The 144,179-nt window shown below is 43.2% G+C and overlaps 2 protein-coding genes across 3 annotated transcripts; one reads left to right on the forward strand and one right to left on the reverse strand.

Annotated features, from left to right (window-relative positions):
• Nucleotides 1-12,398: 12,398 nt before the first annotated feature.
• Nucleotides 12,399-59,140, reverse strand: CAPS (calcyphosine). Of its 2 annotated transcripts, none has more exons than XM_056551978.1 (5): nucleotides 59,031-59,140; nucleotides 34,942-35,085; nucleotides 22,195-22,372; nucleotides 12,989-13,198; nucleotides 12,399-12,865 (listed from the first exon to the last, which is right to left on the reverse strand). In XM_056551978.1, the coding sequence occupies exons 2-5, from the start codon at nucleotides 35,076-35,078 to the stop codon at nucleotides 12,764-12,766; spliced, it is 627 nt and encodes a 208-aa protein (XP_056407953.1). In that variant the 5' UTR covers nucleotides 35,079-35,085; nucleotides 59,031-59,140; the 3' UTR covers nucleotides 12,399-12,763. The 2 variants fall into 2 exon arrangements, with proteins under 2 accessions (XP_056407953.1, XP_056407954.1); XM_056551979.1 differs by lacking the exon at nucleotides 59,031-59,140 and adding an exon at nucleotides 58,222-58,384.
• Nucleotides 59,141-88,008: 28,868 nt separating this feature from the next.
• Nucleotides 88,009-141,880, forward strand: VMAC (vimentin type intermediate filament associated coiled-coil protein). The gene is made up of 2 exons (XM_056551980.1): nucleotides 88,009-88,642; nucleotides 138,218-141,880. Exons 1-2 carry the CDS (start codon nucleotides 88,473-88,475, stop codon nucleotides 138,525-138,527), a joined length of 480 nt encoding a protein of 159 aa, XP_056407955.1. The 5' UTR covers nucleotides 88,009-88,472; the 3' UTR covers nucleotides 138,528-141,880.
• Nucleotides 141,881-144,179: the final 2,299 nt, after the last annotated feature.

The following is a 144,179-nucleotide window of genomic DNA, read 5'->3' on the forward strand; positions in this document are numbered from 1 at the left end:
GTCATTCAGGAGTTCCCCCCTCCCCTTCACATATAGGGGAGATTTATCAAAACCTGTGCAGAGGAAAACTTGCTCATAGCAACCAATCAGCTTGCTGCTTTCATTTTTATGAAGGCCTGTGAAAAGTGAAAGAAGCAATCTGATTGGTTGCTATGTGCAACTGGGCAGGTTTTCCTCTGCACAGGTTTTGATATATCTCCCCCATAGAGATCATTCCCAGTATGAGATTTATTCCCCTGCAGTCTATGGATCCCCAGCCCATACAACTTCTCATCCTCCCCTTCAGATGAGGCTGGGTCCACACTACGTTTTGTCCCATACGGGAGCGCATACGGCAGGGGGGAGCTAAAAGCTTGCGCTCCCGTATGTTACCGTATGCGCTCCCGCATGCCATTCACTTCAATGAGCCGACCGGAGTGAAACGTTCGGTCCGGTCGGCTCATTTTTGCGCCGTATGCGCTTTTACAAACGGACCTAAAACTGTGGTCAACCACGGTTTTAGGTCCGGTTGTAAAAGCGCATACGGCGCAAAAATGAGCCGACCGGACCGAACGTTTCACTCCGGCCGGCTCATTGAAATGAATGACATACGGGAGCGCATACGGTGACATACGGGAGCGCGAGCTTTTAGCTCCCTCCTGCCGTATGCGCTCCCGTATGGGACAAAACGTAGTGTGGACCCAGCCTGACACTTATCTTCTCTGTGAAGGCCTTCTCCTGTGCAGACCTGTGTCCTTCGAATACAGAGCAGCGGGGGAGGGGAGGTGTACTCAGCTGGATGAGATGAGGGGGCGTGGCTTATTCCTCTCATGCATACAAAGAAAAAAAAAAAAAAAAGCTGTGACATCTTGTCCACAACAGACTCAGAACTGAACTACAGAACTTCCTGCCCAACAAACAGGTAAGAAAAACACATACATGCTGCCAAAACATATAACACATGTATATTGCAAAAAAAACTAAACTTATAAAGATGATGCCATATAGTCAAAAAAATTTACCACCGGGGTACTTCTTGCCTTCACTTGGGTGAGCAAGACTTGTTCTACATGGGCCAAATAGCTTCATGAGGACCTTGCATCCTCCACCCTATGTAAGGACCTTCACTTACATTGAAGTCTATGGAAAATGGATGAGCCTTTAATATCATCCATTTAATTATTTTTTTCAATCCGTTTTTTTGATCCATTTTTACTTCTGAGCATGCTCAGAACAAAAAAAAAATTTTTTGGGTTTATTAACTGAACAATAACCAGTCCAAATGGATAACATCCATTTGCATCCGTATATTTTTATTTTTGATGGAAGAAGAACAGAACGGGTCTAGACGGCTTACAAACTTGCTTTTGACAGGATTTTCAAACAGTCGGACAAAAAGTTGCAACTTTTTGCGCAACTTTTTGCACAGCTCCGCTCCCTGGCACCCGCTCACAGCTATCACCCGCCCGCAAGCTGTTGGGACTACAACTTCCAGCATGTCCTCACTGTAAGGGCATGCTGGGAGTTGTAGTCCTGCAATAGCTAGCGGGTGGGTGGTACATGCGGGCGGGTGGCCGGGGAGGGGAGCTGTACAACAACTTTTTGTGAGACTTTTTGTAAAGCTTTTCTCCCTGGCCACCCGTTTGCATCTATCACCCGTTTGCGAGGTATTGCAGAACTACAACTCCCAGCATGCCCTTACAGTGGGGACATGCTGGGAGTTGTAGTTCTGCAGGTGGTAGATACGGGCGGGTGGCTGGGGAGCGGAGCTGGCCGACAGGAATATAAAATTACAGCACTGTAATTTCATATTTTCCAGGCAGACCTGTGATTGGTCCAGACCTTCTGGCCAATCACAGCTGCCAGAGGGAAATATGAAGTTACCGTAATTTAATTTTCCCCACTGGGAAGCCAGGGAGCACAATGTCGCCCGCTTCCCTGGTTTCCCTGTCACCCGCCTGCTCTGCACTACTACAACTCCCAGCATGCCCTTACAGTAAGGACATTCTGGGAGTTGTAGTGGTGCGGCATGGGTGGGCAGGAGATGTGCAGGCGGGTGACAAGCTTGTCCCCTGCTTGCACATCTCCCGTCTGTGTTACACCACTACAACTCCCAGCATGTTCTTACTGTAAGGGCATGCTGGGAGTTGTAGTGGTGCAGTGCGGGCAGGAGGAAGATGTGCGGGCGGGTGACAAGCTTTTCACCAGCCCGTGCAGCACAACTACAACTCCCAGCATGTCCTTACTGCAAGAGCATGCTGGGAGTTGTACTGTGGTTGTGCAACAGGGGAAGGTGACATGCTGAGAAGTGTAGTCCTGTGGTGGGAGCAGGTGTCACAAGCTTGTCACCTGCCCCTGCTGCACAACTACCACTCCCAGCAGGCCCTTGCAGTCAGGTCATGTTGGGAGTTGTAGCTGTTTGACGGAGGAAGGTGACAAGCACATTTCCGGCCTGCCGTGTCACACAACTACAACTCCTAGCGTGTCCTTACTGTAAGAGCATGCTGGGAGTTGTATTTGTGCAGTGAGGGCAGATGACAAGCTTATCACCCGCCCACACATCTCCCATCCGTGCTGCACAACTCCAACTACCAGCATGTCCTTACTGCAAGTGCATGCTGGGAGTTGTAGTCGTGCGTCACAGGTGGCAGGAGATGTGTGAGCAGGTGAAAAGCTTCTCTGTTTTGCTTGTCATCCGCCTGCACATCTCCCACCAGCTGGCTATCGCATGACTACAACTCCCAGCATGCCCTTACAGTGAGGACATGCTGGGAGTTTTAGTCGTGCGACGGTGGGCGGGAGATGTGCAAGCAGGGGGCAATAAATGTACTAACCTATTTTCCTTGTGTTTTTTTTTCTTCTAATTTCAGATCCGTATATCCTGTGGACTACCTTGGATTTGGTGGACCACGTCGATGACCAGCATTTTTTTGTTTAATGTTAATAAAATGGGGGCTTGTGGGGGAGTGTTTTTTGGAATAAAAGTTTTTTATAAAATTCGTTTTTTTTTTTTTTTTTTTTTTTACTTTACAGGCTTAGTAGTGGAAGCCGTCTTATAGAGTCCATTACTAGGCCGGGGCTAAGCGTTAGCCACAAAAGCAGCTAGCGCTAACCCCCCAATTATTACCCCGGTACCCACCACCACAGGGGTGCTGGGAGGAGCCTGTACCAACAGGCCCCGAGTGTAAAAAATAAGTGGAGCTTTAAATAACGCCAACCTGTTACTGCCTAGGCCCAGGAGCGCCATGTTTTACACTCAGAGCCTGTTGGCTCTTCCCGGCACCCCTGTGGTGATGGGTACCAGGGTAATAATTGGAGGTTAGCACTAGCTGTTTTTTTTGGCTAACACTAAGCTAAAGCTTAGTAATGGATTCCGTCTATAAGACGGCTTCCACTATTAAGCCTGTAAAGTAAAAAAAAAGTTTAAAAAACTTTTACTTAAAAAAACAATCCCCCACAAGCCCTCGTTAACCATTTTATTCATATAAAGACAAAGAAAAAAAACCACTGGTCATTGTACAACATCATATCTGAAGTAGCCCATAGGATATACGGATCTGAAAGGAGCAGAGAAAAAAAAATGGGTTCGTACATTTAGAGGGGGTGGGGGAGTGGTAAATACAATGTATTAAACACACATTTATATATATATATATATATATATATATATATATATACACATATATATATATATATTGGGGAAAAAATTCACAGCTGCGACTTACAAATTGGTGTTCTGAAGTTGGTTTTTGCTTATGTGTGCTAAAGAAAATGGTATTAAAAAGTGATTTATTGGTTTTTGCTTATGTGAGCCAGATTTATCAACCCCCTGTGATAGTATGATAAATATGTCACACATAAGCAAAACCAAAGCAAGAAAGCAAGAAATAAAATGCCTACAGAACTTGTTTACCAAACCAACAATGATAAATCTCCCCCCATTATTCGTATTTACCTTATATAAAAGTTTTTTGCACATTACAATGCCATTTAAGATCAGAAAGTGTTCCTGATTAGTTGCTGCATGGTGTGGTTCTGGGGGTCCTAATCTCGTTTACAGCTCTACTTATTGTGGTTATTCTGCTAACTTCGCCATTTTGTTGTTGAGGATAAGAGTGCGCAGTTACGGAAACAAAGATGGCCCACAACCATGTGCTCCTTTGTAAGAGTTACAAGATGGCCACTGATCATTTAAAACTTAGGAAGGAGGCACAGGCTAAATTAAAAGGACCAAAACCAAAAGCAATGCCTACAGAACTCGCTTACCAAAGCAACGATGATAAATGTCCCCGATTAAGAACAACATTTTTTGGTTTAAAATGCCAAACATATTTAAACCCATCTTTTAGACATCAGGTTATGCCACTTATTTCCAACCGGGGTGCCGTTTGGCACTGCCCGGGGTGCTGCGGGATTTTGCTGTGCATTTTTTCCTTTTTTTTAAATTTTTTTTTACATTTCCTGCCCCAGCCTGCGCGCCTGTGACTCACGGTGCCGCAGGGGGGAAGGGAAGCCTGTGTGCGCACACAGAGTCTCTCAGCATCCCCCAGCATCTCCTCCTTCAGTGAGCCAAAGATGGTGCCCTGCTACACTGAAGAGAGGAAAATGCTGTGGAACTGCAAGCTGCTCCTGATTCCCGTGTCGGCTTGCTTAAGGTACTGTACCCTTTCCACCCCTCTGTTACCCCTTTTTAACCCCCTCAACCCCCCCGTCACCCATGTCCACCCCCCCCCCCCGTCATCCATGTCCACCCCCCGTCATCCATGTCCACCCCCCGTCACCCATGTCCACCCCCGTCACCCATGTCCACCCCCCCTTCACCCATGTCCACCCCCCGTCACCCATGTCCACCCCCCCCTTCACCCATGTCCACCCCCCCCTTCACCCATGTCCACCCCCCCTTCACCCATGTCCACCCCCCGTCACCCATGTCTACCCCCCGTCACCCATGTCCACTCCTCCCAGTCACCCATGTCCACCCTCCTGTCACCCATGTCCACCCTCCTGTCACCCATGTCCACCCTCCTGTCACCCATGTCCACCCTCCTGTCATCCATGTCCACCTTGTCCACCCCCCAGTCTACCCTGTCACCCATGTCCACCCCCTATTCACCCCTCTTTAAACCCCCCCTTGTCATGCTTGTCCATCCCCCCCTGTCATCCATGTTCACCTTGGCCACCCCTATGTCACCCCTGTCCATCCGCTGTCACAAATGTTCACCGCCCCCATCCCCCCCTCTGACCACCCCCCAGTCTACCCCTCTGTCACCCATGTCCACCCCCTATTCACCCCTCGGTCACTTTTACCCCCTTGTCACCCCTGTCCACCCCTCTGACCCCCCCGTACCCCATGTTCACCGCCCGTCCTCCATGTCCGCAACCCCGTCCCCCATGTCCACCCCCAGTCACCTATGTTCAACCCCCCAGTCTACCCCCCAATCTACCGCCTGTCACCCATGTCCACCCCATATTCACCCCTCTGTCCCTTGGTCACCCCTGTCACCCCTGTTCACCCCACCCCTCCATCTCCCATTTCCACCCCCCCTGTCTCCCATGTCCACCTCCCTGTCATCCATGTCCACCCCTCTCTCGCCCCTCCCCGTCACCCAGGTCCCCCCCCCCCCCCGGGGCAACCCTCTGGCCACCCCCCCCAGTCTACCGTCACCCATGTCCTCCCCCTAATCTACAGGCAGACAAAGCAAAAATTGAGCTGATAGGCACTGTTCCAAGGCAGTTCATAAAATGGACGGACACATATCAAATGTCCTAAAATCTGATTTATTGGCAATACAGCAACGCGTTTCTGGTCCGGAACGGACCCTTCGTCAGGCTTGATATGTGTCCGTCCATTTTATGAACTGCCTTGGAACAGCGCCTATCAGCTCAATTTTTGCTTTGTCTGCCTGTATTGTTTTCCGGACCTGTATCGGTCAAGTCCGGCAGAGCCACAGCTGCGGATCCATAACCAGCACCATTTAAACCAGACGTCCACTGAGGTGTTGCGCTCTTAGCGCAACCTCAAAGGGTGAGTGCAATTCCATCTACTGTATGCTTGTGTGTACTGTGACACATTTCACTAGGGGCGCATATCTCTCTTTTGTTTTGTTTTTCCTGTGCTCTCCCTAATCTAATCACCTCTCTGACCCCCTGTCACCCCTGTTCACCCCCCCTGTCTCCCATGTCCACGCCCCTGTCCACCCCGTAGTCTACCCCCTGTCACCCATGTCCACCCCTCCTATTCACCCCTCTGTCCCTTTGTCACCCCTCTTTTATCCCCCTTGTCATCCATGTCCACCTTTGCCACCCCCCTATCCACCCCTCTGTCATCAATTTTCAACCCACCCCTCTGACCACCCCCCAGTCTACCCCTCTGTCACCCATGTACACTCCTCTACACCCCTCTGCCACCCATGTACACTCCTCTACACCCTCTGTCACCCCCTACGCCCCCCTGTCACCCTTGTGCATTCTTCTACACCCCTCTGTCACCCATGTACACTCTTCTACACCACTCTGTCACACATGTACACTTCTCTACAGTCCTGTCACCAATGTACGCTCCTCTACACCCCTCTGCCAACCATGTACACTCTTCTACACCCATCTGTCACCCATGTACACACTTCTACACCCCTCTGTCCCCAATATACACTCCTCTACACCCCTTTGTCACCCATGTACACTCTTCTACACCCATCTGTCACCCCTCTGTCACCCATGTACACTCCTCTACAGTCTTGTCACCAATGTACACTCCTCTACACCACTCTGCCACCCATGTACACTCTTCTACACCCCTCTGTCACCCATGTACACCCCTATATCACCCCCTTTGCCCCCTGTCACCCAAGTACACTCTTCTACACCCATCTGTCACCCATGTACACACTTCTACACCCCTCTGTCCCCAATGCACACTCCTCTACACCCCTTTGCCACCCATGTACACTCTTCTACACCCATCTGTCACCCATGTACACTCCTCTACAGTCCTGTCACCAATGTATGCTCCTCTACACCGCTCTGCCACCCATGCACACTCTTCTACACCCATCTGTCGCCCCTCTGTCACCCATGTACACCCCTCTATCCCCCCCTTTGCCCCCTGTCACCCATGTACACTCTTCTACACCCCTCTGTCACCCATGTACACCCCTCTATCACCCCCTTTGCCCCCTGTCACCCAAGTACACTCTTCTACACCCATCTGTCACCCATGTACACACTTCTACACCCCTCTGTCCCCAATGCACACTCCTCTACACCCCTTTGCCACCCATGTACACTCTTCTACACCCATCTGTCACCCCTCTGTCAGCCATGTACACTCCTCTACAGTCCTGTCACCAATGTATGCTCCTCTACACCGCTCTGCCATCCATGTACACTCTTCTACACCCATCTGTCGCCCCTCTGTCACCCATGTACACCCCTCTATCCCCCCCCCTTTGCCCCCTGTCACCCATGTACACCCCTCTATCACCCCCTTTGCCCCCTGTCACCCATGTACACTCTTCTACACCCCTTTGCCACCCATGTACACTCCTCTACACCCCTTTGCCACCCATGTACACTCTTCTACACCCATCTGTCACCCCTCTATCACCCCCTTTGCCCCCTGTCACCCATGTACACCCCTCTATCACCCCCTTTGCCCCCTGTCACCCATGTACACACTTCTACACCCCTCTGTCCCCAATATACACTCCTCTACACCCCTTTGCCACCCATGTACACTCTTCTACACCCATCTGTCACCCCTCTGTCACCCATGTACACTCCTCTACAGTCCTGTCACCAATGTACGCTCCTCTACACCACTCTGCCACCCATGTACACTCTTCTACACCAATCTGTCACCCATGTACACCCCTCTATCCCCCCCTTTGCCCCCTGTCACCCATGTACACACTTCTACACCCCTCTGTCCCCAATGTACACTCCTCTACACCCCTTTGCCACCCATGTACACTCTTCTACACCCATCTGTCACCCCTCTGTCACCCATGTACACTCCTCTACAGTCCTGTCACCAATGTATGCTCCTCTACACCGCTCTGCCACCCATATACATTCTTCTACACCCATCTGCCACCCCTCTGTCACCCATGTACACTGTTCTATACCCCTCTGTCACCAATGTAGGCTCCTCTACACCCCTCTGCCACTCATGTACACTCCTCTACAACCCTCTACCACCCATGTACACTCTCTTCTACACCCCTCAACACCCATGTACACTCCTCTGTCACCCATGTACACCCCTCTACACCCCTCTGTTACCCATGTACACTCCTCTACACTCCTGTCACCCATGTACACTCCTGTCCACCCCCAAGACCCCTCTGTCACCAATGTACACCCCTCTGTCACCCTCTTTGCCCCCTGTCACCCATGTACACTCTTCTACACCCCTCTGTCACCCATGTACACTTCTCTACAGTCCTGTCACCAATGTACGCTCCTCTACACCCCTCTGCCACTCATGTACACTCTTCTACACCCATCTGTCACCCCTCTGTCACCCATGTACACTCCTCTACAGTCCTGTCACCAATGTATGCTCCTCTACACCGCTTTGCCACCCATGTACACTCTTCTACACCCCTCTGTCACCCATGTCCACTCCTCTACAGTCCTGTCACCCATGTACACACTTCTACACACCTCTGTCACCAATGTAAACTCCTCCACACCACTTTGCCACCCATGTACACTCTTCTACACCCCTCTGTCACCCCTCTGTCACCCCTCTGTCACCCATGTACACTCCTCTACAGTCCTGTCACCCATGTACACTTCTCTACAGTCCTGTCACCAATGTAAGCTCCTCTACACCCCTCTGCCACCCATGTACACTCTTCTACACCCATCTGTCACCCCTCTGTCACCCATGTACACTCCTCTACAGTCCTGCCACCAATGTATGCTCCTCTACACCACTCTGCCACCCATGTACACTCTTCTACACCCCTCTGTCACCAATGTACGCTCCTCTACACCCCTCTGCCACCCATGTAGGCTCCTCTACAAACCTCTGCCACCCATGTACGCTCTTCTACACCCCTCAACACCCATGTACACCCCTCTGTCACCCATGTGCACTCCCCTACACTCCTGTCACCCATGTACACTCCTGTCCACCCCCAAGACCCCTCTGTCACCAATGTACACCCCTCTATCACCCCTTTGCCCACTGTCACCCATGTACACTCTTCTACACCCCTCTGCCAAACATGTTAAAAAAAAGTGTGGAACCAAATAGGTTTGTCTTGCAGGTTTAACGGTGAAGAATTGTGGCTGGAAGAAATTGTCATGATGGCCCGGACCAGATGGAGAAGAAAAGGGAACGACGCTGATTAGAGAAGACGTCATTTGTGAATTGCTGTCTAAAGCAACACTGTAATCTACATACCCACAGACAAATAGATATTGTGCATTTTGTGCATTGTGGTGCTTTTCCATTTTTAATTTTTTTTAATTTCACTGGGTTAGACATTAGGCGTGGCTTAGAGGCAAGGGGGGTGCAGCTTGAAATGTGACACAGTTTACCAAATTTTTGTACACGGAAAGCCAACTAACAGTTGGTACAGAATTAGACAATAGTATTTAAAAGATGTGCCAAATTTATTAAACAGCAAAAACCATTGTGAGAAACTTGCCACATTATTAGACTACTTATTTCATCTAAGTATTAAACAGGATTAATTTCCCCTATTACATTCAGAGACTTTGTATGTGTCTTCTATAGACAGGTTCACTGATTATTACTCTGCATGCAAGTAAAGAATGACACTGATAAAATGAATATATCGCTAAATACAAGATATATCTATAGAAATATGTCAAAGTACATTTGTCATTAAATTGCGCTATTGGTTTTTATAACATCTGTTCTATAAGGAAGCATTTGGACAATTAACAATAGGTGAAACTTCACAAAAATCATAAATAAAATCTCTTATCTCATATAAAAATACAGCAGTTATTATTTAGTATTGGGAGGCCATATTCTTGTTACTCACCTCCTTCATGCAGGAGAGAGGAAGGAGCATTCTAAGCATGGTCAAGACCTCAATCATGACCATAAAAAGAGCATTTAATTTGTATTTCAATCTTTGGGATATGTATATGACCTGATTTCGAAGAACTCTGCCAATCACGATAAGGAAGAGACAAAGGGGAGATTTATCAAACTACACCACTGTTCCTCTACACAGGTTTTAATAAATCTCCCCCAAAGTTATTACCTACACAGTGGAGTTTATTTACTAAGAGTGGAGTGGAGTTTTCTTTGTGGGTCTTGATTTTCGACAGGTATTTTCCCAAGGTATTTACTAAGGTTTCCCTACATTTTGCACTTTTCCCTACGTTTTGCTTTTTTTTTTTTACAACTGTTTTGATCTATTGGGTTTTCCTCAGCTCAAATCCACCACATTTTTTGTGGAAACCATAGTAAATATGTTGGGATTTTTCAAAACTGTCAGGACCACACCCCTTTTGCCTGGACCATGCCCACTTTCTCCCGTGGCCACGCCCTGGGTTTTTACTTGTAAAATGGAGGATTTAGTTTTTTTGGGTCACAAATTGTTTCGCAAGGGACGTGCGACACAATTTGGGGGCAAAACCTGACAAAAAAGACTCGGGATCACGTTAGTAAATAAACCCCAGAGTGTGGCCAGGAGTTGTGCTGTGCAGGAGTTGTACTGTAAAGGATCTCCTTGAGGCTGTGTTCGTACATTGCCAACTAGCACTACTGCAGCTAATTATGGCATGCGATTTTAATGCGAATTACCAACATTTTGGTAAAAAAAATTTGCATTTTACCGCAATTATGTAAATAATGTATTTTCTAACAAAAACCCATGCAGTAATGTGTAAAGACAGCCTAAATGGCACTGCTGCTTCTTCATTCTAAAAAGTGAAGACAATGTGGCAGTCCAAATCCCACTGAGAGATAAATAATAACTATTACAGTGGCCAATTAGTGGTCAAACAGGCTGACATCGGGACAGAAATAAGCCATCAGCTGCAAATCACCCAGTGAAATAGGGGATGTCTGGCCAATGGCTGATCGCACCCTCCCCACCAACCTGTAAACAAGTGCCGATCTACGAGATCAGAGCTTAGATGGCATTGTGTCATTTAATAGGGCCTTTAGGCTAGTCATTTACCCCTTTAAGAGTATGTATTTTCACAGAGGGAATTCCGCTGTTGAAAATACACTGCAGCAGCCTCCCATTGTTTTCAACGGGATTCTGCTGCACCATTCACACTAAGGAATTTCTGCGGAAGTATTCCGGAATGCAGACTCATAAGGCCATGAGCATAAACGTTCATTCTTTTAGCAGACTGCGCTTGGAAATGCATTACCAATTATGGAGATGGCCCATTTCTGAGCTGTCCTAGCACTGCCTTGTTCTGCCAGTGCCCACTACAGATGGAATACCTCATGACAGAGATTCTGTAGCATAAATGAGCCCTTACAATGTATTGCTGATGACAAAGTCATCCAAAGAATTAACTTTATTAAAAGAAGAAATTATAAATTGGAAATTGTGAAATAATGGGAATCAACACAATCCACCAATCGCTATCACATTTATTTAATCCATTAAAATACCAAGAAGGTACAAATGCAGAATACCATCTATAATAAGAAATGGTGTTCAAGATGAAGCCAATTATGAAATAAGGTGACACTATCATCCATCCACTGGTACTGAAAAGCCAAATATCAATACCAATTACTGCATGATGTACAAAAGGGTAGAGGAGGGGTGAATGAATGGGAAAGAATGTGGGGGAAAGGGGAGGGCCTAGGTATGCATAACCCCTAACTGACTCACCTTACTTTGGACACGTTTGTACATATTGTATATTTGCATAATTTGCTACAATCTTTGACATATACATTGTATTACCTTTGCCTTTGTCCTAACATGACCAATTATATATTGGGCAAAAGGCCTGGCGGGGCATTTTTCCTTCTCCTGTCCACCCAGTTAGATAGACCCTATTAGTGAGATAGAGGGCTCATATCTCCTATTGTGTGTGTAGTAAGGGTCGAGATAGGAGAAGCATAGGGGTAGGTTCCGTTGTGGGGCTGTCCTTATCAGGGCGTTTAACTCTGCCAAGGATTAGGAATAGAAATAGGGGCCAACTTTGGGGGAGTAAGGTAGGGGGCCATTCATGCCCTCCCCTTTTCCCCAGGGGGCTTCCCTTTTCCCCAGATCCCTTCCGCTCCAGATTCTTTCCCATTCCTACACTCCTCCTCTACCTTTTAGGTCAGATTTTGTACTTTATAATTGATATTGATATTTGGCTGTTCTGTATCAATCTGTAGATGGGTGACGGTGTCATTTTGTATCATTATTGGCTTTGTCTTGAACATGATTTCTTGTTGTAGATGGAATTCTGCATTTTTACCTTGTTGGTATTTTAATGGATTTAAATAAATGTTAAGTTTTAGTGTATTATGCTTCAAGCGTTTTTGTTAAAGAGATTGTCCCACCTCCGCACTTCTGGCTTTCTCCTTTCCTACCGCTTTTTTGTGAAGCTGGAGGTGGCCGGAAAAGACAAAAGAGGCCGAACCAAGAAATTTACATGAACAGTGTAGCTTAAGGGGCTGTGCTGTTTGCGCAACTTCCATTAAAGTCAATGGGAGTTACGTAAATTACGTAACTTTCCTGCTTTGGTTACTTTCGGCTTTTTCGACCAATAAGATTATATAGATTGTATATATGCACTTAGTTTACTGCAATAGAAGGGAACACATATAATGTTATAGTTTCCATTCGTTCTTCATCATCACCACAAAGTATGCGTCACTGTCTATAGAGGCACTGACCCCACTGTAGTAATTAAGAAATTCTTCTTCAGTTACCTGAAAAAACAAAACAAAAAGAAAATTCATTGAAACCAAATAGAAACTTCTATACATCAGGCCAGCTGTGTCTCATGCCTCATGTCATCCTTATTATGTAGTATTTTATGCCATGAGACATACCTGTTCATCATTGTTATTGGGTGAATCAAAGTTTCCTAAGAAATGTGAGAAAACTTGTCTCTCATTCCACTCTCCATTCTGATACTTCTTGTGACATTTTGGATTGTAGACACCTTTCAGATCTTCAATAGTAATGACTCCATCACCTGTCTTATCCATTTTATGAAAAGCCTGCAGTATAACTTGTCTGCGAGCACTGGACATTGGAGGCTACGGAAACAGAATTTCAATGCATTGTTACTACATTTTGCATAATTAATGTGTCATCAGAAAATGATCTAATCAAGTTTTTATGTTAAATGCATTTTAAAGGCATTTTTGACGATGTTTCTTCTATTTTATCATCTATGTTATAAAATAATCCCGAAATCTTGCAGTCATGATTCTGACCATTAAATCGAAAACTAAGCTGAGACGATACAGATCATTTTCCAGCAGTGTCCTCCTTATATCATGGACAGGATTACAGGTGACACAAGTGTATAGATAAGATGGGATCTGCCTACTCTGCCCAGAACTCAGCCTCTCCTCTCCCTACTCAATGATCTCTGCAGGTTACAGAGCATGCCTAAACAATACTATTCATAGAATAGAGTCTGGACCAATCTATTGTGTCTATGTCCATAGGGCATGATCTAAAGCATGGTGCTTAATGCTGCTAAAAACACCTAAGGCAAGATGGCCATACAAAAAAAAAAAAAGATATATTTTCGAAAAAAAGAACATGTTTCAGTAACTGGCTCTAATAAAAAAAACCTAGGAGACACATTCACTTTATATTATATCATATGACAGATGGGAGATCAAATAATTGCAGATATGGTAGGAAAAGGAGCAGAAATGTTGGATTTCCACAAACTTGAACCTGCTCAAGCCTTAATAAAAGCTGTTAGGCTGGAACTCCACTGATGTTTTTTTTTTGCAAAAACGCCGTCAAAAACTCCAATTTTCCCGCACAGTGTTTTTTCAGTTAAAAAAATGCTGCGTTTAGATGTTAGCTGCAAGCCAATGGTAAACGGCAAAATGCCAGATTCACTTGGCATTTTTCAGTTTGGCGTTTTTTTTATCCTTTTGGCGTTTTTCAGCAATTTTGGGCTCAGAGGCTGGATTTTCAAAACGCCCGACAATACCTAGTATGGTGTTTTTTGCCCTGAAATCGGGGCGTTTTCATCTATGGGAGAGCAAAAACGTCAAGAAAAACGCCATGTTGGTTTTAAATTTTGCGTTTTCTGCAGTCGGTTTTTATTCTTTTTTGGACTTTCTTTTTTGGAGATACCTTTTTTATAAAAATTTCGTAGGGTACCATAAAAAAAAATTCATAAAAAAGATACAGTAGTGATGGAAAAAATTGTACCTAACGAAATGTATCTTTTTTTATTACGAAATGTTTATTAATTTTTAAACAGGGATCAATTTATGTCAGCGGGTAAAGCGTTAAATTTACTCCCATGATGGGAGTAGTAGTTACCTGTACTTATTGACAGATCGCCCGTAGCGAACCTCTTGTATAATGTATAGATGCCGCGGCCGCTCTTTTCTGGTCCCCTGCACTGACGTATATATACACATATTCATATTTCCCGCAGATAGCTGTGATTGGCCAGATGGTTCCAGCCAATCACAGCTCTCTGTGAGAAATCAGAATGTGTATATATACGGCGTGCAGGGGACCATAGAAGAGCGCCGTCCGCTGCATCCATACATTATACAGGAGGATCACAGCGGGTGTCAGGAGTGATACCCGCAGTGATCTTTCCTTACTACATGCTGGGAGCTGTAGAACCTGCATTAATAGACAGATCGCAGCGGGTGTCAGAAGTTACATTTGCTGCGATCTGTCTATTAATACAGGTACTACAGCTCCCAGCATGGAGCAGAGTGTGCTCCATGTTGGGAGTAGTAGTGCCTGCTAAAGGACACATCACAGCGGGTGTCACTACCGCTGTGATCCTCCTATCTATAGCAGAGATGGAGCGGCTGTATACATCGCTCGCATCCCTGCTCTGACTGTACCCCGGGCCGGCCACTCATTCATTCATCTTTTCCTCAGAGCTGTGATTGGCTGAAACCATCCGGCCAATCACATCTCTGGGCGGAAAATATGAATGGCCAGTGATGTGAATAGAGGAGGAGAAGAAAGGATCCTTTGTGGCGCTCTTCATACGATAGGAGTAGTGAAATTAAAGCCGTATTACCAGCAGTGAATTAGAAATAAAAACTGGTTTATTAGAGCGCTCGTGGACAACGCGTTTCAAAGGGTTGCCCCCTTCTTCATCAGGTCCAGTGATAGGTCAGAGTAAAAAGTACATCATTATATGCAAAAAAAGCCCGCGAACTACACAGGTAAGAGTGCGGGAAAGATAAACATAAAAACATAAGTACACACAATAAACAAGATAAAACATAAAATTACAGCATCCATATAAAATGCATTACCCTAAAATACACTCGTATGGAAAACTATTAAAATACACAGGTGGAGATCTGGTTCTAAAAGCGGGGCTCTGCCGCCCTCTGGACGAACCTAGCTGCTCCTCGGCTGTCTCCCATTGTGGCTACAGCCGAAGCAGTAGCTGTTTAGCGCATCCAAGTCTAGAGCTGACACTACAACGTGTCCATTGAGCGTCTTTTCTGTTTCCTCCTATTCCCTGCGAGTCCCAGACGAAACAGAAGGAAAATGGTGCAGTGGTTGCTCCTTAAAAGTGACCAATATTTTAATAGTTTTCCATACGAGTGTATTTTAGGGTAATGCATTTTATATGGATGCTGTCATTTTATGTTTTATCCTGTGTATCTTGGGCTTTTTTTTGCATATAATGACGTACTTTTTACTCTGACCTATCACTGGACCTGATGAAGAAGGGGGCAACCCTTTGAAACGCGTTGTCCACGAGCGCTCTAATAAACCAGTTTTCATTTCTAATTCACTGCTGGTAATACGGCTTAAATTTCACTACTCCTATCGTATGAAGAGCGCCACAAAGGATCCTTTCTTCTCTTCCTTCTCCATTGCATAAGACCGGCGCTGATTCCATCCCGATCGAGCGGATCCTGGCAGCACTTCCAAGCATGACCCACATCAGTTGGGCCCCTATGTCTTTGCACGTGTTGTTCCCTTAGCATAACGCCCCCAGGTGAGCACAACACTAAGAGTTTTTTCATATTACATTTTTTATCCTGGGTAACAACACAAGTTCACTTCACTCCCGACAGTTTAACCCTTACAGCCGTGGTCAGAAGTGACCGCGTGCTGTAAGGAGTTCTGACAGAGGGAGGGGGCTCCCTCTGTCTCTCCTGCAGCACCCCGGAGCATCGCGGGGTGCTGCTGCATACCTGGGCAGCCGGGGGTCCTACAAAGAACCCCAGGTCTGCTCTGGGTATTGCCTGTCAGGATGCCAGAGGCACGTCCTGATATGCTGCCTGCTAGTGAAAACTGGCAGGCAGCATATAACTGCAATGCTTTGGAATACTAAGTATTCCAAAGCATTAAAAAGTGTATAAATAAATAAAATAAAAGTGTAAAAATAAATTAAAATGTAATAAAAGTGTAAAAAAAAAAAAAGTATAAAAAGAAAAAAAAATGGTAAAAATACATTTATTAACCCCTTAAGGACCAGGCACGTATGAGTAAGTCCCTGCGCCCTGGGTCTTAAGGACCAGGCACGTACTCATACGTCCGTGGGAATTTTGCATCCCGCCGTGCAACGGGCGGGTTGCAAAACCGGACGCCTGCTGAAATCGTTCAGTAGACGTCCGAGACAAATGCCAAAGGGGGGGTCCTGAGACCCCCCCATGTCGGCGATCGCAGAAAATCGCATGTCAATTCAGACATGCGATCTTCTGCTATTCCGGGCTGATCGGGTCTCTGGTGACCCGATCAGCCCGGAAAATAGTGATGATCTGACCTGTCAGTGACAGCCCAGATCATCTTGCAGGGTAGGAGAGAGGTCGCAGTGCTGCGATCTCCTCCTATCCCCTGCCATTGGTCAGAACTGATTCTGACCAATGGCAGAGCAGGACAGTGGGTTGCCATGGCAACCCCCGTTCTGTCCATCCCTGGATGTCGCGGGGAACATGGGGAGAAGATGCCTGGGAACAGCTGATCGTCGCTGCAGACTGCTGGATCCTGGCTCAGGTAGGGAAGCGACGTGGGGGGGGCGGAGTGAAAGTAATGTGATCTTTACTGTGGCAACCACTAGGAAGGCCAAAGGCTGTTACAGTGGTGCCCAAACTGAAGCCCTCCAGATGTTGCCAAACTACAACTCTCAGCATGCCTAGACTGCCCAGGCATGCTGGAGTTGTAGTTTTGTAACATTTGTCCCTTCAGATTTTGCAATTTTCATGACATTTTTGAAAATTGCTGCTCTCTACTTTGAAGCCCTCTAATTTTTTCAAAAAGTAAAAATATGTCCATTTTATGATGCCAACATAAAGTGGACAGATTGTATTTGTGAATAAAAAAAAAATTTATTTGGAATATCAATTTTCCTTACAAGTAGAGAGCTTCAAAGTTAGAAAAATGCAAAATTTTCAAATTTTCATGAAATTTGGGGATTTTTCACCAAAAAAGGATGCAAGTAACGACGAAAATTTACCACCAAAATAAAGTAGAATATGTCACGAAAAAACTGTCTCAGAATCAGAATATTTGTTAAAAGTGTTTTAGAGATATTAAAGAGGTATTCCATGCAAAAACTTTTTTTTATATATCAACAAGTTAAACAGATTTGTAAATTACTTCTATTAAAAAATCTTAATCCTTCCAATAGTTATTAGCTTCTGAAGTTGAGTTGCTGTTTTCTGTCTAACTGCTTTCTGATGACTCACGTCCCGGGAGCTGTCCAGCTCCTATGGGGATATTCTCCCATCATGCAAGGGATATTCTCCCATCATGCACAGCTCCCGTGACGTGACATCATCATTGAGCAGTTAGACAGAAAACTTCAGAAGCTAATAACTATTGGAAGGATTAAGATTTTTTAATAGAAGTAATTTACAAATCTGTTTAACTTTCCGGAGCCAGTTGATATATATAAAAAAGTTTTTGCCTGGAATACCCCTTTAATTCTTAAAGTGAAAGTGGTCAGATGTGCAAAAAACGCTCTGGTCCTACAGTGAAAATTGACCTGGTCCTTAAGGGGTTAAATTAATCTAAATAAAAAAAAAGCATAATGTGTAGGATCGCATTGGCGGACATCCGCAGCATGTAATATAAACTTTTAACTCACCCACGTCGCTGGGGACGGGAACACCGGACAGCCGTCAGCCTATCACCGGCCAGAGCGATGCCCCGCCCCTGCCAGTGATAGGCTGAGCCCACTGTCATGTATGAAGCCGTATACAGCGTACAGCAGTGGTCTCAAACCTGCGAACCTCCAGCTGTTGCAAAACTACAACTCTCAGCATGCCCGGACAGCCAACATGCTGGGAGTTATAGTTTTGCAACAACTGGAGGTCCGCAGGTTGGAGACCACTGGCGTACAGTGAGTTCCATCGCCGGCGGGCCCCGAACAAAGAGGAGGAGGGCAGCAGTGCTTGACATATGTGAGTAGTACCCCGCTGGGCTGATCATTAATTGGGGGGAGCAGAACAGTGCTGGCGGGTCACATGATTTTGGGGGGGGGGGGAAGCCAAACACCGCGCGTCGGTCACATGATAGGGGCGGGGGGGGGGGGTAGGGGGGGGCAGAACAGTGCTAGCGGGTCACATGATTTTTTTTTGGGGGGGGGAATACCGTTATATACCGTGGAACCACCATAAGTTAAAAAAATACTGTGATACACATATATGGTCATACCGCCCAGCCCTAGGTATATGCAGAGCACCCCGCCTCTCCCCCCCTTCCCTAGAGGTATATGCAGAGCACCCCCCTCCCCCCCTTCCCTATAGGTAAATGCAGAGCACCCCCTCCCTCTCTCCCCCTTCCCTATAGGTAAATGCAGAGCATCCCCCCTCCCTCTCCCCCCTTCCCTATAGGTAAATGCAGAGCACCCCCCTCCCTCTCCCCCCTTCCCTATAGGTAAATGCAGAGCACCCCCCCTCCCTCTCCCCCCCTTCCCTATAGGTAACTGCCAAGCAACCCCCCCCTTCCCCATAGGTAAATGCCGAGCAACCCCCCCCCCCTTCCCCATAGGTAAATGTAGAGCAAAAAATAAAAATAAAAAAGGATGCTCACCTGATATCCCACGCAGCGATCTCCTCAGCGGCAGGGCCCGCGTCTTCTCCCCTCCACAGTACAGGCGCTGATGAATGACGTCACCGGCGCCTGTACTGCGTGCTGCGTGGGGGCGGAGGTCACGTCTCCTCTGTGTAGCTGCAGATGCGGCTCACACAGAGGGGACGCCTTCTCCTGTATGTGCGTGTATGGCGCATACAGGAGAAGGTAGCGCTTACTGCTGGGGATTTGGGACGAGTGTCCCGGACCTCAGCAGCTGCGGCGGCGGCGGCGGGTCAGTCCGCCCCTGGTACCCCCCCTTGAGAGTGGCACCCGGGGCGGGCCGCACCCCCCGCCCACCCCCTTAGTACGACACTGCTCACATGTATTGTTCTACTATATGTAGTCAGTTAACAAGCTTGTAATGTTTACATATATCATTGTGTTTATTGCTCATTTATGTATCTAATCTTATATCCAATAAATCTGCATACTTTTATAATACCTGTGTATTATTGTATATTGCAAAACTACATCTTTAAAGGGGTACTCTGCCCCTAGCATCTTATCCCTTATACAAAGGATTGGGGATAAGATGTCAGATCGCCGGATCCCGCCACTGGAGACCCCCGGGATCTTCGCTGCAGCGCCCTGCTATCATTACTGCACAGAGCAAACTCGCTCTGTGCGTGATGACCGGCGATACAGGGCCCGCCCCTCGTGACATCACAGCTCCGCCCCCTCGTGACATCACGGTCTGTCCCTGCAATGCAAGTCTATGGGAGGGGGCATGGCGGCCATCACTCACTCTCCCATAGACTTGTATTGAGGGGGCGGGCCATGACATCACAAGGGGCGGAGCCATGATGTCACGATGCTCCGGCTTCTGTATCACTGGTGATTACACACAGAGCAAGTTTGCTCTGTGCAGTAATTATAGCGGGGCGCTGCAGCAGAGATCCCGGGGGTCCCGCCGCTGGGGACATCTTTGGATAGGGGTTAAAATGCTAGGGGCGGAGTACCCCTTTAAGCGTTAAGGTCATCCCCTCATTAAAAGAACTTGTTGATACCTGAGGAAATATTCGGACTGTATTGTATTGTATTGATTGGCTTTGTCTACAATTCACTAGGTCATAATTTTTATATTTTAAATAATTTTCATAATTCATATTTTTATGACCATAATTCATGATTCATAATTGAGTTATTACCGCACGACAGGGAACTGTACTGCCAACCTAATGAGGGGGAACTACAACCTAATGTGGGGGAAACTATACTGCAGCCTAATGTGGGGGGAACTATACTGCCAACCTAATGTGGGGATCTATGCTGACAACCTAGTGTGAGGGAACAATGGGAAGGTATTGTATCGCGGTAGAGAGGTAGTCACAAGGTAATACATTAATCACAACAAACTAGACCAAATTAAAGAGGAAGAGTGCTATGTATACAGAACAACAATTGACATCTAGGGGTTACTATTACTAATACCCTTTAATTTCTCTTTCCTTTATAATAAAACCTTTTATTCATGTCCAATACTATACAGGTCGAGTAGTTAAAACTTCAGTTCCTGCACTAGAATGATTAATGATCCTGTGACCGGATACAGAAACCACTAGTCCCTGTTCACAGTACTCATAATCACAGCACTGAGATGGTACTACTGTATATGATTATTTGGAATTACCGGTAAATAATACAGTACTGGAGTTATAATAAACCAGTGACCATGTGCATGAACTTAGGAATAAAAATTATGATATCAGTGCTTTGTACTTAGGGCCACATTGCTGCCTACTGTACACAGCCAGAATTATTTGGTGAATGGCAACAAGTGGCCACCGTGAAATATCACACACTTAACAGACACGGCTTATACACTCCAGAGTATGTCCCAGATTGTCTTAAAGTTACTGATTGTTGGTACATAGTCATGCACAGTAACACACTGATACATGGCACTGGGACTCTAGGGAAACGGTTGCATAAACATGCTATGGTAAGATGAATATAATATATTTTTACCACACGCTGAGAAAAGGATTTAATCATAACCTGCATACATTCAGGACTTATCATTATATGTACTTGTCAGGCCCAAGGCCTGCGTGTGGAATCAATCCTTATGTATTTTATGTGTATATGTATATTGTATCATTTTATTGGGGCCTGTATTGTCTCCTTTTTGAGCCAAGGCCAGGCACAAGATGTCTCTGGCCCACTCATAAAGCTAGGCTATAAAACCAAGGATGAGATAAGGAACCTCAGTCCTAGACTAGTCATGCTTGAAAAGACTTGAGAGGATTTGGAGGTCAGTCACCTACGCCTCAACTCTGGGGGCATTCCTTTTTTACAAACCTGGTCACACCTTGGAAACAGCTGGAGGAGATCTCTTTTTACCAACTGACAAAAAAAATCTCTCGCAAGGACTTCTATGCACCAATAATCATATCCATAGCCCTGATTTATTAAACTGTTTGAGAGGAAAGATAGAGAGATTTTTCCACACAACCAATCACAGCTCAGCTTTCACTTTACCAGAGCTCGTTAGCTGAGCTGTGATTGGTTGCTGTGGAAAAATCTGTCTATTTTTTCTCTCACACAGTTTGATAAATCTGGGCCATGGTGTTTATCCCATTTTCGTTTCCTGAGCTGTCTTGTTGCTCTCTTTCTTATCTTGTTGTAACCTGTATGTCATTTGTTTCTGTGTTTTATACATAGCTGTTATACACTTCAGATTAAATGTTTAATTCATCAGCTCTGGTCTTTGATCTCTAAATATGAACTCTCCTTTCTGAAGAAAGCTTGTGTAGAAAACTGTTACAAAAGGGTTGATTTATTGACTTACTGGGGACTAGCAACAGGTACCCAGAGGTCCGGTGGCATAAACCCTTGCACTATAACACTTTTTCCAGTGTCTCAGCTAGACCGATAAGGTGTGATTTTGACAGGGCCGTATTAGTCTTCTTTCATATTACAACACAGCTGTACCATAAAGTTCTCTGCAAAAATATATATATTTCTAAAAAGATTTATTTGTTCTCACCCTAACAGAGTTCAAAAATTCATCAAAACTGATGGATCCATCCTGATTTCTGTCAAATTGATTAAAAATGTCCTGTATTTCTTCTGGTTGTAGGGAAAGTCCATAGTTTTGCAGTCCTTTGGTGAATTCTTCCAAATCCAAATAGTTACTGTAATTATCATCCATAATACGAAAAGCTCTATAAAATATAACAAATTAATTACACAAAAAATATAATAATGTTAGTGTGACAGGTATATGTGAAGAGAAACTTAATTCAAAACAAAAAGTTTAATCTTTAAGAGCCCACAGATAATCAAAAATGACCTAATTACCATAAGCCGAGTTTTTCAGCACGATTTTTCGTGCTGAAAACGCTCCCCTCGGTTTATACTCGAGTGAACTCTCCACCTGTCAATCCCTTCTCAGTGGTCTTCAACCTACGGACCTCCAGATGTTTCAAAACTACAACTCCCAGCATGCTCGGACAGCCGATGAGGTCTTCTCTACTCACCCACCCTCGGTGGGAAGGAAGGGTGAGCTGGTCCGGGCCATCTATGCTGCAGGGACCGTCCGGTGGGGAGGGTTAGTCGCTCCGGGCTGTCAATCTCCACCGGGAGGCCCTCTTCTCCGCTCCAGGCCGGCCCGGGACTAGTGACGTTCCCTTGATGACGACGCACAGGGACGTTCGTGCGCAGCAGAAGAGGGCCTCCCGGTGAAGATGGACAGCCCGGAATGACTAACCCTCCCCACCGGACAGTCCCTGCAGCATAGATGGCCCGGACCAGCTCCCCCTTCCTTCCCACCGAGGGGAGGTGAGTAGAAAACTAAAGGGGGGTCTGGATGATGACAAAGGCCGCAGTGGTCTTCAACCTTGCGGACCTCCAGATGTTGCAAAACTACAACTCCCAGCATACCCGGACAACCGATGGCTGTCGGGGCATGCTGGGAGTTGTAGTTTTGCAACATCAAAAGGTCCGCAGGTTGAAGACCATTGATGAAGGGATTGACAGGCGGTGATGATGAAGGGGGGGGTGGTGATAACGAGGGGGATGATGACAGGGTGATGATGACAGGGTGATGATGACGAGGGGGATGATGACAGGAGGATGATGACGGGGGTGTTAATGACGGGGGTCTGGATGATGACGGGGGTCTGGATGATGACGGGGGGGATGATGTATTTCCCACCCTAGGCTTATAGTTGAGTCAATAACTTTTCCTGGGTTTTTGGGGTGAAATTAGGGGCCTCGGATTATATTTGGGTCGGCTTATACTCGAGTATATACGGTAAAGGTTTTATATTATTAATTTGGTTTTATTAATTTATAATGTAAAGAATCTTCAATTAACATATCAAGTTTTTCCGCAGCTCCCTTCCTGGTCCAGGTGGATTCACAGCCTACATAAACTGAACAAACATCAACTACAGTGCAGCTTGCCCTATCCTTACTGACAGTCTCCAAGTAGAATTAGACTTTTCAGAAGCCTCACGTCATTATAGATATTGGAATAAGGTCTCCCAGGACTGTGCCTTTATTAACCCCCTCCAAACCAAACCATAAAGGTACTTACTCTTGACTTCAGTTCACAGTAATAAGCCAGAGAGGCAGCAGAGAAGACCGCTCAAGGTAAGTCTTGTTGGACTCTTTATTAGGAACCAACATCCACTTCACACCCACCCGCTGAAATCCTTCCCACTTAATGGTCATTTGCCAAGAAACCACCATCCCTGATACAAGAGGACACCCACTCCTTGATCTTTCTTATTCTGGAATGTGCCTTTCATTCTCGGTCCCCAGAGTACTGGCTTTCTAGTGAACATACAATTGTTTTAATCAAGTGCTTCTCTTGGTACAGTATGTTTTAATTCAATGCTGAATTTTTCAGTTCTCCAATTCATTGGTTACAGAACGCAAAAGGATGTTCAAACAATTTCGAGACACAAGAGTCCTACAATACTGAAACTCCAGCTAAGATGGCTGATTCCCCACTTTTATGTCTCCAGTCGCAAGTTGTCATCTTTCTCAACTTTTGTCAGCTAGTGAACAGTGAACAACAAGAATAAAAGCCTAGAGCAATTACACTGTCTATCTACTAAGGGCAACATTGTGGAATATATTACACATTTGGAGCATACCTATAGAGATTGAAGGCTTTGAAAACCAAAATAAAACACATTAGTCATGGAGTGGAAGAAGTAGAAGAGACATATGTCTCTAGCGTCTGTATTTGGCTCACAAGTCCATCTTGCTGCACACTCATTCTGAAATCCTATGCTCAGGAAGGGGTGTGTCTGATGTAAGCACTGAGCTTGTCTTATAATAGTAAATATAGGGGCTCCTTGTGCATAGAGTCCACGTGGGCACTTGAGTGCTCCGTACTCAAAAATAGTGCATTCAATAAACAAGGAGAGTGCGATACACGTTTCAAAAGCAGCTTTGATTTTTCTTTATGTATATATTCAGCAGATATACAATTTTCAAAAAATAAATTCACCCATGTGCACAAATAAATCAGTAGCGTCCAGCGGGAGACCTCTTTCAGCTCATCAGGTTTTCTTGACTTTTATAACCTGTGTACGGCCATCTCCTACACCAGCAGGTGAGCAAGTCCATGCAACGTTTCGAAGGAAACACCTTCTTTGTCCAGCATGATGTGAAAAATGCCCATCACCACATTAAATACGTTTACATTTTCGCGAGATCTTAATTCTACAGCGGAAATACAAAAGTTACAAAACACGTATCAAAAGGTATCAAAAGAAGTTAAAATCACATAAAACAAAACAGTATAGCTAAAGTGTACGCTTAGTTATAAAAATACATTAAAGTTGCAGATCTCATTAATCCCATCCGGGATAACGTGCCCAGTTTTTGTATCCAGCGCACCTCGTTCATCAATAACTTCGTTTTTATCTGTTCTTTATTCTCACCCTCTATGTTTTCAAGTATCTGCCATCTAAGTTCATTGACATTGTGTCTATATTCTGAAAAGTGTCTGGCTACACTTGTCTCAAATTTTTCCTTATTTGCCGCACTGTCTTTGCTCTTATTCACATTATCCTGTTCTTTTCTGTACCTTCTAATAGAACTCTTATGTTCATTTATTCTCTGTTTAATGCTCCTTGTGGTTTGGCCAACATAGCCCTTCCCACATGGGCATTTAAGAAAATAAATCACCTGTGTGCTGTTGCAAGAATGCCAGCCTTTGATTGGGATCCTAGTCCCTTTCATAGGATGGACAACGACATCTCCTTTTATAATCGCATTACAATTTTGGCATGACAGGCAAGCAAATGTGCCTGACTGCCTAGCTTTCAAAAAACTCTGTTTGCTAACTTGCTTCTTTTTGATGTCAGGTTTCACTAAATGGTTAGCTAGTGACTTGTTCTTTCGATATGTAAATCTCGGACGACTGCGAAACAAACGGGCGATATTATCGTCCGCTGTTAGTAGTCCCCAGTATTTACATATGGTTTGTTTTATTAGTTTAGAATGGCAGTCATATATAGAAAAAAAGTTATTTCATTATCACCTTTTACATCCTTCTTTTTATTTTCCTTTTTCTTCCTAAGGTCTTCTCTCGGTATTTGGTCAACTTCTTTCGCTATCTCCTCCATTTCTTTCTGATCATATCCTCGCTGTACGAACTTTTTATCATAATCTCTTTATTTTTCTGAAATTCATCCTCTTTACTACAAATCCTCTTCGTTCTAATTAATTGTCCCTTCGGTATTCCTTTGAACACCTGCGGGGCATGTCCACTATTCCGACGTAACAAATTGTTACGATCACTGTCTTTCACATATAGTGTAGTCTCCAATTCACCTTTTTCATTCTTGACTACCTTCACATTCAAATAACTAATCTCCCTATCACTGACTTCCAATGAGGATTCAATGAGAGGGTGACATCCATTTAGGTATTCCACATATGTCTGGAGCTGAGACTGTGGGCCCGCCCAGAGGACGAAGACATCGTCCACATAGCAGACCCACAGTCTCAGCTTCTCACTTAATTCATGCCCAGCAATAAACTTGCTCTCAAATTTACACATGAAAATATTAGCAAGACTTGGTGCGACAGGGGACCCCATCGAGGTCCCCTGTTCCTGGAGAAAAAACTCATCACCAAATCGAAAGTAATTCTTAAGTAACAAAGTTTCAAGTAAATCCATCAAAAATGCAATTTTCGCATTGGACAGACTACTGTCCATAATCAGATGTTCCTTAATAGCAAACATTCCCTCCTGGGTGGGGATATTTGTATAAAGACTTTTGATATCAAGCGTACATAGCAGAACTTCTTGTAACCCAGTCAGACCAGCAATGCGGTCCAAAAATTGATTTGTGTCCCTAAGGCAGTTAGGAAGGGCAGTAACTACTTTTTGTAGATACCCGTCTATATAGGTTGCCAAAGGACTAAGAATGGAGTTCACCCCCGAGACGATAGGACGTCCCGGGGGTTTCTCCATATTCTTATGTACCTTTGGCAACAAATATAGGACTGGGGTTCTAGGGTTTTCATTCATCAATGCATTTTTCTCCTGTACACTGATTATACCATTTAGGCAAGCTTCTTCGAGCATTACATCAATTTCCTTTTTAAACTCCATAGTTGGATTCCCTTCTAATTTTCTATACACTTTAGAATCACACAATTGACCATGCGCTTCCTCCATATACATATTCTTATCGAGAACTACCGTTGCACCCCCTTTGTCCGCTTTTTTTATAACAATTCTATCATCCTTTTTAAGTTGTTTTAAGGCTTTTTTCTCCTCTACATTAAGATTTGGTTTCCCATGATCTTTAACCCTATCCCATTTTTCCATTACCTCTTTAATCACTACCTGCTGGAACGAATCCAGCAAAGGGCAGTGTATAATGAGATCTCCAACTTTAATGTATTTTTATAACTAAGCGTACACTTTAGCTATACTGTTTTGTTTCTATGTGATTTTAACTTCTTTTGATACCTTTTGATACGTGTTTTGTAACTTTTGTATTCCACTGTAGAATTAAGATCTCGCGAGAATGTAAACGTATTTAATGTGGTGATGGGCGTTTTTCACATCATGCTGGACAAAGAACGTGTTTCCTTCGAAACGTTGCATGGACTTGCTCACCTGCTGGTGTAGGAGATGGCCGTACACAGGTTATAAAAGTCAAGAAAACCTGATGAGCTGAAAGAGGTCTCCCGCTAGACGCTACAGATTTATTTGTGCACATGGGTGAATTTATTTTTTGAAAATTGTATATCTGCTGAATATATACATAAAGAAAAATCAAAGCTGCATTTGAAACGTGTGTCGCACTCTCCTTGTTTATTGAAAGCACTGAGCTTGTCCTCACTCTGATAGGACAACAGGGCGGTGCTAGTCCCACCTTTTTTTTTTTGGCTGAACTTTCTCCCAGCCTGTGCTTCTGCTGGGGCATCCAGATAGGATTATGTTCTAGATGGTATAGGGTTTTTTTTTTTTTTTTTTATAAGCCATGATTTCTATAAAAGGATTTAAACATTTTTATCAAGTATATTAGAAAGGTTAATGTTTTGCAAAATGTACAACATACACTGCCCAAAAAAATAATAAAGGGAACACTTAAATAACACAATGTAACTGCAAGTCAATCACACTTCTATGAAATCTCACTGTCCACTCAGGTACTGATTGACAATCAATTTCACATGCTGTTGTGCAAATGGAACAGACAACAGGCGGAAATTATAGGCAATTAGCAAGACACCCCCAATAAAGGAGTGGTTCTGCAGGTGGTGACCACAGACCACTTCTCAGTTCCTATGCTTCCTGGCTGATGTTTTGGTCACTTTTGAATGCTGGCAGTGCTTTCACTCTAGTGGTAGCATGAGACGAGTCTACAACCCACACAAGTGGCTCAGTTAGTGCAGCTCATCCAGGATGGCACATCAATGCAAGCTGTGGCAAGAAGGTTTGCTGTGTCTGTCAGCGTAGTGTCCAGAGCATGGAGGCGCTACCAGGAGACAGGCCAGTACATAAGGAGATGTGAAGGAGGCCGTAGGAGGACAACAACTCAGCAGCAGGACCGCTACCTCCGCCTTTGTTTATGGAGGAGCAGGCGGAACACTGCCAGAGCCCAGCAAAATGACCTCCAGCAGGCCACAAATGTGCATGTGTCCACTCAAATGGTAAGAAACAGACTCCATGAGGATGGTATTAGGCCCCGATGTCCACAGGTAAGGGTTGTGCTTACAGCCCAACACCGTGCAGGACGTTTGGAATTTGCCAGAGAACACCAAGATTGGCAAATTCGCCACTGGCGCCCTGTGCTCTTCACAGATAAAAGCAGGTTCACACTGAGCACATGTGACAGACGTGACAGAGTCTGGAGACACCATGGAAAGCGTTCTGCTGCCTGCAACATCCTCCAGCATCACCGGTTTGGCGGTGGGTCAGTAATGGTGTGGGGTGGCATTTCTTTGGGGGCCGCCATGTGCTTGCCAGAGGTAGCCTGACTGCCATTAGGTACAGAGATGAGATCCTCAGACCCCTTGTGAGACCATATGCTGGTGCAGTTGGCCCTGGGACAAAGATGATGCTGCATCCAGACAATGCTAGACCTCATATGGATAGAGTGTGTCCGCAGTTCCTGCAAGAGGAAGGCATTGATGCTATGGACTGGCCCGCCCGTTCCCCAGACCTGAATCCACCTTGAGCACATCTGGGACATCATGTCTTGCTCCATCCAACAACTCCACGTTGCACTACAGACTGTCCAGGAGTTGGCGGATGCTTTAGTCCAAGTCTGGGAGGACATCCCTCAGGAGACCATCCACCACCTCATCAGGAGCATGCCCAGGCATTGTAGGGAGGTCATACGGGCACGTGGAGGCCACACACACTACTGAGACTCATTTTGACTTGTTTTAAGGACATTCCATCAAAGTTGGATCAGCCTGTAGTCTGGTTTTCCACTTTGATTTTGAGTGTGACTCCATATCCAGACCTCCATGGGTTGATAAATTTGATTTCCATTGATAATTTTTTTGTGTGATTTTGTTGTCAGTACATTCAGCTATGTAAAGACAAAATTATTTCATATGATTAGTTCATTCATTCAGATCTAGGATATGTTATCTTAGTGTTCCCTTAATTTTTTTGAGCAGTGTATAAAAAGTTTTTGATTCTGTGCATCCCTGCATCTGTCTGGTGATGCCATAGCAACCAACCAGATTGCTTCTTTTATTTTTCATTAGCTTTTTTAAAATTGAAATAACAATTAGATTGGTTGTAATGAGATAATTGGACAACCTTTCCTCTTCACAGGTTTTGATAAATGTTCCAATATGTTGCAAGCAAGGAATGCTGTTGGCGATTGACTGCACAGGTGGATTAATTAATGGTGAAGGTCAGCTGTTACTGCTCTTTGTTGCCATCCCATTGGGGATCATAAGACAGGACTCCTTAAAGGGGTACCCCACTGGAAAACATTTTTTTTTTTTAAATCAACTGGTGCCAGAAACAGATTAGTAAATGACTCCTATAAAAAAATCTTAATTCTTTCAGTACTTATCAGCTGCTGTATGATCCATAGGAAGTTCTTTTCTTTTAGAATTTCCTTTCTGCCTGACCACAGTGCTCTCTGCTGACACCTCTGTCCGTTTTAAGAACTATCCAGAGCAGGAACAAATCTCCATAGAAAAATGATCCTGCTCTGGACAGTTCCTAAATGTACAGAGGTGTCAGCAGAGAGCACTGTGGTCAGGCAGAAAGGAAATTCAAAAAGAAAAGAACTTCCTGTGTAATAAGCAGCTGATAAGTACTGGAAGGATTAATATTTTTTAATATAAGTAATTTACAAATCTGTTTAACTTTCTGGCACCAGTTGATTAAAAAAAAAATGTTTTCCAGTGGAGTACCCCTTTAAGGATTCTGTGTAGCATTTATGAAAGTCCTGAAAGCTTGATAATCCTGAGGGAAGCATCTGAACAAGAGCTCCACTCTAGTTTCACTGTCCCATCTTCTGAAATTTTGTGAATGCCATAGCTCTCACTGATGCACGGCAATTGTGTAACCCGGTTGGATGCAAATACACTCAATACTTGCACCCACACAACTTATGTTATTGAGGACATGATAATATATGATCATTATTATTTAGCAATAATAATTCCTTTGTTTACAATTCCTTTATTTGTAAAGAAAGGAATTATAAATGTGTTGAAGGCTTAGGATGCATTGACACTATGGTTTGTGCTAATAAAATTCTTATGCAGTGAATATACGGGAAACAGTAGACAAAACCATTGTAGGACCCAGTTTTTGTTTGGCAGAACCACAGCCATATAAAACAGTATATACTTTTTTTAATTATGCTTTTTCAATGCCAGTCTATTCATATGGCTACAAATACAGTTCTTTATACAGCAACCATATACATAAGCCATGGTGTGAATGGCAATTTTAGACTTTCTTGACCAAAGATGAGAACTTTGCAACTCATCTAACAGGTTGGTGGCTGGAGTATGTAGAAATTAACAAAAGTCACTTGAAAGATTATTTACTTTATAGGGATATTGCAAACATGGTAGCCCTCTTGTCCTTAAAGGGGTATTCCAGGATTTTTTTTTATTTGACTATGTTACAGGGGCTGTAAAGTTAGTGTAGTTCATAATATAGTGTCTGTACCTGTGTGTGATGGTTTTCTCTCTGTGATTTTCACCCCAATATTTATTTTGAACAGCATACAAGATTACTGTTGTCTCAGATTTTTTCACAGGTTGCAATGCAGCCGAGACCTGACTCACTAGTGAGCTGATGACAGGGAGCCTGTCTGCTTCAATGCATGGAGCGATCGCTTGGTGGGAGAGAGTTCAATCTGCACCTAATGAAACAGCTGTAGGCCCCCTGATTGAAAACCACAGGTCTGTGAATGGATGCAGCTCATTTATGTTTCAATGGGTGGGGTGGCTGATGTGTGGGAGGGAGGAAAATGGAATTGTGGGATTTGTATTAAAAAAAAGAAAAGTCAAACAGGAAATACCAGTTCACAAAAAGCTAGCCACAGTATTATGGTAATCTCACAGCATAGCCATTTAGCCCCAAGACAAGTGCAGATCCTTCCTAAGCATGTCCGTTACTGCCTGCCAGGTACGTACTAAAATCACCCTATGGTGGATAACCCCTTTAAGAGGATTGTCAGGGATCACTATGTTAAAACCAGTGGGCTACTACAGTGGGCTGCTTACCCAGACTTTCTGTTATGCCAACCCAACAAAATAAAGAGCATTGGGTCATGGCCAAGAGGCTTTAATGTGTGGGTCCAAAGAGGGGAAGGTTTCTATCGAACCACATGGGAGACAGATCTTCATAGGTCTGGAAACAACTAATAGCGAATAGGCTTGCTGCATATCTGCCAGAACGCGCCTGAGCAGAGAGGCGAGTCAAAGCCCTGCCGGCAGCAGCAGGTAACGAGACAAATGCGCTCATGGCCAGCGTGTGCGGCCGGAGTGCAAAACATAACACAATTCTTACCAACTGACGTTGAACTAACAACTGACTACATGTCCAACATGAACCACAAACCACTCTACAGCGACATCTGAACAAAGAAACACCCACCTACTAAATCACTTGCCTCCAAGTCTCAACCTGAAAGCGAAATGAACTAACAACTGCACCTGATCGAAAACAAGTCAAATTTGCAAGAAAACAGGAAACCGCATGAAAGCTATTAGGTCTGAAGATGTGACAGACCTACTGTAACTAAAAGTGACTTAGTGCCATTAGTGGAGACATATACTTACAACGTTAAGTGAAGCTTAACGTGTAACCACATGGTAAAACCCAAAGACGTGTTAAGCAGAACAGCAATAAACATTTCTACCCAATGACGTGATGGTTAACATAAACAAGAAAACATTACTACCTGCTCACTGGGGGATTCTGCACCCTGGACCTGAAGGTAAAAAATGAAACATTTCACATGACATACTAGTAAGGATCCCCTGACCTATTCCAACACCTACCAGAATCTGTACCTACCCGAAAGAAAAGACTGATGCAACAACCAGCAGATACTATCACGACAGAAGATAAGATGATTCGGAATAAGTCAGGACCAAAGCGTTGTACCTCTTAATCCTCATCAATTTCTATTCTGCACAACAAAACCAAAACAGCATGAGACAATCGCGATATGCCTCATGGTCTTAGCGAGACGCACAGTAACCTACGAATCTACCTACCTGTAACCACCGGAAATAATTTTATATGTAGTTCAAAGAACGCAAAACTGAGGTCAGTCAGTGAATGGACCCGATGTATAATCTGACTACAGAAAAACAACATAGTTCTGAGAATAATAATCTATCATGACAAAACACAATTATGTGACTATAATCATATACCCGATATACCACAGTAACCCGTAACAAAAACAAAAGACACCCGAGGACATGTCAGGTTGAAACAAAGCGAATAGTTCACCTAAAGATGTGTTGGGAATTATACAAGGCTACTAAACCATCTGACAACACCCCTTGATTGACAAGAACACGCCTACAGACCTCATAACATAATAAATCCAAATATCTATCCAAAACAAGACAAAGCTAAACCAGTTAGTATACTACACACGACTAACCGTAATAGACTGAGGTTTGAAAGGAAATGAGATCCGTACCTGAAATACGCCGGAGATGGTATGGATGCGTATAAATTACCCATACAAAGGGGGCTTAATATTTGACTAACGGGACGGTTACCTACCAAAGCTCAAATGACCCTTAAAGGACAGACGAACAGAAACTCACCCTGTGGCAACACATACCTGAATAACTAGCTACGAAACAAATAGACACAGAGCCACCCGAAATGTGCCACAGCATATCGTACCCTAATTGGAAATAAACAAGTAAATAAAATTTAAAAATATTTTATATGTTAAGCAATATGTGTCCAACTCCCTGGCTAAATAACAAGAACAACCTACCCACGAATAAGCACGAGAAGCAAATACCAATTTAAGTCTACACCTGTAATTCGGCGCCGATTACTCCAGTAAATAAATGTGACAACTTAATCAATACACGTGGATGACAAAAGTGCATGAGGATGGTCTGAAAAACCCCTACCTGATAAACGGAAAATATCATAGATCCAGACCTAACCTAGACCCAGCAATAACTGTAAGAAGACCAATACGCACCGTATCTGGACAAATATAATGACAATACATACCGTGAAACATTAGAATTAAGTGACAATATAGTAGCATATATCAATAACTTTTTATTCATATAATTATCCCCTTTTTTTTAACCATGAATGACGCTTACTATGTAGAAAAGTGCTTGAAGTAAAACTGTAAAGAAAAGAAATACATGATAACGACATATCTTAAAACTAAAAAAAAATTCTTATCAACCATATGCAAAACAATCATGACTTGCTCTGCAAGAAGCGTGCCACACCATACAAACATTGCCCCCGCAACTAAACATCAGCATTGAAGCTACTGACAGAGCTCCCCTTATAGAACTAAACACGTGATCCAGTATATCTGTACAAGATTATAAACTAAACTAAGCCAGTTAAAGTGCGCTGCTGCAAGTGAGAACTGCCCCTCATGACCGACAATGGTCCCATGTGACCAAACTTACATCCCCCGTTCTGATTTGGCAGCGAAAACAGACCGGGGCCAGAGCCGGATCTGTTAATAAATACCAGTGCTGCAGTAAAAGTTACATTGTGCTTGTTACCCATGCCATGGAAATCAGCACATGCAGAAATCGTGACCATGCTGCAGACCAGCAACCATCTGATACTTGAGGGAGCGGGATAGGACCGGAGACTGAGCTGGACCCGCACATCCCATCCTGACCATGCTGCAGTGGATTCTGCAGTGCTGCGGAAACACCACAGGCCAGAAGCCGTGCCGGACCCATGAACCCCCCATTCCCCAGCTGTATGTGACTTACCCTGCTAGCCGTACGCTAGCGCTGCAGTACCGGCTGTCCGGGAGCCACGACCGCCACCGCCACACTCACCCTGCACGACAACCAGGAACTTCCGGTCACCTGATGTCACACGAAGAACCTGCGGCGTATGAAACAGGTACGGCCGCAGGTTCTTAAAGAGACTCCCCACCCCTCCCACAAATACAACAAATACAGGCTAATGAATTAGCCATACCACATATTAGTTTTCTTTTCTCGTTCTTCATCTTCCCATACATTATCCCTCACACAAACTTATAATTTTGTATATACTTGCACATCATTTTGTACACAATTAACTGGGAACAACCAACATCTTTTGGCAAACTTGGTGTGGAATTTGCATCTTGAAGTTTTATAACACTTTCCATTGTTTTAAATGACTACTCTCTAGTTGGTGCTATGTTTTTTTTTTGTTTAGTTTTTTTGTTTTTTAGATGACTTTAGTGCTATTTCTTGGGTTTTTCTATCTTTTAACTGCAAACTTAATTGCCATTTTTAGACTTGGGCTAGTATTTGTTTTAGAAGTATACATAAATATTATGTATTAGCAAAGTCACAGCCTAAAAATTTTTGACCTAATTTATAGTACTGGTATGAAAGCTATGGGTCCTGTCAAGTACCAGTGCTGTGATGTGACTGCTGTTTCTTCACCCTATATAGCTTCACCACTACAAAAGCAAATTCTATGTTGCATTATATATTATTTTCCAATTAATTCAAAATAAAAGCTTAGAGTAGAAAATTAGCATTTTGAACAATAAAAAATAACACTGTGTGAACCTACCTTCCAAGACCTTTAATTCCAGATGCCCCTCTTGCCAAACATTGCAGCCTTAGCTTCTCTATGGGGTCCTGGCACTGGGAAATCTGGCGCTGAGCTTTAGAAATCATATCTCGCTCTAGTTGTGATGTTGCAGCCATGATGCACCTAGGAAGACACAGCACAGTGTCATATAGGACTGGAGAACTTAGGCAAATGTACAAATGACCACAGTTTAATTATGTATGGGAGTACCAAAGATGTGAAGGCTGGTTTTAGTCAAAGTATAACCCCCGACAAAATTAAAGTGGAGCCCAAATGCTAAGACAATTTACCATAATTAGTCACATTAAAGGGAGCCACACTGGTATTTTAGAGACATTTTAGGTTTGGAACGGGTGGGGGGTTGTTCATGGGGGGGGGGGGTTCTATTCATCTAGGAGGGTCATTCTTATTCATTGTTTCTTGATTTATTAATGTTTGTTTAGTAGTGCACACTGTTAGCATTTTATAATATTGTGACAGTTTACCAATCTGTTGAGTAGATATTTTTTTTCCTTATGGTATTCACTATAAATCCCTAATTTTTATATTTTTTTGAGGGAATAGTCTGCATCTTTATGGGCTCTTAGTAATACATCCTTACCCACCTATCCCGTACAGGTGCTTATTCGCTTTAGGTGCACATCTTGAGATATTCGCACTTTAGTGTATGTTCCACCACATCCCACCATTATGTTTTTAACATGTCCTGTGTGTTAATGTTTTTAGGGGGGGGGGGGGATTAATCTGTTAATTAATCTGATTAATCTGATATGTTTTCTATGAATTTCTAAGAAAATTAGTTTTTGCATTATCTGTAATTATGTATTTATTTCATGGCAAGTTTTTGTAGTTAATTTTAGGGTATAAAGTAAGGACATGGCTGTATAGGAATTTTAACCCTGAATCCATACATACCTCTCATTAGTTAAGTTCCCCTCAGCTGCTAGATTACAGGAAGAGGTGGGGATCATGGTATATCAATGATATAGAGGATGGTATTAACAGCTCTGTTTCTATCTTTGCAGATGACACCAAGCTTTGTAGCACGGTACAGTCTATAGAGGATGTGCATAAGTTACAAGATGACTTGGATAGACTAAGTGTCTGGGCATCCACTTGGCAAATGAGGTTCAATGTGGATAAATGTAAAGTTATGCATCTGGGTACTAATACCCTGCATGCGTCGTATGTCTTAGGGGGGATTAAACTGGCAGAGTCACTGGTAGAGAAGGATCTAGGTGTACTTGTAGATCACAGACTACAGAATAGCATGCAATGTCAGGCTGCTGCTTCCAAAGCCGGCAGGATATTGTCATGTATAAAAAGAGGCATGGACTCAAGGGACAGGGACATAATACTCCCCCTTTATAAAGCATTGGTACGGCCTCACCTGGAATATGCTGTTCAGTTTTGGTCGCCTGTTCATAAAAGGGACACTGCGGAGTTGGAAAGAGTGCAGAGACGCGCGACTAAACTAATATGGGGCATGGAACATCTTAGCTATGAGGAGCGATTAAAGGAGTTACAATTGTTTAGTCTTGAGAAGAGACGTTTAAGGGGGGATATGATAAACGTATATAAGTATATAAATGGCCCATACAAAAAATATGGAGAAAAACTGTTCCAGGTTAAACCCCCCCAAAGGACAAGGGGGCACTCCCTCCGTCTGGAGAAGAAAAGGTTTAGTCTAAAGGGGCGACACGCCTTCTTTACCGTGAGGACTGTGAATTTATGGAACGGTCTACCTCAGGAACTGGTCACAGCAGGAACAATTAACAGCTTTAAAACAGGGTTAGATACATTCCTGGAACAAAATAACATTAATGCTTATGCAGAATTATAAAACTACATCCCTTTCCCTTATCCCCTTACACCCTTCACTTCAATTCCCTGGTTGGACTTGATGGACGTATGTCTTTTTTCAACCATACTAACTATGTAACTATGGTACAGTCTAGTCAACCAGGGGGGATAGAGGAGGTGACCAGTTCACAGAGAGAAGTGACTAACTGTAAAAGACAAGATCTGTATGAAGGAGATTAGCTAGTGGGCTTCAAAGACACTTGTTAATTTCCCACTGTCTCTTTATACTTTTAGCAGAGTCGTTCAATGGTTTTAACTTACTAAGTGCCAAATAGTTGCGCAAAGACATAGGTTTTCTAAAAGGGATACGGCGAATTATGAAGTAGATGGTCCTTTAAAATTGGATTACTCTTAAGGATTGGCCAATGTTTAGTTAAAATTTTACAAATAGTGTTGGAAGCACAATTATTTGTGCTGAGAAAGTTATGTTTAATTTCAATATAAGTAATATCACAATTTGATTTCTTATTGGGAATAACTAGTTCATTTTGTGTAAGTGTCTGTGTTCTTTTATATGCCTCAGCTAAGACTTCATTGGGGTAACCTTTCTCTCTAAATCTCCTCTGGAGAATGCATGATTGATACTCATAATGCAAGGGATTATCCTTCACCCCTCACTATTCTGAGTTGTCCGTGCAGTTCTTGAATCTAGACTTAATAAAAACAGCAACTGGCAACATTAAAACCAGAACATGTTTTAAATCTGTTGATGTAAATAGTTTTCTCGAATACCGCAGTTGCCATTATCCAAAATGGCTTCGAAATGTCCCATTTGGACAATATCTTAGGATTCGCAAGAACTGCACGGACGACTGGGATTTTGAGTATCAATCATGTATTCTCCAGTGGAGATTTAGAGAGAAAGTTACGGACACTTACAAAAAATGAACTAGTTATTCCCAATAAGAAATCAAACAGTGACATTACTAATAATGAAATTAAACATAACTTTCTTACCACGTATAATTGTGCTTCGAACACTATTCGTAAAATTTTAACTAAACGTTGGCCAATCTTTAAGAGCGATCCAATTTTAACCCCTTAAGGACCCAGCCCATTTTCCCCTTAAAGGGGTACTCCGGTGGAAAACATTTTTTTTAGGTTTTTATAAGTCAACTGGTGCCAGAAAGTTAAACAGATTTGTAAACAGAATTCAGAGAAAAAACTCACTGTGTTACAGGCATCCATAAAGGAAATTAAAAGAGATAAGCTGTTTAGAGATAAGCGAGATTTGGAATCAAAGCAAATATTCTCTTGGAATAAGAACAAAAGCAATAATCAGAGAGGTTTTCAAAAAAGTGGTGGTAGCAGGAATCCAAGACCAACAGGATTCCGGAAAAATAGAAAACAAAAAGCGTCAGATTACTTTACAACAGAGTCGGAATCGAGCCCAGACGAATTGGAAGCACAAGGTAGAAGCTTAGAATCGGGGGACCGGGGATCATCAAACAATGTACCTCCAAAAAACTGAGAGCACGGACGCGAAGAGGGGGCAGGAAGAAAAGAAGGTCCAGGGACAAAATATGTCAAAAGGAAATTTGTGTCATGGAGGGACACCCCGAATCAGGACTAGTGATCAATCTGACAGATATTGATCTTTCTCCAGAATGTGTAGCAGTCTTTAATAAAGGGTTAAACTTCGGATTAGCAGAAGATTTTGACTTTGCAGGCTTTGAGGAAGAACTATTTAAAGATGTTCGCAAAATGAACCTTAAAGGGTACCTCTCATCAAATAAACTTTTGATATATTTTAGATTAATGAATGTTGAATAACTTTCCAATAGCATGTTAATGAAAAATATGCTTCTTTCTATTGTATTTTTCCCGATCAGTCCTGTCAGCAAGCATTTCTGACTCATGCTGGAGTCCTAAACACTCAGAGCTGCCAGCCTGCTTTGTTCACAGCCAAACAGGCTGTGAAGAAAGCAGGCTGGCAGCTCTGAGTGTTCTCCTTTGTGAAAAAAGCAGGCTGGCAGCTCTGAGTGTTCTCCTTTGTGAACAAAGCAGACTGGCAGCTCGTAGTGTTTAGGACTCCAGCATGAGTTTGAAATGCTTGCTGCCAGGACTGGTAGGGAGACCCCAAGTGGTCATTTCTTCAAAGTGGAAAATTAAATAGAAAGAAGCATATTTTTTAATAACATGCAATTGTAAAGTTATTCTGCATACATTAATCTATAATATATCAAAAGTTTTTTTGATGAGAGGTACCCTTTAAAAAATATTTTGCAGTTATGAAAAAACAAAATAAAAATTTAAATGTGGTAGATAAAATGGAGGATGAGACCCAGTGTTCTTTCGGCCCATTAGGTTTTTGGATAGCGAGGGGTTTAGAACCGGATGACTATAACTCAGTAGAAGAGCTTGTGGGACTTCTGGATGAGGCAGAGGGAGGCATATGTAGATATGATACAGGGGAATCAGAAAAAGTATTTTTTTGAGGTGGGAACGAATCCTCCTTTAACCCCCCCCCCCCCCCAGAGCACCAGGGAGTCCTATTGATGTGTTTTATAACACTGTATGTAATGAGATCAAAGCCATCTTGTATCCAAAAGTAAGCTTTTATATCACTAAAAAAGAACAAGAAGCACTAGATTGGCTAGGTAAAAATGAAAAAATGATGATATCTCGTGCAGAAAAAGGAGGCTCCGTGGTAATCTGGTGGAAGAAGGATTACGATGCAGAGATTTATAAGCAATTAAATAATGACCAAGTATATGAAAGACTTGGTCATGATCCCACCAATAAGATTTTGGAAAAAATCCGTACATTTGTAAGAACATATGTGGAAAGAAAAATCATTGGAGAAAAACGCAGAGAAACTTCTCCCATTGAACCCAAATAAACCGCAGATGTACATACTACCAAAGACATAAAAAAACAAATGCCACCTCCTGGACGCCCAATTGTGGCTGCAATCGGTTCTCCCACACAAGCCATCTCCAGTTACATTGACTGGTTGCTGGCCCCTCTATTAAAAGCCATACCGACATATGTAAAAGATTCAGGTGATTTGATCACCTTCCTGGATGAATTCGTATGGGAGCAAGGGTATCAGCTAGCCTCTATTGACGTGGAGAGCCTGTATACTCGAATCCCTCAGGATTCGAGTATACAGACTCTTAGGACTTTTTTGTCCTCCACAGATAAATCTCCATGATTTCGTGGCAGACGGTACTGCACTTATTCTTAACAACCACTGCTTTCAGTATGAAAATGGATGGTTCAAGCAAAAACTGGGGACCGCGATGGGGTCCCCAGTTTCTTGCTCTTTAGCTAATTTTTTGGGGGTATTCTTGAGCAGGAATTTATTTTTACACCACAAAATCCATATCTGCAATATGTAAAACTAAGATGCTAAGATACGTATATGACATTTTAGTAGTCTGATCCGATACTGCCCTTCAGTTCTCAGAGTTCGTTGATTACTTAAACAACATTAATGATAAAAATATGTTTTTCACACATGTTTTTGGAGGATTAAGTTTAGAATTTTTAGATGTGAAGATAGAGATTAGGAACAAAAAACTTCATACTTCAGGTTTCCGAAAAGAGACAGCAAAAAATGCCATTCTACACTACCAGACTTCTCAACCAGAAAAAAACAAAAAATAGTGTTCCATATAGTCAGCTAGTCAGACTCAAACGCATCAATACCGACCCCACAAGTTTCAATAAACAAGCGAAGGAATTGGAAGATCGCCTTACCCTTAGAGGTTATCCTCAGCATGTATTGCGTAAAGCAAGGGAAAGGATTGATAAGATCCCGAGGGAAAAACTCTTAAAAAATAATAAAATGAGGAAGAATGTGGAGAATACAAGAGCGATTTTTTCTTTAAAAAATACTCCCCTAAATGAAAGAATTAGAGCAGCGATATATTCCAACTGGTACATCCTGCAAAGCGATCCTGATCTGAAAGGACTTACTGAATCAAAACCGATTGTGAATTACAAGAAAAATATAACAATAAAAGATTGAGAATTAAAACACAAAAAGAACGCAGTTTTGTGACCACAATCTAAAAAAATAGGTTATCAAATTAGGTAGACATACTATAAAAGTGAAAGATATATTTACCTGCAGATCTAAATTTGTGGTCTATTGTATGATCTGTACCTGTGGCTAATATTATATTTGTACAACTGTACGTCCGCTGTTCCACAGAACTAGAGAACACTTTAATTCCCTACGTACCCAAAAGGTGGCCACTAAGTTTATAGAACACATGAGAATGTATCATAGTAGCAATCCTAGGGATATAAAATTTGCAGCTCTGGAACAGGTGACTGAGCCATACAGTGGCAAGGATAAGCGTCAAACCTTACTGTTGAGAGAAGCTAAATTAATTCTAAAATTAGAGGCTAATGGTCCGTTAGGATTAAATGATAAACAAGAATTTGGAGCGCTACTGTAAGAGGTTGAAAAATAATTAATATACTGTTTTATGAAAATTTATTATGGGTAATATCTGATATCCAATTAATGTATTTACTTCTTCCCTGTAACATCCTGCTAGCAGCAGTAGTTACTTTGTTTTTAACCCAGTAGTTCATTTATTTTTATATATAGTTTCACAAAATTGGTTGGCACATTAAGAGTTAATTTTTCTGCACTTACCTGCATTAACACCTAGATGGGCGTTATAAACGAAGTGAAGGTGATGACGCATTGTGGCCTGACGAAGCACCGGAGGGTGTGATACGGTCCGTGGCCAGCGTCTGAGAACTCCCCCACGCGCTGAGGCTCTCTCCTGCTATGCTCCTTATGGATTGATGGTGACCCAGGCTGGGATCCCTTGGTGACAGCGATCGACTCCGGGTGAGTGTGTTCTTATCTCTTCGAATGTACCTGTATGGAATGTCTCTTGTCTATATTAGAAGAGCACCACCTCCGTCTTTACATACAGTCGATCCCCATGCTAGCGCACTCTAAGGTGGAACCATAACACTGGACTATATGAAGTACTGAGTCCTAGATATTGTATCATTGTGGGACTGCGATATACATAGCAGTGCCGGTGGTTTCACTTCTTTATTTATTCGAAGATTTGTAAATTGCTTCTATTAAAAAAATCTTTACCCTTCCTGTACTTTTTTATCAGCTGTATGCTACCAGGGAAATTCTGTTTTTTGAATTTCACAGTGCTCTCTCTGTCTGTGTCAGGAACTGTCCAGAGCAGCATAGGTTTGCTATGGGGATTTTCTCCTGCTCTGGACAGTTCCTGATACGGACATCAGGTGTCAGCAAAGAGCACTGTGGACAAGACAAAAAAGAAATTCAAAAAGAACAGAATTTCCTCTGTAGCAAACAGCTGCTAAAAAGTACTGGAAGGGTAAAGATTTTTTAATAGACGTAATTTACAAATCTCAATAGAAGAAGGAAATAATGTCCGCACTCACCATGCTGTAGAAAATTGGGTATGCTTTATTGGCGTCTTCAGAGTTCCATAAGAAGCAAAATCAAAATATACCCGGTTGCAGGGAGGGGGATCTGCTCCTGGCAAGGAGACTGGGAGCGGCTGTCAGGAACAAATGTTCCTGACAGCTGCTCCCAGTCTCCTTGCCAGGAGCAGCTCCCCCTCCCTGCACCCCAGTGTATTTTGATTTTGCTTCTTATGGAACTCTGAAGACGCCACTAAAGCATACCCAATTTTCTACGGCATGGTGAGTGCGGACATTATTTCCTTCTTCTATTGCCATTTTATCAGGACTGCTACCTGTGTATGTCCAGCACCTTATCCAGCCACACCCGGGAATACTGATTAGATGTCTGCATAGCGGTTTTTCAGCAGTGCCCACCCACTCCTCTCTTACTACTAATTTACAAATCTGTTTAACATTCTGGCATCAGTTCATTAAAAGAAAAAAAAGTTTTCCACCAGAGTAACCCTTTAACCTGTTCAGGACCCAAGACGTATGCATACGTCCTGAGTCATTCCGGTCTCCACCGCTCACCGGGCGGAGATCGGAACGGCATGCCTGCTGAAATCGTTCAGCAGGCATGCCATGCAAATGCCGAGGGGGGTCCCGGGACCCCCACATGTCGGCGATCGGCGCAAATCGCAAGTGAATTCACGCCAGCGATCTGCGCCGATTCCGGTCATTCGGGTCAATTGTGACCCGATGACCCGGTAATAAATGGTGATCGGCGTTGTATGATACACCGCCAATCACCTGCCGTTGCTGGGGAGAGGTGACAATACTGAGTTCAGTCAGCGGGCAGAGCGGGAAGATAAGGACCGGAACCCCCCTTCGGAGTATTGGAGACCCTCAGGAAGAAGAGGACCCCTATTAGATCAGGGTGAGATTTTTCCAGGGACAGGTAGGGAATCAAAACGAAAGTAAAAGTGAAAAAACAGTAAAAAAAAAAAAAGTAACCCCCCCCCTGACCCCCTAATAGGTCCCCAAGGGTCCGTTGTCACCTGATCCGTGTGACCCCGGGCCCTATTAGGGGTTCAGGGTGCTGCGAGTGCCACCCATTTTTTTTTTTGGCCGCAGCTTTTTTTTTTTCTGTAAGTTTACACCAAGCACCACACACTACACACTCCCCCCCCCCCCCCCACCGTAGAAAAAAGGCGATGGCCCACCGGGCGTATTTTCGGCAGCGGAGGCTTACGCTTTTTTAGCCTCCGACTCCGAATCTGCCAGTGAGGACGAGGAAGATCCTACTTTTTTGTGTTCTTCCTCGTTCTCCTCATCATCTAGCAGTGATGATGAGTCCCCTGTAAGGGGAGTGATCCAGTGGCCGACACTAGTACGAGTGGCAATGCCGCTCGTAATAGGAGTCCGGCCCCCCAGACAAGTGCATCGGAGCCCCCTTCCGGTGACCCTGTCTGGAGCCCCCCAGAGGGTTATCAGCCACGGATTCCTGAGTTTGTTGGCGACTCAGGAATCCGGATTGACCATGCTGGATTCACTGCTATAGACTTTTTAAAGTTTTTTTTCAGTGACAGCCTGGTCAATCACATGGTGGAGCAAACGAACTTGTATGCCCAGAAGTTGATTGCCCACCACCCCAATTCATTTTTGGCCAGGTCCAATGAATGGTACGCCATTGATGCAGCGGAAATGAGGACATTTTGGGGCCTCACGCTGCATATGGGCCTGGTCAAAAAACCAAGCGCTCGTCAGTACTGGAGCGGGGACGTCCTCTATCAGACCCCGCTTTACAGTATGGCGATCACACGGAAGCGGTTCGAGGCGATTCGGAAATGCCTGCATTATGCAGATAATGCTGCATGTCCGCCCCAAGGTGATCACGTCCATGACCGGCTTTACAAAGTGAGGCTGGTCATTAATCACTTTGGGGCCAAATTTTTGGAGGCCTACATACCGCTCAAGGACCTCTCTGTAGATGAGACTCTCATCAGTTTTAAGGGGAGACTCATCTTCCGCCAGTATATTCCTTACAAACTTTGCGAGAGTACCTCCGGACACTTGCAAGTTTAGAGTATATGAGGGATGATATTCCCGTATTGAACCCCCAGAATGTCCCCCCACTCTGGGTGCTAGCGGGAAAATCATTTGGGGACCTTATGCACCCATTGCTGGATAAGGGTTTCCACGTATACGTGGATAACTTTTATACCAGCATCCCTCTGTTCAAATCCCTTTCTGCCAGATCCACATCCGCTTGTGGGACAGTGCGGAAGAACCAGAGCGGCCTCCCTCTAAATTTGGTCCAGACGCCTATCCCCAAGGGTGAGTCCCGTGCCCTGACCCATGATAACATGTTGTTGGTGAAGTATAAGGATAAGAGGGATGTCCTTATACTCACCAGTATTCATGGGAATGGCAGCACCCCTGTCCCTGTGTGAGGTACTGTGGGACCGGTCCTCAAACCCGATTGTACTCTGGACTGCAATCGGTATATGGGGGGAATTGATCTCTCAGATCAAGTCTTCAAGCCATATAACACCATGCGGAAAACACGGGCAGGGTACAAAAAAGTTGCCGTCTACATGGTACAGATTGCCATGTACAACGCTTTTGTACTATCCCAGTACGCTGGCAACCCAGGGACATTCCTCCAGTACCAAGAAGAAGTCCTAAGGTTCCTGATCTTTGCTGACCTGGAAAGATCAGGCCAGACTTCCCAAGGGTCTGGAGTTATAGGCGCCAGGATCGTCCCAGGCCAACACTTTCCAGGTGTGATTCCCCCCCCCCCCCCACTGGAAAGAAGGGACGAACCCAGAAAAAATGCAGTGTGTTTCAGGAAGGGGATTTGGAAGGACACCACATATCATCAATGTGACACTTGCCCAGATAATCCGGGCCTCTGCATAAACTGCTTCAGGGAGTATCACACTTCCATGGAGCCCTAAATTTTCCCTTTTTTATGTTAACTTTCCATAATTTGACCAATGTAACAAGTCCAGAGTACATTCCAAATTTTTTTACCCCATAAATCTCTAAATTGCCCCAAAAACCTTACAAAAAAAAACCTGATAAGAACTCTGGGGGTGTTTTTTTCAAAAATGGGTCATAGGTCATGGAGTCACTATCATCGGGGACTTTTTTATGTTGCCTCAAATGCACAGCGCTCTCTCTCCACCTGAGCGGGTGCGCATTTGAGGCAACAGGTTAGGGACGGCCACACACATCATATTCCCAGAATGATGACTCAGAGCATAGGGTTTGGGGCGGGCATATTTTTTTTTAGTTTTGGCTATGCTCTGGGTCATCATTCTGGGAATATATCCTTTTTTATTATAATTTTCTGGCATACTGTACCCCATATTACGGGCCTCTGTACCCCACCTGTATACCCCAGTTACGGCCCGTTGTCCCCCATAGTGTTCCCCTATTTTAGGGCTCAGTGCTCCCCCATTAACGCTCCTTGAGGGGGGGTCCCACATCCTGGCTCCATATGAAACTCAAGGCCCCTGACTGCCCTCCCACTCCAGCAATACCTACTGTGCATCCGCCGAGCCATTATCATCAAAAAATAATGTATGTCCTTACTCCAAAGAAATGTATTTACAAATTGTGGGGGGTCTTTTCTGCTATTAACCCTTGTAAAAATGTTAAATTTTGTGGGGAAATTTTTTTTTTATACATATGCAAAAGTCGTGAAACCCCTGTGGGGTATTAAGGCTTACTTTACCCTCGTTACGTTCCTCAAGGGGCCTAGTTTCCAAAATGGTATGCCATGTGGGTTTTTTTTTTTTTGCTGTCCTGGCACCATAGGGGCTTCCTAAATGTGACATGTCCCCCCATTTCAGCAAAGTTTGCAAATGTGACTCCTTCTCTTCTGAGCATTGTAGCGCCCCTGCAGTACACTTCAGGTCCACTTCCATACTCAGAAGAGATGGGGTTACAAATTTTGGGGCGTCTTTTCTGCTATTAACCCTTGCAAAAATGTGAAATTTGGGGGGAAACCCACAATTTAGTGAAAAAAATAAATAAAAATGTTTACATATGCAAAAGTCGTGAAACCCCTGTTTGCTCTCAAAAAGCCAAATATGACTCCTTCTCTTCTGAGCATTGTAGTTCGCCCGTAGTGCACTTCAGGTCAATTTATGGGGTACCTCCATACTCAGAAGAGATGGGGTTACAAATTTTGGGGGGTATTTTCTGCTATTAACCCTTGAAAAAATTTGAAATTTGGGGGGAAACACACATTTTAGTGAAACATTTTTTTAATTTTTTTTACATATACGAAGGTCGTGAAACCCCTGTGGGGTATTAAGGCTCACTTTATTCCTTGTTACGTTCCTCAAGGGTTCTAGTTTCCAAAATGGTATGCCATGTGTTTTTATTTTTTTTTGCTGTCCTGGCACCATAGGGCTTCCTAAATGCGACATGCCCCCGAACAAAATTTGCTCTAAAAAAGCCATATATGTCTCCTTCTCTTCTGAGCATTGTAGTTCGCCCGTAGTGCACTTCAGGTCAACTTATGGGGTACCTCCATACTCAGAAGAGATGGGGTTACAAATTTTGGGGGGTATTTTCTGCTATTAATCCTTGCAAAAATGTGAAATATGGGGGGAAACACACATTTTAGTGAACATTTTTTTTTTTACATATGCAAAAGTCGTAAAACACCTGTGGGGTATTAAGGCTCACTTAATTCCTTGTTACGTTCCTCAAGGGGTCTAGTTTCCAAAATGGTATGCCATGGGGCTTCCTAAATACAACATGCCCCCCAAAAACCATTTCAGAAAAACATACTCTCCAAAATCCCCTTGTCGCTCCTTCACTTCTCAGCCCTCTACTGCGTTCGCCGAACAATTTAAATAGACATATGAGGTATGTCCTTACTCGAGAGAAATTGGGCTACAAATATAAGTATACATTTTCTCCTTTTACCCCTTGTAAAAATTCAAAAATTGGGTTTACAAGAACATGCGAGTGTAAAAAATTAGGATTGTGAATTTTCTGCTTCACTTTGCTGCTATTCCTGTGAAACACCTAAAGGGTTAACAAACTTACTGAATGTCATTTTGAATACTTTGGGGAGTGCAGTTTTTATAATGGGGTCATTTGTGGGGTATTTCTAATATGAAGACCCTTCAAATCCACTTCAAACCTGAACTGGTCCCTGAAAAATAGTGAGTTTGAAAATTTTGTGAAAAATTGGAAAATTGCTGCTGAACTTTGAAGCCCTCTGGTGTCTTCCAAAAGTAAAAACAACATAAATTCAAACATAAAGTAGACATATTGGAAATGTGAATACATTTTTTTTTGGGGGGGGGATATCCATTTTCTTACAAAATTAGAAAAATGCAAAATTTTCAAAATTTTCATAAAATTTTGGGATTTTTCACCAAGAAAGGATGCAAGTTACACAAAATTTACCACTATGTTAAAGTAGAATATGTCAAGAAAAAACAATCTCGGAATCAGAATGATAACTAAAAGCATCCCAGAGTTATTAAAAGTTATTGTTTAAAGTGGTTAAGGACCCGTCCATGTTTGTGGCACATTAGTATATGTGAGGGGGGAAACTTTTCAAGATGGGTGGTGACCATGGCGGCCATTTTGAAGTCGGACAATTTGAATCCAACTTTGTTTTTTTCAATAGGAAGAGGGTCATGTGACACATCAAACTTATTGGGAATTTCACAAGAAAAACAATGATGTGCTTGGTTTTAACGTAACTTAATTATTTCATGAGTTTTTTACAAGTTTCTGACAACTTATAAAATGTTTTCAATGTGCTGCCCATTGTGTTGGATTGTCAATGCAACCCTCTTCTCCCACTCTTCACACACTGATAGCAACAACGCAGGAGAAATGCTAGCACAGGCTTCCAATATCCGTAGTTTCAGGTGCTGCACATCTCGTATCTTCACAGCATAGAGAATTGCCTTCAGATGACCCCAAAGATAAAAGTCTAAGGGGTCAGATCGGGAGACCTAGGGGGTCATTCAACTGGCCCACAACGACAATCCACTTTCCAGGAAACTGTTCATCTAGGAATGCTCGGACCTGACACCCATAATGTGGTGGTGCACCATCATGCTGGAAAAACTCAGGGAACGTGCCAGCTTCAGTGCAGAAAGAGGGAAACACATCATCATGTAGCAATTTCGCATATCCAGTGGCCTTGAGGTTTCCATTGATGAAGAACGGCCCTACTATCTTTGTACCCCATGTACCACACCATACCATCAATTTTTGTGTTCCAACAGTCTTGGAGGGATCTATCCAATGTGGGTTAGTGTCAGACCAACAGCGGTGGTTTTGTTTGTTAACTTCACCATTCACATAAAAGTTTGCCTCATCTCTGAACAAAATCTTCTGCGTAAACTGAGGGTCCTGTTCCAATTATTGTTTTGCCCATTCTGCAGCACCTGAAACTATGGATACTGGAAGCCTGTGCTAGCATTTCTCCTGCGGTGTTGCTATCAGTGTGTGAAGAGTGGGAGAAGAGGGTTGCATTGACAATCCAACACAATGGTCAGCACATTGAACACGTTTTATAAGTGGACAGAAACTTGTAAATAACTCATTAAAGAATAAAGTTATGTTAAAACCAAGCACATCATTGTTTTTCTTGTGAAATTCCCAATAAGTTTGATGTGTCACATGACCCTCTTCCTATTGAAAAAACAAAAGTTGGATTCAAATTGGCCGACTTCAAAATGGCCGCCATGGTCACCATCCATCTTGAAAAGTTTCCCCCATCACATATACTAATGTGCCACAAACAGGAAGTTAATATCACCAACCATTCCCATTTTATTAAGGTGTATCCATATAAATGGCCCACCCTGCATATTGATTAACATATACAATATGTCTACTTTATGATTACATCATAAAGTTGACATGTTTTTACTTTTGGAAGACATCAAAGGGATTCAAAGTTCAGAAGCAATTTTCCAATTTTTCTCAAAATTTTCAAAATCAGAATTTTTCAGGGACCAGTTCAGTTTTGAAGTGGATTTGAGGGGCCTTCATATTAGAAACACCCCATAAATTACTAAAATTATAAAAACTGCACCCCTCAAAGTATTCAAAATTACATTCAGTTAGTGTGTTAACCCTTTAGGTGTTTCACAGGAATAGCAGCAAAGTGAACGAGAAAATTCAAAGTCTTCATTTTTTACACTGGCATGTTCTTCTAGACCCAGTTTTTGAACTTTTACAAGGGGTAAAAGGAGAGAAATCACCCTAAAATTTGTAACCCAATTTCTCTCAAGTAAGGAAATACCTCATATGTGTATGTCAAGTGCTCTGTGGGTGCACTAGAGGGCTCAGAAGGGAAGGAGCGACAATGGGATTTTGGAGAGTGAGTTTTTCTGAAATGGTTTTTAGGGGGCATGTCACATTTAGGAAGCCCCTATGGTGCCAGAACAGCAGGGGAAAAAAAAACAAAAAACACATGGCATACTATTTTGGAAACTACACCCCTTAGGGAACGTAACAAGGGGTCCAGTGAACCTTAATACCCCACAGGTGTTTGATGACTTTTTGTTAAAGTTGGATGTGTAAATACTTTTTTTTTTCACTAAAATTCAGTTTTTTCTCCAAATTTTACATTTTTACAAGGGGTAATAGGAGAAAATGTCCCCCAAAATTTGTAACCCCATTTCTTCACATTTTGGAAGCCCCTATGGTGCCAGAACAGCAAAAAAATAAAAATAAAAACACATGGCATACTAGTTTGGAAACTACACCCCTCAAGTAACGTAACAAGGGGTACAGTGAGCCTTAACACCCCACAGGAAAATTCGTCAAACACCTGTGGGGTGTTAAGGCCCACTATACCCCTTGTTACATTCCATGAGGGGTGTAGTTTCCAAAATGAGGTCACATGGCTTTTATGTCAGAACCACTGTAAAATCAGCCACCCCTCTACAAATCACCAATTTAGGTCTCAAATGTACATAGTGCTCTCACACTTCTGAGCCCTGTTGTGCGCCCGCTGAGCATTTTACATATTGGGTATTTCCATACTCAGGAGAAATTGCGTTACAAATTTTGGGGGTCTTTTTCCTTTTACCTCTTATGAAAATAAAAAGTATGGGGCAACACCAGCATGTTAGTGTACATTTTTTTTATTTTTTACACTAACAGGCTGGTGTAGACCCCAACTTTTCCTTTTCATATGGGGTAAAAGGAGAAAAAGCCCTACAAAATTTGTAACGCAATTTCTCCCAAGTACGGAAATAACCCATATGTGGCCCTAAACCCCTGGGTCCTTAAGGGGTTAAAGGACCATCTACCTGATAATCCCTGTATCACTTTTAGAAAGCCTATGTCTTTGCGCAACTATTTGGCACCGAGTAAGTTGAAACCATTGAACGACTCTGCTAAAATTATAAAGAGACAGTTGGGAAAAAACAAGTGCAATAAATCCAGATCCTTGTGCTACAATATTATGTAGAGTGGCGTATTGGTTTTATATCCAATACCACTAAAGAAAAGTTCCAGATTAAAGATACCTATGACTGAAATTCAAGAGCTGCTAATCCATTTAGCTATGCTAAATATTTACTTGAATGTCCATGTCAGTTGCAGTATGTGGGCCGCACTGTTCAGACAGCGCGGTCCCGCATGAACACCCATCAGTTCAACATTCGGAGAGGCTTTTTACTCATAGTATATCGCGCCATTTTGCACAGGTACATGACAAAAATCCTGAGATATTGAAGTTGACTATTATAGACACCATTCCATCTGACAAAAGAGATTGTTTTTGACAATTGATTAATAAGGAATCATACTGGAGATTTAAATAAAAATCTTTATGAATGAAACCATAGAGAATACTGTTTGAGGTATGAAATTACGGTTTCATCATTTGTCGGTATTTTTCTGTTAAATATTTTATATATTTGCATATTGTACGTTATTTTATAATTTTATATGTTTCTATATATATATTTCTGTATATTATGGGTTTTGTATGTATGCCATTGCTGAGAATTACCCACATATACATTGCATTTTCAATTTTAATAATTACCATTTTCAAGTTCAATGATGGCTGTGTAACACTCACTGACGTGACTCTCCCTTTCCTGCTGACCTTGGGATCTAGCTGTTTCCAATTCCGGTTCCAATTCCCGCTGGAGCGGGAGGAGCATCACGTGCATGTGAGTGTCTTATATATTTGTCAGTATTTAGTCTTTTTTCTTTATGAACCTGAAGAAGACGCCAGTCCTGGCGTTGAAACGCATTGTTCTGAGTAATGAACTGTGTCCAAGAACATCATTTTATTGTTGGTGTCCTATTGCGCCTGATACACCTGTATGGTGGAGGGATCGGCTGCATTTCGTTACCTATATGCCTTTACCAGTGTTGGGCCTGTTTGCTGCACAACTTAGCGGGTGAACGTTTACAGTATTCCTTAAATTACGTACTAAAGGATTATTGCACTATGGAGCGCTCCGTGCTTTGTATCTTATAATGAGGGAAAAGAAATCCCTAAAATCACATGGTCTGATTTTTAAAGAATTTATTTGCAAATTATGGTGGAAAATAAGTATTTGGTCAATGACAAAAGTTAATCTCAATACTTTGTTATATACCCTTTGTTGGCAATGACAGAGGTCAAACAAGTCTACACAGGGTTTTCACACACTGTTTCTGGTATTTTGGCCCATTCCTCCATGCAGATCTCCTCTAGAGCAGTGATGTTTTGGGGCTGTCGCAAGGCAACACAGACTTTAAATAGAAAACAAAGGTTTTCTATGGGGTTGAGATCTGGAGACTGGCTAGACCACTGCATGACCTTGAAATGCTTCTTACAAAGCCACTCCTTTGTTGCCCGGGGGGTGTGTTTGGGATCATTGTCATGCTGAAAGACACAGCCACATTTCATCTTCAATGCCCTTGCTGATGGAAGGAGGTTTTCACTCAAAATCTAATGATACATGGCCCCATTCATTCTTTCCTTTACACGGATCAGTTGTCCTGGTCCCTTGGCAGAAAAACAGCACCAAAGCATGATGTTTCCACCCCCATGCTTCACTGTAGGTATGGTGTTCTTTGGATGCCACTCATGTATTCTTTCTCCTCCAAACACGACAAGTTGAGTTTTTACCAAAAAGTTCTACTTTGATTTCATCTGACCATATGACAACAGTGCTCAGCTGTTCAGTTGTATCAGTGTGTTAAAGACATTGATACAATTGAAAACAGGGAGATCAAATCCCTCCTCTTGATGACTACTAAGCTCAGGAAGACAAATGGCAGGGTGGATGTGCTGCTTGCCGATCCAGACGATTGGCAGTCATGGTCTGGGTTTAGACCACGCTCTGCCAATTGAGTACCCCTTTGTTAGGGTATATTCACATGTACTGTATATGTTGCAGAATTTATGCTTTGTTCATCTATTAAATTATATTTATTTACATAGCATAAAATCTGCAGAATAAAATCCAAGTGTGAATAGCCAATAAATGTGAACATACCCTTATACTTTCCCTTATTTTTGGTCCACTTCTGGCTTTGGCTGACTGCCCCAACAACTACATGTGTCATTTCAGCCTTATGGTTGATGTATACTGGTATATGCCTGTAATGCGGACCCAAAATAAAGATAAATAAATGAAATTGCATCAGTATGCCTTAGTAGAGTATTGCATTCATATTTCTGTATATTAAATACCCATAGGATGTATTCTAGGTTAGCAAGTGGACCACAATTGATGTCTTACTGATGTGATACGGATTAAATACATATGGATGCATCCATAATCTAATTGCTCTTCATAGACCTGAATATGCATTTTTCGTGCCATGTTGCATTTTTTAAATTTGTGTAAATATTATATGTTCTTATAAATAGCCCTAAAAGAGTGCCTGTCACAAAATAAATCTTTTAATCTAGTGTTAATATTGTAGTAATTAGCAGACACTTTCCCATTCACTTGCTTTTAAACTTATCAACATAAATATGTTTAACCACTTAAGGACTGAGCGTTTTTCTGTTTTTGCACTTTCATTTTTTCCTCCTTACCTTTAAAAAATCATAACCCTTTCAATTTTGCACCTAAAAATCCATATGACAGCTTATTTTTTGCGCCACCAATTCTACTTTGTAATGAAATCAGTCATTTTACCCAAAAATCTATGGCGAAACAGAAAAAAAAATCATTGTGCGACAAAATTGAAGAAAAAACGCCATCTTGTAATTTTTTGGGGCTTCCGTTTCTACGCAGAACATTTTTCAGGCCCATATGATTAAAATGATACCCTACTTATATAGGTTTGATTTTGTTGTACTTCTGGAAAAAATCATAACTACATGCAGGAAAATTGATAAGTTTAACATTGTCATCTTCTGACCCCTATAACTTTTTTAGTGGTACCATTTTTGTATTGATCAGACTTATTGATCGCTTCTTTTTATTCATTTTTTCATGATATAAAAAGTGACCAAAAATACACTTTTTTGGAATTTGGAATTTTTTTGCGTGCACGCCATTGAACATGCGGTTTAATTAACAATATATTTTTATAATTTGGACATTTCCGCATGTGGCAATACCACATATGTTTATTTTTATTCACTCTGTTTTTTTTTAAATGGGAAAAGGAGAGTGATTCAAACTTTTATTAGGGAAGGGGTTATATGATCTTTGTTTACTTTTTTTTGCAATGTTATAGCTCCCATAGGGGGCTATAACACTGCACACACTGATCTTTTACATTGATCAATGGTTTCTTGTAGGAAACCATTGATCAATGATTCTGTCACTTGACTGCTCATGCCTGGATCTCAGGCACTGAGCAGTCATTCGGCGATTGGACACCAGGAGGCAGGTAAGGGGACCCAACTGCTGTCCTAGCCATGATTTAGCCGCGGAGATCCCGTACAGCCCCCTAAGCTAACCGGAAATGTTTTACTTTCACTTTAGATGCAGCATCAACTTTGAATGCCGCTTCTAAAGGGTTAATAGCACGCAGCACGGCAATCAGTGCCGCGAGCTATTAGCCACGGGTCCCGGCCGTTGGCTGCTGTGGCCCCGTGTTATAGAACGGGAGTGGACTCAGGACGAAAGTCGGACTGCTCCCCTCCGCCCCCCCCCCAAAGTATTCTGAAGCTAGAGCATGGAGGAGCGAGGGCAAAGCCCGAGGTTGCACGTCTGCATGATATAATTAAGCCACGCCCCCTTATCTCCCCCTCCCGGAGGATGGATTGGATGGATTAGCAGCTCTACATTAGACAAGAAGACACAGCAGGGGGAGAGAGAGGATGTACACAGCTCCCTCCCCTCCCCCTGCTCTGACGTACACAGCTCCCTCTCCTCCCCTCCCCCTGCTCTGTCTCCAGAGGACCTAACGTACCACGGGGAAAACACAGAGCAGGGGGAGGGGAGAGAGGACGTATGTGCACAGCTCCTCACCTCCCTAATGACTTCTATGTGTGAAGGAGGACATACTGCACTGCACGGGCTGGGGATAAGGGGGGGACATTGCAGCATGAAAGCTGGGGATGATTTCTGTGTGTGAAGGAGACATATTACACGGGATGGGGATGTATAGACTGCAGGGGAATAAATATCATACTGGGGATGATTTCTATGGGAGTTGTAGTCCCTGTTATGTGTGTGTATACCACTGGGAAACACTGGTGTATGAACTACAACTCCCAGTGTTGGTTGTATTTTTTTCCTCTTTGTGTATGTTTATGGGGTTTAAGGGGGGAGGGGGGCACCACAAGGTTAGCTCGCACAGGGCGCCTGAACACCTAAGGCCGGCCCTGGGCGTGATGTCATAATCACGGAAGCCCTTGTCTGTAACTCCGCAGCACTGGCCTGGGGATCGTGGGGTTCCTTCCTTTGGATGGGGGATAACATGTCTAGGGGTGGAGTACCCCTTTAATTGGTTCCCCTACTATTATCATCACCCTCCCCCACTTTCATTCAGCACTGCCCCCCAATGCTCCATGCATTTAAACGAAATGGGAAATATAAAGAAAGAACTTATACTTCTCCTTCCTCATAAGTCCGCTTCTTGCCCTGGCTCAAAATTTGCTGTGGAAGTTTAACCCCTTAAGGACCCGGGCTTTTTCCGTTTTTTCATTTTCAATTTTTCCTCCTTAACTTTAAAAAATCATAACTCTTAAAAATTGTCACCTAAAATTATATATAATGGCTTAATTTTTGTGTCACTAATTCTACTTTGTAATGACATTAGTCATTTTACCCAAAAATCTACGGTGAAACGGGAAAAAAAAATCAATGTGCGACAAAATTGATGAAAAAACACTATTTTGTAAGTTTTGGGGGCTTCTGTTTTTACGCAGTACATTTTTTGTCAAAAATGATACCTTATTTTTATTCTGTAGGTCCATACGGTTAAAATGATTCCCTACTTGTATAGGTTTGAATTTGTATCACTTCCGAAAAAAATCATGAATACATGCAGGAAAATTTATATGTTTAAAATGGTAATCTTTTGACCCCTATAACTTTTTTATTTTTCTGTGTTCAGGGCACTTTGAGGACTCATTTTTTGCGCCGTCATCTGAAGTTTTTAGCGGTATGATTTTTGTTCTGATCAGACTTTTTGATCACTTTTTATTCACTTTTTTGTGGTATAAAAAGTGATCAAAAATGCGCTCTTTTGGACTTTGGAATTTTTTTGCGCGTACGCCATTGAATGAGCGGTTTAAAAAGCGGTATATTTTTATAATTCGGACATTTCCGCACGCGGCGATACCACATATGTTTATTTTTATTATTATTTACATAATGTTTTTTTTATTTTTGGAAATGCCGGGTGATTCAAACTTTTATTAGGGGAAGGGATAATTGAAAGGGTTAATGATTTTTTTTACACTTTTCTTATGCAACATTATAGCTCCCATAAGGGGCTATAACATTGCATTGACTGATCTTTTACACTGATTGATCCATCTCCATAGGAATGGATCAATCAGGGTTTTCGGCGATTGAATGCTCAAGCCTGGATCTCAGGCTTGAAGCATTCATTCGGCGATCGGACAGCACAGGAGAAGGTAAGAAGACCTCCTCCTGTGCTACAGCTGTTCGGGATGCCGCGATTATACCGTGGCGATCCTGAACAGCTCCCTGAGCTAGCCGGGCACTTTTACTTTCGTTTTTAGCCGCGTGGCTCAGCTTTGAGCGCGCGGCTAAAGGGTTAATAGCGCGCGGCATAGCGATCAGTGCCGCGCGCTATTAGGGGCGGGTCCCGGCTTCACTATGACGCCGGGCCCGCCGCGATATGATGCGGGGTCACCGTGTGACCCCGCGTTATATAGCAGGATCGGGACTCATGACGTACGCATACGTCATGGGTCCTTAAGAGGTTAAAAAAAAAAAAAAAACGGCAAGTGGAAACGCAACCTTAGGCTCGTGTCACACACAGCATTTTTTTAAAGTTTTTGATAGTTTTTTTTTTTTTTTTATGCCAAAGCAAGAAGTGGATCAAGTAAGTAAGAAGTATTTACTTAAAAGAAAACTGAATATAAAAACTGTCTCAAAAACTGCTGTGTTCAGAAAAAAAGGAGATAGTGTTCACACTAATATTTTGCATCAAGCCTTGTTCAATTAATATTTTTCACAGCTTGTGCTTATCTTAGTGCAATGACTCAGCTTTTATGGTATCTTGGTTTCTGTTGCTATTGCAGTGTTCCCCCAGAGTAAACTCCTCTCCTGTGTATTGCCTGGTTGATATTTTGTTTGCATCTTAGACTGTAGGGAGCAAATACCATAAAAAGCCATAATGGTTAAAATTAACCATTATCCATTTCAGCTCAGAGATTTATTGATGCTTCTTTATCACATACTCTATAAATTAATGTAGCAATTTATTGCTAATGAAAAAAGACAAAAAACTGGTGAAAAGTCTTATTGTAAGAAACATTAAAATATGGACATATATGTATATATATTTTGCTCTACAGCTCTGTACTGCCCAGTAATTCAGTAAAAACGTGGCATGTTCTATTGAGTATTATGTATATAAAAATAATATTTTCTCCATTTTCCTGCTTTTAGGGGAGAATGTGGTGTCCAGCAGCATAAAAGATGCTCTACAGGTCAATATTGTGTGTGACTGTGATGCTATGATCACATGACGGTATTTCCTAGAAGAATCTACTTGAAAAAGTTAGCTTGGAAATTCTAAAAAATTTGCTGCACGTTGGGCTGCATTTCATATGGCTTTTCTGAGTTGATTTTGTAGGATTTTTTGTGTTGCATGTGTTGTGTGCCAGAATTTCTGACAAAAAATTCTACTACCTCTCCACTTTACTCAGAAAACCCTCGAAAGAGGCATAACCTTCAGGGAAAAGGGGCATGTCTCCAAGAAAAAATACACTTTTCAAAAAAAAATAAAAAATACAAATTTAAGAATGTTTCCACATAAAATGTGGTGGATTTGATCTTTGTTAAAGCCGGCAGTTCAGAGCATGGGAAAATTGCCAAATACAAGATACAATAGTAAATACCATGGAAAACTCCACACAGAATCTGCAAAACTGCAAAGAAATCCAGCACAGAAATGCCACCGTGTGAACATAGCGTAACAGTAAATGCATTTTCACTTTTAATTTATACAAGCAAGTCAGGGACAGGTCACTGATACAACCGAATACAATAGGTAATGCAGACAAACACATAAGCATGTGTAATGAAATGGGTAATACAGTTACTATAAAAACCTATAGACTATGGTGATATGTTTGTATGTGTATGTAGTTCTTTCACCCTACTGTATGATATTTTCTTTTAGGAAGCTGCCATTAATACATACTAGGAGTTATCTGCTGCTAAATCTCATGGGCCCTTTATTATGTCAGAGCCTGGTCCCTCTGGGTTATCCTGTGGTCATAGAAACATAAGATTAATGGCTGAAAATGACCACATAAAACATCTCACCTGCTTTATATGTTTTCCTTTATTTTTTATCTTAGGATAAGAAATACATCCCAGGGATAGTAGAATTCACTTACTGTGGTCCTTTACTTACCGGGCTTGTGCTGGATCAGGTGATCTTGCATTTATAATGTAACTTGAGGAAGTGTTGTCATTTTTGTTACTTTATGTTCTGGAAACAGTTTTTAAGCTCATTCTGACAACTCAACAACTTGGTTTTTATTCTTTGGAATGCTACTATTATGCTGCATCTCACGGTATCTGTCTGGGCTATATTTCAGGGGGATTCTTTGACTCATACCTCTGACGTATACCTATGACGAATGCCATACACTGACATCCATAATACATAAGCACCAATATTACAAAAAGTATTTGGAATGTTATATATTTTATACTATATACTGCTGGTTGAAATAACGCAGCTCTCTGCGCAAAGCCTTAAAGTGTATCACCCAAGTACCGTATACATGAGGGGCTTTCCTATTGTATATGCAACACTATGGGAGACGGGAACTATCAATAAATAACAACAGCAGATTTGCTACTCTTTGCATCTGCGTCCAGGAAAACGTAATGACAATCCGTGCGAGCACTGCAATGGTAGTGACATTGTTTGGCATCTTTTATTTACCCATCAACTTATTTGCAGGTAAAAATGCTTTTGAGAATCAGGATTTTTAACATGTAATAATCATACAGGAAAGAAGATGTTGATATCGTTATCCAAACTATAAATGGCATCTTTACAAACAATGTCAGATGGCTTATAAAAATATAACAATAATAATATTCCCAATAATAAACACTGTCCTTTATGGAGTAGCCCAAGTATATCAGTCCTAAGTGACATCCTTTTATTTTACATATGCCCTTTAAGAGATAGAAGTATAAGAATCTTACCTGTAACTGTTCAGTGTTTCTGCTCACAGGGTCTTCTAGTATCTGAGCTGGGGCACTGGAAGGGTACACAGCGTGGCACACTCAGTAGTTGCAGATCACTAAGGTTGCAGCTGAAGAGATGCTGATTATATCCTGTATCCATAGTAACATCAGCACCCTCCTCCGTCATCGTACTCCATTGCACAAGCCCAGAACTCTGCCCTTTACAGAAGAAGGCTCAACGTCATTGAAATACCAAACTTTTCCAATGGAAGGAGATTCAACACAAGTAACAGAAAATAATTTGGAAAGCTTACCAAACCAATCAGTAAGGAATTTTATCGCATACATATTTACTACAACTTTACTAAGCATACATCCAAATTGTGCTGTTTACCTGGTACAGAGCACTATAACTTGTCTTTACAGTGAGGAACAAATAGTGGCTGCTGAAACAATACCAACCTCACTCTGCTTTTTACAGCAATGTTCAACAAGTAAAAAAGAATAAAATAAAACTTATTTACTAACTGCCACAGGCTTTCAAGGAAAAATTGCATGAGCATAATGTAGATAATACTATTATATGTATATTAGTATAATACATTGATTTCAAATTTGTATACTTTGGAGTGAAAAAATGCTGTCCCTGCAGCTATTGCATGTGTGTCCCTGTGTGGAGACAAAATACACAAAGTGTGGATGGGACATGCAGGGTTCAGTGCAGGCTCCTGACTTGTTAATCATCCTGCTGTGTGAGCCAGGGGCATGTCACGGAGCCTCAGTGTACAGAGCCCGGCTTGTCCTCAGTGTACAGAGCCCTGCTTGTCCTCACTGCACAGAGCCCTGCTTGTCCTCACTGCACAGAGCCCTGCTTGTCCTCACTGCACAGAGCCCTGCTTGTCCTCAATGTACAGAGCCCTGCTTGTCCTCAGTGTACAGAGCCCTGCTTGTCCTCAGTGTACAGAACCCTGCATGTCCTCAGTGTACAGAGCCCTGCTTGTTCTCACTGCAGAGACCTGCTTTTTCCTCAGTGTACAGAGCCCTGCTTGTCCTCAGTGTACAGAGCCCTGCTTGTCCTCAGTGTACAGAGCCCTGATAGACCTTAGTATACAGAGGCCTGCTTGTCCTCAGTGCACACAGTCCAGCTTGTCCTTAGAATACAGGGCCCTGCTTGTCCTCAGTGCACACAGCCCTGCTTGTCCTCACTGCACAGAGTCCTGCTTGTCCTTAGTATACAGAGCCCTGCTTGTCCTCACTGCACAGAGCACTGTTTGTCCTCACTGCACACAGCCCTGCTTGTCCTCAGTGTACAGAGCCCTTCTTGTCCTCATTGCACAGAGTACTGCTTGTCCTTAGGATACAGAGCCCTGCTTGTCCTCATTGGACAGATCACTGCTTGTCCTCACTGCACAGAGCCTATCTTGTCCTCACTGCACAGAGCCTATCTTGTCCTCACTGCACACAGCCCTGCTTGGTCCTCACTGCACACAGCCCTGCTTGTCCTCAGTGTACAGAGCACTGCTTGTCCTCACTGCACAGAGCCCTGCTTGTCCTCAGTGTACAGAACCCTGCTTGTCCTCGCTGCACAGAGCACTGCTTGTCCTCACTGCACAGAGCCCTGCTTGTCCTCACTGCACAGAGCCCTGCTTGTCCTCAGTGTACAGAGCCCTGCTTGTCCTCCCTGCACTGAGCTCTGCTTGTCCTCCCTGCTTGTCCTCAGTGTACAGAGCCCTGCTTGTCCTCCCTGTACAGAGCCCTGCTTGTCCTCCCTGTACAGAGCCCTGCTTGTCCTCACTGCACAGAGCCCTGCTTGTCCTCACTGCACAGAGCCCTGCTTGTCCTCCCTGCACCGAGCCCTGCTTCTCCTCACTGCACAGAGCCCTGCTTGTCCACCCACACCTCCTATATATTTTTTCTGCACAGAGTTACAAACAATAGCTGCAGGGACAAGACAAATTTTTTCCACCCAAAAATATACACGTTTTTTAACCAATGTATATTACAAATACACATATTTGTAATTATCAACATCATATAAAAAGTTTTTGCAAATGACAGGTAAGGTGGCTATACACTTTCAGTAACTGTTAGCCAAATGTTCATTCGACCAACTATAATATCCTGACTTTCCCATAAACATTCAGCACCACTTAAGCTATGTTCACACGATGTTCACATCCCGAAATTTGGGATGGATTTACGCATAAATTCATAGCCAATACACTTCAATGGGATTTTGCTGTTCCATTCACACAGTAGAATTTCCGGATCGATCTTTCCGCTGCAGAAATGCTGCTTTCCGCATTCCACATAAACAAAGGTCCTACCCTAAATTTGTGAGGAATTCTGATGCGATATCCCATTGAAGTCAATGGAGCTTTTTTTCTGCACCCAAATGCGGAATTCATGCAGATTTAATGCGGAATTTGTGTGGATTCCGCACGAAATGTAACCAAAGCAATGAAAAAACAATTTCCGTACACAGAGAATACCTGCGAAAATTCAGACTTGTTCACACAACTTGTACATTCCGCGGTCTGGAAAAATATGTCTGGTCTTATATTTTTCCGTACTTTGGCTGGGGAATCCCATTGAAGTCAATGGGGCCGACTTTCTGACGAATTCGTGTGGAATGCATGCAGATTCCGCACGGAATCCGCTTAAACTATCATTGTTTAGTTTAATTTAAAAAATAATAATTTAAACAGACCCTTGCAGCCAGGGTTACTACTACTCCCATCATGGAACAGAGCCTGTTCCATGTTGGGGGTAGTAGTACAGGGGCTGAGGTATTGATTGCATCGGGTCTCAAAACTGAGGAGCGGACGGCATGTAATTCGCACTGTTCCCCAGCAATCATTACATTTTCATAACTTGCAATTCAAATACCCCGCCAGGAGTAATAATATACAATAACCAGTGTAGAATAAAAAATGATGGTGCCAGCCAATCACAACTCTCAGCGGAATATATGAATCTGTGATGCGAAGAGAAATTCACATCACAGAAGAGTACAGTGTAGTGGAGGAGGAGTCCTATCAGTATAGTGATGGGATTCCTGTCCCCTGTATAGTATACATGGCTACACTATGCACCTCTGTATACTATAAAGACGTAGAGGTGAGCAGTGATGCTATACCTCACTCTTTACCTCCTTAAACTCTGTGGACCAGGCACTCTGCATCCGACCCACAGACTGGTACCCTGAAGGCAGTGAAAAAAAACTGCCACAGGGGACAAAATTGGCTTTCAACACACCAACAAAAAAGCAAAAAGCTGTGGCAGTTTTTCTGGTGTTTTTTTCAGGTGTTTTTTTTCTAGCCTGTGGAATTCTAGCCTTACCTGAGCAAAGAAACTTTAGTTCAATCATGGTGCTGTGCTTTTAGCTGTCCACAAGGATTGTTAAACACAGGTAGTAGTATCTGTTTACAGTATGGGGTGAAAGTACTGTATAGGCTTCTGATTAACTATTCAGTAACTACCCACCACTCCAAATCCTCCAATCACTACCTTTTAATAATAAAGCTTTTCTTCCATTTAATGTGGTCTTACCTATAATTTGAAATTGTTAAGATATTTGCCATGTTAAAAATTAGTGTTGAGTGGCATAGGCCATATTCGAATTCGCGAATATTCGCGAATATTCGTCATATATTCGCGAATATTCGCATATTCGTAATATTCTCTATTTATTTTCGTATATGTGAAAATTCGAGTATGCGAAAATTTACATATGCGAAAATTAGCATATACAGAAATTAACGCAAACGAAAATTCGCATATGCGAAAATTAGCATATGCATTATTTTCGCATATGCGGAAAATTTGCACACCGGTCTCACACAGTAGTATTAGAGCCTTCTTTACACCACACAAGCTGGAAGCAGAAAGGGATGATCACTGTGATGTGTACTGTGAAAAAAAATAAAAATAAAAAAAACAAAACAAAAAAAAAGACTATTCGTAATTACGAATATATAGTGCTATATTCGCGAATATTCGCGAATATGCGATATTCGCGAATAAAATTCGCATTGCGAATATTCGCGAGCAACACTATTAAAAATGTCTGGCTCCCAAATAAAAATTGAACAATCTGTGATGTGTTAGAAACAATACTGGTGAGTATGCACCTGGGATAGAAATAATGACCAACATTTATCATTGTAAGTCTTTTTTAGACTTTTTTACCCTTTATTTTCATTTTAAATTCTCAGATATTTGGGGGAAAAAATAATATACAGATAGTATTTAGGATGTATACGTCATATATAACATAATAACCCCCCATCTATATCATGCTCAATGACCTCCTTTAAATGATATGCATAGAAAGAAAAAACTGGAGTCATTTATCATTTTGTAAAGAACAATACGTAATCTTTATTGACATATAGTTACATTAAAATAGGAGGATATCCACCCAGGAGGGAAATGACAATAAAGCATAACATGAAGCAGGGCTAAAATACAGTAGAACAATAGCAGCAGATAGATGTAAACAGCTATCCTCGGCACATTACCTTATGCGCCTTAAACGTTCGGAATGTGGTCCCGGTATCCTGGTGGCAGGCCTCATCTGCCTGCCCCCATGCCTGAAGGTCGATCCTCATTCTCCCTGCTCCTGTCAGCCGCCCTCTGTACCTACGCCGCGCTCCACCACTCCCCCCCCTCACCTCCCGCACTATCACATACTCTGACACTCTTTATAAAAAAAAAATATATATATATATATATATAAGGGGGTTATATATAATTTATAAATATTAATAATAATGTTATATAATAAACATAATGCGATTTCCGCAGTAGGGCAGGGGGTTAGGCTCCCGGGCGGCCCGGGGTGTTCATGGCAGTTACGTCACAGGCGCAGCACAACAGGTCCCCCTAGACTGCTGTGGACACCTTAAGGTGGCAGGGAAGTCAACTTTCCAGTTCCCTTTCCGGCATAGCAACACCTCCTCATATATAACCACTGTCACCGTAAATGATAGTATACTAGCCATACTAAACCTCTACCGCACCCCCCTCTCGACTATGTTCAAGCCGCAGGTTATCAGCACTTGCTACCATACTTCACTTAGCTCAGCTCACGGAGCAAATTTTAGTTTATTGCTAGCACCTCCGCGGTCATACAATTAGCCGTCTAATTTACAACGCAGTATTCCCATCCGCATGTCGTAGGTTTACGCATTCAATCTTTCGCGCCCTGTCATACTTACCGTTCATAGATATTAAGCTATCATGTTTCATAGGATTAGTCTTACGCCTATAGATGCTTATGCCAGTTTAATATGATGTTCGTGAGTCTCTGTTTTATTAGGTTCATCGCCTACGTCTCTACGCAGCAAACCGGTACTAAGAGGTTACGTTGGTGATATATGTGATATGCTATAACTAAGTTTCTTCGCAGTAATCGGATCCCGTTTAAATTCTGCTGCCACCCGGTTCATAAGTCCCTGGCCTTCACGTTGCCTGTATCCTTTCTTAGACTCCGGAACTTAGTTCACAGGGACATAAGGTGTGTATTTTTTTGGGTTAGGGTCATACGGAGCAGAGTTGGTCATCCCAGATTTTAAGGTGTGTAATTTTCCCTTTAGGTTCAGTCAAAAGTCACTTCTTCGGGTAAGAGTTGTACATTATTGTCCAAGTAATCACCTCATGAACCTGACACGTCTTCAGGTTGTGATTACTTGTATTGTCGATGCACCTCTTTCACGGTGTAGTCACGTTCTTAAAAATGTAATTCATGGTGTTCTGGGTTGTTATGGTACTCGTATAACGTTTTGCGCCTGCCACCGGGCACATACTCACTTAGGCCCAGTTACGCATACAATTCTCATCCGACACGTCTTCGGATACTTTCCCTCTGTCCTGGTTTAAAGAGTTGTACATTATTGTCCAAGTAATCATCTCATGAACCTGACATGTCTTCAGGTTGTGATTACTTGTATTGTCGGTGCACCTCTTTCACGATGTAGTCACGTTCCAAAAAATGTAATTCATGGTGTTCTAGGTTGTTATGGTACTCGTATAACGTTTTGCACTTGCCACCGGGCACATACTCATCTAGGCCCAGTTACGCATACAATTCTCATCCGACACGTCTTCGGATACTTTCCCTCTGTCCTGGTTTAGACGGTCAGGTATGTTATAGGTAAGGTGTGGTGTCTTGGTGGTCAACTCCTTAGTTAAATCTAGTTGAAGCTTGTTGCAAACAGGTTATTTAGTATCGGTTTGGGTTATTTTCCAGAATGTCGCACGCATCTGACATTGAGGATTCCGCTTCGGTACTGGAGAACGCAGCCAGAGGTTCCGATCAAGCTAGTGTCCCTTCCCTGAGAACATGGACTATTCCCAAGTTGACGGCAGAGCTGGTCAGAAGGGGCATCCCCTTCCCAGCTTCTGCCCGCAAGGCGGAATTGTACAGGATCCTCACTGCAGAGTCCGCCGGGCACAGCAGTGAAGAAGTTTCCATGTCCACTATTCAAACTTCACTTACTCAGTTGCATGCCATGATCAATAACCTAACCTCTGACATGAGCAACATGCAAAACAGGATGGATGCCATGGAGTCCAGAAATACTGCAGGCACTTCTACCCCGGTTCCGCCTCCTACTGTGCCACCTTCACTAACCAGTATTTCAGGTACACCATCTGCCATCCCCAACATTTCGCCAGCCCATTTTATTCCTGCCCATATCAGGAAGGAGATTTTGGAAGGCAGGGATATTAATCTGGCATCTTTGCTTATAGCGACTCATGATTTAAATGAAAATAAGACCATAGCCTGCGGAGATGTCTCTGTAGTCCTTAAGTCCAAAGATGCCAGATTGAATAGGAAGCTCACCTTATCCGAATTTGTTATGGCATTTAGCATCTTTCGGGACGTCATATGTTCGGCCAAACCAGATAGAAGGGAAGAACTAGATCAGTACCTCTATAAGATCACCGAGTTAAGCCACAAATTCGGTGGGTATTCGTTCTACGAATACCACAAGTCTTTCTCAGCCAAAGCTGCTGCTGCCTTAAGCCAGTATAACTACAGTGTAAATTGGGCCATTGTAGACACAGAATTGTACTGCAATCACTTCTCAGGGCTCAAACCCCCAGGGTGCGCCACTTGCCATTCCTCCTCACATACGACAGAATGGTGTGCCTCAGCCAGTTCAGAAGCTCCTCCCGAAACACCCAGCATGTCTAGATATGCCCAACCTAGAGGTCCCAAGACGTCTGGTCTTACAGATAAGCTAGGCAGAGCCATACACTATTTAGGAAAATCGCAAATATGCAACAACTTTAACTACACCTCCTGCACTTACAGCCAATCCTGACTGGCGGTGGTGGATTCGGATCTCTTGGGACATTTTCTGCAGGGTCACCCCGACCAGCCTTTTGTTCGACACTTAGTCGCTGGCTTCCAGCATGGTTTCCACGTCGGCTTCGTGACCCTGCCACAGATGACCCATGAGTGCGGTAATCTAGCCTCCGCTACGTCAGACCCAGACTCAGTTACCAGCCTTATACAGACTGAACTGGATAAGGGGTTTATCATTGGCCCGTTTGTTGAATCTCCTTTTGACATATGGAGAGTCAGCCCCATAGGGTTAGCGACGGGCAAGTTCAACAATAAAAAGCGATTAATCTATGATTTGTCTGCCCCCTATTCTTCTGCAATCCCGAGTCTCATTTCCCTTATTCCCGCTGAGGAATTTGCCCTTAAGTATTCTTCTGTCGACGAGGCCATAGCCATCATATTAAGCATGGGGCGGGGAGCTTGGTTATCTAAGGCGGACATATCCGATGCTTTCAAGCTCCTCCCAATCATGCCTCAGCAGTGGCAGTGGCATGGCGTTCGCTGGCAGAACTTATACTATTTCGCTACCAAACTTACCTTCGGTGCACGCAGCAGTCCATGGTTGTTCAACCGCTTCGCTTCTGCTCTCCACTGGGTACTAGAAAATCGGTTTGAGTGTAATCACGTCATTCATTATCTTGACGATTTTCTGTTAATCGAGTCTCCCAATACCTTGCCTCGAGATCTACAGGTTCTTCGAGCAGTCTTTGATCTTCTGAGGGTCCCAGTGTCTCCCGCTAAAACAGAAGGTCCCTCCAAGGTCATCACGTTCTTAGGTATTGAGCTCGATTCACAGAAAATGGAAGCTAGACTTCCTGAAGCTAAGCTCATAAGGATTAGAACAGCCATACATAGACTTAGGGAACGCCCCTACATTTCTAAGGTTGAGTTATAATCCATCCTGGGGATGCTAAATTTCGCTATGCGAATCATCCCCCAGGGTCGCACGTTCATATCTCGCCTCTTGTCTTTGTTACCGACAGCCCCTAAGCAGAATAGTTTGCTACACTTAGATTGCCAAGCTTTAGCAGATTTGGCAATGTGGGAGTCATTCCTGCACGACTGGAACGGCATTTCGTTCTTCATCCCTAGCGTTGGGAACGAATCGCCCATGGTTTTTTCCGATGCTGCCTCTTCAACGGGTTTCGCCGCTATCTGGGGCAATCATTGGTTCACCGGCCCTTGGCCTCCTGAGATCACCCAGATTGAAGGTTTCATAAGGAATTCTGCAGCCTTTGAACTGTACCCGATAGTGGCCGCTGCTCAGTTATGGGGTCCAGCATGGAACAAAACCATGGTTTTATTCGTATCCGACAATGCCACTACCGTGGATATCCTATTGAAGGGTAGGTCTAGATGCCCTATCATCATGAGCTTGGCAAGACGGTTAGTTTGGCTGTCCCTACAACATACATTTACTTTCACATGTGCTCACATTGAAGGAGTTCAGAATATTGCAGCAGATGCCTCATCTAGGAACAACCTGTCACATTTCTTTCAGGTGATGCCAGAAGCCGATTCCATAGGGGCGCAAGTTCCCCCATTCCATTCACTAGTCATGAATTGAACCAGCACCTTCGGATAGCCAAATGTTTGGTCAGTGATTCCTTGTCCGCAAATACATGAAAAATTTATGGTACAGCGTGGAACTCATTCTCCAAATTCAGGTCCAAGCACGCCGAGGGTGACAGGGTTTCAGTTCCCTTCCTGTTAGCATATGTCGGGTTTTGCCATACCACACTGCATTTATCCCACAATACTATTAAGAGTTATCTAGCCGGTATCCAACACCATTTATCCTTAACCAATACCTGTAGTTACTCTATATTCTCTTCTCGCTTGGGGAAGTCCACTCTGAAAGGTATCCTTAAGAAAGAAGTCCCTCGCAACCCAGTCAGACAACCAATTACAGGCAACATGTTCAGGCAGTTGTCCGACTTGTTAGATTCCGCACCATTGGGTATTCATGATAGCCTCACCTTGAAAGCAGCCATGTACCTTGCCTACTATGGGTTTCTCAGACCGGGTGAGTGTACTGCTCGGACCTTTACGCACCCTTTCTTAAAGTCAGTCAGCTGTCCCATGTCTCTGATCATTTCGAACTGTCCCTCAGTCAGACCAAGACCTCGACTCCGGGTCAAACTGTGGTTGTCCGTTTTTTCCCCACTATGCACAAATGGTGCCCTGTCACAGTCCTCCGTGAATTGTTGAATGCCTTTGTTAACCTATCGGCTGACGACCCTTTACTCCGTTTTAGATCCAACCCGCTAACTACATTTACGCATTTTGGTCAGGTCGTTGGGAGGAGACCCGACTTCGTTATCCGGTCACTCCTTCCGTATTGGCGCAGCAACAGCCGCTTCTAAGCACGGGGTCCCAGCCCATGTGATCAAGAAATTAGGACGTTGGAAATCCAGGTGCTACATGCAGTATATTCCTAACCCTCGCAAAGAAATGGCTTACGCATTCCAGTCTCTTGTTCTGTAATTTGCAATAAACAAATGTTTGTTTAAATCCGGGTTTTGCCCTCTTTTCCAGGCATATTCTTTACGCCACAGTTATGGCACACTTCAGACTGCTTAGTTGAGGTAAGAGTTGGTTGATAGGTTATTACTAGGGTTTTACGCATATCAGTCATGTAGCAACGACCACAAATGGTAAGGCCTGCGCAGCTGGCCTGTAATTGTGGGAGGAGCGGGATGACCATAAGAACCCACGGCACTCCTCCTCCAATGACGCCGTGGGTTCTTCGCTCCCACCCGCCCCCCCCCCCCTTTTTCTTTTCATCACACTTGCCACAGGGTATGCCCTCTTTTCCAGGCATATTCTTTACGCCGCAGTTATGGCACACTTCAGACTGCTTAGTTGAGGTAAGAGTTGGTTGATAGGTTATTACTAGGGTTTTACGCATATCAGTCATGTAGCAACGACCACAAATATGTCTTAAACAACATTCCTTGGTCAGTACATATTTGTGAATAATTAACAAATCATACCCCCCCTCTCTCATTGGTTAAGAGTGCTCAAGGATAAATCGTCATAGCAACCACTATAGTATAAATATCCTTAAAAATCCAGCAATAATATAAATACACATATGAAAATACATTATATATATATATATATATATATATATGCAAGGACATCTGCTGTGTAACAGTCATCTCCATTCATATATATTCGATCTTCAGATCTACTTGTTTAATTATGCATGTATGGGAATGCTGACCGGCTGGCTTGTAAACAATTCATGTGCGCAGGCGCCTTGCGTGACTTCCGCTCCATTACCTTCAGGGCATACTGCGTCATGCCAGTGCCCGAACTATACTCACATACTCAATTCGCATGCGCGAAAAGGAATGGTACTGATATGTTCTTGTCAGAGAGAGTCGGAACATAACAGGGACTCTGGATGGATCTCTGTCTAGCAAGCATCAGACTTATCAAAAAGGTTCTATGATGCTGCAATTAGGGATCGACCGATATTGTTTTTTTAGGGCTGATACCGATAATCTGTGAAGGTTAGGGCCGATAGCCGATAACTTATACCGATATTCCTGTATAAGTTATCGGCTATTCATCCCCCCGTGACACCGCTGCAGATCACTGATTTAAAGCGGGCGCTTTAAATCAATGAACTGCCGCAGCTTTTGCGGTGCTAGAGACCACGGCCACCACTCGCTTCTCTCCCCCTGCCTGTCCGGGGGCCCTGAGTCCTATCACCATATAAGCCCCCCCCCCCCACTAACCGATCCACGCCCCCTACCACCGCACCGCGTCGCACCCCCCACCGCACCGCCCCGGCCCCAATTCAAAAAGAAAAGAACTTCCTGTGGATCATACAGCAGCTGATAAGTACTGGAAGGATAAAGATTTTTTAATAGGAGTCATTTACAAATCTGTTTAACTTTCTGGCACCAGTTGATTTAAAAAATATACATATATTCCAGTGGAGTACCCCTTTAACCCCTTAAGGAACAGGCCAATTTTCACTGTAGGACCCGGCCATTTTTTGCACATCTGACCACTGTCACTTTAAGCATTAATAACTCTGGGATGCTTTTACCTTTCATTCTGATTCCGAGATAGTTTTTTTGTGACATATTCTGCTTTATGTTAGTGGTAAATTTTCGTCAATACTTGCATCATTTCTTGGTGAAAAATTCCAAAATTTTATGAAAAAATTTAATATTTTGCATTTTTCTAACTTTGAAGCTCTCTGCTTGTAAGGAAAATGGACATCCCAAATAATGGGATATATTGATTCACATATACAACATGTTTTTACTTTTGGAAGACATCAGAGGGCTTTAAAGTTTAGCAGCAATTTTCCAATTTTTCACAACATTTTCAAAATCGGATGGATTTGAGCGGTCTTCATATTAGAAATACCCTGAAAATGATCCCACTATAAAAACTGCACCCCTAAAAGTATTAAAAATTACATTCAGAAAGTGTGTTAACCCTTTAGGTGTTTCACAGGAATAGCAGCAAAGTGAAGGAGAAAATTCAAAATCTTCATTTTTTAAACTAGCATGTTCTTGTAGACCCAGTTTTTGAATTTTTGCAAGGGGTGATAGGAGAAAAAGCCCCCCAAAATTTGTAACCCAATTTCTCTCGAGTAAGAAAATACCTCATATGTGTATGTAAAGTGTTCGGTGGGCGCAGTAGAGGGCTCAGAAGGGAAGGAGCGACAATGGGATTTTGGAGAGTGAATTTTGCTGAAATGGTTTTCGGGGGGGGGGGGGGCATTTCGCATTTAGGCAGACCCTATGGTGCCAGAACAGCAGAAAACCCCCCACATGGCATACTATTTTGGAAACTACACCCCTCAAGGCATGTATCAAGGGGTCCAGTGAGCCTTAACACCGCACAAGTGTTTGACGACTTTTCGTTAAAGTCGGATGTGTAAATGAAAAAAAAACATTTTTTTCCCCAAATTTACCATTTTTACAAAAGGAAATGGGAGAAAATGCCTCCCAAAATTTGCAACCCCATGTTAGGACGTAAAATGCTCTGCGGGCGAACTACAATGATCAGAAGAGAAGGAGTCACATTTGGCTTTTGGAAAGCAAATTTAGCTGAAATGGTTTTTGGAGGGCATGTCGCATTTAAGAAGCCCCTATGGAACCTGCACAGTAAAAAAAACACATGGCATACTATTTTGGAAACTACACCCCTCAAGGAATGTAACAAGGGGTACAGTGAGCCTAACACAGGTGTTTCACGACTTTTTGTTAAAGTTGGATGTGTAAATGCTGTTCACTAAAATGCTGTTTTTTCCCAAATTTTACATTTTTACAAGGGTTAAAAGGAGAAAAAGAGCCCCAAAATTTGTAACCCCATTTCTTTTGAGTATGGAAATACCCCATGTGTTGACGTCAAGTGCTCTGCTGGCAAATTACAATGCTCAGAAGAGAAGGAGCGCCATTAAGCTTTGGGAGAGTGAATTTGTTTGGAATGGAAGTCAGGGGCCATGTGCGTTTACAAAGCCCCCTGTGGTGCCAGCACAGTGGACCCGCCCACATGTGACCCCATTTTGGAAACTACAACCCTCACAGAATTTAATAAGGGGTGCAGTACGTATTTACACCCCACTGGCATTTGACAGATCTTTGGAACAGTGGACTGTGCAAATGAAAAATTACATTTTTCATTTTCACAGACCACTGTTCCAAAAATCGGGGCGTAAATGCTCACTGCACCCCCTATTACATTCAGTGAGGGGTGTAGTTTTCAAAATGGGGTCACATGTGGCCGGGGGGGGGGGTCCATTGTTCTGGCACTATGGGGGCTTTGTAAACATACGTGGCTTTCAATTCCGGACAAATTTTCTCTTCAAAAGCCCAATGTCGGTCCTTCTCTTCTGAGCATTGTAGTTCACCAGCAGAGCACTTTACATCCACATATGGGGTATGTTCTTACTCAGAAGAGATGGTGTTACAAATTTTGGGGGGCTTTCATTCTATTTCCCCTTGTGAAAATGAAAAATTTAGGGAAACACCAGCATTTTAGTGAAAACATTTTTTTAATTCATTTTCCCATTCAGCTTTAACGAAAATTCATCAAATTGTGGGATGTTTAGGCTCACTATACCCCTTATTACGTTCCGTGAGGGGTGTAGTTTCCAAAATGGGGTCACATGTGGGTATTTATTTTTTTGTGTTTATGTCAGAACCGCTAAAATCAGCCGCCCCTGTGCAAATCACCAATTTAGGCCTCAAATGTACATAGTGCACTCTCACTCCTGAGCCCTGCTGTGCGCCTGCAGAGCATTTTACACCCACATATGGGGTATTTACGTACTCAGGAGAAATTGCGTTACAAATTTTAGGGGTCTTTTTTTTCCTTTTACCGCTTGTGAAAATAAAAAAGTATGGGGCAACACCAGCATGTTAGTGTAATTTTTTTTTTTTTTTTTTTACACTAACAGGCTGGTGTAGACCCCAACTTTTCCTTTTCATAAAAGGTAAAAGGAGAAAAAGCCCTCCAAAATTTGTAGTGCAATTTCTCCCGAGTACGGAAATACCCCATATGTGGCCCTAAACTGTTCAATTGAAATACGACAGGGCTCTGAAGTGAGAGAGCACAATGCGCATTTGAGGACTAAATTAGGAATTGCATAGGGGTGGACATAGGGGTATTCTATGCCAGTGATTCCCAAACAGGGTGCCTCCAGCTGTTGCTAAATTCCCAGCATGCCTGGACAGTCAGTGGCTGTCCGGAAATGCTGGGAGTTGTTGTTTTGCAACAGCTGAAGGCTCCATTTTGGAAACACTGGCGTACGATAGGTTTTTCATTTTTACTGGGGGGGGGGGGGGGGGACAGTGTAAGGGGGTGTATATGTAGTGTTTTACCCTTTATTATGTGTTAGTCTAGTGTAGTTTTTTTAGGGTACATTCGCACTGGCGGGGGTTTACGGTGAGTTTCCCATTAGGAGTTTGCGCTGCGGCGAAAAATTTACTGCAGCTCAAACTTCAAGCAGGAAACTTAATATAAACCCGCCCGTGTGAATGTACCCTGTACATTGACATGGGGGTGGGGGCAAACCTCCAGCTGTTTCAAAACTACAACTCCGAGCATGTACTGACAGACCGTGCATGCTGGGAGTTGTACTTTTGCAACAGCTGGAGGCACACTGGTTGGAAAGCCTTCAGTTAGGTTCTGTTACCTAACTCAGTATTTTCCAACCAGTGTGCCTCCAGCTGTTGTAAAACTACAACTCCCAGCATGTACTGATCGCCGAAGGGCATGCTGGGAGATGTAGTTATGCAACAGCTGGAGGTACGCAACTACAACTCCCAGCATGCCGAGACAGCTGTTTGCTGTTTGGGCATGCTGGGATTTGCAGTTTTTCAACAACTGGGGGGCTACAGTTTAGAGACCACGGCACAGTGATCTCCAAACTGAGGCCCTCCAGATGATGCAAAACTACAAATCCCAGCATGCCCAGACAACAAACTGCTGTGTGGGTATGCTGGGAGTTGTAGTTTTGCAAGATCTAGAGGGCCACAGTTTAGAGACCACTGCACAGTGATCTCCAAACTGTAGCCCTCCAGCTGTTGCAAAACTGCAAATCCCAGTATGCCCAAACAGCAAACAGCTGTCTGGACATGCTGGGAGTTGTAGTTTTGCAACATCTGGAGGGCTACAGTTTAGAGACTACTGTATAGTGATCTCAGACTATAGCCCTCCAGACGTTGCTAGGCAACTCACCAGCTTCCGTAGGATCCAGGGAGCCGCATCGCCGTCCTCTGCTGCCGCCGATCGCCGCCTCCGACGGGTAAGTGGACTTCAGCGCCGGTCCCTGTAGGTTTCCCCATTCTGCCCAGCTTACTGTGGGTGGGCACAACGGGGATCCAAAAGTTAATCCACCCGCCCCCGATCTGCTATTGGTCGTCGCTGCTTCTTAGCCTCCTTACCACCTCACTCCTATCCCTTCAGGGGGCTCATGGGTGTCTTGGACAACCCCGATCCCCCTTATTTTCCAGGTCCCCATATGACCCGGAATCAACGCAAATCACTGGTGTAAATTCACCGTCGATTTGCGGCGATCGCCGACACTGGGGGGGGGGGGGGTCTGATGACCCCCTTGGGCATTTGCGCAGGGTGCATCGATATCAACAGTTACCCCGGTCCAGGTACAGGTAGGCCCTGGGTCCTTAACTGGTTAAAAAATTCCAGTTAAGCACACCCCTCCCTGTGTGAAACATCCCTTATCTTACACTCAGCACAAGAATTTAAAAAAAAAAAATGACCTTGAATCCAATGCATTGCATTCTGGTGGGATAATGTCTGGATTCAGAGGAGGGGGTGATGGGAGGGGGAATGGTTTTAGACAAACTCTTTTGAGAGAAAAAAATAATGACTGAATAGACCTAATGTTACAAGAGACAGCAGGGTTCTCACATGTAAAAGACACCATTACAGAACTCACACTTTCAATTTATTGTAGATGGGAGCATATGTCCAGAGGATGGCAGATTCTTCATGGGGTATGCAGTAACTCTACATTAACCAAGTAGTCAAAGCTGAACCACTCCTACCTTATTGCCAGGGCAAAAAGCTGAGTTGGCTGCACTAACTGAGGCCTGCAGACTGTCTGAGGGTAAAACCGCTAACAGACTTATTTGGAAGGCTTTTCTCACCTCTTCATGCAACCCAATCAAAGATGCAGAGAGTTGGAGCACTCATGGAGGCGCTGCTACTGCCAGAGGAGGTGGGAATGATCAAATTCAGGACCCATACCAAGTCCGGTAATCTAGAAGCCAAAAGGTAATGAGTTGGCTAACACCACTACAAAGGCAGTTGCCCCACTGCCATGGAAAGGGAAGGACAAGCCAGACCTAGTGATACTAGATGTTACTGTAAAGGAATCTTGGAAGAAATTATGGGCAGAGGAGGAAAGACGACATATGGGGGACTTCTGCAAAAGTCTCCCTGCCTAGAGCTCTGTTCCCAATGATGGCCCAAGTAATACATGGTAAAACACATTTGTCCAAAGGGGCCATGATGTAAGTCATAGACAAATCCTGGATGGCCCCTGATATCTTCAGCAGCGTAGTAGCTTTTGTTCGAGCCTGTATGACCTGTGCTCTACGCAATCCAGGGAGGACTGTACCAGTCCCCTGAAAGCATACCCAAAGCCACTCTGTATGCTTTAGAGAGTCCAGGTAGATTATATAAGTTTGACCCCTTGTTCAGGCTATGTGTATGTGTTGGTGTGTGTTGATCTCTTTGTAGGCTGACCTGAGGCTTACCCCATGGGGAGTATGTATTACATCACTAGTATGGGAATCTGACCTCATATGTGCAGGCCTTGTATAAGCGTCTGAAACTAAGACATGGGCAAGTGTTTTCTTCTATTCCAGATCCAGACAGTGTTGAAGGAACTCATAGTCTACAGCCTGGTGATTGGGTGGTGAAAAAGAGACACGTCTGAAAATCTTTGGACCCCCGATTTGATGGCCCATATCTTGTGTTACTGACTAATAGCACTTCTGTAAAGTTAAATGGGAAGGCTAATTGGATCCACGCCTCACACTGCAAGAAAGTGCTGGCTCTGGTGGGAGAATGAAGATCTGCATTTACATCATTTTCATGTTGTGTCTAATAGTCACAGGAACACATAAAAATCTACACCAGGAAACAGAAATTGGCAATAAGTTCATCAAACATCATATACTGCTAGGTCAAGAACTAAATGTGTCAGACTACTGGATATGTACCCACTCCCCTATATCAGCTTTCATCATACCGTATCTGGCAATCCCAATACCCATAGAAGAAATATTAAGCTGAACAACTCGTTCTGACACTCTACCTAATAATGATACCCAATATGTAAAAAAACAGAACACTTCTGTGGGTATTCCAATAGTAGGGTGAGAAGAAGCCCCCTTGTGGCAGGGCAATTTGAGTGACACTGATAATTACAAACACTAGAGATTGTATTTTAAAAGGGGGTACCTGGGTCCCTAGAAGTACCAAAGGAGTTACTGCATTGGGAAAAATTCCAGAAGGGATGAAAATAAGTTTTGACCATACAGCAAGAGGTACAAACCCCTTCAAGCCTGACATCCTAGAAAGACATCTACATACACTAAATCGGGAGTACAATGACATGTTTCCTTCAGGAGTTGAAACCTTTTGTAATGACGTTACAAACTATGTTCCATGCAATGATCCTGTTGGTCATTCCCCAGGAGACCCTACTTGTAGGAACGTAGAGGTTGGTTACTGTGAGCTGCTGGGACAGAAACCTAGGTGGTGTTATACAAATGACACAGCCATACTGATAGACTTGGCCCAAAGGCTTGTAAATCAACACTCTTCCTTCTGGAATCTGCTGGAAGGAACTTATTGGGTATGCAGGGAACATGCTTGGAAATGGTTACCAGTGGGTGTAAATGGTACTTGTACCATAGCCAGACTGACACCCGCTACTTGGATAGTACATGACATAGGACTGTGCCCGGACACATGTATAATAGAGCAAAAGACAATAACCCCAGAAAGAATTGTAGGCCACACGTAGTACAAATGGGGCTGTCAATAAAATAATTTGTTCTATTTTACTGTACCCGATGGTAATGGAAATGTGGGATAAGTTGGTGAAAGCTACCAACTATCTTGATGACCACATTTTTGACATTCTAGACGTCCTTAATACCGGTGCAAAACCAGCTGATAGTGGTGATTAATCAACATACACTAGTGCTAGATTACCTGACAGCAGCTCAAGGGGGTATTTGTAGTGTTGCTCGCGAATATTCGCAATGCAAATTTTATTCACGAATATCGCATATTCGCGAATTTGTGAATATTCGCGAATATCTCAATATATATTCGTAATTACGAATATTCGTTTTTTTTTTTTTTTTTTTTCACAGTACACATCACAGTGGTCACCCCTCTCTGCTTCCAGCTTGTGTGGTGTAAAGTAGGCTCTAATACTACTGTGTGAGACTGGCGTGCGAATTTTCGCATGTGCGAAAATTTGCATATGCTAATTTTCGCATATGCGAATTTTTGCCTATGCTACTTTTGGTATATGCTAATTTTCGCATATGCTAATTTTCCCAAAACTGGGAGTATATTAAAGTAAAAATTGTATACTTACCATAATTTTGCTTTCTTCAAGACAGAAGGCAGCACAGAAGGGATATTCCCGGCCTCTTTTATTCCCAGTAGGACCGCCCACCTACAAAAAACTCAAACGGAGATTAGCCAACTGGCAACAGACATACCTCATAAGTAGCCAACACACCTGCACGCAATTGTGTAAATGACTAGACTCTTTTCTGATTGCACAAAATACATTTATTGGGAGGGTTATATGTGCTGCCTTCTGTCTTGAAGAAAGCAAAATTACGGTAAGTATACAATTTTTACTTTCTTCTACGACATCTGGCAGCACAGAAGGGATGCTCGCTAGCAGCTAACAATAACAAAAGGGGGGGAGGGGGTTCAATCTTGTAATGCAGCAGACAAAACCCCCCGAACTGAAGGCTGGACTCTGTGCCTGGATGTCGAGCCGATAATGTTTGATGAATGTGGATGAAGTTGACCACGAAGCAGCATTGCAGATGTCATTCAGTGGCACTTGCGCTCTCTCAGCCCACAAAGTCGCTGTAGCACGAGTTTAATGGGCCTTCAAAGGAAAGGGCGGCTCCAAACCCTCCAACCTGTATGCTTCTATGATTGTGGATTTTATCCATCTTGCCAGTGTATCCTTTGCTGCTTTACACCCCTTTCTTGGTCCTCCAAACTGTACAAATAAATTTTCATCCTTACGGAAACTTTCTACTCTGGTGAGATAGTTTAACAGAGTGTTCTTCACATCTAGTGATTGAAGATTGTCTTCATCTTCAGGGGGACAAAAATTAGGCAAAAAAACTTCCCTGTTGACGTTGACTTCTGAAGCCACCTTGGGAACAAAGGAGGGAACAGTCCTGAGCAGAACTCCACTCTGTGTGAACTTGATGTAAGGAGACTTGGAAGACAGGGCCTGTAATTCTCCAAGACGCTTAGCAGACATGACTGCCACCAGGAACAAGGCTTTGCAAGAGACCCACTTGATATCAGCTTCAGCCATTGGTTCGAAGGGTGCCCCTGTGAGACTCTTCAGGACTAGTGGCAAGTCCCAAGGGCAACTGGAGTCTTGATAGTCGGTCTAAGGTTCTTTAGAGCTTTAAAGAATCTGGAGATCAAGGGCTGGTTGGCAAACCGACCATCTGTAAAGGAGCTAATAGCTCTTACATGAACTCTGAGTGCATTGGGCTTCAAACCCTTCAAGTAGCCGTCCTGCAAGAATTGCAGCACCAACGGAAGCGAGATCTCTGGGTCCCCTTTCTCAACCTTTCAAGATAAAAATCTTCTCCACACTCTCGAGTATAGCCAATTAGTAGATGGCTTGCGAGCTGATAGTAGAGTGTCTATGACCTCTTCAGACAGGCCCCTGTCTCTAAACTTTCTCCTTTCAAACTCCACACAGTCAGATGTAAGCGCTCTAGATGCTGATGGAAAAAACCTCTCTGGAGAAGCAGATCTTCGTGTAGAGGGAACTTCCAGAAATTGCCCTCTGACAGGCGGAGCAGGAGCGGGAACCAATCCCTGCGAGGCCAGAACGGGGCTATAAGCAGTACCGTCGGTCTGTCCAGGATGATCTTGTTCAAGACACGGCTCATCAGAGGAATTGGTGGAAACAGATATACATGAAGCCCCCTCCAGCTCATGGTCAGAGCATCCAGATGATCTGGTTGATCTTTCTTGTATGAGAAACAGAACTTTGTCAACTTCTTGTTCTTTCTGGTAGCCATGAGGTCCCATTGGGGACATCCCCATCTCAGGATGATCTGGGAGAAATACTTCGGGTTCAGCTCCCACTCGTTGGTGCTCAAGGTGTACCTGCTCAGAAAATCCGCCTGGTAGTTCAGCTCTCCTTTTATGTGGATCGCCGAGAGCGAGAAGAGATGGTGTTCGGCCCAGTTCATGAGCATGCTGCACTCGTTCTGCAGAGCCTGAGACCTTGTTCCACCTTGTTTCTGCAAGTAATGTACTGAGACCGAGTTGTCCGACTGGACTAGCACTGGAGTGTCCTTGACAAGGGGAGTAAAATGCATCACTGCTAACCTTATTGCTCTTAGCTCCCTCAGGTTTGAGGAAAACCGTCTTTCTTTTGGAGACCAGGACCTCTGGATCCACTGACCTTTGCAATGTGCTCCCCAGCCGAACTTTGAGGCGTCTGTTGTAATTATAGACGGATCTGAAGCAGTTGTCTCGCGACAAATTCTCCTTGTCTAACCACCAGTGAAGAGTTGATCGTGTGTGAGGTGACAGACACAGAGGGGCTGAAAGGTTTTCTGGATGACGATCCCATTCCTGCAAGATCTCTGTCTGGAGTTCTATGATGTGGGCCTTGGCCCATGGTACTGCCTCTATGGCAGCAGTCATCAGTCCTAGAACCTTCATAGCTGTTCTGATCTGCGTCACCGGAGTCTGAATCAGCTCTGTGACAGACTGGATAATCTTCACCTGTTTGTCCCCTGGCAGGAGGACTCTCTCGGCCGACGAATCCAAAATTAGACCTAGGAATTTCTTCCGCCTTGCAGGAACTAGGTCTGATTTTTCTCTGTTGAGAAGAAAACCGCACTCTTGGAGGAGATTCAGAGTCATCTGAAGATGATGTAGCAGGAGATCTTGAGATGTTGCGACAAGCAGCCAGTCGTCTAGATAGGGTATGATCTGGACTCCCTGTAGTCTCAGGGCTGCTACAATCACCACTGCTACCTTCGTGAACACTCTTGGGGATGAAGACAGGCCAAAGGGTAAAGCACGGAATTGAAAATGTTTCACCTCTCCTTGATGGACGACTGCGAGTCTCAGGTATTTTCTTGACTCGAGGTTTATCGGGACATGTAAATAAGCATCCATGAGATCTAAGGTAATCATCCAGTCGTCCTTCTGGAGTAAATTGGTGGCGTATTTTATGTTGTCCGATTATTAAAAATCGATTTAGGTATCGCAAGTCGATTATGAGCCTCCATCTGCCGCCTGGCTTTGGGACAGGAAAGATCGGGGAGTACACCCCCTGGCCTAGTTGATTCACCGGAACTGGCTCCAGGGCATCCTTCATCAAGAAATCCTGTAGGAGAGACTGCATGACCCCATCGCTTCTGTTCAAGAGAAATTTTTCTGGAGGACACTCTAGGAAATTTAGGCTGTAACCTATAGAGATGATTTCCAAGACCCAGCTGTCTGTTGTAATCTTCTGCCAGGCTGCTTGATGTCTCAGCAGCCTTCCTCCTACGGTGTCCCGTGGCCTGGCGTCAGAACTCTGACCTGGGCAGTTTAGACTGAGTCTGCTTTCCTCTTTTGTTGCTGTTATGGAAACGACGAGTGGATCTTCTGTCCTGAAAGGGTCTTCTCTTGTAAAAAGACTTCCTGACCCTGAAGGGACGAAAGGACTTCTTCTCGTCTCCTTGCCTGGAGCTAAAATATCTTCTAACTGGGAGCCTATCAGGAACCCCGGCTCGAAAGAAAGGGCACAAAAATTAATCTTTGAAGAGGTCTCACCCGGCCAAGGTTTGAAAAAAACAATTCTTCTGGCAGAATTTAAAACCGCAAGATTCTTAGAGCAGACCCTGGTTATATCTAGCGGGAAATCACAGGAAAATTCTGCCGCTATCTTCAGGGTGGTGACCTCCTCCAGAAGCTCCCTTCTGGGAACTCCTTCTTCTATGTCTCTGCTCAACTGACTGAGCCAGACTCTTAAGGCCCGAGCAACCGATACTGCGGTTAAAGCCGCTTTAGCCATAGCAGCTGTATAAGAATAGGTACGCTTCAGGAGAGTATCCATCTTCTTGTCTAGAGGGTCTTTCAGAATGGAGGTATCATCTGCCGGCAGAAGAGTACTCTTAGATAGTTTAGCCACTGGTGTATCCACTTAGGCTGGGTTCTCCCACTTTTCTGAGTCATCTGGATCCAGTTTGTAGACTGAACGAAACCTGGACCCCAATTCTAACCTGTGCTCCGGCTTCTTCCACTCTTTTTCCATCACTGTCTTTAATACCGGATGAGCTGCAAAAACATTGGACACCTTCTTTGGAAAATAGTATAGACTATTCTTGTCCTGGGCTGCCGCCTTGTCCTTAGATGACTCAACAATGTCCTTCACTGCAATCACCAGCTTATCTGCAAACTCTTTCCTGAAGACGTAGTAGTCTTCAGAAACGACTTCTTCTGAATCTGACTCTGAGCCACTGGAGGTGTCACTAGTGATAGGCGGTGAAGGAGACTTAACAACTAACTGCCTCTTCTCTTTTAGCTTACATTTCTTAGCGGCCTGCCCAGAGGTGGAGCCGAAACTCTCCTTGTACCAAGAGAAAAATCCATTCGCCTCCTGAAGGAAGTCGGCAGTCTCCTGAGGCTCAGAACACTTCTTATAAACAGTAGAACTGGCATTAGAAGGTAAAGGTTGAAGGCAACTCATGCATAAAGACTTGTGTCCAGCGGGCTTCTTCCTCAGATGATGCTTGCAGGTACTACACAGATCACCCCTCTGATCCTCAGGCAATGGTTGTTCACAGGACACGCAGAGTCTGTGTTTAGACTTTGACTTCCTTTTCCTAGGAGCAGATAGGCTCGACATCTGGAAGGAATACAGACAGAGGGAGTAAGCAAACACCACGTCAACCTCCAAGACAGACCCCCTCACAAGAAGTACGCTATACTAGGGCTACAGCCTACTGTATAGTAAGAAATAGACTCTGCAGTCTGGCATATAAGGGGTTAATTATCCCCCAAAAAACAGACTAACATAGATGGTGCCAGAGTACCAAACCAGGCATTAACAAAACAGTGTATAGAGACCATACTGATGTCCTAACCACCATTGGGAACAGTCAGGTTTCTTGGTGTCAGTGTATACACAGGGCTACTGAACAGTGCCCAGCAGTTAAATGGTGCAGATAAAAAAAAACAGCATTGGTGCCAGTGTGCACCTAATCATCATTGGTGTCAGTGTGCACAAATTATCATTGGTGCCAGCACGTAATCAACATTGGTGTCAGTGTGCATTTAATCATCATTGGTGACAGTGTGCCTCTAACCATCATTGGTGACAGTGTGCATCAAATCATCATTGGTGACAGTGTGCACAAACTCATCATTGGTGACAGTGTGCACAAACTCATCATTGGTGACAGTGTGCAACACTTACCTTTACAGGCAAGAAGTCCGGCTGTCTCCGTTCCAGGAGACCGAACGCCGGCTTCTTGCCTGTTTAAATCTCCTTCCTCCCCGCCGGCTCCGTACAGCCCGACTTCCGGTCGCGCCGCAAAACACGTCACTTCCGGCGCGACCCAGCTCCTGCCACGCGCGCTGCTCATTGCGAACCTGACGCGGCCGCAGAAGGATGTCCAGACGGGCTGCAGGAGAAAAGTATACTTACCGGACCCCGGGGGGGACAAAGGGGGAGGGAACATTCGCAACTCCCGGCACCTAGCTGCACAAAAGGGGGAACGCACACCCAGCAGCGCACCAAAAATCCTGTTATGAAGCCTATACGGGGGAACAGCACCCCAGGCTCTCTCCAGAATCCTGGATCTAAACAAGGGGGCACAACATCTCTGCCTTAGCCTCCAGGCCTCTTACCCTCACCCGGGTCACCCACATGGGCCAGTAAGGAATGGAAGGACACCAGGTAGGCCAGGGTCACCCACATTGGCCCTCAGACAACTGCTGGGACACTGGTGTCAATTAAAACTTTGTCTTTACAGAACCTAAGGAAAAAGAAAAAGGTATTACAGGTGGGCAGAAAACAGGGTGTGGAAACACTACTTACCAGGAAGAAAAGAGGACAGAAAAAAAACACAATTGCGTGCAGGTGTGTTGGCTACTTATGAGGTATGTCTGTTGCCAGTTGGCTAATCTCCGTTTGAGTTTTTTGTAGGTGGGCGGTCCTACTGGGAATAAAAGAGGCCGGGAATATCCCTTCTGTGCTGCCGGATGTCGTAGAAGAAAGGAAAACTGTCAGCCTGTTCACCCACACTAAGGCTAGGTTTCCACACACGTTTGTTTCTGGCGTTTGTTGTTTGTCGAGCCAAAGCCAGGGACGTGTTCAAATGGAATAGAAAACATAAAGAAAGGACTTTCATTGGTAGTTTTCCAAAATGACAATGAATATGTAAATTGAGCAGGGAGAGCCCCACCTCCTGAGCGGAATTCACTGAATTCAGCAGAGGATCTTCTGGGGGACATATCTCAGGACCTACTGGACATCTTTAAGTAAGTGACCCCTCGTTGGACTCCTGTTCACCAACACCATAACCCAGTGTATTGAGTTATAGCATGGGTGAACTGGCTGACAGTTTTCCTTTAACTGGTACCTGACACAACGTGTATGGACAGGGGCAGAGCTTCTTGTGATGTCACACATATATAATTAATTATGCAAGTTAGCATGTCCAGCATTTTTTTGCAAGAAAGGTGGCAACCCTAGAGCCGTGGCGCCATGCGGGAGATCGCAGGGGGCCCCATCTGTCGGAGCCCACGCGATCTGACACTTATTTCCTATCCTTAGGCTAGGGGATAAGTTGTTACATCCCGGAGTTCTCCTTTAAAATAATTAACTACACTCGATTTACCCTGGAGTCTCTCAGCTAGTGGTCAAATTGTTAAGCATACATTTTCTTAGGCCTTTCCCCAAGGTACAGTGTGTGGTGCTTCAAATGCCCAGCATAGGGGAGGGGCATCACTAGCAGGAAATCTAAATGAAGTATGGGGTCTGGTAAGGAACAATTTATATATTTTTCTTATTATAAAACTGCTATGGCTAGCCGGTGTTTTTCAATTCTTTTTCTCTCCTTTTATCCATGCATCAGTTAGGCTAAGTTTCCACTTTTTTTTCTGGCAGTTTTTGGAAAACTGCCACTGCAGTTTTTGAGCCAAAGTCAGAAGTGGATCCATAAGGGAGGAGAAGTGTAAGTCCTTCATTTATATGTCCTATTCCTTTTGAATATACTTCTGGCTTTGGCTCAAAAACTGCAGTGGCAGTTTTCCAAAAACTGCCAGAAAAAAAACCAAGTGGAAACTTAGCCTTACAGTGATTTGCGGCAAAAACTCAGCACAAGCGAATAGTGTTTTTTCCCCCAGAAAATCTAGAGTGCAATATTTCGGAAACCAAAGCAGCATAGACGTTTATTTTTGTGGCGCAAACCTGCACAAATTAATGGTGTATTTGTATTGAACATTTAAAACATGGGGTGGAAAATGAGCAGGGTTTCAGCATATTGAGCGCGCAATATCTTGGAAATTAAAGTGGCACAAATATAAATTTTTGAAGCACAAACCAGCACAAATGCAACACAAACAAATGGTGTATTTGGTTTTAAAATTTAACAACATGGGGTGGAAAGTGGGCGGGGTTTCAGCATATCGAGCATGCAATATTTAGGAAACCAAAGCAGTGTCTTTCAATCATTTTTCTCTCAACTTTTATCCAGTTGCATCAGTTACAGTGATTTGTGGCACAAACTCGGCACAAATTCAGGAACAAACGAATAATGTATTTTTTTTTTTCCAGCAAATCTAGCGTGCAATATTTTGGAAACCAAAGCAATCCAAACGTTTATTTTTGCAGAACAAACTAGCACAAATGAATGGTGTATTTGTTTTTAAAATGTAAGAACAGGGGGTGGAAAGTGGTCCCGTCTGATGCTCGTGGTCAGCTCACCTCCCCAGAGATTCTGCACGGATCCTCCTGGACCAGGTGCACAGCGTAATGAAGAAAGATAAAGATGATCCAGCAGAATCTTGCAAATTCAGTTTATTGATATAAAATCAATGCATCAACAACGGTGGACAATACTGGATGCGTTTCGGACAGAAATCTGTCCTTTGTCACAGCTAACAAACAAGTGATCAAAGTCTGTATATATAGACATCACAGGTTGCAGAAACAAGCATGCACAGGTGAAATAAAATCAATGATTAAGACCATGTGATCAATGTGTGTGGTAACGAACTTCAACTATCCCACATACAGAGTGTGAACAGGGCATTATCTGTGTGGGCAATTGATGGTTAAATGCAGTATACAGCTATGTTCACACTGTGATATGGGACTAACACAAAACTGTGTGAAAAAATCGTTGCATCAGACTGCAAATTCAAACCATATACATAGGCATAAATAAACGTAAGGTGCATTTCAGATATCAAAATGGTGGGGCAAACTAGCAAGAACTAATATAACAAAATATATATGTAAGTTAGCAAAAACCAAGAATGAAGGAAATTTCAATAATATAAAAATAGTTCCTTACGGATATTTAATCCAGATGGTTCTGCTGTATTCAGAGTTACCTGCCAGAAGGCTTCACGATTCAGAAGCCGTCTATGAAGATCGCCTCCACACGGATGTTGATATACTTTTTCAATAGCATATGCCTTAAACGCAACATCTGAACCTGCATGTATATTCTTAAAATGAGAAGATGTCGCAGAGATGTTGCGCCTAGCAACGTTGCCTGTGTCATTGAGGTGTTCCAGAATTCTGGTTTTGAATTTTCGTTTGGTACAACCAATGTACTTAAGATTGCATACTACACACTCAATGACATAGACAACGCTGGTCGAACAGCAATTTAAGAATTGTTTAATAGTAAACTCCCTATCCTGGGATTAATTAAAAAATGTCTTAACATTTTTTGTATATCCGCATGTACAGCATGGATGACGGCCACAACCATAAAAACCTTGGCATTTAAGCCAGTTTTTTGGTTGGGATGAATTCACACCAATATTATTTGAGGAGATACGATCTCCCAATGATTTGGCTTTTTTTGAGACAACCATGCAGCCTTTGGATAGTACCTGGGCTAATACTGGATCTTGTTTCAGCACATGTAGATGTCTCAAAATAATATCAGTGGCCCTATTAAATTGAGGAGAATAGGTTAAGGCTACAACTGGTTTGGCTGCAGATTTTTGAGAGTGTTTAGGAAGAAGTAAAATATTCCTGTCCCGTTTGTCAACAATTTTTTCAGCCACCTCCAGTTGTTTTTGAGAATATCCACATTTTCGTAATCTGCCCATTAACTCAACCTTCTGAGCTTCATATGTCTCTGTAGTGGAATTATTTCTCTTAAGGCGTGTTAATTCGCCTATTGGTATGGCCCTGGTTGTGTGCCTGGGATGATTGCTGTCAGCCATTAAAAGGGTATTACCCGAAATGGGTTTACGATAAGAAGTGGACTGTACAGCTTTCCCAGGAACACCAACCAGAGTCAGATCCAAGAAGGACACCGAATCGAAATAAGTTTCAGAGGTGAAGTTGAGGTTGAATGAATTGTTGTTGATGTATGCGACAAAGTCTGGTACAGAGGTTACACCGGAACGCCAAATAACAAGCACGTCATCGATGTATCTCCCGTACCAGACTATGCCGGCAAAGAACCGGTTGGTGTCAGAATAAATGAATTTAGATTCCCAGTATGACATAGTGGGGTTTCAATGGGGGCGAGACACTCCCCTTCACTTACAAACCTCACTAATTTGCAGAAAAAAATTGTCACAAAAGGAAAAATAATTGTGAGACATGAGAAACTGGGTGGTCTGTAAAATGAACTCACATAAATCAGAAATATATTGACTGTAATTGGCCAAATGAAATTCCAGAGCCACCAATGCTATGTCCCAAGGGATGCTGGTATACAGCGAGACAACATCACACGTTACCCATCTGTAACCAGCATCCCAGGGCATGTTGTTGAATTGATGTAATACGTCCTTTGTGTCCCTTAGGAACCCGGGGACACGTTGGACCAGAGGTTGTAACATCATGGTGTGCTAATTACCGCCGCACCATGACGTACATTTACGTCCGATGTCGTTAAGGGGTTAACCCCCCTACAAAATACAGTCCCATGAAAATAATATCGCTTCTCATCCTTCAACTCTTTCAACATACAGTCCCAGGTAAAAAACCTACCTGACAAAGGGTCTGCTGCGGACCAGAATTTTGTTGTTTTTAATGCTATACAACTGCTATTTATTGTCAATTATCATTATCAATACATGTAGTCTTAGTTATGCCTCACTCTGCGACTAATTGAATACACACACAATTCCATATCTTGTGTATGTGCTAACACGGACGAGTGTAAGTGAGAACACCCATACAGAAGATCCACAGTACCCAGATTCAGATTTCTATACTTGACCTTGTTTCAGGACTCAGGAGGATCATTTGGCTGCTGATCTGCTATACCTGCTGAGACAGTACACTCTAAGCACAACATATATGGTAAGCACAGTCCTCTACCCACACAGTCACATTAGGAGTGCATTCTGTTTTTTCACTCTCTCCTTTCTATGTAAATATCATAACTTTCCTCAGTTCAGCCCCTTTCAACATACAGTCCCTTCCCTTAAACCCCCTCTTACATTCAGTCTCGTGTCATAAAAACTCCCCTCCCTTCACCCTCCCCCCTCAAAAATACAGCCCCACCTAATAGAAACTCCCCTTCGTTAAGCCCCTCCAGCAAAGAGTCTCCTGCAATGTCTCTCTCCTCTTCCTCCCCCCCCCCACCAGAACACACGTGGACAAGCAAAATGCTTCTGCTTCCTGTTTCATGTAGAACTATACAGCACTATAATCTAGGAAGCCATGCCCCTTAACATGACATCATACCTACCAGAAGCAACACCATTCTAGACAGGACTGTACCGACAGCTGCTGAAAGTTAATCATTAACTTCTTGGCTTATTTCCTCAGGTAATTGGCTCCTTGTATTTGGGCTCACAGTGTGTGCCACCTTTACTAAGAACCATTTTCGACAGAGCAGAGGAGACATTGCCTGCTATATCACAACACTTCTTTGAATGCTGGGCCACAGAGCTTGCGCTTCGTTGTCATTACCTAGCCTGGACTGTCCATGATCATTTATTTGGTGTGAATGTCTTAGTAAAGAAAATGTGCTCACTTAGAGGGCATAAATATAGTGACCCATGATGACAGCAGAAGATCCCTTCCCCTGATCCTTATTGGAGTTTGCATGCTCTTCATAGATCTGGCCTAAGAAGCTTGCAGTTGTAATATGTCTGCATTAAGCACAATTCAGATTAAAGAAGCTAATGCCCACCTGGCAGCATTACACCACCGTGTGGCGGAGCTGGAGGGCACAGTAAGAGAACAAGCTGAGAGTCTTATACGGAAGGATGAGCAGTACCAGGCTTCAGTAAGGGTCATATTTGATGCCAAAGACAGGTAAGTTTTTAAAACGTTTTCTCTGCTTTATGTAGCTACACACATTGCTGGTGGTACAACCTTCCTATGAGCCCTGTATAATACTCCTGTTGTGCCACACCTGTAGTTTAGCTTCTGGCACAGTATGCAACAGCTGTTTCTGTTCTAAATGAAGATGGTGCAAGCTGTACAACTTGCTAAATATCAGCTGCATATTATGAGGCTTAGCAATGGTGTCTTTATGTCTGTATTTATTATGCAAATTTGTCAGAGGACAATTTATTGTCTAAAACTAAATGGATCCCTTTTATAGAGAGGTCTTAAGGTTTATCTTACTAAAAACATTTATGGCATTCCAGTATTCGTTGCCATCAGTACCTGATCATTGGGGGGGTTTAGCCTCTGTGACCCCCAAAGACATCTACAGAAAAGTGCTATACACATTAGATGAGTTGGCCAACTATGAAATGTATGGGGGTCTTATGACTCTTCCCCTAATAGAAGATATTGGGGAAAGAAGAGGGTCAGGCATGTTGGAGTTTAACATGCCTGATCCTTTTCTCAGGGTAGATACCCTGATTTTAGAGGGGTACACCTGTGTCTTTCTTCCCAATCAGAATATATGGACACTCAGCCGAGCCTGGCTTTTTCTTAGATACAGTGAAATGTTTTTTTCTAGCAATTCAGTGTTAATTCTTCCTCTTGTTTTTGTTTCCTGGTGTCTTAACCCCTACAGGACCCATGACGTAACGGTACGTCCCGACACCCTGGGTCTTAAGGACCAGGGACGTACATTTACATCATGGGCAGTTCTAGTCCCCGCCGTGCGCCGGGCGGGGATCGGAGCGGGATGCCTGCTGAAAACATTCAGCAGGCATCCAATGCAAATGCCCAGGGGGGGTCATCAGACCTGCCCATGTCGGCAATCGCGGCGAATCGCAAGTGAATTCACACTTGCGATTTGCGCGATTCCGGGTCATTACGGGTCTATAGTGACCCGGTGACCCGGAATGTAAGGGGGATCGCGGGTGTCTAAAACACCCAGGATCCCCCTGAAGCGATAGGAGTGAGGTGGCAGGGTTGCCACCCCTCCTATCCCTGCTATTGGTGGTCTAGACACGACCACCAATAGCAGATTGGGGGCGGGTGGGGGTTTACACGGCGAAACCGAAAAAATCATTGTGTGACAAAATCGAAGAAAAAACGCCATTTTGTAACTTTTGGGGGCTTCTGTTTCTACGCAGTGAATATTTTGGTAAAAATGACACCTTATCATTATTCTGTAGGTCCATACAGTTAAAATGACACCCTACTTATATAGGTTTGATTTTGTCGTACTTCTGGAAAAAATCATAACTACATGCAGGAAAATTTATACGTTTAAAAATGTCATCTTCTGACCCCTATAACTTTATTTTTGGAATTTTTTTGCACGTACGCCATTGACCGTGCGGTTTAATTAATGATATATTTTTATAGTTCGGACATTTACGCACGCGGTGATACCACATATGTTTATCTATTTTTTTATTTACACTGTTTTATTTTTTTATGGGAAAAGGGGGGTGATTCAAACTTTTATTAGGGAAGGGGTTGAATAACCTTTATTAACACTTTTTATTTTTTTTATTTTTTTGCAGTGTTATAGGTCCCATAGGGACCTATAACACTGCACACACTGATCTCTCATGCTGATCACTGGTGTGTATTAACACGCCTGTGATCAGTGTTATCGGCGCTTGACTGCTCCTGCCTGGATCTCAGGCACGGAGCAGACATTAGTCGATCGGACACCGAGGAGGCAGGTAAGGGCCCTCCCGGTGTCCTGTAAGCTGTTCGGGACGCCGCGATTTCACCGCAGCGGTCCTGAACAGCCCGACTGACTAGCCGGGATACTTTTGCTTTAGAAGCGGCGGTCAGCTTTGACCACAGCTTCTAAAGGGTTAATACCGCACATTGCCGCGATCGGCGATGTGTGGTATTAGACGCGGGTCCCGGCCGTTGAGCGCCGGGACCGATGCGATGTGATGTGGGGTCGCAGCGCGACCCCGCTTCATATCGTGGGAGCCGGCGCAGGACGTAAATATACGTCCTGCATCGTTAAGGGGTTAAACACGAATTTTGGTGCATGTAGATATAATTTTTTTAAAGTAGAAAAATAAAATAAAACCTATATAAATTGGGTATCCTTGTAACCGTATGGACCTACAGAATAAAAATAAAGTGTCATTTTTACCGAAAAGTGCACTGCGTAGAATCAGAAGCCCCCAAAAGTTACAAAATTGCTGTTTTGTTTTTACTTTTGCCCCACAAATATTTTTCTGGTTTTGCCATAGAGTTTGTGGTGAAATGATTGAAGTCATTACAAAGTACGATTTCTGATGCAAAAAAACAAGCCCTTATATGGGTATATAGGTGGAAAATGGAAAACGTTATGATTTTTAGAATGTGAGGAGGAAAACACGAACGTGAAAAAATTACTTCTGTAGTTCTATTCTTCTTTTATTTTGTTCTGCAAGACAAAAAAAGAAAAAGGACACGCGCCCCTAGTGTAATACTTCCAGACCTTGAGGTAAGGGAAGGGGTTAATATTCCACTTACCGAATGGTGTTGCGCTATGGGCACAACACCTAGATAAGCTCGAGTTTTGATGTAGTGTGCTGAATGCAGCCTGGATCCTCCGGTATCAGCGTGGCTGGCCGGCATGCAGTGATATCAGGAACAGGAAAGGAAAGATGATCCTCAATAGGCGCAATAAACAGCAATGAAGGAGATTTCAATAGTCATCCATAATTCATATAGAGATATTTATTGAGCACACAGTGGCAACGCGTTTCTTGCCCGGATCGGGCACTTCCTCAGGCAAATGTGCATATACAAACATTAAAATGGCAGCAACTTAAATAGACATGGATACGCAACTATTCAAAGGTCAAATTAATTAAGCTATTCAGGAACGCTAGTAACTAGACTAGCCGTAGTCAAAAACATACGTATCAACTTGGTGGTTTAGATAATTTGCATAATCAGCAGAAAAAAGCTGATTACTCACCCAGCAAGCTCTGTGAGTTTCTAGCAGATATCTGCCAATACCTGACCATATCTGATACTCTCCAACCAGGATACTGCAGCGCAACACTACAAGCTGCAAATTTACTAATTCCAACTACTGTATATGTTCCTTTCTTTCAAATACCAATTCTTTTAGTATAAAGTTTGTTTTATGCAAATTATCTAAACCACCAAGTTGATACGTATGGGCCTTTTCCCACTCCAAAACAAGTCTCTTAACCTCTTCAGGACGCAGGGCTTATGGATACGCCCTGCATTCCGAGTCCTTAAGGACGCAGGGCGTATCCATACGCCCGTGGGAAATCTGGTCCCCACCGCTAGCCGGTTGGGGACCGGAGCCGTATGCCTGCTGAAATCGTTCAGCAGGCATCTCGGCATATCACCCAGGGGGGTCATCATGACCCCCCATGTCCACGATCGCAGCACATCGCTGATCAATTCAGATCAGCGATGTGCTGCGATTCCGTTCCCCGCCGCTCGGGGGGAATCGGAGCCGGATGTCTGCTGATTTCATTCAGCAGACATCCCGGCAGCGTGCCTGAGGAGGTCCGGAGGATGGTGGGGGCTAGGAGCATGTTGCTCCATTCTGCCCGCCATTCCACTCAGATCTGGCGAGCAGGACGGAGCCCCGTACTGCCACCATCCCCTCAGTGTGAAAAAAGTGCCCCTTGCCCCCTTTCTGTGGCTCCTTGGCACAAAAATCCCCCAGGGTTAGCTTTAGATTAGGTAGGGACAGGTTAGGGTTTCCAGCGTACATCAGTGGGTGTCCGGGGGTCCGTAGCACCCTTAGCTGCGTGACCCCGGCCCTGCTGGGTCGCTGCGGTCTGCTGGCAGCGTTTTTTTTTGGGGCGCAGATCTTTTTTTTTTTCTTTTTCTTTCCCCTAAGCGTGTGTGCGGACCCTCTTAGTTATAAAAGAGCGGTCCACCACCGTTTGTTAAAGCCCAGCTTTTTTTTTTGTGGTGCCGGCGCTTTTTTTTGGCGTTTTCTAGCGTTTTTTTTGCACCCATAGGCGGTCCGTGCCACCAGTAGCAGGTGTACTGTGTGGCCGTACCGTACCGGTGTGTGCAGCGTGCCTCACCGCTGTCAGTGATTTATCACTGATCAGCTTTTTTTTTTGTGGTAAAGGCACTTTTTTCGGTTAACGCGTTTTTTTTTTTGCACCCATCGGCGGTCCGTGCCACCAGTAGCAGGCTTGTACTGTGTGGACGGACTGTACCTGTGTGTGCAGCCTGTCCCACCGCTGTCAGTGATTTATCACTGATCAGCGTTTTTTGGGGGGTTCAGGTCGGTGCATTTTTTTGGGGGGTTAAGCAGTTTTTAATTTTTCAGGTTTTTTGTGTGGGGGTCTGTGTACAAGCCACCAGCCACTGTTCTGGGCTGAGTGGCCGGACCCCCACTGACTTCTGCGCCCCCTGTCGCCACAATCGCTAATCAGTGCGCATACCACTGATTAGATACACGCTTTTTTTGGGCGCAGGGCTTTTTTGCGCTAGAAGTCCCTTTTTAATTTTTTTTTTTTTAAAGTCCCCTTTTTATTTTTTTTCTGTTAGGGCGGGTTAGTTAAGTTAGGTTAGGTTAGGGAGGGTTAGGGCGGGTTAGGGAGGTAGTCTTGCACCAAATCACACACAGCACACACACCAATAAAGTTCCCCCCCCCCCCCCACACACACACACACACCCATCCCCATTAGAGTAGGGAAATGGCCCGCAGAGCGTTTTCGGTGGAGGAGGCATATGCCATAATTGCCTCCGACACCGAGAGCGGCTCAGAGGACGATGAAGACCCCACCTTCCTTATTTCATCGTCCTCCTCATCATCTAGTTCTGATTATGAGCCACCAAGGCGGCGGAGACGCCGCCGTGCGGCGCCGCAAACCTCCTCTGTCCTTGACTCTGTGCCCCATGCTAGTATGAGTCCCCCTGGCGCTCATACTAGTGAAGCCCTCCTGCCAAGGTCACTGGTACCTTGTACCGGAGAACTTGTCTGGGCTGAGCCAGCGGACCACGAGCCCGTGATTCCTGAGTTTATTGGCGACTCAGGAATCAAGATTAACATCGCCGGGTTCACTGAAAAAGACTTTTGCGGTCATTTTTTCAGTGACAACTTTGTTAGTCTAATGGTTACACAGACGAATCTGTATGCCCAACAGTTCGTCACCGCTAACCCGGGCTCACTTTTAGCTAGACTCGGCGGCTGGACTCCAGTCGATGCAGCCGAAATTAGGACCTTTTGGGGCCTCGTGCTGCATATGGGTCTAGTTAAAAAAAACAGTGTCAGGCAATATTGGAGTGGGGACGTCTTTTACCAGACCCCGCTCTACAATATGGCCATGGCACATCCCGGTTCGAGGCCATTCGGAGATGTTTGCATTATGCTGATAATGCGGCATGTCCCCCCCCGAACTGATCCCGCGTATGACCGCCTGTATAAAATCAGGCCGGTCATCAATCACTTCGGGGCCATATTTTGGGAGGCCTATGTCCTTGGAAGGGAGGTCGCTATTGAGGAGTCTCTCATCAGCTTTAAGGGGAGACTCAGCTTCCGGCAATACATCCCTACCAAGCGGGCGCAGTATGGCGTGAAGATGTATAAACTTTGCGAGAGTACCTCCGGGTACACTTGCAAGTTTATAGTGTATGAGGGACAAGATTCCCGCATTGAACCCCCAGATTGTTCCCCCACTCTGGGTGTTAGCGGGAAAATTTTTTTGGGCCTTTTGCACCCATTGCTAGATAAAGGTTACCACCTTTACGTGGATAACTTTTATACTAGTATCCCTCTCTTCACATCCCTCGCCGCCAGATCCACGGCCGCTTGTGGGACAGTCCGGAAGAATCAAAGAGGCCTTCCTTCCTATCCCATGCAGACTCCTATCCCCCGGGGTGAGTCCGGTGCTTTTTCCCATGAGAACCTGTTGTTGGTCTGGTATAAGGACAAGAGGGATGTCCTTATGCTCACCATTATTCATGGGAACGGCAGCACCCCTGTCCCTGTGCGATGTACCGTGGGACCGGTCCTCAAGCCCGATTGCATTCTGGACTACAATCGGTATATGGGGGGAGTTGATCTTTCTTATCAAGTCCTCAAGCCATATAATGCCATGCGGAAAACACGAGTATGGTACAAAAAAGTTGCTGTCTACATGGTACAGGTTGCCATGTACAACTCTTTTGTACTGTACAAGTACGTTGGCAACACAGGGACATACCTGCAGTTCCAAGACGAAGTTCTAAAGGCCCTCATCTATAGTGACTGCCAAAGAGCGGGTCAGAGCACCTCTGGAATTGTGGGCCCCCGGATCATCCCTGGCCAACACTTTCCAGGTGTGATCCCCCACACTGGAAAGAAGGGACGATCTCAGAAGAAATGCAGAGTGTATCGCAAGAGGAGGATTCAGAAGGACACCACCACTCAATGTGACACTTGCCCAGATAATCCGGGCCTCTGCATAGGCTGCTTCAGGGAGTATCACACTTCCATGGAGTACTAAATTTTCCATCCTTTGCCCTAATTTTCATTCCCCAAAATTCGACTCCAATGTACCAGTCCAGAGTACATTGTCTTCCAAATTTTATACCAACCCCCCCCCCCAAAAAAAAAAAAAAAAAAAACCTTTTTCCCAATACCCTCAATATCTTTTTTTTTCTTCGGACACAGAGTCAACAGCATTGGAGGTTTGCAGTTGCCTCAAATGCTTAACGCTCTCTCCCCACCTGAGCGGGTTGCGCATTTGAGGTAACAGAATTGGGACGGCCCCACACATCCCCTTCCCAGAATGATAATTCAGAGTATAGGGTTTGGGGCAGGCATCATTTTTACTTTTGGCTGTATTCTGGGTCATCATTCTGGGAAAATAATTGGCATATCAGTACTAAAATTGCAATTTTCTTCCCCCCATAGTACACTTCATCCATTACTGGAAAATAAATGAAGGGAACATCCGTCTATTCCAAATCTCCACTTCACCCTATACACCTTCCCTAGGGGGTGTAGTTTGTAATAGGTTCACATGTGGGTGTTCCTTTCTTGAATTTTCCTCTGAATGTATATAACTGTTAGATCCGTAACAAACATCCGCCTCAAAAGCGAAGAGTTCTCGCTGATCTCTGTCGTATTTCCAGGCGACAATTCGGAGTCACATGTTAGTTGTTCCCAGAAAAATGAAGCAGAGCATAGGTTGAAAATTGCAATTTTCAAAAGCTACCCTTCTTCCATACTTGGAAAATAAATTTAGGAAACACCTGTGCATTCAAAATGTCCTCTTTACCCCTATACCCATTCCTCAGGGTGGGTACTTTCTGTAATGGTGTCTTGTCTGGGCTGAGCTATATAAATAACAAAAAGGTCAAAAATGAAAGTGTTGGCCCTTTAAAAAATTATGAGGAAGAAATTATAAACGGGGATCAGGAAAAAGCAAACATATTAAACAAATTCTTCTCCACTGTATTCACTGAGGAAAATGAAATGCAAGGTGAAATACAGTGTGATAAGGTAAACTCCCCAGTACAGGTCACCTGTCTAACCCAGGAAGAAGTACAGTGCCACCTACAAAAAATCAAAATAGACAAATCACCAGGTCCAGATGGCATTCACCCCCGTGTTCTAAAGGAATTAAGTAATGTAATAGACAGACCCCTATTTTTAATATTCAGGGACTCTATAGTGACAGGGACTGTTCCCCAGGACTGGCGCATGGTAAATGTGGTGCCAATATTTAAGAAGGGGTCAAAAGTAGCAATCTTTGCAGATGACACTTAACGCTGTAAAGCGGTAAACACTATAGAGGACAGTGCACTGTTACAAATGGATCTGGATAGGTTGGAGGTTTGGGCTGGGAAGTGGCAGATGAGGTTCAACACTGATAAATGTAAGGTAATGCACATGGGGAAGAAAAATCCGGGTTGGGATTATGTATTAAATGGGTAAACACTTGGGACGACTGACATGGAAAAGGACGTAGGAGTCTTAGTTAACAGTAAATTTAGCTGTAGTGACCAGTGTCGGGCAGCTGCTGCCAAGGCTAATAAAATCATGGGGTGCATCAATAGGGGCATAGATGTCCACGACAAGGAAATAACTCTACTGCTGTACAAATCACTAGTCAGACCACACATAAAATACTGTGTACAGTACTGGGCACCAGTGTACAAGAAAGATATAGTGGAGATGGAGAGGGTTCAAAGACGGGCAACCAGAGTAATGCGGGGAATGGGAGGACTACAGTACCCAGAAAGATTATCAGAATTAGGGTTATTTAGTTTAGAAAAAAGAAGGCTTAGGGGAGACCTAATAACTATGTATAAATATATCAGGGGACAGTACAGAGATCTCTCCCATGATCTATTTATACCCAGGACTGTATCAATGGGGGCATCCTCTATGTCTAGAGGAAAGAAGGTTCCTACACCAGCCCAGACAGGAGTTCTTTACTGAATTCTCTTCCGGAGGAGGTGGTCATGGTGAACTCTGTAATAGAGTTCAAAAAGGGGCTGGATGTATTTTTGGAGAGTAAGAACATTGTTGGTTATGTATACTAGATTTATAGGGACAGAAGGTTGATCCAGGGATTTATTCTGACATATTTGGAGTCGGGAAGGAATTTTTTACCTCTAGTATGAGGGTTTTTTGCCTTCCTCTGGATCAACTCAACTCAATAGGGACTTATTTGGGTTATAGGTTGAACTTGATGGACTCTGGTCTTTTTTCAACCTTATGAACTATGTTACTATGTTGCTGAAATTGTGCCTAGCACCAGATCTATTCTTGATAGCGTCTGCTTATTAAACTTATTAAAACAGGAGGATGCATGACCATCAGGGTTCCTCTCTCTTCATATATATCGCTCCACCCTATTTCATCAACAAATTTTTTAATAAGGACATAGGGGCATAAAGCGCATGTAGCACGAGACGGTTCCGTAGCCCAAGAATACCCCTTTCCTCTGTCGTCCCCCTACACATGTGCTTCTGTACCTGGATGTCTCCAATAAAGTGACACAGATGAAGCAATCCACGTGGTGAGTGCGCTTGTGTTTGTTTCTACATTGCCTCTATACCCATCGTGCCTTCCTTTCTTGCAAGCTAGCACCACCACTATCTTCACTGGACAAAATGACTGCATGAGTGTGTCATGTGAAAGGGTCAGCCACTTATGGATTACCGGTTAGCAATGCCAGTGACCCCATTTTGGAAACTACACACCTCACAGAATTTAATAAGGGGTGCAGTGAGCATTTACACTCTACCTGGCGTTAGACAGATCTTTGGAACAGTGGGCTGTGCAAATTAAAAATTACATTTTTCATTTTGATGGACCACTGTTCAAAAATCTATCAAGACACCTGTGGGGCGTAAATGCTCACTGTACCCCTTATGACATTCCATGAGGGGTGTAGTTTCCAAAATGGGGTCACATGTGGGGGTAGAGGGGGGGGCATTGTTGCGGCACTATGGCGGCTTTGTAAACACACGTGGCCTTAAATTCCGGACAAATTTTCTCTCCAAAATCCCAATGGCGCTCCTTCTCTTCTGAGCATTGCAGTGCACCAGCAGAGCACATGAAGTCCACATATGGGCTATGTTCTCAGAAGAAATGGGATAACAAATTTTGGGGGGGGGCTCTTTTCCTATTTTCCCTTGTGAAAATAAAAAAGTTAGGGTAACACCAGCATTTTAGTGAAAAAAAAATGTTTCTTCATTTTCCCATCCAACTTTAATGAAAATTCGTCATACACTGGTGAAGTGTTAAGGCTCACTAAACCCCTTGTTACATTCCGTGAAGGGTGTAGTTTCCAAAATGGGGTCACATGTGGGTATTTATTTTTTGCGTTTATGTCAGAACCGCTGTAAAATCAGCAACCCCTGTGCAAATCACCAATTTAGGCCTCAACTGTACATAGTGTGCTCTCATTCCTGAGCCTTTTTGTGCGCCCGCAGAGCATTTTGTGCCCACTCTTTTACCTCTTGTGAAAATTAACATGCTGGTGTTTCCCCATACTTTTTATGTACATTCTTTTTATTTTTTTACACTAACAGGCTGGTGTAGACCCCAACTTTTCCTTTTCGTAAGGGGTAAAAGGAGAAAAAGCCCCCCAAAATTTGTAGTGCAATTTCTCCCAAGTATGGAAATACCCCATATGTGGCCCTTAACTGTTTTTTTTTTTTTTTTATATACAACAGGGCTCCGAAGTGAGAGAGCACTATGCGCATTTGAGGATTAAATTAGGGATTGCATAGGGGTGGACATAGGGGTATTCTACACCACTGATTCCCAAACAGCATGCCTGGGACAGTCAGTGGCTTCCCGGAAATGCTGGGAGGTGTTGTTTTACAACAGCTGGAGGCTCCATTTTGGAAACACTGCCGTACGATATATTTTTCATTTTTATTTTGTGTTAGTATAGTGTAATGTAGCGTTTTTTGGGGAACATTCACACAGGCGGGGGTTTACGGCGAGTTTCCCGCTAGGAGTTTGCGCTGCACCGGAAAATTTGCCACAGCTCAAATTTGAAGAAGGAAACTCACTGTAAACCCGCCTGTGTGAATGTAACCTGTGCATTCACATGGGGTGGGCAAACCTCCAGCTGTTTCAAAACTACAACTCCCAGCATGCACTGACAGACTGTGCATGCTGGGAGTTGTACTTTTGCAACAGCTGGAGGCACACTGGTTGGAAAACCTTCAGTTAGGTTCTGTTACCTAATTCAGTAATTTCCAACCAGTGTGTCTCCAGCTGTAGCAAAACTACAACTCCCAGCATGTACTGATCGCCGAAGGGCATGCTGGGAAATGTAGTTATGCAACAGCTGGAGGTACGCAACTAGGACTACCAGCATGCCGAGACAGCAGTTTGCTGTTTGTGCATGCTGGGAGTTGTAGTTTTGCAAGATCTAGAGGGCCACAGTTTAGATACCGCTGCACAGTGATCTCCAAACTGAAGCCCTCCAGCTGTTGCAAAACTGCAAATCCTAGCATGCCCAAACAGCTGTCTAGGCATGCTGGGAGTTGTAGTTTGGCAACATCTGGAGGGCTACAGTTTAGAGACCACTGTATAGTGGTCTCCAAACTATAGCCCTCCAGATGTTGCTAGGCAACAACTGAGCAGCTTCCGTAGGATTGCCGCACTAGGGAGCCGCATCGCCGTCCTCTGCCGCCGGTAAGTGACCTCCGGCGCCGGCCACATCATGGTTCTTCTGCTCTGCCCGGACTACAGTGGGTGGGCAGAGTGGGGGAACCAAACTCTAACCCCTCCGCCCACGATCTGCTATTGGTCGGTCGCTTCTGACCGACCAATAGCAGGGATAGGAGGGGTGGCACCCCTACCACTTCACTCCTATCCCTAGCATGCATACTATATCACCCAGTTTTCCCAGTCTCCTGAATCCCCTAGCTATGATAGGATGCTTGCCCTCCCTGCCCCTCTCACTGTCGCAGTACTGCCATCCCCTCTCTCTCTCAGGAAAAAATAATCCTGATATATTTTAGTTTTCATTTTGGCAATTAGATCTAAAACTAATCTCCAGCTTTGTGTACTGTTTGTGATGATAGGTGAAGGCTGCTGCAAAGTGATCAGTACATGATTTGCAACGTTTTAAGGTTTCGTTTTTACAGAGTGCACTATATGTAAAAAATTACATGTTCTCTTTATTTTATAGGTTGATGTGATTAAAATGATACCCATATAGCTTTTCTTTTTATACTGCAAAAGTCAAACTATAAAACAAAATAAGTATGTTTAAAATTTCTGTATTTCCCACATTGGACCCCTATAACTTATATTTTTCTGTATTCGAAGCTGTATGAGGGCTCATTTTTTGCCACATGATCTGTCATTTTTATCGAAACCACTGGTATTTTTCATTCTTACACTGTTTACCATACTGGATCATAAACATTGGCCCTGATTTACTAAGAACAGAATGTAGTTTTCTTTGTGTGTTTTAATGCCCCACAATTTTTTTCCATGGTATTTACTAAGGTTTCCCTACATTTTGCTTTTTTACACAGGCTCTGATCTGTAGGATTTTCCTCAGCTAAAATCTACCACATTTTCTGTGGAAACCTTAGTGAATAGGTTGGGTTTTTGGGAAAATGGCAGGGAAACGCTACCTTTTTAGCCGACAAACCCACTTTTCCCAGCGGCCATGCCCCTTTTTGGGATTTTTTCAGTAAAATGGAGAGTTAGTCTTGTTTTTTTCAAATGTGGCACTAATTCTGGCGCATACAAAATCTATTGCACAACCCGGCAAAACATGTCGGGTTTACAACTGTAAATCAGGGCCATTATGTTTTAATAGTGCAGATATTTGGCACTTGCACGTGGCAATACCAAATATGTGCTTTTTTTATTTAAAGAATTGGGAAAAGGGGTGAATTTTTTTAAATTAGGGAGCCCCTTCTTGTCTTACTTACACTATTTAAGGGGACTTTTACATGTAATTTTCAGATCAGAACAAACCGATCAGACTGCATACATGTTGAGAGGGTGCCAATTGGTTAGGATGACAGTGATTTCAGTGCTTAAGTGCTGAAATCGCTATTGATCATGGCACTTAAGAGTCCATTATAGCAGCTGTCACAGTCTATGAAGCATACTAAGCACTAAGTATCAGGGCACCAGAACGTACATTTATGTCAAATGTCCTTAATGGGTTAAAGATGTTTAAATATCTGGCTCATCTCTAGTCTTGGTTCACACGCTGCAAATCTTTCCTATACAGGTTTTCTCTCTGTTAGTTCTACTTCTGGTTTTTGGCTAAAAATACTAACAAATGTATAATACTAGCTGAGTACCCGGCATTGCCCGGTTTTTCCTTCCTAATCCTTGTTGAGGAGTAAAATCAACAAAGGAGGAAGCTTTTGACTTCATATCCCGTCCTCATATATTGTTGTCATATCCCAACCCCATATCCCGACCTCCTATCCTGTCCTCCTATCTTGATCTCCTATCCCGTCCTCCTTTCCCGTTCTCCTATTTCGACCTCCTATCCTGTACTCCTATCCCGACTTCCTATCTCGACCTCCTATCCCGTCCTCCTATCTTGACCTCCTCTCCCATCCTCTTATCCCGTCCTCATATCTCGACCTCCTATCCCGTCCTGATATCCTGTCCTCCTATCTCGACCTCCTATCAAGACCTCATATCCCGACCCGTAATATGTGTACCAGGTATTGAAATATCTCCAGCCGTACGGAAGTTATGTGGGAACATACATTTCCCATTTATTTGCATGGGACTTTAACCCCTTAAGGACCCAGCCATTTTACACCTCAGGACCCGGCCATTTTTTGCACATCTGACCACTGTCACTTTAAACATTAATAACTCTGGAATGCTTTTAGTTATCATTCTGATTCCGAGATTGTTTTTTCGTGACATATTCTACTTTAACATAGTGGTAAAATTTTGTGGTATCTTGCATCCTTTCTTGGTGAAAAATCCCAAAATTTGATGAAAAATTTGAAAATTTTGCATTTTTCTAACTTTGAAGCTCTCTGCTTGTAAGGAAAATGGATATTCCAAATATTATTTTTTTTAATTCACATATACAATATGTCTACTTTATGTTTGCATCATAAAATTTACGTGTTTTTACTTTTGGAAGACACCAGAGGGCTTCAAAGTTCAGCAGCAATTTTCCAATTTTTCACAAAATTTCCAAAGTCACAATTTTTCATGGACCAGTTCAGGTTTGAAGTGGATTTGAAGGGTCTTGATATGAGAAATACCCCACAAATGACCCCATTATAGAAACTGCACCCCCCAAAGTATTCAAAATGACATTCAGTCCACGTTTTAACCCTTTAGGTGTTTCACAGGAATAACAGCAAAGTGAAGGAGAAAATTCACAATCTCCATTTTTTACACTCGCATGTTCTTGTAGACCCAATTTTTGAATTTTTACAAGGGGAAAAAGGAAAAAATGTATACTTATATTTGTAGCCCAATTTCTCTCGAGTAAGCACATAACTCATATGTCTATGTAAAGTGTTCGGCGGGTGCAGTAGAGGGCTCAGAAGCAAAGGAGCGACAAGGGGATTTTGCAGAGTACGTTTTTTTGAAATGGTTTTTGGGGGGCATGTTGCATTTAGGAAGCCCTATGGTGCCAGAACAGCAAAAATCCCCCACATGGCATACCATTTTGGAAACTAGACCCCTTGAGGTACGTAACAAGGAATAAAGTGAGCCTTAATACCCCACAGGAGTTTCACGACTTTTGCATATGTAAAAAAATAAAAATAAAATTTCACTAAAATGTGTGTTTCCCCCCAAATTTCACATTTTTGCAAGGGTTAATAGCAGAAAATACCCCCCAAACATTGTAACCCCATCTCTTCTGAGTATGAAGGTACCCCATAAGTTGACCTGAGGTGTACTATGGGTGAACTACAATGCTCAGAAGAGAAGGAGTCATATTTGGCTTTTTAAGAGCAAATTTTGCTCGGGGGCATGTCGCATTTAGGAAGCCCCTATGGTGCCAGGACAGCAAAAAAAAACACATGGCATACCATTTTGGAAACTAGACCCCTTGTGGAACGTAACAAGAAATAAAGTGAGCCTTAATACCCCACAGGGGTTTCACGACTTTTGCATACGTAAAAAAAAAAAAAAAAAAAAAAAAAATCACTAAAAGGTGTGTTTCCCCCCCAAATTTCACATTTTTGCAAGGGTTAATAGCAGAAAACACCCCCAAAATTTGTAACCACATCTCTTCTGAGTATGGAGGTACCCCATAAGTTGACCTGAAGTGCACTACGGGCGAACTACAATGCTCAGAAGAGAAGGAGTCATATTTGGCTTTTTGAGAGCAAATTTTGCTCGGGGGGCATGTCGCATTTAGGAAGCCCATATGGTGCCAGGACAGCAAAATCAAACCAAGCAAATACTCCTAAGTGTCTCAGGGCAAAACAATGAAAATTACAATTTTAGGGACACGTCCCCAAGGACTGCCCTAAACTAGGGACTACTTAACTAAATTATTAAAACTTAACTTTTATTACAACCACTAAATTATAAATTGTGCTTTTGGTACCATAGTGAAAAAATGTTAAAAAGTCCGGTCATCCACAGTGTGACTACAACATAGGTCAAAATTGCCCATATGTCTTGTGATCAGTATCACAGTGGAAAGGTCTAGTTAAGCCAGACAGTGTCACCACCGCTGACTAGAGAAAACCCCCACCCTATTAGAATAAAAACATTATAGCCCCTCCTGCTGACGTTTCGCCAGTGTACCCTGGCTTTTTCAAAGAAGTGAGGACAGGTATACCATGCATCAGTCGTCCTTTTATATGGTAGGAAATTAACTACTGTGCGCATCATTTCCTGTGCGCTCACACGGTTCGGTTCCACATCATAACTTTGCGTCAATATCAACCAATCATATTGAATGTTTACATAAGCCTGCTATTGTTTAGCCAATACAACTTCAGACTTGCCTGTGATGTCATCGGACACCGCTCCACTGGCCCTATCAGCGCCCGCTACGTTATCCTTCACGACTTTCATCGTAACCAACCGCAGCCGATCATGTGCCTGATCAGCTGACGGTCAGTCATACCCGCTACTGCGGCCGCTATTGGTCTCGCGCATGCGCATTGTTGATCCCGCAGCGCTTGTTAGTACTGCGCATGTGATAGGACTTAGTCTATACCGCAGCTTGGTTGTATACTGCGCATGTCTAAGGGAACAATCTGATATACTCGTAAGTCCTGATAATCAGAATGCAACAAGATAAGTCTAAAGAACAGACTATTGGCACTTTTTGATGACAATTGGGCGTCTGTTTATTATATTGTAATATAAAGGTGTTAATAAGGTAAGTATTAAAGCTCAATCATTGGTTCTTAAAACTAGTCTATTAAATATAGACATTATATAAAAAATGTGTGATAAGCCCATATGGGTATAAATCGATGCCCATTGAGAATAGTGCAATTAGTGCACCCATAAATTTGAATAATATAATAGATCCAATTAATTATGAACCCTATGAGAACTTATATAGTGCATTTTGAGATAATGATTAGTGAATACAAGTACCTAGATCTAAATAATAGTGACCCATTATACAAAACAAACCAAAATCATGTGTGTTAATACTCATACTTAATAAACCAATGACTGGCACAGTTCACTTCTAAGACCATATATTTATAGCTGTACCAATATTAATGTTTTATAGACCGAAACAAAGGGAAAAGTCCCTATAGATCACATTACTCGTATATGTCTTCTTCCAACAAAAGATGTGGATATCTTCATAGTCTAATTGACAGCCAACACATTCTTACTGGTGTACTAACTTTTTCATTTCAGACTTAGAACAAAAAGTGAAACCGATCACCACCTTGACAATATATAGTCCAAAATCAAGGAGTACCTAAAAAAGGTTATACCCCTACCTATACATATTGCATGGTAAACTCTAAAATCACTATGGAAACTTAGTAATCAATTAGCCATCTAAGAATGCGGAATAAGAGAAACCTTCATTGAGGCCACTCGGACTTAGAGACTTCAGCCGGTAAATCCACCGTGCCTCCTCTCTTAATAGGACCTGATCAATATTCCCCTTCCTTTCGTTTAGGACCATTTTCTTTAGACCCCAAAATTTTATTGCAAATTTTTGTGTAGAATGTATTGATCTCATATGTACTGACAGAGGTGTCTCTGTCTCTGTCCTTATTGTGCTCACGTGCTTACTAATTCTCTTTCGGAATTCCTGTGTAGTTTTACCCACGTAGAGCTTCATACACGGACACTGTGCAATATAAATGATGTTCTTCGTACTACAGTTTATGAACTCATTGATCTTGTATGTCTTATGGTCCACTGGATTGTCGAAGCTTTTCTTCTTACACATAAATTTGCAATTGGTACAGTGCCCACATGCATAGCTGCCTGTTGGTGAGTTCGGTAACCAAGTTGATGATTCCGATGATTTAGCCATACCTTTCTGATGGCTATGGACCAAAATGTCCTTCAGATTAGGGCCCCTACGGTATGTGATGCTTGGATGGGGACTTAACCTATCTCTTAGATCCATATCTGATAGTAAAATGTGCCAATGAGACTCCAAAATCTTATGGATCTTTTGAGAATAGGCATCATATGTCCCTATGCATCTAATGATGTTGTCATCCTGTCTGTTCCGAGAGTCATTCAACAGTGTGGTTCTATCGGCCACTTTGGCTCTGTTAAAAGCCTTCCTCATATACTGGGAAGGATAGCCACGTTTTTTAAATTTGTTAAATAGCTTATTACTCTCCTGTATAAATTGATTCTCCTCAGAACAGTTCCGTTTGGCCCTTAGATATTGTCCTATGGGGATACTGCGTCTTAAGGACGCAGGATGCCAACTCTCCCATTGTAACAGGCTATTCGTAGCTGTGGGTTTTCTAAATAGCTTAGTCTGGACTCGATTATTAGGATCTATGTAGATGGTAATGTCCAAAAAATTGATGGACCTACCACCTACTTCTGAGGTAAAGTTCATTCCAATGTCATTGCAATTTAGTTTAGATACAAACTCTGTAAATAAACAAAGGGGCCCCTCCCAAAAAATCAAAATATCGTCAATGTACCTCCCCCAAAAGGAAATGTGCTGTGTATAGAAATTAAACTCTTCACCAAAAACAAATGTGCTCTCCCACCACCCTAAAAACAGGTTTGCATACGTGGGTGCACAAGAAGACCCCATGGCGGTGCCCTTCACCTGATGGTAGAATGCACCGCCAAAGAGGAAGAAATTGTGAGTTAATACAAACGATAAAAGATCAAGAACAAACTTATTGTGTTTGGCAAAGTGCCTACTCTTAGTGTCAAGAAAAGTGCTAATTGCTTTCAAACCGAATTCGTGCTGTATATTACTATAGAGGCCCTCCACATCTAAACTCATAAGTGATGTGCTCTCTGTGACTGTCAGATCATTAATCTTAGAAACTGTGTCCTTAGTGTCTCTTAAATAAGAAGAAAGGGAAGGTACAAACGGAAATAAAATCTTATCCAAATATTGGCTGGCACCCTGTGTCAGATTGTTGTTCCCTGACACAATGGGACGACCCTTGAGTGGGGTCGTCCCCTTGTGCATCTTCGGGAGCGCATAGAACGTTGAAATAGTTGGTTTTGCATTATAAATAAACTTCCTCTCATTTTCAGTAATAACTCCCTCTACTTGTGCCAATTCCAGCAGAGAATTTAACTCTTTCAGAAAAGGATCAGTAGGGTCCTTAATCAATACTCGATAAGTATCTTTATCATTTAGAATACGGTGGACCATTTGGCTGTACTGGTCTGTATCCATAACAACAATGTTGCCTCCTTTGTCAGAGGCCTTTATCGTTATGGTATCATTATCACGTAATCTGTCCAGCGCATGTTTCTCTGCTATTACGATGAAAGTCGTGAAGGATAACGTAGCGGGCGCTGATAGGGCCAGTGGAGCAGTGTCCGATGACATCACAGGCAAGTCTGAAGTTGTATTGGCTAAACAATAGCAGGCGTATGTAAACATTCAATATGATTGGTTGATATTGACGCAAAGTTATGATGTGGAACCGAACTGTGTGAGCGCACAGGAAATGATGCGCACAGTAGTTAATTTCCTACCATATAAAAGGACGACTGATGCATGGTATACCTGTCCTCACTTCTTTGAAAAAGCCAGGGTACACTGGCGAAACGTCAGCAGGAGGGGCTATAATGTTTTTATAAATCGGCATCCTAGTGACACTATAGCAAGATTCTAATAGGGTGGGGGTTTTCTCTAGTCAGCGGTGGTGACACTGTCTGGCTTAACTAGACCTTTCCACTGTGATACTGATCACAAGACATATGGGCAATTTTGACCTATGTTGTAGTCACACTGTGGATGACCGGACTTTTTAACATTTTTTCACTATGGTACCAAAAGCACAATTTATAATTTAGTGGTTGTAATAAAAGTTAAGTTTTAATAATTTAGTTAAGTAGTCTCTAGTTTAGGGCAGTCCTTGGGGACGTGTCCCTAAAATTGTAATTTTCATTGTTTTGCCCTGAGACACTTAGGAGTATTTGCTTGGTTTGAATTTATTATGAGCAGTACTAGATACTTGCTCTAAGTTCTCCATCCAGCAATGTCTGGGTTCTTATCTCAGCCTATGAATGCGGATTTATTTCAATCAGAGGCACCTCATGTTTTCTCTGTAGTGAACTTACCACTTTATCAGGTGGATATACATCAAGCTTTCAAAACTCTAAATAAAACGTACAAATCGTACATTCGTACTTGGTGGGAGGTCTCCAGTTTGGAGACATATTCCCAACAACAGTTGGTATATAGAGGGTTGAGGTCTCCTCTCACACCAAGTACGCATAAAGAAGACGAGAATTTCATCAAAGGGTGGGAACATCTACAGACAGAGAATTCCCTCAGATTGGTGAACTATCTGCTTGAATACGAGAGAAGTTATCTCCAAAAGGTTACCAGTCAACTTGACTCGGAAATAAAGCAGATACAGGGCTTTTCATCTAACCCTGAATATAGTATTTTGGAACAAAAACTGCAGAAGAATCTTGAGGTGTTTAAGAGCGAAATTAAAGAAAGGAAACATCAAAAATATATTAGGGATTATACCGATTTCTCCACTGGCAGAATATATACATATAAAGAGAAGAATCAAACTTACAAGACCTACAATAGACCCCAGTTTCAGCAACAACAAGTAAGATCGGAGTCAGATACCTCGGGCACTGAATATCATTCAGATTCCAGTAATAATTCAGGTACTAAACGTAAATATAAAAGATCAGATCTTAAAGGACCTGTGAGGAAGTATCCTTATAATCAAAAGAAACCGACAGTCAAGAAGGACAATATACCAGTTAATCCAACATGTGGTACATCTGGGAATTATGGCTCATCCTATGGCTTATCTCAACAGATAGGTATAATGCCACCACAAAGATATCAATCGGCACCCGTGAGTGCAGGTCAACCTCTGATAACTCAAAATACATTTCCAGTACGCCCTGCTGGTATGGCAATGTTATCACAGCCTTATTCCAATCAAAGTATGATGAATGCCCCCCCCTTGCAACCCCATCTTTTAGGGTTGACTCAGGCCAGCATGAGCAACCAGCCTATGGCGACAGGGGGTTTAGGCAACCAACCAACAGGCCCATAATGATCTCTACTGGCAATATTCCACAAGTGACATCTATGGAAAGAGTTAATATGCAGACAACAAGTGACGTTCAGGAGGAGGATAGGATGCAAATCTTCAACTTGTCATCGTACACTTTAAGTGCAGCGGAAGAATCCCTCCTTCGGAGAGGTCTATCCTTTACCCCTGTACCCAAATTCAGTGAGTTTGACTGGATAAAGGATATAAACTTGTTTGCCCGTAAGTTGGCCTTGCACAAATGGCATACTCAGCTAAATAGTAACGATAGGGCTTCTTACCGAAGAGATAGAGAAGCCATTGATGTCTTGGAATCTTTGGCTGATGAAAATGAAGGGTTAGATACACAGCTTGCAATACCACTTACAGATCTGAAACCAAGATCTAAAATGACACCATCTTTCGCACAGTACTCTCAAATAGATACTTTTGTTAAAGTAGTTACTGATGATATTCAGAAAATTCGCCCTAAAGGTTCGAAGATACATAGCAATCTTACAATAGCAGAGAAACATGCGCTGGACAGATTACGTGATAATGATACCATAACGATAAAGGCCTCTGACAAAGGAGGCAACATTGTTGTTATGGATACAGACCAGTACAGCCAAATGGTCCACCGTATTCTAAATGATAAAGATACTTATCGAGTACTGATTAAGGACCCTACTGATCCTTTTCTGAAAGAGTTAAATTCTCTGCTGGAATTGGCACAAGTAGAGGGAGTTATTACTGAAAATGAGAGGAAGTTTATTTATAATGCAAAACCAACTATTTCAACGTTCTATGCGCTCCTGAAGATGCACAAGGGGACGACCCCACTCAAGGGTCGTCCCATTGTGTCAGGGAACAACAATCTGACACAGGGTGCCAGCCAATATTTGGATAAGATTTTATTTCCGTTTGTACCTTCCCTTTCTTCTTATTTAAGAGACACTAAGGACACAGTTTCTAAGATTAATGATCTGACAGTCACAGAGAGCACATCACTTATGAGTTTAGATGTGGAGGGCCTCTATAGTAATATACAGCACGAATTCGGTTTGAAAGCAATCAGCACTTTTCTTGACACTAAGAGTAGGCACTTTGCCAAACACAATAAGTTTGTTCTTGATCTTTTATCGTTTGTATTAACTCACAATTTCTTCCTCTTTGGCGGTGCATTCTACCATCAGGTGAAGGGCACCGCCATGGGGTCTTCTTGTGCACCCACGTATGCAAACCTGTTTTTAGGGTGGTGGGAGAGCACATTTGTTTTTGGTGAAGAGTTTAATTTCTATACACAGCACATTTCCTTTTGGGGGAGGTACATTGACGATATTTTGATTTTTTGGGAGGGGCCCCTTTGTTTATTTACAGAGTTTGTATCTAAACTAAATTGCAATGACATTGGAATGAACTTTACCTCAGAAGTAGGTGGTAGGTCCATCAATTTTTTGGACATTACCATCTACATAGATCCTAATAATCGAGTCCAGACTAAGCTATTTAGAAAACCCACAGCTACGAATAGCCTGTTACAATGGGAGAGTTGGCATCCTGCGTCCTTAAGACGCAGTATCCCCATAGGACAATATCTAAGGGCCAAACGGAACTGTTCTGAGGAGAATCAATTTATACAGGAGAGTAATAAGCTATTTAACAAATTTAAAAAACGTGGCTATCCTTCCCAGTATATGAGGAAGGCTTTTAACAGAGCCAAAGTGGCCGATAGAACCACACTGTTGAATGACTCTCGGAACAGACAGGATGACAACATCATTAGATGCATAGGGACATATGATGCCTATTCTCAAAAGATCCATAAGATTTTGGAGTCTCATTGGCACATTTTACTATCAGATATGGATCTAAGAGATAGGTTAAGTCCCCATCCAAGCATCACATACCGTAGGGGCCCTAATCTGAAGGACATTTTGGTCCATAGCCATCAGAAAGGTATGGCTAAATCATCGGAATCATCAACTTGGTTACCGAACTCACCAACAGGCAGCTATGCATGTGGGCACTGTACCAATTGCAAATTTATGTGTAAGAAGAAAAGCTTCGACAATCCAGTGGACCATAAGACATACAAGATCAATGAGTTCATAAACTGTAGTACGAAGAACATCATTTATATTGCATTGTGTCCGTGTATGAAGCTCTACGTGGGTAAAACTACACAGGAATTCCGAAAGAGAATTAGTAAGCACGTGAGCACAATAAGGACAGAGACAGAGACACCTCTGTCAGTACATATGAGATCAATACATTCTACACAAAAATTTGCAATAAAATTTTGGGGTCTAAAGAAAATGGTCCTAAACGAAAGGAAGGGGAATATTGATCAGGTCCTATTAAGAGAGGAGGCACGGTGGATTTACCGGCTGAAGTCTCTAAGTCCGAGTGGCCTCAATGAAGGTTTCTCTTATTCCGCATTCTTAGATGGCTAATTGATTACTAAGTTTCCATAGTGATTTTAGAGTTTACCATGCAATATGTATAGGTAGGGGTATAACCTTTTTTAGGTACTCCTTGATTTTGGACTATATATTGTCAAGGTGGTGATCGGTTTCACTTTTTGTTCTAAGTCTGAAATGAAAAAGTTAGTACACCAGTAAGAATGTGTTGGCTGTCAATTAGACTATGAAGATATCCACATCTTTTGTTGGAAGAAGACATATACGAGTAATGTGATCTATAGGGACTTTTCCCTTTGTTTCGGTCTATAAAACATTAATATTGGTACAGCTATAAATATATGGTCTTAGAAGTGAACTGTGCCAGTCATTGGTTTATTAAGTATGAGTATTAACACATATGATTTTGGTTTGTTTTGTATAATGGGTCACTATTATTTAGATCTAGGTACTTGTATTCACTAATCATTATCTCAAAATGCACTATATAAGTTCTCATAGGGTTCATAATTAATTGGATCTATTATATTATTCAAATTTATGGGTGCACTAATTGCACTATTCTCAATGGGCATCGATTTATACCCATATGGGCTTATCACACATTTTTTATATAATGTCTATATTTAATAGACTAGTTTTAAGAACCAATGATTGAGCTTTAATACTTACCTTATTAACACCTTTATATTACAATATAATAAACAGACGCCCAATTGTCATCAAAAAGTGCCAATAGTCTGTTCTTTAGACTTATCTTGTTGCATTCTGATTATCAGGACTTACGAGTATATCAGATTGTTCCCTTAGACATGCGCAGTATACAACCAAGCTGCGGTATAGACTAAGTCCTATCACATGCGCAGTACTAACAAGCGCTGCGGGATCAACAATGCGCATGCGCGAGACCAATAGCGGCCGCAATAGCGGGTATGACTGACCGTCAGCTGATCAGGCACATGATCGGCTGCGGTTGGTTACGATGAAAGTCGTGAAGGATAACGTAGCGGGCGCTGATAGGGCCAGTGGAGCGGTGTCCGATGACATCACAGGCAAGTCTGAAGTTGTATTGGCTAAACAATAGCAGGCGTATGTAAACATTCAATATGATTGGTTGATATTGACGCAAAGTTATGATGTGGAACCGAACCGTGTGAGCGCACAGGAAATGATGCGCACAGTAGTTAATTTCCTACCATATAAAAGGACGACTGATGCATGGTATACCTGTCCTCACTTCTTTGAAAAAGCCAGGGTACACTGGCGAAACGTCAGCAGGAGGGGCTATAATGTTTTTATAAATCGGCATCCTAGTGACACTATAGCAAGATTCTAATAGGGTGGGGGTTTTCTCTAGTCAGCGGTGGTGACACTGTCTGGCTTAACTAGACCTTTCCACTGTGATACTGATCACAAGACATATGGGCAATTTTGACCTATGTTGTAGTCACACTGTGGATGACCGGACTTTTTAACATTTTTTCACTATGGTACCAAAAGCACAATTTATAATTTAGTGGTTGTAATAAAAGTTAAGTTTTAATAATTTAGTTAAGTAGTCTCTAGTTTAGGGAAGTCCTTGGGGACGTGTCCCTAAAATTGTAATTTTCAGGACAGCAAAATAACCCCCACATGGCATACCATTTTGGAAACTAGACCCCTTGAGGAACGTAAAAAGGCGTAAAGTGAGCATTTACCCCCCCCCACTGGTGTCTGTCATATCTTTGGAACAGTGGGCTGTACAACATTTTTAATTTGCATAGCCCACTCTTCCAAAGATCTGTAAGACACCAGTGGGGTGTAAATTCTCACTGCACCCCTCATTACGTTCCGTGAGGGGTGTAGTTTCCGAAATGGGGTCACATGTGGGGTTTTGTTTTTTTTGCGTTTGTCAAAACCGCTGTAACAATCAGCCACCCCTGTGCAAATCACCTCAAATGTACATGGTGCACTCTCCCTTCTGGGCCTTGTTGTGCACCCCCAGAGCACTTTACGCCCACATATGGGGTATCTCCATACTCTGGAGAAATTGCGTTACAAATTTTGGGGGGCTTTTTTCCCCTTTACCTCTTGTCAAAATGAAAAGTATAGGGCAACACCAGCATGTTAGTGTAAAAAGTTTATTTTTTTACACTAACATGCTGGTGTAGACCCCAACTTCACCTTTTCATAAGGGGTGAAAGGAGAAAAAGACCCCCAAGATTTGTTAGTCAATTTCTCCCAAGTACGGCGATACCCCATATATGACCCTAAACTGTTGCCTTGAAATACGACAGGGCTCCAAAGTGAGAGACCGCCATGTGCATTTGAGGCCTGAATTAGGGATTTGCATAGGGGTGGACATAGGGGTATTCTACGCTAGTGTTGAGCGGCATAGGCCATATTCGAATTCGCGAATATTCGCGAATATATGGACGAATATTCGTCATATATTCGCGAGTATTCGCATATTCGTTATATTCTCGTTTTATTTTCGCGTATGCGAAAATACGCGTATGCGAAAATTAGCATATGTGGAAATTCGCATATGCGAAAAGTAGCATATACTACTTTTCGCATATGCGAATTTTCGCACGCCAGTCTCACACAGTAGTATTACAGCCTTCTTTACACCACACAAGCTGGAAGCAGAGAGGGGTGAGCACTGTGATGTGTACTGTGAAGAAAAAAAAAAAAAAATTAAAAAAAAAAATGAATATTCGTAATTACGAATATATAGCGCTATATTCGCGAAATTCGCGAATTCGCGAATATGCGATATTCGCGAATAATATTCGAATTGCGAATATTCGCGAGCAACACTATTCTACGCCAGTGATTCCCAAACAGGGTGCCTCCAGCTGTTGCAAAACTCCCAACATGCCTGGACAGTCAACGGCTGTCCGGCAATACTGGGAGTTGTTGTTTTGCAACAGCTGGAGGCTCCATTTTGGAAACAGTGGCGTACCAGGCGTTTTTCATTTTTATTGGGGAGGGGAGGGGGGCTGTGTAGGGGTATGTGTATATGTAGTGTTTTTTACTTTTTATTTTATTTTGTGTAAGTGTAGTGTAGTGTTTTTAGGGTACAGTCACACGGGCGGGGGATTACAGCGAGTTTGAGCTGCCGCGCAAAATTTGCTGCATTGCAAACTTGCAGCCCGATACTCACTGTAAGCCCCCTGCCCATGTGAATGTACCCTGTACATTCACAGGGGGGTGGACCTCCAGCTGTTGCAAAACTACTACTCCCAGCATGCCTGAGAATGTTTGGGAGTTGTGGTTTTGCAACAGCTGGAGGCACACTGGTTGGGAAACACTGAGTTAGTAAACAATGTTTCCCAACCAGTGTGCCTCCAGCTGTTGCAAAACCACAACTCCCAAACATTCTCAGGCATGCTGGGAGTAGTAGTTCGGCAACATCTTTAGAGCCAGATGTTGCCGAACTACAACTCCCAGCATGCTTGAAGTTGTAGTTTTGCAACATCTGGAGGACTACAGTTTGCAGACCACTAATACAGTTGTTCTCAATCTGTGCCCTTCCAGATGTTGCAAAACTACAACCCCCAGTATGCCAAAACTGTCCAGGCATGCTGGGAGTTGTAGTTCTGCAACATCTGAAGGGCCAGATGTTACAGCACTACAACTCCCAGCATGCCTGGACAGTAAGGGCATGCTGAGGATGTGTAGTTTTGCAACATCTGGAAGGGCACAGTGGTCCAAAAACTGTGGACCTCCAGATGTTGCAAAACTGCAACTCCCAGCATGCCCAGACGCCAAGGGCTGTCTGGGCATGCTGGGAGTTGTAGTTTACAGGGTCCTATTACAGCAATGCATGTCGCTTTACGGCGACGTGCATTGCTGTAAAGGGCCCGACCGCGGCTGAAGATCTACTCACCCGTCGCCGCCGCCGCCATCTTCCTCGCCGGGATCCGGGTCTTCGGGGACGAGGTAAGTACCGGGGCCGGTCCCCAGCACTCCCCCGTCCCCCGCCGCGTCCTCCGGTCTTCCTCCCGTCCTCTCCGGACTTTCAGGGGACGGGCAGGACGGGAGGAAGTAACCGCCCCCCCTCCTGCGATTGGTCGGTTAACTAACCGACAGATCGCAGGGTATAGGAGGAGGTGGCAGGCTTGCCACCTCACTCCTATACGTTAGCATGGTCCTGGCTGTCTGTGACAGCCGGGATCATGCGAAATTACCGGGCGATCGGGTCCCAGAGACCCGATCAGCCCGGTATCGCCGCAGATCGCAAGGGCGATTTCCCTTGCGATTTGCGGCGATCGCCAACATGGGGGGCCTACATGGCCCCCCTCGGCGTTTGCCCTGGATGCCTGCTGAAGGATTTCAGCAGGCATCCGGTTCCGATCTCTGCCCGGCGAGGGGCAGAGACCGGAAAACGCCAGGACGTACGGGAACGTCCTGGGTCCTTAAGGCCCAGGGTGCGGGGACGTCCCCGTACGTCCTGGGTCCTTAAGAGGTTAAACAAAAGCCCCGACCCTGGCAAATGGGGGTGAGAAAGGGTTTGTTGCTGACATATAAGTAAGTGTGCCAAGATTCATGTTAATATCTGTAGCCTTTTGGACAAGATGCTGGAACATACACACATACAGCTTCTAGCTTCAAAAATGACAGACTCCCATACAAACTTTCAACCCCTTTTTCACCCCCCCTTATGGGTTGAATTTCGAAAAATCCTTTCTTATTCCCTGTCTACGTCTTAAAAACAACACCTGTGAAAAAAAATCAGCTTTCTAGGTCCAAGGGTTTAGGCTGGGCGTTGATGAGTCAGTGAGTCAGGCCTTCTCTCTTTATATATATATATATATATATATATATATATATATATATATATATATATATATATATATATATATATATCTCCACAGTCCAAAGAAAGAGAATGGAGCGGTCACTCACCAATACTTCAGGCTTTATTCACACATGTAGGGTACAAGCAGGTGCGCATAACAAACAACGACGACCGTTTCACACTTGCGTGCTTCTTCTGGTTGACACACTGTTCACTCACAAGGCTCGTCTTTTTATACATATACAACTAATTACGTCATCTAATCAGCGGCGCTGAGTGATGACATATCACTCTACTGCGCCTGCTCTGACTTACCTGTTCACAGGTGCGGTCCTGATTCCTCCCAAAGCGAGGCCGAGCGGAGGAGTGCGCCGGCGCACAGCGGAAAGCTGAGTCGCACCGGAACTCATCACACCCGCTCATGACCACGCATGTAAACAAACCCTCCCTCTCCAGACGAGCCTTGTGAGTGAACAGTGTGTCAACCAGAAGAAGAACGCAAGTGTGAAATGGTCATCGCTTTTTGTTATGTGCACCTGCTTGTACCCTACATGTGTGAATAAAGCCTGAAGTATTGGTGAGTGACCGCTCCATTTTCTTTCTTTGGATTGTGGATTTGATTAAACTGTTTGATTCCGGAGCTGAGCACCACCATTGTCAGACATTTCACTTTACAGTAGTCACATACCCACCTCCACTAGAAAAATAGGAGCCCCCACCTCTTCTGGATATTGGTAGTGCCAGCAGAACTCTGTATACATTGCATTGGACTAAGTCTTTTTCTATACGCTTGAGCACACCAAAGTAGACAGGTGGAGAAGAAAAATTCCGGAATGGATATGGATAGTGCTCCTTCTGAACCGGAGGTGGGAGTGGCACTGGACGTAGGTCGCACAGACGTAGGTGCGTTTTTCACAGCATGTGAAACAAGGGACATTTTACAAATTATGAGTCAAAAGTCACTGGAACAGACAACTACTCAGCTGTATGAAAAGGTGGTCCCCTTGTTTTGGACTGTGAATTCTCTCAAATCATACAGCGACTGTCAAAGAGTACCAAGGGGTCTAAGGTCCTATAAAGAACCCTCCCAATTTGGGGAAGATGAGGACTTCCTGTTAGAATGGAAAGAGGCCCATATGGAACATTCCCTGAAATGAATGAGGATTATCTTAAAAAGAAACAAAAAAGAATATGCTGAATTGACAGAAGAACTAGGCTAGGCAAAAATACAGTTGAGGACCCGATGCACGGACGATCAATTCACTCAGTTTCAGAATAAATTTGAGAAATGTCTGGTTATTGTCCAGGCACAAATAAAGGACAGAAAAAGAGATAAATTTGTCCGGGACAAATTGGATTATCATTCCTTCGTATATTTGATTGGGGGAGCCGCAGACAAGTTAAAAGACGATTTAGACCAAGGAGAAAACAGAATGACCTATGGACCACTGATTCTGACTCGAGCCTGTCGGACGACCAAGCGGGTCCCTCCACGAACATAGGAAAAACATCTAAAAGTGGAGCCCCTTTAGGCGGAGGATCAGAAGAGGGCGCCAAAAGAAATTCCAAAAAACCTACACAGAGTCAGAAGAGAAAGCAAGTGTCTTGGCGATAGAAAAGGAGGATGGAGTCAAGGAGAATATTGTGGTCAATCTTACCGATGTGGACCTACCGAAGTTTGTGTGGCCTTGCTGAACAAAGGATTACATTTTTGTCTCAGAGACTTTCGAAGAGACAGTTTCAAATTGACTTATTTAAGTCCGTAAGAAAAATGGGACTCAAAGAACATTTTCTTAAAAATGCGGCCCCAGTATCCCCTAAACGCACGGGTGAACAACCCATTAAGGTGGGACCTATGGGTTTCAGTGTGGTCACAGATCTGAGGGAGGATGTTATAGAAGGAGCGGAATTATTATTAGAGTTGAATAATGATGTTGGTGAAATGTTGGTTAGTGGTGACATAAAAAATGCAATATTTACAGGTGGTAACAAATCAGTATTTTGTCCTCCCCTCCAACCTGGGGGTATGCTAGACTTGTTCACTAATCTAGTTGAAAAAGAAGTGAAAGCACTAATCTATCCAAATCCAGGTAGTAACCTTCCCTCTAAAGAAGAAAAAGCACTTAAAGGGGTTATCCAGGAAAAATAACTTTTTTTTATATATCAACTGGCTCCAGAAAGTTTAACAGATTTGTAAATTACTTCTATAAAAAAAAATCTTAATCCTTTTAGTACTTATGAGCTTCTGAAGTTAAGGTTGTTCTTTTCTGTCTAAGTGCTCTCTGATGACACGTGTCTCGGGAACCGCCCAGTTTAGAAGAGGTTTGCTATGGGGATTTGCTTTTAAACTGGGTGGTTTCCGAGACGCGTGTCATCAGAGAGCTATTAGACAGAAAAGAACAACCTTAACTTCAGAAGTACTGAAAGGATTAAGATTTTTTAATAGAAGTAATTTACAAATCTGTTTAACCTCTTAAGGACCCAGGACGTATGAGTACGTCCTGGGTCCCGGTCCTGCGATATAACGCGGGGTCACACGGTGACCCCGCATCATATCGCGGCGGGCCCGGCGTCATAGTGAAGCCGGGACCCGCCTCTAATAGCGCGCGGCACTGATCGCCGTACCGCGCGCTATTAACCCTTTAGCCGCGCGCTCAAAGCTGAGCCACGCGGCTAAAAGTGAAAGTAAAAAGTGCCGGTTATCTCAGGGAGCTGTTCGGGATCGCCGCGGTATAATCGCGGCATCCCGAACAGCTGTACCACAGGAGGAAGGTCTCTTACCTTCCTTCCTGCAGTCTGATCGCCGATTGAATGCTTCAAGCCTGAGATCCAGGCTTGAGCATTCAATCGCCGAAAACACTGATTAATCCATTCCTATGGAGATGAATCAATCAGTGTTAAAGATCAGTTAATGCAATGTTATAGCCCCCTATAGGAGCTATAATATTGCATTAAAAAAGTGTAAAAAAAATCATTAACCCTTTCAATTATCCCTTCCCCTAATAAAAGTTTGAATCACCCGGCATTTCCAAGAATACAAGAAACACAGTGTAAATAAAAATAAACATATGTGGTATCGCCACGTGCGGAAATGTCCGAATTATAAAAATATACCGCTTTTTAAACCGCACGTTCAATGGCGTACGCGCAAAAGAATTCCAAAGTCCAAAATAGCGCATTTTTGATCACTTTTTATACCACAAAAAAGTGAATAAAAATTGATCAAAAAGTCTGATCAAAACAAAAATGGTACCGCTAAAAACTTCAGATCACGGCGCAAAAAATGAGCCCTCATAGCACCCTGAATACAGAAAAATAAAAAGGTTATAGGGGTCAGAACATGACCATTTTAAACGTATAAATTTTCCTGCATGTATACATGATTTTTTTCTGAAGTGATACAAAATCAAACCTATATAAGTAGGGTATCATTTAACCGTATGGACCTACAGAATAAAGATATGGTATCATTTTTGCCGAAAAATGTACTGCGTAAAAACGGAAGCCCCCCAAATCTTACAAAATAGTGTTTTTTCATCAATTTTGTCGCACATTGATTTTTTTTCCCGTTTCACCGTAGATTTTTGGGTAAAATGACTAATGACATTACAAAGTAGAATTAGTGACGCAAAAAATAAGCCATCATATAGAAATTTAGGTGAAAATTTTAAAGAGTTATGATTTTTTAAAGTTAAGGAGGAAAAATTGAAAAGGAAAAAATTGGAAAAAGCCCGGGTCCTTAAGGGGTTAATTTCTGGAGCCAGTCGATATATAAAAAAAAGTTTTTCCCTGGAATACCCCTTTAAGTGGTTGAAACAACATAAAGAGTTACTATATAGGAAGGAAGACAAAGGTGGGAACCTGGTGGTTCTCACTAGAGAACAATATACATCAGAAGCGTATAGACAACTAAATGATACCAGGATCTACACTAAACTACAGGAGGACCCTACCAGTAGATACCAATCTCAACTGCAGTCACTACTGAGACGGGATGTTGAGAGGGGTACTATCTCCAACAAAACCACAATTAAATTACTCCCAAAATTCCCTAAAAAAAAACATATTGGTATCAATTGCCCAAAATCCATAAGTCGCTGAGCCAACCCTGGTTGGACTTGATGGACGTATGTCTTTTTTCAACCATACTAACTATGTAACTATCTAACCCCCCGGGACGACCTATCGTCTCAGGGATTGGCTCAGGGAGGGGCTGTCTAAATACATTGACTGGATCCTTAGACCCCTCCTCTCAAATTTGCCAACTTACATTAAGGACACATCAGATTTTCTTAACTATCAATTCAGTTCCATGGCAATCGGGTTTCCAACTGGCCTCGGTCGATGTGGAGGCCCTCTACACCCGGATCCCCCAGAAATTGGGGGTTCGGGTGGTGGGGGAATTCCTGCACGACCTGGGCCAGGAGGAAACACTGATTGACTTAATCTGTGAATCCCTTGAATTTATCTTGTCCCACAACGCATTTGCTTTTGATGATAAATGGTACAGGCAGGATTCGGGGACGGCAATGGGATTCGGCGTGCTCATTCGCCAACCTGTTTCTTGCCGGTTTTGAAAAAAGGTATATCTTTACAGCAAACAACCCGTTTGTTAGGTTTATTGCCTCCATCTCTAGATATATGGATGATATTTGCGAAGTTTGGACAGGTACAAAAGTTCAGTTTTCCAGTTTTGTGCATTACCTCAATTCAAACGACATGAATATGGCCTTCACTTATGTTTTTGGAGGCAACTGCATGGAATTTCTTGATGTGAGGGTGGAGGTGGTGGATCAGAAATTAGTCACTAGTGGGTATCGTAAACCCACGGCGGTTAATGCCTTGCTACATCATGATAGTTACCACCCCCCTAACATCAAGAGATCAGTCTCATTCAGTCAATTTGTCAGATTGAAGCGCCTAAATAGCACCCCAGAACTTTATGAGGAACAAGCCCAAGAATTGAGCATACGGCTACTTAATAGAGGCTACCCTAAAAAATTTGTTGAGGATGCTTTTAATATGGCATGAAAAATGGAAATCTGACAGTACCAGAAATAAAAAGAAGAATAAAAATTTGTTTTTTCATTTAAACATTGTCCGATGGATCAGACAATACAAGCTGCTATCAGGCGCCATTGGCACCTGATAGAAGGAGATGTAGAATTGGGGAGTGTTGCTAGAAGGTCAGGGCAGGCGGCAAGGTTCGTAGTCAATGGAGATAGCAAGAGGTCTGGAACACTGGTAAGGCAAACACAGTAAACACTTTCTCTAGGCACAAGGGCAACAAGATCCGGCAAAGCAGGGAAGGGGAAGTGAGGTTATATGGACGTGGAGCAGGTGGAAGCTAATTAGACTGATTGGGCCAGGCACCAATCATTGGTGCACTGGCCCTTTAAATCTTAGAGAGCTGGCGCGCGCGCGCCCTAAGGAGCGGAGCCGCGCGCGCCAGGACGTGACAGCCGGGGACCGGGACAGGTGAGTAACTTGGGATGCGATTCGCGAGCGGGCGCATCCCGCTATGCGAATCGCATCCCCGTCGGCAGTGTCAATGCAGCGCTCCCGGTTAGTTTCTTTCCCGGTTAGTTTCTTTCTGGAGGACAGAGGAGTCCTCGGTAAACTCATCAATGGCAGGCAGTCCAGAAGAAGTGGGAATGGGGAGGGGGGACAGAGGGTGAAGCTTGCCACGGGGCAGAGTGTTACCAGGAAGGGGGCTATGAGGAGGCAAAATCTCTGCTCGTTTTTTGCAAAAAACCTCGGCATAGTCCTGATAGGCCTTGGGGAGACCTGGTATAGGAGGAGTCACTGAGGTTTGACTGACGGGACTGGGAGCAGACGTGAGGCATTTTTTGTGGCAAGAAGCACCCCAGCTCTTGATCTCCCTGGTGGTCCAGTCAAGGGTAGGAGAATGGCGTTGGAGCCATGGCAGACCGAGGAGGACTTCAGAGGTGCAGTTGGGCAGAACAAAAAATTCAATTTTTTCGTGATGCAGTCCAATGCTCATGAGCAGGGGTTCTGTGCGGTTACGCACAGTGCAGTCCAATTTTACTCCGTTGACCGAGGAAATGTAGAGTGGCTTGATGAGACGGGTCACAGGGATGTTGAACTTATTAACAAAAGAGGCCAAAATAAAATTTCCCGCAGAACCAGAGTCCAAGAAGGCCACAGCTGAAAAGGAGGAGTTGGCAGAAGGAGAAATCCGCACGGGCACAGTGAGACGTGGAGAAGCAGACTTCATACCAAGAGACGCCACTCCCACGTGAGCTGGGTGCGTGCGTTTCCCAGACATGGAGGACGAATAGGGCAATCCACCAAGAAATGTTCGGTACTAGCGCAGTACAGACATAAATTTTTATCTCAGTGGCGAGTCCTCTCTTCATGGGTCAGGCGAGACCGATCCACTTGCATAGCCTCCTCGGCGGGAGGCACAGGGGTAGATTGCAAAGGATACTGTGAGAGAGGTGCCCAGAGTTCAAGGTCTTTTTCCTGGCGGAGCTCCTGGTGTCTTTCAGAAAAACGCATGTCAATACGGGTGGCCAAATGGATAAGCTCATGCAGGTTGGCAGGAATTTCTCGTGCGGCCAGCACATCCTTGATGTTACTGGATAGGCCTTTTTTAAAGGTCGCGCAGAGGGCCTCGTTGTTCCAGGATAATTCAGAGGCGAGGATACGAAATTGGATGGCGTATTCGCCTACAGAAGAATTTCCCTGGACCAGGTTCAGCAAGGCAGTTTCGGCAGAAGAAGCTCGGACTGGTTCCTCGAAGACATTACGAACCTGAGCGAAGAAGGACTGTACAGTGGCAGTGACAGGATCATTGCAGTCCCAGAGCGGTGTGGCCCATGACAGGGCCTTTCCAGACAGGAGACTAACCACGAAAGCCACCTTCGACCTTTCTGTAGGAAATTGGTCCGACAACATCTCCAAATGTAGGGAACATTGAGACAGGAAACCACGGCAGAGTCTAGAGTCCCCATCAAATTTGTCCGGCAGGGACAAGCGGAGGCCAGGAGCGGGCACTCGCTGTGGAGGAGGTGCAGGAGCTGGCGGAGGAGATGGTTGCTGCTGTAGCTGTGGCAGAAGTTGCTGTAGCATGGCGGTCAACTGCGACAGCTGCTGTCCTTGCTGGGCGAACTGTTGTCCTAGTTGCTCTATCTTTTGAGACTGCTGGGCGACCACCGTGGTAAGGTCAGCGACAACTGGCAGCGGGACCTCAGCGGGATCCATGGCCGTATCTACTGTTAGGATTCGGCAGGCTGGATGTGGATCCTCTGTGTCAGCGAGGGATTGGCGCGGACCGTGTCGGTGGACCGGGATGGTCTTGCTGCGACGGTAGCAACTAGGTCGTATCCACCGGCAACGGCTCAACCTCGCTGACTGCTGAGAAGGCGTGGGACAGAAGGACTAGACAGAGGCGAGGTCAGACGTAGCAGAAGGTCAGGGCAGGTGGCAAGGTTCGTAGTCAATGGAGATAGCAAGAGGTCTGGAACACTGGTAAGGCAGACACAGTAAACGCTTTCTCTAGGCACAAGGGCAACAAGATCCGGCAAAGCAGGGAAGGGGAAGTGAGGTTATATGGACGTGGAGCAGGTGGAAGCTAATTAGACTGATTGGGCCAGGCACCAATCATTGGTGCACTGGCCCTTTAAATCTTAGAGAGCTGCCCTGAGGAGCGGAGCCGCACGCGCCAGGACAGCTGGGGATCGGGACAGGTGAGTAACTTGGGATGCGATTCGCGAGCGCGTCCCGCTATTCAAATCGCATCCCTGCCGGCAGTGTCAATGCAGCGCTCCCGGTCAGCGGGTCTGACCGGGGCACTGCAGAGAGGGGAACGCCGCGAGCGCTCCGGGGAGGAGCAGGGACCCGGAGCGCTCGGCGTAACAGTGGGTACAAATCAATTTAGGTCACCTACCAAACATAATTGGTTAGAGCACAGTAAACCCAAAGGGAATTTTAAATACAAACAGTGTACGCAGTGTCATTTAAATCAGGAAGCCAAACAACTAACAATAGGAGGGACCCAGTGGGAAATAAGACAGTTTATTACATGTAAAACAAAATATGTGGTATACATGATTAGTTGCCCATGTGGCCGGTTTTACATTGGAAAAACTATCAGGAATCTGTATGTACGTATTAGAGAACACGTCAAGTCGATAGAAACAGGAGTAGGATGTCCAAGACTGATAGAGCATGTCCAACAAGAACACCAGGGGAACTCCAAAATATTGAAATTCGCAGGGATAGAAGTGGTGAACATGCACTGATTGGCTTTCTGCTAGTGCCTTGCTACAGTACAAGAAGGTATTACATGTTCTGTACTACTCTTTACCTGTGCCAGGGTTAAAGGGGTTATCCAGGAAAAAACATTTTTTTATATATCAAGTGCTCTTTGATGACACGTGTGTAGGGAACTGCCCAGTTTAGACACAAATCCCCATAGCAACCCTCTTCTACTCTGTGCAGTTCCCGAGACAAGCAGAGATGTCAGCAGAGAGCACTGTTGCCAGACAGAAAACAACAACTGAACTTCAGCAGCTGATAATTATTGAAAGGATTAAGATTTTTTAATAGATGTAATTTACAAATCTGTTTAATTTTCTGGAGCCAGTTGATATATAATGGAATATCCCTTTACCCCTTAAGGACCCATGATGTATGAGTACGTCATGGCGTTTTCCGGTCTCTGACGTTCACCGGGCGGAGATCGGAATGGCATGCCTGCTGAAATCCTTCAGCAGGCATGCCGTGCAAATGCCGAGGGGGGTCCCGGGAGCCAATTCAGACATGCGATTTTCTCCTATTCCGGGCTGATCGGGTCTCTGGTGACCCGATCACCCGGAAAATTGAGATGATCAGAGCTGTCAGTGACAGCCCTGATCATCTTGCAGGGTAGAAGTGAAGTCGCAATGCTGCGATCTCCTCCTATCCCCTGCCATTAGTCAGAATTGATTCTGACCAATGTCAGAGCAGGACAGTGGGTTGCCATGGCAACCCCCCATTCTGACCCCCCCCCCCCCCCCTGGATGTCAAGGGGATCGTGGGAAGAAGATGGAGGCCAGGTAGCTTACCTGAAGATGCCTGGGAACAGCTGATCGTCGCTGGAGACTGCTGGATCCTTGCTCAGGTAGGCAAGCGATGGTGGGGGGGGGGGGGGGCAACCACTAGGAAGGCCAAACTGCAACTCCCAGCATGCACACAAAAAGAAAATCGAGTTCAAACAACTCCTTAATTAAAATCATGATTTTATTGGTACAATTTAAAAAGACAATGTGAACAGACGCCAATAATTGAAATTGGGATTAAGGTTAGATTCCAGTACAAAAAAAGTGGGCTACTGCCAGCTGCAATGGGCTAACATATAATATGATGTAACAAGTAATTAATATAATATCTCAGTCTCTAAGAGAGCTGCACTGCATGTCAATTATTGCTACTAAAGTGCTCTATATACGGTATTTAAAATATACACTAACCACAATTGTGGGTATAATAGAATATAAATTAGTGCAAACAAATGCTAAAATAAATTTCAACTCGCATGTGCATATATATACAAAGATATAATATTGCGCAATGATAGTGTGATGATATAGTGGTAACACAAGCGCTTATCTATGGATCCATGCAGACTGCAAAGAGACACAAAGACTAGTAAGATAAAGTACATATAGTAAGCTTACCCATATTAAGCTGCAGAGCCCAGACCCCTACGATCGTTTCGGTTTCCCTTTATCAAGAGGTACTACTGAACAACACCGCACCACAAACTTTATAGTGCTCGCTATTACTTACAATTAATTACAGCTGTGGATGATTCTTTCAGCGCATGCGATAGTAGTCTTCCGGATGTAAACAACCGCCCCACTTCCGGCGTCCACACCGCTATGCGCATGCCCGAAAGCAGTAAGCTTCCGGACATGCGCACTACGGCCACGGTCGCGTCGGAGGGCGGTATTTCGGATATAAACATACCGCGCATGCGCACTGAACCAACACAGCCGTACGACCTACTCAAGGCAGACATTTGCATGAATCCATAGGACAGACTTTACAACAGTATACATGTAAGAACATATATGGAGTAATAAGACCCAGTGTAATATTAACCCAATATTGATGGTGCTGAATAAAAAAGGTGCACATCAAAATAATATGTGAAAAGAAAGGAGCAAAAAAAGAAAAAGTTATTTTTTATATATATATATATATATATATATATATATATATATATATATATAACATATTACATAAATAAATAAAGTGCTGTGCATATGGTGCAAATATCCATGTGTATCATGTCAGTGTTAATTACTGGCAAATCCCCATTATATAGTATAATTAAAGTGCATATATATTTGACAATGCAACACAGTTCCCAATATATAAAAATACAAATATACAAAGGATATTTCCCAATATCCCGATGCAAAAAGAGTGTTGAAAATACCACATCATATACAGCCATCTATGTGGCACTTATAGAGAAAAATCCAAACAAATCCAAAACCCCACTACAGTTCATTTCACTACCATATTGTCCAATTAATTTCCTTTTTTTCTTTTTTTTAAAAACAGTCTGGCTACCATGGTTCACTTAATGATCTTCAAGTAGTCCGTACTTCTTGCAATAGTTTGTATCTTCCATACTAAGATGTGAGACTCATATCATAGGGTAACAGTGTGTCTTATAATGCCATGTGTACAAAGGTATATCTTAAACAAAGAAAATAAGAGTTATAACTAAATACAACAATACAATTTAAAACATGTGAGCAACACATGGGGAGATAAAAACAAATTGGGGAGACAAATGGTGAATAATTCCTATCACGATATTAAGTATCCAGAGTAAATTGATATTTAAGACTCGATTGGTACTACATATTTGTATTCGTATATTTCATTTTACTTTACAGGTAGGATGAAAAGCTTAGTTGTTCATTTAAGCCGTGGGGGACCATTGTATTTAACACTGTAATCCACCTACATTCCTTCTGGGCTAGAATTCTTTTCAGATTGCCCCCTCTCATACCACCTTGGACTCTTTCGATCCCTCTTACTTTTAAACCAGAGGGGTCACATCCGTGTTTCTCCTTAAAATGTCTTGGTAGGGTTTTTAAGCTCATGGTATCAACACAGTTCTTGGCAGAGATAATGTCCCTCACATGTTCTCGGACTCGGGTGCGCAGTTGTCTAGAGGTCAAACCTATATAGATTTTGTCACAAAGGGCTGGGCATGCTGGGAGTTGTAGTTTTGCAACATCTGGAGGGTCACAGTTTGGAGACCACTGTTACAGTGGTGCCCAAACGGTAGCCCTCCAGATGTTGCCAAACTACAACTCTCAGCATGCCTAGACTCCCCAGGCATGCTGGGAGTTGTAGTTCTGTAACATCTGTCCCTTCAGATTTAGCAATTTTCATGACATTTTTGAAAATTACTGCTCTACTTTGAAGCCCTTTAATTTTTTCAAAAGCAAAAATATGTCCATTTTATGAGGCCAACATAAAGTGGACATATTGTATTTGTGAATAAAAAAAAATTATTGGGAATATCCATTTTCCTTCAAAGTTAGAAAAATGCTAAATTTTCGAAATTTTCATGAAATTTTGGGATTTTTCACCCAAAAAAGATGCTGAAAATTTTCCAGCAAAATAAAGTAGAATATGTCACGAAAAAACAATCTCAGAATCAGAATGATAACTAAAAGCATCCCAGAGTTATTAATGTTTAAAGTGACAGTGGTCAGATGTTCAAAAAATGGCCGGGTCCTAAGGTGTAAAATGGCTGGGTCCTTAAGGGGTTAACTGCTTCTTTAACCCCTTAAGGACCAGGCCAATTTCCACTGTAGGACCAGAGCGTTTTTGCACATCTGACCACTTTCACTTAAAGCATTAATAACTTTGGGATGCTTTTACCGTTCATTCTGATTCCGAGATAGTTTTGTCGTGACATATTCTACTTTATGTTAGTGGTAAAATTTTGTCGATACTTGTATCATTTCATGGTGAAAAATTCCAAAATTTTATGAAAAAATTGAAAATTTAGCATTTTACTAACTTTGAAGCTCTCTGCTTGTAAGGAAAATGAATATTCCAAATAAATGATATATTGATTCACATATACAATATGTCTACTTTATATTTGCATCATAAAGTTGACATGTTTTTACTTTTGGAAGACATCAGAGGGCTTCAAAGTTCAGCAGCAATTTTCCAATTTTTCACAAAATTTTCAGCGGAATATTTCAGGGACCAGTTCAGGTTTGAAGTGAATTTGAAGGGCTTTCTTATTAGAAATATCCCACAAATGACCCCATTATAAAAACTGTATCCCCCCCCCCCCCAAAGTATTCAAAATGACATTCAGTAAGTGTGTTAACCCTTTAGGTGTTTCACAGGAATAGCAGCAAAGTGAAGGAGAAAATTCTAAATCTTCATTTTTTACACTCGCATGTTCTTGTAGACCCAGTTTTTGAATTTTTACAAGGGGTAAAAGGAGAGAAATCTTGCTAAAATTTGTAACCCAATTTCTCTCGAGTAAGGAAATACCTCATATGTGTATGTAAAGTGTTCGACGGGCGCAGTTGGGGGCTCAGAAGGGAAGGAGTAACAATGGGATTTTGGAGAGTGAGTTTTTCTGAAATGGTTTTTGGGGGGGCATGTCCCATTTAGGAAGCCCCTATGGTGCCAGGACAGAAAAAAAAACACATAGCATACTATTTTGGAAACTACACCCCTCAAGGAACGTAACAAGGGGTCCGCTGAGCCTTAACACCCCAAAGGTGTTTGACGACCTTTCGTTAAAGTTGGATGTGTACATGAATTTTTTCTTCACTAAAATGCTGGTTTTCCCCCAAATTTTACACTTTTAAAAGGGGTAATAGAAGAAAATTCCCCCCAAAATTTGTAACCCCATGTGTGGGCGTCAAGTGCACTGCGGGCGAACTACAATGCTCAGAAGAGAAGAAGTCACATTTGGATTTTGGAAAGCAAATTTTGCTGAAATGGTTTTTGGGGGCATGTCCCATTTAGGAAGCCCCTATGGTGCCAGCACAGCAAAAAAAAAAAAAAAAAAAACACATGGCCTACTATTTTGGAAACTACACCCCTCAAGGAACAACAAGGGATCCGCTGAGCCTTAACAACCTACAGGTGTTTGACAACTTTGGATATGTAAATGAATTTTAATTTTTTTTACTAAAATGATGGTTTTTCCCAAAATGCCCCTCAAAATGTGTAACCCCATCTCTTCTGAGTATGGAAGTACCCCATGTGTGGATGTCAAGTGCACTTTGGGTGCACTACAATGCTCAGAAGAGGAGTCACATTTGCAAATTTTGCTGAAATGGGGGGGGAGGGGGGGGGGGTCGCATTTAGGAAGCCCCTATGGTGCCAGGACAGCAAAAAAAAAAAGAAACCACATGGCATGCTATTTTGGAAACTTCACCCCTCAAGGAACATAACAAATGGGTACAGTGAGTCTTAACACCCCACAGGTGTTTAACCCCTTAAGGACTCAGACAATTTAATTCTTACGTTTTCATTTTTTCCTCCTCGCCTTCTAAAAATCATAACTCTTTTATATTTTCATCCACAGACTAGTATGAGGGCTTGTTTTTTGCGCGACCAGTTGTCCTTTGTAATGACATAACTCATAAAATGTATGCGCAACCAAAAAACACTTTTTGTGGGGAAATTAAAACGAAAAACGCAATTTTGCTAATTTTGGAAGGTTTCGTTTTCACGCCGTACAATTTATGGTAAAAATGACATGTGTTCTTTTTTCTGAGGGTCAATACGATTAAAATGATACCATTACCTACGTTTCTATTATTGTTGCGCTTAAAAAAAAATCACAAACTTTTTAACCAAATTAGTACATTTATAATCCCTTTATTTTGATGACCTATAACATTTTTATTTTTCCGTATAAGCGGCGGTATGGGGGCTCATTTTTGCACCATGATCTGTACTTTTTTTTGATACCACATTTGCATATAAAAAACTTTTAATACATTTTTTATAATTTTTTTTTCAATAAAATGTATTAAAAAAGTAGCAATTTTGGACTTTTTTTTTTCGTTCATGCCGTTCACCGTACGGGATCATTAACATTTTATTTTAATAGTTCAGACATTTACACACGCGGCGATACCAAATATGTCTATAAAATTTATTTTTTACGCTTTTTGGGGGTAAAATAGGAAAAAACGGACGTTTTACTTTTTTATTGGGGGAGGGGATTTTTCACTTTTTTTTACTTTTACTTTTACATTTTTTTACATTTTTTTTTACACTTGAATAGTCCCCACAGGGGACTATTCATAGCAATACCATGATTGCTAATACTGATCTGTTCTATGTATAGGACATAGAACAGATCAGTGTTATCGGCTATCTTCTGTTCTGGTCTGCTCGATCACAGACCAGAGCAGAAGACGCCGGGAGCCGGTAGGAGGAAGGTGAGGGGACCTCCATGCGGCGTTCTGAATGATCGGATCCCCGCAGCAGCACTGCGGGCGATCGTTCATTGAAATCGCGCACTGCCGCAGATGCCGGGATCTGTATTGATCCCGGCCCCTGAGGGGTTCATGGCGGACGCCCGCGAGATCGCGGGCGTCGGCCATTGCCGGCGGGTCCCTGGCTGCGATCAGCAGCCGGGATCAGCCGCGCATGACACTGGCATCGCTCCGATGCCCGTGGTTATGCACAGGACGTAAAAGTACGTCCTGGTGCGTTAAGTACCACCGCACCAGGACGTACATTTACGTCCTGCGTCCTTAAGGGGTTAATAAATATTCATGGATGTGAAAATGAAAAATTTGATTTTTTTACACTAAAATGCTGGGGTTACCCCAAATTTTTCATTTTCACAAGTGGTAAAAGGAGAAAATGTCATTGTAAATGTGTAAATACATTTCTTTGGAGTAAGGACATACCTCATGTCTTGGCTTAAACAGTGTACACACTGGTCTCAGAAGAGCAGGTCGCATTCAGGGGCCTTGAACTTGCTGCCTATGGAGCCAGAACAGTGGGACCTTCCCCCCTCAAGGGGCATTACATGGGGTAAATACCTGGGGTACACTAAATAACTAAAATGGGGTACAGTGGGACATAAAATTATAAAACAGGTTATGTTCCCAGAATGATGACCCAGAGCATAGCCAAAGCTGATAAAATATGTCCACCCCAAACCCTATGCTCTGAATCCTCATTCTGGGAATGTGATGTGTGTGGCCATCCCTAACCTGTTGCCTCAAATGTGCACCCCGCTCAGGTGGAGAGAGAGCACTGCGCATTTAAGGCAACAAAAAAAGTCCCCTACGATAGTGACTCAGTGATCCATGACCCAGAGGAAAAAAATACCCCCAGAGGTCTTATCAGTTTTTTTGTTTTTTTTTAGATAAGACTTTTTTGGGCAATTTAGTGGTTTTATGGTGTTAAAATTTGGAATGTACTCTGGACTTGGTACATTGGGGTCAAATTATGGAAAATTTAAATGAAAAGGGAAAATGTAGTACTGCATGGAAGTGTGATACTCCCTGAAGCAGTTTTTAATGCAGAGGCCTGGATGATCTGGGCAAGTGTCACATTCATAGGTGGTATCCTTCCGAATCCCCCTCCTGTTACACACTCTGCATTTTTTCTGGGATCGTCCCTTCTTTCCAGTGTGGGGGACTTCACCTGGAAAGTGTTGGCCTGGGACGATCCTGACACCTATTACTTCAGTTCCTTGGGAAGTCCGGCCTGCTCTTTCCCGGTAGTCAAAGATCAGGACCTTTAGGACTTCTTCTTAGAATTGAAGGTATGTCCCTGTGTTGCCAGCGTACTGGGACAGTACAAAAGAGTTGTACATGGCAACCAAACAAATGCTGCTCTGGTCAGTTCCTAAAATGGACAGAGATATCAGCAGAGAGCACTGTGCATGTGATTAAGCAGAGAGCACAGTGTTCCAAAAAGAAAAGAATTTCCTCTGTAGTATTCAGCAGCTAATAAGTACTGGAAGGATTAAGATTTTTTAATAGAAGTAATTTACAAATCTGTTTACTTTCTGGCACCAGTTGATAAAAAAAAAAAAAAATTAAAAAAAAAAGTTTTCCACCGGAGTACCCCTTTAAACCCTTGACGTACGCGTACGTCATGGAGAAGTCCGGCCCCTGCCGGGCACCGGGCGGGGATCGGACCGGGATGCCTGCTGAAATCGTTCAGCAGGCATCCCGTGCTAATGCCCAGGGGGGTCATCAGACCCCCCCATGTTGGCGATCACGGCAAATCGCAAGTGAATTCACACTTGCGATTTGCTCGATTCCGGGTCATTACGGGTCTATAGTCTAAGACACTACGAGTTGTCTAAGACACCCACGATATCCCTGAAGGCATAGGAGTGAGGTGGCAGGGGTGCCACCCCTCCTATCCCTGCTATTGGTGGTCTAGACGCGACCACCAATAGCAGATCGGGGGCGGGGGGTTAACTTTCGCTTTCCCCGTCCTGCCCACCCACAATAGGCGGGGCAGAACGGGGAAACGACAGAGGACCAGCGCCGAAGATCCACTTACCGATCCGGGCAGGCGACGGAGGCTGCGGGCGACGGAGATCGGCGATGACGTGCGGCTGGATCCAACGGAAGCCAGTGAGTTGCCTAGCAACATCTGGAGGGTACAGTTTGAGACCATTATACAGTGGTCTCTAACTGAAGCCCTCCAGATGTTGCAAATCAACAACTCCCAGCATCCCCAGACAGCTGTCTGGGCATGCTGGGAGTTGTAGTTTTGCAACAGCTGGAGGGCTACAGTTAGAGACCACTATATAGTGGTCCCAAAACTGTAGCCCTCCAGATCTTGCAAAACTACAACTCCTAGCATGCCCAAACAGCTGTTTGCTGTCTAGGCATGCTGGAATTTGTAGTTTTGCAACAGCTGGAGGACCACAGTTTGGAGATCACTTTGCTGTGTTCTCTAAAACTGAAGCCCTCCAGATGTTGCAAAACTGCAAATCCCAGCATGCACAGACAGCAAACAGCTGTCTCGGCATGCTGGGAGTTGTAGTTGCGTACCTCCGGCTATTGCATAACTACATCTCCCAGCATGCCCTTCGGCGATCAGTACATTCTGGGAGTTGTAGTTTTGCAACAGCTGGAGGCAGACTGGTTGGAAAATACTGAGTTAGGTAACAGAACCTAACTGAAGGTTTTACAACCAGTGTGTCTCCAGCTGTTGCAAAAGTACAACTCCCAGCATGCACGGTCTGTCAGTATATGCTGGGAGTTGTAGTTTTGAAACAGCTGGAGGTCTGCTCACCCATGTGAATGTACAGGGTACATTCACACGGACAGGTTTACAGTAAGTTTCCTGCTTCAAGTTTGGGCTGTTGCAAATTTTTCGCCGCAGCGCAAACTCCTAGCGGGAAACTCACCGTAACACGCCAGTGTGAATGTACCCTAAAAACACTACACTAACACATAAGAGAGAGTAAAACACTACATATACACCCCCTTATACTGTCCCCCCCCCCCAATACAAATGAAAAACGGATTGTATGGTAGTGTTTCCAAAATGGAGCCTCCAGCTGTTGCAAAACAACAACTCCCAGCATTTCCGGACAGCCACTGACTGTCCAGGCATGCTGGGAGTTTAGCAACAGCTGGAGGCACCCTGTTTGGGAATCACTGGTGTAGAATTCCCCTATATCCACCCCTATGCGATCCCTAATTTAGTCCTCAAATGCGCAAGGAGCTCTCTCACTTCGGAGCCCTGTCATATTTCAAGTAAACAGTTTAGGGCCACATATGTGGTATCTCCGTACTCGGGAGAAATTGCACTACAAATTTTGGGGGGCTTTTTCTCCTTTTACCTCTTATGAAAAGGAAAATTTGGGGGCTACACCAGCTTGTTAGTGTATAAAAATAAAAAATTTTACACTAACATGCTGGTGTTGCCCCATACTTTTTATTTTCACAAGCGTTAAAAGGAAAAAAAGACCCCCAAAATTTGTAACGCAATTTCTCCTGAGTACGGAAATACCCCAGATGTGGGCGTAAAATGCTCTGCGGGCGCACAACAAGGCTCAGAAGTGAGAGTGCACCATGTACATTTGAGGCCTAAATTGGTGATTTGCACAGGGGTGGCCGATTTTACAGCGGTTCTGACATAAACGCAAAAAAATAAATGTGTAATATGTGACCCCATTTTGGAAACTAAACCCCTCACGTAATGTAATAAGGGGTGCAGTGAGCATTTACACCCCACAGGTGTCTGGCAGATTTTTGGAACAGTGGTCCGTGAAAATGAAAAATGTAATTTTTCATTTGCACAGCCCACTGTTCCAAAGATCTGTCAAACGCCAGTGGGGTGTAAATACTCACTGCACCCCTTATTAAATTCTGTGAAGCGTGTAGTTTCCAAAATAGGGTCACATGAATGGGTTCTTTAGTTCTGTATATACTATGGAAGAAGGAGCTGACATTGGCCAGGTCAGTGCTGGTAACACATCATATAATGTATTGAACTGGCTTAATGTAGAGATGGTACAAGGTAAGTTAAGTAAAGTAAATGTAAGCAAATCTCCAGGGCCGGATGGACTACACCCAAGAGTTCTTAGAGAGGTAAGTTCAGTAATATCTGTACCCTTGTTCATGATATTTAGAGATTCTCTGGTGTCTGGTATTGTGCCAAGGGACTGGCGCAAGGCTAATGTGGTACCAATCTTCAAGAAGGGCTCTAGGTCTTCGCCAGGCAATTATAGACCGGTAAGTCTAACGTGCATTGTGGGTAAATTGTTTGAAGGACTTATAAGGGATTACATACAGGAATACATAGGGGATAATAGTATTATAAGTGATAGCCAGCATGGGTTTACTAAGGATAGAAGTTGTCAAACCAATCTAATTTGCTTTTATGAAGAGGTGAGTAGAAGCCTTGACAGAGGAATGGCTGTGGATATAATGTTTCTGGATTTTGCCAAAGCGTTTGATACTGTCCCTCACAGACGTCTGACAGGTAAGTTAAGGTCCTTGGGCTTGGAAACTTTAGTTTGTAACTGGATTGAACACTGGCTCATGGATCGTACCCAGAGAGTGGTGGTAAATGATTCGTACTCTGATTGGTCCCCGGTTATTAGTGGTGTACCCCAAGGTTCAGTACTGGGCCCGCTGCTGTTTAATTTATTTATCAATGATATAGAGGATGGTATTAACAGCTCTGTTTCTATCTTTGCAGATGACACCAAGCTTTGTAGCACGGTACAGTCTATAGAGGATGTGTATAGGTTGCAAGATGACTTGGATAGACTAAGTGTCTGGGCATCCACTTGGCAAATGAGGTTCAATGTGGATAAATGTAACGTTATGCATCTGGGTACTAATAACCTGCATGCGTCGTATGTCTTAGGGGGGATTAAACTGGCAGAGTCACTGGTAGAGAAGGATCTGGGTGTACTTGTAGATCACAGACTACAAAATAGCATGCAATTTCAGGCTGCTGCTTCCAAAGCCGGCAGGATATTGTCATGTATAAAAAGAGGCATGGACTCGAGGGGCAGGGACATAATACTCCCCCTTTATAAAGCATTGGTACGGCCTCACCTGGAATATGCTGTTCAGTTTTGGTCGCCTGTTCATAAAAGGGACACTGCGGAGTTGGAAAGGGTGCAGAGACGCGCGACTAAACTAATATGGGGCATGGAACATCTTAGCTATGAGGAGCGATTAAAGGAGTTACAATTGTTTAGTCTTGAGAAGAGACGTTTAAGGGGGGATATGATAAATGTATATAAGTATATAAATGGCCCATACAAAAAATATGGAGAAAAACTGTTCCAGGTTAAACCCCCCCAAAGGACGAGGGGGCACTCCCTCCGTCTGGAGAAGAAAAGGTTTAGTCTAAAGGGGCGGCACGCCTTCTTTACCGTGGGGGACTGTGAATTTATGGAACGGTCTACCTCAGGAACTGGTCACAGCAGGAACAATTAACAGCTTTAAAGCAGGGTTAGATACATTCCTGGAACAAAATAACATTAATGCTTATGCAGAATTATAAAACTACATCCCTTTCCCTTATCCCCTTACATCCTTCCCTTCAATCCCCTGGTTGGACTTGATGGACGTATGTCTTTTTTCAACCATACTAACTATGTAACTATGTAACTATGTGGGGGAGGGGGGGGTTCCACTGTTCTGGCACCACAGGGGGCTTTGTAAACGAACGTGGCCCCTGACTTCCATTCCAAAAAAAATTTCCCCAAAAGCTCAATGGCGCTCCTTCTCTTCTGAGCATTGTAGTGCGCCAGCAGAGCACTTGACATCCACTCATGGGGTATTTCCATACTCAGAAGAGATGGGGTTTCAAATTTTGGGGGGCATTTTTTCCTATTACCCCTTGTAAAAATTTAAAATTTAAGGGAAAACTAGCATTTTAGTGGAAAAAAAAAATCATTTACACATCCAACTTAACACCTGTGGGGTGTTAAGGCTCACTGGACCCCTTGTTACGTGCCTTGAGGTGTGTAGTTTCCAAAATAGTATGCCATGTGTTTTTTTTTTTTTTTGCCGTCCTGGAACCATAGTGGCTTCCTAAATGGGACATGCCCCCCAAAAACCATTTCAGCTAATTTTGCTTTTCAAAAGCTAAATGTGACTCTTTCTCTTCTGACCATTGTAGTTTGCCCGCAAAGTATTTTACATTCTAACATGGGGTATTTCCATACTCAGAAGAGATGGGGTTACAAATTTTGGGGGTCATTTTGTCCTATTATCCCTTGTAAAAATTAAATTTGAGGGAAAACTAGTATTTTAGTGAAAAAAAAAAATCATTTTCACGTCCAACTTTAACGAAAAGTCGTCAAACACCTGTGGGGTGTTAAGGCTCACTGGACCCCTTGTTACGTGCCTTGAGGAGTGTAGCTTCCAAAATAGTATGCTATGTGGGTTTTTTGCTGTTCTGGCACCATAGGGGCTTCCGAAATGTGACATGCCCCCCAAAAATCATTTCAGAAAAACTCCCTCTCCAAAATCCCACTGTCGCTCCTTTCCCTTCTGAGCCCTCTACTGCGCCCGCCGAACACTTGACATACACATATGAGGTATTTTCTTACTCGAGAGAAATTGGGTTACACATTTTAGGAAGATTTCTCTCCTTTTACCCCTTGTAAAAATTCAATAACTGGGTCTAAAAGAACATGCCAGTGTAAAAAATGAAGATTTTGAATTTTCTCCTTCAATTTGCTGCTATTCCTGTGAAACACCTAAAGGGTTAACAAACCTTTTGAATGTCATTTTGAATACTTTGAGGGGTGCAGTTTTTATAATGGGATCATTTGTGGGGTATTTCTAATAAGAAGGCCCTTCAAATCCACTTCAAAACAGAACTGGTCCCTGAAAAATTTTGATTTTTAAAATGTTGTGAAAAATTGGAAAATTGCTGCTATACAGTGAAGCCCCCTGATGTCTTCCAAAAGTAAAAACATGTCAACTTTATGATGGAAACATAAAGTAGACATATTGTATATGTGAATCAATATATCATTTATTTGGGATATTCATTTTCCTTATAAGCAGAGAGCTTCAAATAAAAAAAAAATGCATTTTCAAATTTTTCATCAAATTTTGGAATTTTTCACCAAGAAATGATGCAAGTATCGACAAAATGTTACCACCAACATAAAGTAGAATATGTCACGAAAAAACAATCTCAGAATCAGAATGAAAGGTAGAAGCATCCCAGAGTTATTAATTTTTAAAGTGACAGTGGTCAGATGTGCAAAAAATGGCCGTGTCCTACAGTGAAAATTGGCTGGGTCCTTAAGAAATTGAACTGTCTCCTATTGCTTCTGAAAAGGCAGTAAGGGTATAAACTGATAATGCCAGCAGCAAGAGGAGTAAAGGATTTGTGCATCTGTAACAGATTTTATTAAAATGCAGCAAGAACTTCATCAGGCATAATGTGAATAAATCCAAACATGAGGCAGAAACATTGTTTTGATTGGTCGGGGTTCTGTTCTGAGATCACCAATCACTTGCATGGAGTTGTGCTGCAGCCCTAGCAATAAGATTCAATTATGGGAATACGTCCTTAAAATTTGTGTTTGTGAGAATGTATATGTGTAAAAGTTTGTGTGGTTAGATGACTCACCCCAAGATATTGGACTGATCATTTTTCTGTTTTCATTTTTGTAGAGAAATTGCTGAACTCAAGAAAAGGTTAGCACAATCTGAAGAGGAAACACAAAGGTTAATGGCCTCCATCAAGGATAAAGACCGGGAGCTTGAGCGGCTTCAACACCATAGTCGACTTTTGGCCCAAATGTGTCACAGCCGACCATTGTTAAATGCTTTAGTCTCTCTTATGGCTGAAGCTGACGGAATTCCCTGTTTACCTAATGTGGAACAATGCAATGGCCTCCCAAGTGTTCCAGACTATGCTCAGAGTGAGGAAGACCTTGAAGAGTCTGATATGGACAGAACACTTTTTGGGACCACTGTATAAGGAGAAATATACTTCCTATATATACAAGTTATTTTTTAATAGTAAATGTTTTCTTATATATTTTTGTATTTTCATGTTACAAAGGGGGCTTTTGTTAAAAAATCTGGGGTTTCTTTTTTTTTTTTTTATCAGAAATTTGTATTAATTATTTATATAAAACAAACAGCACACAAAAACAAAAAAACATACATAGACCCAGAACACCCCCCCCCCTCCATCCTACCCTCACAGAAACACCCTCCCCCCAGCCCCCGTGTCCTTTCTTCACAGTAGGGAAAACCAGAACAATATCATGGAAAATAATGCAGTGCAATACAATAAATCATCCCACATATAGGAAGAATGGTCAAGGCAAAAGCATATGCAAAAGTACTGTATAAGCTTTACATGGGAATAAGTGTAATATCAAACAATCCTAAAGGGGGGGCAACAACAAGTGGCAGACGCAACCTGTACATAGAAAACGGAAAATTAGACAGCAGAACACACCAACACAGACACAAAACGACAATGTAGATGAAACAAGAAGAGGTCACAAACAGAACTTAGACAGTATTAGTGGTCAGTCCCCCTAACCGCCCCAAAATCACCTCCATAGGAGTTCTCCGCAAATAAGTTTGATGGCAAACCAGGGGTATCGATCCAAGATCTGGGGGTTTCTAATGCCCCAACACAATATTTTATTAAGCTGGTTTATACTGTAAAAACTCAGTCCTGAGATAATTCATAAGCATGGGAACTTTTATTATTACATTTTCCCATCGTGTATATACGCTTATACCTCATGTCTTTGTCAAATGCTTATCTTTATGCTGCCTCTCTAATCACAGTCATATTTGTCTACATTCTAAATTACTAATGGAGAAAGAGGAGAATCAATGTATCTTTACTTCTTTAGGCAAAACAATAAGGTTACTATGCTGTGTTGATATCACTTTAGGAAAGGGATACCTTACATATAAGGGCTTGTTCACATGGCCGTTTGCCGCCGTTAATTCATGCCCGTTCTGCAATCCTTTTGATAATTTTTCAAACGGGTTGCAAACGGCTGTAAAATGGGATTTGATATCAATGGGATTTTTTTACAATCCTTTATCACCTGTTTGCACAGGTTTGCTTCCTGTTCCGTTTTTTTTGACAGGGGAAAAGACGGTGCATGCAGTATTTTTTCTCCTGTCCAAAATAACGGGATAGAAAAGGATATTATGGAATAGACCTGTTTCCATGATGGGAGTAGTAGTTGCCAGGCTGTGAAAGTTTGGGGAGGCTAGATAAGTGCTTATACTACTGCCCCCATTATAAAACAGAGTCTGTGTATGAATAACAACTTGTGATGAATTGCATAACTGTGCAGGGATGTGGAATTCCTATCGCCCGACGCCCGGGACATGCAGTTCCGGGCAGGTGAATTTTTCCGGCCCTTAGCCCTGCTTCGGGCAAGCAGGGCCGGACCTGACAAGTGCTGCGGCGCTCTGCAGTCTGTATGGAGCGGGCTCCCCACTCCTGCCCGCACCATACGGTCCCCGGTTGTGGAAATTTGTGTCCTCCGAATGCAGAGCAGGGGGAGGGGAGATAAGAAGCTGTGTACGTCCTCTCTTCCCTTCTCTGCCTTCTTTCTCCCCGTACAGACCTGCGTCCTATGCCTTTGCTCCACACAGCTCTAGCTTCGGAGAGCTGAGGGGAGGAGCGGATGCAAGTCTGCACGGGGCGCAAGTTTCCACCTCACACCGCCACTAATACCGCCAGCATGCGGCGCTCAGCAGTATGTATGAAGCGGGCTCCGGACTCCTGCCCGCTCCATACTCTGCAGCCTCCAGCTGTTTTCTGTAGCCGGGGGCTGCCGCTTATAGCCAGTATGCGGCGATCGCCGTGGCTGGCTTTTAACCCTTTAGATCGCCACGTCTAAAGGGCCCTGTGAATGCTCCCTGGTGGGCTAGTGGAGTGGATCGCGGAACCCCCCCCCCTCCAGCAGCGCGATGGTGGGGGGAGATCCACTAAAGAGTTGGCAAGGGGCTTACCTCTGTTCCCTGCAGTCCTGTGGCTCTGTCATTGATAGAGCCTGGCTGGACTAGGCTCTATCAATGTATCACAGAGCACCCAGATCAATGAGTTCAATAGAACTCTATTTATCTGCATGAGGAATCTAATGATTCCTCCTAAAAGTCTAATAAAGTGTAAAAAAAAAAAAAGTTTAAAAGACACACATTAACCCCTAATTCCATGTTAAAAGTTCAAATCACCCCCTTTTCCTATATAAAAACCTGCAAACATAATAAAAATAAACATATTTGGTATCGCTTTGTGCGTAATTGTATGACCTCTTAAAATATAACATTATGTATCCCGTACCATAAATGTAAAAAAAAAATACCAAACCACAGAATTGCAATTTTTATAATATCCCAGAAAAAAACGTTAAAAAGCGATTAAAAAGTCAGATCAATACCAAAATAGTACCGAGAAAAAAAAACAGATTATGGTGCAAAAAATGAGCCCTCATACAGCCTGGTATGCAAAAAAAAATAAAAATAAAAAAAAGCTATGGGGTCAAAAAATGGTAAGTAAAAAAATATGAAAAAGTTCTGAATTATTTTAAAATGAGTAAAACATTACGTAAACTATACAAATCTGGTATTGCTGTAATCAGGCGACCTAAAGTGTCAAAATAACATGTTACCTCAACCACAAGGTAAATGGTTAAAAAAGGAAACCACCAAATCTGCAAAATTATCTTTTACTATTTTAATTTCACTTCATCTAATATATATATATGTGTGCGTGTTCAGAGAATATGTTATTGAAAAATTAAAAGGTATCATTATAGTAGGTAGTTATGGCTATTATAGGGTGAGGAGGAAAAAAATGAGCACCTAAAAGCGAAAATTGGCACGGACTAGCAAGTCGATCGTCATGAGGGACAAGTAGATTTTGCTCCATTTTAGTCCCGTAGACAAGTCATTTTTTTTATAAAATTTCCACACCCCTGCTGTGTATGAATTACAACTTGTTACTTTTTAGCATTGTCCTTTGTTTTCAGGTACTATAAACTGATTAACATCAAAACACTCTTGACACATGAAAAAAAGAATGTAAACCACATTTATTTTTATTTATTTATTTACATTTAGTTTTCATGCTGTATGACATCAGGATGGCAAAATTGTCCTACCGTTACACTTGAAAACACTATGGAGCAGATTACTATTGCAAATGTGCCAGAATTCTGGCATAACTGTGTTAAACAACATGAACCACATTTATTTAAAGCTTTTGGTTGATTTCATTTTTATGCTGTGCACTTTACAGTAATAATAATGTTGTCTTTATCTTGTGGGTCAATACAATTAAAATGATACTTATGTTTACATGATTTACTATTATTGTACTACTTTACAAAATAAAAAAAATATCAAACTTTTTAACAAAACAAAATTAGTATATTTTAAATCATCCTATTCTGACTTCTCTAACTCTTTAACTTTTCCGTATACAGGGCTGTATAGGGCTCATTTTTTTAGGAGACTATCTATATCAATCATTAGATTGCAGATACAGTATGTGGGCAGGCAGAGCACTGAAAATGTAGCCGACAATAATAAAAAATATAGTGTGTGTTTTTAACTATGTTTTTACATTTTTTAGGTAGTACTATTACTCACAGCATGGAACATACTGATTCATGATGGGAGTAGTAGTACCTGTATTAATTCACAGATCACCCCTTTGCGATACTTCTGTATAATGTATAGATGTGGGTGGCCGCTCTTCTATGGTCCCCTGCACTGCCGTATATATACACCTATTCATATTTCCCACAGAGAGCTGTGATTGGTCAGATGGTTCCAGCCAATCACAACTCTGTGGGAAATATGAATAGGTATATATATATATATATATATACAAATCAGTGCAGGGGACCAAAGAAGAGCATCTGGCCGCATCTATAAATTATACAGGATGATCGCATTGGGTGTCAGAAGTTACACTTGCTACGATCTGTCTATTAATGCAGGTACTACAGCTCCCAGCATGGAGCAGAGTGTGCTCCAAATTGGGAGCAGTAGTACCTGCAGTAAGGGACAGATCACAGCAGATGTCACTTTTCCTGACACCCGCTGCGATCGTCCTGAAGTGACTGTGGGGACTCAGCTGTTCTCAAGGCTACAGAGTCGGGAGAACAGCTGATGCTGAGCAGTGGATATACATCATATATCTACTGCCCAGCAAGAACTTACAGTGAACCTGTAATGTGTATACAGTATTCACATTGCTGGCTCACTTAACCCCTTGCTGAGCTGTACGCTAAGCCAGCTCGGCAAGGAGTTAACTTACACTGCTGGACAGTGTAGGTTAACCCTTAGGGTCGTATACAGTAAATACAGCTATCTATAGTTCTATATAGTGTATACAGAAGATGAAGTCCCCTTAGCTCCATCCAGTCCCCGCGGGTCAGTGTAGCTCCACCCCCTAGCGATGACGTTATTAGGGGGCGGGGCTACAAACGGGATCCAGGCTAGTAAGGGTATAAGGCTCTGTTAACATTGTACGTTTTGTATAATGTGAACAGACCCTTCTGCCAGTGTCTTACCAGACATAGAGACTCCAGCTGTTGCTAAACTAAAACTTCCAGCATGCCCAGACAGCCAAAGGCTTTTTTGTTTTTTTTTCTTCCTGTTTCAGATCCGTGTACGCAGAGGATTATGGCGGATTCGATGGATTACGACGGATGAACTGGATTTTTTTAATTTGAATAAAGTGGTTAACAAGGGCTGTGGGGGAGTGTTTTTTTTTAAATAAAATAACTTTTCCAACAGTCTGACGTTACCAGGGTGGGCGAGGACCATTGTTACTGGCCCTCCCCAGCCTAAATAACGCCAGCCTGTTACCGCCTAGGCCCAGGAGCGCCATTGTTGTCGGCTGTTGGTACCGGCTCTTCCTGGCACCCCTGTGGCGGTGGGTACCGTTGTAATAACTGGGGGTTAGCGCTAGCTGTTTTTGGGGCTAATGCTAAGCCCTGGCTTAGGAATAGTTTCCGTCAATAAGACCGGCTTCCAATACTAAGCCTGAAAATTCTATAAAAAAATAAAACACAACACATTGGAAAAATTATTTTATTTTAAAAAATACTCCCCCACAGCCCTCGTTAACCATTTTTTAAAAGAAAAAAATCCAGTTCATCCGCCGTAATCCATCAAATCCGCCGTAATCCTCTGCATACACGGATCTGAAATGAGAAGAAAAAAAAAACACAAAAAATTGGTTAGTACATTTTTGGCACTCTCCGCTGGGGAGAGCGCCCATAATGCAATGTCTTTCAAAACAGGGAGCCTCGAAATGGGGCAAAACTACAATTCCCAGCATGCCCAGACAGCCTTTAGCTGTATGGCCATGCTGGGAGTTGTAGTTTAGCAACAGCTGGAGTCTCCCTATCTGGGTAGACACTGCCAGAAGGGTCTGTTCACATTATACAAAATGTACAATGTGAACAGAGCTTCAGACCCTTACTAGCCTGACTCCCGTCTGTAGCTCCACCCTCTAATTATGTCATCACTAGGGGGCGGAACTACACGGACCTGTCGGGGATAGGGAGCGAGGAAGGTAAGTGAACCTTGTGTTCTGTATATACTATATACAGCTATCTATAGATAACTG

The sequence above is a fragment of the Hyla sarda genome, chromosome 1, assembly GCF_029499605.1.
Source record: "Hyla sarda isolate aHylSar1 chromosome 1, aHylSar1.hap1, whole genome shotgun sequence".
NCBI lineage: Eukaryota > Metazoa > Chordata > Amphibia > Anura > Hylidae > Hyla > Hyla sarda.

Bases quoted from the DNA above. Each gene is read 5' to 3' on its own strand.
- CAPS (XM_056551978.1), bottom strand. From the start codon at position 35,078: ATGGCTGCAACATCACAACTAGAGCGAGATATGATTTCTAAAGCTCAG. The intron at 22,373-34,941 runs GTAGGTTCACAC...TATATTTTATAG, and splicing joins GGAATTAAAGGTCTTGGAAG to AGCTTTTCGTATTATGGATG. The intron at 12,866-12,988 runs GTATGTCTCATG...TTGTTTTTTCAG, and splicing joins CCAATAACAATGATGAACAG to GTAACTGAAGAAGAATTTCT.
- VMAC (XM_056551980.1), top strand. From the start codon at position 88,473: ATGTCTGCATTAAGCACAATTCAGATTAAAGAAGCTAATGCCCACCTG. The intron at 88,643-138,217 runs GTAAGTTTTTAA...TCATTTTTGTAG, and splicing joins ATATTTGATGCCAAAGACAG to AGAAATTGCTGAACTCAAGA.